The sequence below is a fragment of the Hoplias malabaricus genome, chromosome 11 (genome assembly GCF_029633855.1).
Source record: "Hoplias malabaricus isolate fHopMal1 chromosome 11, fHopMal1.hap1, whole genome shotgun sequence".
Taxonomy (NCBI): Eukaryota; Metazoa; Chordata; class Actinopteri; order Characiformes; family Erythrinidae; genus Hoplias; species Hoplias malabaricus.
Window position 1 is genome coordinate 29,239,552 of NC_089810.1, and position 144,179 is coordinate 29,383,730.

At 39.5% G+C, this 144,179-nt stretch overlaps 4 protein-coding genes across 4 annotated transcripts; 2 read left to right on the top strand and 2 right to left on the bottom strand.

The window, feature by feature from the left end:
- Positions 1 to 4,815: 4,815 nt before the first annotated feature.
- On the top strand, positions 4,816 to 9,908 carry LOC136709150 (extracellular calcium-sensing receptor-like). Its single transcript, XM_066684172.1, has 6 exons — positions 4,816 to 4,958; positions 5,495 to 5,780; positions 6,036 to 6,842; positions 7,146 to 7,367; positions 7,472 to 7,595; positions 9,013 to 9,908. Exons 1-6 carry the CDS (start codon positions 4,846 to 4,848, stop codon positions 9,906 to 9,908), a joined length of 2,448 nt encoding a protein of 815 aa, XP_066540269.1. The 5' UTR covers positions 4,816 to 4,845.
- On the top strand, positions 7,513 to 18,562 carry LOC136709148 (extracellular calcium-sensing receptor-like). Its single transcript, XM_066684170.1, has 7 exons — positions 7,513 to 7,595; positions 12,757 to 13,074; positions 13,758 to 14,046; positions 14,405 to 15,238; positions 15,675 to 15,905; positions 16,438 to 16,561; positions 17,587 to 18,562. Exons 2-7 carry the CDS (start codon positions 12,836 to 12,838, stop codon positions 18,492 to 18,494), a joined length of 2,625 nt encoding a protein of 874 aa, XP_066540267.1. The 5' UTR covers positions 7,513 to 7,595; positions 12,757 to 12,835; the 3' UTR covers positions 18,495 to 18,562.
- A 6,641-nt stretch (positions 18,563 to 25,203) lies between these two features.
- On the bottom strand, positions 25,204 to 28,603 carry LOC136709830 (extracellular calcium-sensing receptor-like). The gene is made up of 5 exons (XM_066685361.1): positions 28,151 to 28,603; positions 27,245 to 28,045; positions 26,903 to 27,133; positions 26,228 to 26,351; positions 25,204 to 26,102 (listed from the first exon to the last, which is right to left on the bottom strand). Exons 1-5 carry the CDS (start codon positions 28,406 to 28,408, stop codon positions 25,204 to 25,206), a joined length of 2,313 nt encoding a protein of 770 aa, XP_066541458.1. The 5' UTR covers positions 28,409 to 28,603.
- Positions 28,604 to 51,385: 22,782 nt separating this feature from the next.
- On the bottom strand, positions 51,386 to 116,705 carry LOC136709859 (neprilysin-like). Its single transcript, XM_066685400.1, has 23 exons — positions 116,658 to 116,705; positions 104,953 to 105,123; positions 102,453 to 102,488; positions 102,059 to 102,220; positions 90,479 to 90,562; positions 90,109 to 90,204; positions 89,894 to 90,012; positions 87,519 to 87,584; positions 86,638 to 86,772; positions 79,163 to 79,264; positions 73,881 to 74,017; positions 72,251 to 72,344; positions 71,593 to 71,721; positions 64,700 to 64,798; positions 64,329 to 64,406; positions 60,806 to 60,909; positions 59,955 to 60,013; positions 59,745 to 59,864; positions 58,459 to 58,592; positions 56,233 to 56,298; positions 54,204 to 54,299; positions 51,910 to 51,986; positions 51,386 to 51,786 (listed from the first exon to the last, which is right to left on the bottom strand). Exons 1-23 carry the CDS (start codon positions 116,698 to 116,700, stop codon positions 51,687 to 51,689), a joined length of 2,307 nt encoding a protein of 768 aa, XP_066541497.1. The 5' UTR covers positions 116,701 to 116,705; the 3' UTR covers positions 51,386 to 51,686.
- Positions 116,706 to 144,179: the final 27,474 nt, after the last annotated feature.

Here is a 144,179-nt window from a genome sequence, read left to right on the forward strand (position 1 = left end):
CACTATAGTAAATGAACACACGCCCAGAGCAGCAGGCAGCCATCCTCCATGCACCTCAGCCGTGTAATAAGGAACAAGGACTCATTTTACTGAATACAATTAAAATAACTTTACTAGTAGGCTGCCATTCCTGTTCTCTTTATTGCCCACTGAATAAGGAACGGGCAGTTAATATCTCATTTAACTCCAATTTATCATTCAATTGAAAATCTTTTCGATTTTTTTAACTTTCAGTGATATAAATGTATTACTTTTTTGCTATGGCTGTGTCTGAAACAAAAGGTAGCAACCTCGCTTTCTTGCGGTTTTACAAGTCAGTGCCTTAGAAGGCAGTATTTTGAAATTAAAGGCTACGCACCACTTAATGAACCTCCATGAATATTTCACATTATTTTAGTTACTGACATATATAAGTATTAATTAGACGGAAGACGTAATTAGATTAGATAAGAATTAATTGACGGAAAAAAACCCGAGCTCGCTGAACAATGCCACGGTAAAACACCGTTATGACTGTATGACAGTATCTAGCTAGCTAAATAACCAACATTATTCATGACAATAGCCTAGTAATAAGCTAAACTCAAATTTAGAGGTACCGTTATTCTTGTAAATGTGATCAAAGTCCAACACGTATTGTTGGAAAAGCACCAGTGAAATGAGCACTACAGATAACGGAGTGAGCGGATGGTTCTTTCCAAAGTGCCTGTTTAAAGTTGACAAATTTAGTCCATTTTCTGGATATTTTGGGATCTTTGGGCCATTTGTGCACAGATGTCCCACTGTACATTGAATTATTGCAGCCAAAAACAACACACCTTTTCGTCATTTTGCATTTAATTAAGTGCAACTTCTGGAGTTGTTGTCCACCATTAAGCCTTTAAGATGTTTATAATTGGGTGGCGTTAGAGGCAGGCTTTAAAAGCAGCAATATTTCAACATGTTTCCAGGACACAGGTACACCTACAGTGCTTGCCAAAATAATGACATCTTTGGAGATACTGGAGCAGAAAGTAGGCAGTGCTTGAGCATTTAACCTTTCTTTTTCAGAAAAGTGCCTTTGTAAATGCCATTCTGGTCATTTCACGTAATTGTGTGATTAATGAATAATTGATGAATTGATAAATTAATAATCAACAAAACACTCATCGTCTGACAAATGTGTAATAAAATTAAAATAAGTAAAATAAATTAACACACTCATACTACACAATATGCAGGTCATTCATTCATTCATTCATTCATTGTCTGAAACTGCTTATCCAGTCCAGGGTCGCAATGGGTCTGGAGCCACTGGGCGCAAGGCAGGAACACACCCTGTAGAGGGGTAAATACCACTTCACCTCTTGCCCCTACAACTTAGCCATACCCCTCGTTTTTGCCTAGATTTTGCCTGTGTCTGTTCTTCCTGGAATTGAAGCTATAGCTGTTCAAACATAGTAGTTTCAATGTATTATGTGACTTGCAGGAATGTGTACTTGGGCGGAACAGTCAGAAAGGAAAGTGTGACTGCGAACGTGCACTCAAAAGTGGGAAATAGCTCTGGCTGATTGGCTGGGCCTCGGCCCAATTTGGGTAGGACCAGGCCCACTTGTGTCTATGTCCCTGGCATACACTGCGACACTACCTGCTGCGCCACTGTGCCGCCCCTACATGAGGATTTGCATTTTTAAAAGCTGAATTAATGTCAGAATTTAATACAATCCACTCAAAATGTAATCAATGCACAACTGTATTGCTTACATCGTAAGGTACTTCAAAAATAAACGTCTCATTGAAATACAATAAACGTGAGATTACTTTTAAGCACAGACGTGTGGAAAATGTGCCAAAATGAAAAGCAAATATTAATTACATTAAATTAATGTCGCTCTATCCCTTACCAGAAAAACAATGTGTGTCGATTTCTATTTTCTATATAAGACTGTATGAAGACAATTTCTATTTTGCAATTTCCCCCTGGGATCAATAAAGTATTTCTGATTCTGATTCTGATTCTATTTAAAGGAATTGAACACAAACCACCTAAACATGCAATCAGCTTAACGGTGCCAAAGCAAAATGCAAAGCACGGATTGTATTTCAGATGAGAGCAGAGCTGTATTTGTGCTACAATGAAAAGCAATCACTTTCCAGTCACAGTCCTCTACCAAAGTCGGGACATGGCTCTTCAATGGTTCTCTAAAAAAGACGGTGGTTCATGGATGCCAGTGACATAGACACAATTGGGCCTGGGCCTACCCAAATTGTACCAAGGCCCACCCAATCAGCCAGAGCTATTTCTCACTTGCGAGTGCACATTCACAGTCACACTGTCCTTTCTGACTGCTCTGCACAAGCACACATTCCTGCAAGTCACATACAGAGCTGGAGTGCAAAGGGATGTGCTTAGTGTTGCCAACCCTCCTGTAATTGGAAAAAAAAAAAAAAAAAAAAAAACACACAAAACTTTATATGAAGCACAAATGTTTCTCCAGGATTTCTAATAAAAAATGGTATGTATTTTGGATTGTACCTTCCCATTGTTCAATTCCCAGGGCCATCTAAAAGAAGATGCCAAAGTATTTAATCAGGTGATACTTAAAGTATATACTATACAAAAAGTATAGCTATATACAAGTACACATTGAAATAAAACAACTAATGATTACAAAATGCCTACAATGAATACAAGGTTTTGTTGATCTTCCTGTTTTGTTACTCAGATAACCTTCAAAATAAATTAGATATTGTCACCTAAGGTTCTGCCATCAGTCCTTGGATTTCCTACTTCAAATCATGCAAGTTCTTCAAGTTTGAGTGCTCTCCAGATGTAACTGTTGATGTTCCTTGCTTGCATGCCTATGGTCATCCACCACCCATACAGATAATTCAGACTACTGCAGCTCAATTTGTCCATAACCTCTGCAGGTTTTCTCATGTGAACCCACTACAGAAGTCACATCACTGACACTTTGTGGAAGCATGCATCAGGTACAGATCTCTTGTTTGCACATTCCAGGACACAACTCTATGCATACTTAGGGCTTTCATTTCTTACAATGGAATGTGTTGGCAATTGGCAGTAGCACTTCTATGCCTGTATTTACCTATTTTTTTTAATTATTTTAATTCAATTCAGAAGTATCCAAATCTTTTAATTTATTAATTTAGCTAATTTGCAGTGCCCACATTTTTTTAAGTCAATGTGTCACATGCACTTCATAGATAAAAGTATTTTCAATCAAACACACTGGATCAACCATAAATATCCAATAGCAAGTGTTTGCTGGAGGACAGATCTCAGTATGCTTGAGTTGAGGTGAGCTATTGTGCTCTGTGAATTGAAAGAGCATTATCACCTGTTTCTGATGAGTTTGAGTAGTGATTGTGATTGTGTATTTCATACAACATCAGTAAAAAAATAAAATAAACCATAAAGTATCTGATTTCTGCTAAGCACCACTATTCTCCAGTGAAGTAATCTTCCTTCTATATAGCTCTGATCCTGGGAGAGTGTAAAACTCTCCTGATGATATTAAAGAGACTGATTAGGAAAAATAGCCTGGAGCCACAATGCTGAATGCCCTTATTTTCATTCTGTCTGTATGAAGACTGCCTGCAGGGTTTACAGTTAAGAACTGCTCCCAAACGCAATCAAACAGCATTTAATGAGGCTTTAAAACAGGCTTAAATACCCCAAAGAGAGCCTTAGGCTATGCAGTACCAGGTACTGTCAAAATGTCTATTTTCCCCAAAATATTACATCACAACTGGGCACTTGCCCAGTGGTTTCACACAAAAACTTGTTTCAAGGTGTGGTAAGATAGTGATATGTTTGTATATGATTAGTGTAAACTTTTGGTAATTCCTGTGGCTGTGTTGTTATACTCAACAACTGATTTCTGTTGGTGACTGTCTGAGGAGTTTAGTGTGTTTCCTCCAGGTGCTCTAGTTTCCTCTATGAATGTCCATAGGTATGAGTGTGTGAGTGAAAGTGTGGTGCTTGGTGTTGGTTGTGCCCACTCCAGTGTATGTCCCTGACCATGAATTTGAAAAGTTGTTACAGGCAATGAATGAATGATTCCTGTTATCAGATGTAATGTAATATAGAGATGAATTTTCATACAGAGATGCAGATTTTGGAAACTTCTTTTGCCTGATTATGATTTGGTTTATGATTAAATTTGCACTAGCAAGAATTAAATGAAGGTTGCAACCAATTAAGAAATATGAATCCATATTTATCTATGGGAAATTATATATATATATATATATACGTTTTATATATTATTATATATGTTTTATATATTTTCTTCGTATTTACTGTGATAATATATAACTGTGACTATATACAAGCACCACACTTACTGAGAAGGCATTAGTTTAAATATATATAAGACTTTTGCACACTACTGTATACTTATATACAGTACATCTCAATTATTAGACAGACATTTAAAACATTTCTGATGATTTTGCATTCAGATGTGAAGAAAGTGAGAATAGCATGTTATTGCATTTATAATGGGGTGCAATTCTCGTTCCACTGAGTGGGGGTCTCAAGGGGGTATGGGGCTTGAAATTGCACTACTGGCAGGTGTAGAACATAAAAGCAGGCACGGGCGAACCATGCATTTATGATACGAGTGTTGTGTTTGCACAGTAGCAGAATATCAGTGAGAATATGACCCGATGTGGAGGACAGTAGATATTTGGGGCTGTGTGGTTAGGGTTGGAGCCAGAATGCGGTGGCAGTGTGTTTATACATATGTTTGTGCACCTGTGGCATTCCTCTGTGGTCTGATCTCTCCCCAGCTGCTCCAGCAGCAGGTCTGTAGGCTCCTCCGACCCTCACACCTGCCTATGGTGGTCAAGGAGGGACACATCACACTGGGGGCACTGTTCTCACTCCACGATGCTGTACTGGAGCCACAACAATCTTTCACATCTCAGCCTGAACCTGTTCAGTGCACAGGGTCAGTCGCTTTACAAGTGCCAATTACAGTAGAGATTTCTTCAGCAGCACAGCTTCTCCGAAGGCTTTTCTAGAGACATGCATTTATTTTTAATTATGTATTATTTACATGCTCTGTTAAGAATGGTATTTTGAAAGTTTAAGTGTTTAATATTTTAAATGTGCTTCAAGAAATTACTTTTTTTCCAATTTTGAAATTGTTGTAATGGTAGTGATGTAGTGATGTTGCATATAAAATAAGTAAAAAATATGTGTTAATAAGTTTTAGTTGGCTAAAATAGCTTAAAATAAGACAATATTCTTACTTTCTAATGGGTTTAGATATATACTTTCATATTGAAGCACTGCCGCACTAAAAATTTTAGTGTATTTTCCACCATGCTCCTTTCATATAATGCTTGAGTTGATAGCAGACTCATGATAGCAGAATTTTTCTTCTATTCTGAACAGGGATTAGTATGTACTTATCATAGACTATTCATTGTTTTGTAAAGAACATGTAAGCTTTTGTCTTTGAGCTAATCTTTTACGTCCCAGGTTTAACTTCCGGACCTTCCGGTGGATGCAGACAATGATTTTTGCCATAGAGCAGATCAACAGAGACAGCAGACTGTTGCCAAATATCACACTCGGCTATACGATCTATGACTCATGCAGCACACCTCTGTATTCACTGCACACTGTTGTGGAGCTGTTGGGGGGCAGAGAGGTGGAAAATTGGGGAACACAGTGTCAGGGCAATATCCCTGTTGTGATTGGTGATGGAGGGTCCACACTATCAGTGGTGGTTGCACAATTTCTAGGTGTTTTCCAAGTACCACAGGTGAGCATATCAATGCAGTGGTTAGCCACTGAATTTTCCATTTTTTTGGATGATTTTGTTGTTGAAATATAAGCAAAATTATTCAGTGTATAAATAATACACTCTATACACTGTACTGTCTTTCTCTATATATATGATAAGATTTGTTGGGAACAGGTTTTTCGACTACCAATGGATTTTAAAAAATTATTCACTCCGAATGTGAATATGCCATTTACCTCCCCTCCTCTCCTTTCCTCTCCTCTCCTCTCTCAGGTCAGCTATTTTTCCAGCTGTGCATGTTTGAGCAACAAGAAGGCCTTCCCTACATTTCTGAGGACCATGCCCAGTGATTTCTTCCAGGTGGATGCCCTGGCTCAGCTGGTGCAGCATTTTGGTTGGACGTGGGTGGGAACAGTCGCCGGGGACGATGCGTACGGTCGAGGGGGAGCCCAGATCTTTAACGACAAAGTCACCAAGCTGGGTGTCTGTATTGCTTTGTATGAAATCATTCCCAAAAACCATCCTCCAGTTGAGATGGCCAGGATAGTGAAGCGTATTGGTGGGTCACAGGCTCGAGTGATACTGGTATTTGCTTTAGAGCAGGATGCGAAGGCTCTCTTCTCTCAGTCTCTCAAACACAATCTGACTGGAATTCAGTGGCTGGCGAGTGAGGCTTGGATCACAGCAGCTGTACTCTCAACCCCTGAGTTCCAGCCCATTTTGCAGGGATCCATGGGCTTTGCAATTCGCCGAGCTGAAATTCCTAACCTGCAGCCTTTCCTGCTGCGTTTACATCCATCCTCTTTTCCTGATGATCCCTTTGTCCTGCAGTTTTGGGAGGCAATGTTCAGGTGCTCCCTCCAAAATAGAAGCAGTGGGGTCTTAGGTGTGCCCCCCTGTAATGGCTCAGAGGACCTGGCTAGTGTGAAGAACATATACTCCGATGTCTCTCAGCTGCGAATCTCCTATAACGTCTACAAGGCCGTTTATGCTATCGCCCATGCTCTAGACGCAATGCTGAGGTGTGTCCCGTTCCCTGGAGGATCCTGCCCTGACACTCAAAACATAAAACCATGGCAGGTATACATTTTAATTCTTATTTAATATTTAATATTAATTCCAGTTTAAATGTTATTTTTTTTATCAGTTATTTATGCAAGAGTTTATATAAATAAAGAGACAGCATACGCCAAAATCAAGAATGGGCCCCTTTATAGCAGTAGAGCCTGAATGTGCTAAAAAATATATTTTTTAAGAGGAACAGTATTCTCTTGACATTTGAGTTTATAATTTCCAAGATGCATCACTTTTCTCTGCCTTTCTTTCTTTCTCTTTTTCCTCCTCCCCTAATTCCTCTTTACTGTCCTCTTCTTTCCTCCTTAGTTACTGTACTACCTTAAGAAGGTGGACTACATTAATAACTTTGGTGAAGAAACTACATTTGATGTGAATGGTGACCCCGTGGCCATGTATGACCTGATTAACTGGCAGCTCTCAGAGAGTGGAGAAGTCCAGTACATAACTGTGGGAAGATTTGATGAAACCAAGAGTGCTAATCTGGAAATAGATGAAAAAAAGATAATCTGGAATGGCTTTCAGGGACAAGTAAGTTTCATTTTCAAAACATGACAATCTGCTCAGGCTTTTAAAACTTCATTAGAATATAAAATATTTATATCGTTTCAGTGCCACTGTTTTTTGTTGTGCAGGTCCCCGTGTCTGTCTGCAGTAGTAGCTGCCTCCCGGGCACCAGGAAAGCCATTAGGCCTAGCTTCCCTGTTTGCTGCTTTGACTGCATTCTCTGTGCAGCTGGGGAGATTAGCAATCAGACAAGTGAGTCAAATGCAGACATCTAGACTAATATGCCGTGATGGTACAAAGAAAGATAATGTTAATGATATTTTTTCTTGTTTGTTTATCGTACTGGTAACTCGTCAGAATAAGACTACATTAATTAAGGTTTATACATGGATTAAAATCTGTTTATTAATGATTCTTTTGTATTAATTATTAATCATATTGTTAATACATTATAAGTCATTAATAATCAGGTTATCACTACTTTGCCCTGATGTAGTGAACCAACGTCAGTTTACACATTTAAACCTGAAGTTTAACAGATACTGACATTTCTTTGTCTTCTCCATCAGTTGATATTAAGCCTCAACTTCAGCACATATTTTAATGGATGAACCACCAACGGAGTGTCGTTTTGTTACATTAATGATACTGTGGTGTGTCTCTTAACATTTCAAATTACTAAATTAACATTCTCGGGCTTATTCTTTACCTTGACATGTTTGTTTTATCTCAAGTTTTCTCACAATTTCAGAATTAGACATAACAAGGACACTGTGGCCCTTTCTATCTCCGTGTTATGAATGATTTAGAATGAATTTCAATCTAATTAATTACCATGACATAAACAGGATTTGAAACTATTGATAAACCTTTATAATGCGGTCTTATTTTAAAGTGGTATCATTATTCTATTTACATTTATGCATTATGTATGTATATTACATATTATACATATTATAAATGGAGTCCTATACATTGGCATGTATTAACCCACAGGAGTCACTGATCAAACCAACATGAGCAAATCTTGTGACTGGTCCCAGATGAGTTGCAGTACAGGCTTTATACTCTGTTCATTTTTGTTTTCTGAGGATGGACAAATTAGCAATATCATTATTTAAATGTAATTTTAAAAAATGCTCCCATGTGAGTAAAACTGCATAATGGGATGGGACAGGCACAGCATTTATTTTAATATCTTCTTCATTTTTTTCTCTTATAAAGAAAAGTAAAAAATGTTGGAATCTACTCACTATTTACTGTAAGCTGTATACAGTAAGGGGGTGGGGAGGGGCACAGTTGCTGCAAGAGAGACAGAGACAGAAGAGAAATAGAGAGTGCTGAAGGCAAAATCAGAGATATACAAAAATGGCCAAAATAAGGCAAGACTTCTAAGGGCTATGACATATTTTCCAATTCTAATAAGATATGACAATGGTAGTGTCCATAGACTACATTTGAGCACTGTAACACGCATTATATCAACTCATTTTTTATTTGTTTTTTTTTTTGTTTTGTCTTACAATTTGTTTACGTTTGGTGATAATTACATTGAAATTATGTATTTATTTATTCCCATTTAGATAATGAACTCAGAACAAATTCATTAGAGAAAGTTCAGTGCATTACTTTTTTCCAGTGCAGCTGTGACATTTCTGTGATTTCTCAGATGCCTTAGACTGTGTGACATGTCCACCTGAATTTTGGTCCAACCTGAAGCGAGACACCTGCATCCCAAAGCTGCTGGAATTCCTTTCTTATGGTGACACTATGGGCATAGCTCTTTTGACAGTGGCTCTTCTGGGGTCCTGCTCCACTCTTGCCATTGCCCTTGTCTTTGTCTGCAAACGCCACACTCCTCTCGTCCGCGCCAACAACTCTGAGCTTAGCTTCCTCATTCTCATCTCTCTGTGGCTGTGCTTCCTGTGTGCTCTGGCCTTTATCGGACAGCCCACAGCCTGGTCGTGCCAGTTGCGACACACGGCATTCAGCATCGCCTTCTGCCTGTGCCTCTCTTGCATTTTGGGAAAGACCATGGTGGTCCTTATGGCTTTTAAGGCCACTTTCCCGGGCAGCAATGCTATGAGGTTGTTCAGGCCTCCACAGCTGCGAGCACTGATCTTATTTTGCACTGCGGTGCAGGTGGTTATTTGTGGAGCATGGCTGGGCTTGGCACCCCCAGTCCCACGCAGACTGATGAGCCGCGAGTCATCACGTATCATCTTGCTCTGCGACATGGGCTCCACTCTGGCCTTCTCCTTGGTGCTGGGCTACATTGGCATGCTGGCTTCCATTTGTTTCTTGTTGGCCTTCTTCGCCAGGAAGCTTCCAGACAATTTTAATGAAGCCAAGTTCATCACCTTCAGCATGCTGATCTTCTGTGCTGTGTGGATCGCATTTGTGCCGGCATACGTCAGTTCTCCAGGGAAATACACAGTGGCTGTGGAGGTCTTTGCCATTCTGGCTTCCAGTTATGGTCTTCTACTGTGTATCTTTGCCCCAAAGTGTTACATAATCTTGCTCCGACCAGAAATGAATACAAAAAAACATCTCATGGGCAAATGAGAGGAAATAAATATGAACAATACACAATATACATGCTTGTAAATACATTTGGATTATCTTATTGTTTGGAGATGTATGCATGTTAACCAATAAACTCAGACCAGTATTTCATTAAAATATATTGGTAACACTTTAATATAAGGGATCATACTAATTTCCCTTAATGCAGTGTTCTCATTAAACATTATTAAATTATCTCATTATTAAAGCCTATAATAATGCCCCCCTAAGTTTTAACCTGAAGCAAATATCATAATTTATGATATGCAGGTGTACAGAAAACAGACATTCATTGCTCTATTTTACTCCTATTGTACATAAAACCTATTTGGGTTTAATGATATGAGAATAACCCAAGCATTTATCCTTTCCTACAAAAATTGCAACTTCACTCTGTGGCCACTGAGTGGTGCTATTTAGCAAAGTTCCTTATGTCCACTGTAACTAATCAAATATCTAGTTGTGGCTATTTCAAACAATGGCACACAAAATACATGCTTTAATTCTATAGTTACCTCTCCATTGGATTTAACAGGCAAGCCTAGCAACACCATTGTCTTTTACTTTCCTGTCCTCTCCTCTCCCAGAGGAGCTCAAGCACTGTGCCTTAGAGCCCCTTTATAAAAGCCCAGTTACTGCTGGGCAATTAGCACCTCACTGAACAGCTTCTTTTTTTGACCAAGCAATAACAAACACACATGCAGGAACAGTTTATGACTGATTAGTTGTGGCTGACATTGGTTTTTGTTTTTTTCCACTATCATGTGATGAGGTGCAGTGGCATCTTTCTGGGCTTCCATCCTCTGGGGAAGTCATACAGTTAACAAAAGAGATGCACATGGCTTGGTTTTGAGAGGTCATGCAAGACAACAATGAGCGATGATTAAAAATTCATGTAATATAAGTCAAAACTCACAGATCAAAAAGCACGAATCCTAACAAAAACTAAACAAAACCTAAAGAAAGCTCTTACCTTCCCTTTTAAAACAACTACACTGGTCATCAGTACCTTTTAAGATAGATTTGAAATTTTTTTTTATTGCTTTTGCACTTTGAGATGCTTTGTACGTGAAAAGTGCCCTATAAATGTATTATTATGATTATTATTATTATATATTATTATGATTATTATAAAATACTTGTAGAAACCCTTTATTATTTGTGAATTCAGGTACTTGAAGTTGCACAAATGTAGAATTATGCTTATAGAAACAAACCAGCACCTATTATAAGGAGTAGAGACTGTTACTGCAGTTAAGAGAGAACAACCTGGATGGACAGGTTTCAACAAACATTTTAAAGTTCTAAATCTTTAGAAACTATTCAAGGTCACACACTGTGTGCTGTTGCCTCTTGTACAATACAGCTGTTTGAGAGCATTTTCAAAGGAGCATAGTCTAATGCGAGAGATAAGTTGATCTGAAATTTTTCAACAGAAGGAGTTTAAAAAAGCACTAGGTTGCTAATGATTGCTGATATTTAATGGCAGCCGAAGATGATTGGCAGTCATTTATGCTCTTTCCAAACTCACTAAAAGCGCCAAATGATTCTTATCTCCTGATTCTTGCCACACCTAAATCCTAAATGGATTTGAAAGGCTATGACTGGCACTAAAGCATTTGCTTCCATCTGTTGTTTTAAAGTCATTCTGTACAACTTAGAAATACTACTGTGATCCATATGGTGATAACTATTTCCTTTGACAGTCTCAAGCATGATGATTTATTTAAAAAAAGACCAAGTATATTAATGCATTCCACATGATATAGTTTATTTCCCCTGTGATCAAAATCTCTGAAATGTTTCTTGTCCTGAGTGTCCTTCCCCTTTCCCTGGACCCACACATCTGGCCATGTTTTTTGATGGTCCTAACTGACTGATGTTCCTACTACAGCAGAGATCTTCAAATCCAGACTTTTGATCCAGATTCCAGGCCATACGTATTCAGTTGCCAGCTGGAATGACACTATACCTTGCAAGTTGCAGGTGAATGGCCCTTTTATACTGCTTGGTACATACTCAGCTCTTTCGCTTTACCAATGGGCACATTTTGTACACGGTACATGGAACATGGCACGGTTTAGTACCTGCTCGCTCATGGTTCCAACCGTGCCCTAAACGTTACGTGCACACCGTGCAGAGTGCTGATTGGCCAGAGAAACTTGTCAGTCACACAGAAATGCAGACATCCAGCACAAAGTAGCCTTGGAGAGTAAAATTTCCAAGCTACCGTAGAGATCATGTTTGCTTTTGTCCTACTCACCATAGCAGGTCATAAAATTATACTGTGGTCTTTTGATGTCCAATGTTAAAACACACTTTACAGCCAAATGTTTGTGGACACGTGTATCCAAAATTTCTTCTGAAATCACGTAATATAGTGAGTTTGTTCTTTTTTACACTAGATGTTGGAAGCTTTCTGAGGATTTGATGGCATTCAGCTAAAAGAGCATTAGTGAGGTCAGGCACTGATGTTAAATCAGTTTTGTGGATCACACAATCCACTCCAAATCATCCCAAATGTATTGGATGAAGTTCCAACTCTTCAGAGATCAGAGTTCTGCTGTTCCACTGCCGAGTGCTTCATACCTTTCTAGGCTAAACTTGGCATAGAGCATTGTGACCTGTTGTTTATGTGCAGATGTTCCATAATAACCTGTTTCATTAAATGCTTGTAAATGTAATTGAATTCTCTGATTATAAGGAGATTCTGGAAACATCCAGAAAACCGATTGTACTTCTAATGCTACCACCGTTGAGGCATAATATTCTTTGTATGCATAAAACACACATACGTCTATGCTTGTGTGCATATCTCACCCTCCTCTGCCTTTTGATTTCCCTACAGACGGTCTTTTCATTAATCAGCCTCTATAAAACACTCCACTCGCCACAGCTCTGCGTAATAAATCCTGAGTGGACTATCCATGTGCCTGGACGGTGAGGATATGCTGCTCCTCCAGGTGGTGACCCTGCTGCTGCTGTCTCTCATTTGCTTCACCAACGGGGGCTCTGCTTTGGATTGTGAGCGCTGGCAGAACCTAGATGCTGTGGTGGTCCAAAAGGAGGGTCAGGTGATTCTGGCTGGAATGTTCCCCATCTATGCAAAAGGCGTGGAGCAGGAGCTGAGCTTCACCACTTTACCAGGAAAGAGGAGATGCAGGGGGTAAAGACCACCTGCCAATGGATATTTATTTTTTATTTATTCATTTTTTTGTTCTACAGTCTTGTTTCCTGTTTTTAAGGGGCTTCAATGATTAAAACCACCTTTTTTTCTTCAATGGTTTTGATGTGATCCTGTGTTCTACCAGCACCTGATCCATTATGTAAATGAACAGGCTGTGGACGGCTAATTGATAACACATTAAATGCCCGAAATTCGCTTTGTTCTTTCTGTAAATCTTCAGTGTTTTTACATAAAGAATAAGCATAGCTCTTAACCAAATTCATCGTAGAATATGATAGAATATCACAAGAGTTATGAGGCAATATAATGATATGACAATAATTCAGCAATTATTACAAGGTTGTTGTGATCATATGCTTTTTTGAGCATATATATGCATATTTTTTAAAATATTTCTTAGAATATTACAAAATTGATAATGAATGGCAATAAATGTACATTCATATTTGAATTGTAACCTTTTAAAATATGGCACTTTTGTTTTACTTGATGCTTTATTTTCCCCCGATCCTTTTTGTTCCTTATATAAACAGTATATTGTGGAAATGTCTGTAGTCTTGAGTACTGTGTTGTATTTTGCAATATCAGTTGCCTTTACATGTCTGTGCAGAAAGTCTTGATGATTATATCCCTGTTCTAAATTCAGTATTTTGTTGTTTCAGATTAAGTTTGCGTACACTCCGTTGGTCCCAGGCCATGATATTTTTTATAGAAGAAATCAACAGGAACCCTGATCTGTTGCCCAATGTCACCCTGGGCTACAGAGTCTATGACACTTGCGGGCTGGTGGCTCTGTCCATGAAAACAGCCTTGTCTGTGGTCTCTCAACCCCTAAAGAGGAACACCACAGGAGCATGTGCGTCTCCCACAGTCCCTCTGATCATTGGAGACTCAGGGTCCACTCTGTCTATGGCCATCTCCAGAATGCTCAACCTCTTCAGTGTCCCACTGGTGAGACACAAACATGTACTGGATAGCTAAGATATTTTTATTTTAATCAGAGAAACAGTAACGTAGTATGGGGGAGAACAGTTAACATTTATAAATATATACATATATAAATGTAACATATATAAATGTTGAAATTTATAAGGTTTTTTAATTGAATTAAAATCTTCTACTCATGTTAAAGGAAGCTGACATTTACTAAAAACAGGAAAATATGGATTTTTATAATATGTTTAATTGACTTGTTTGTTTTTTTTTTTAAATCAATTTCTGACAAACTATGGACAAAGCAATACTCTATCTCTTGTGCTCTTTCTCATTCACATCCTCCCTCCCTCACTGTTTCTCTGTAAACTCCTAGGTTAGTTACTTTGCCTCCTGTGCATGCCTGAGTGACAAGCAGCAGTTTCCCTATTTCTTCCGTACAATCCCTAGTGATGCATACCAGGCTGCTGCACTGGCTCGGCTTGTGAAGCACTTTGACCGGACATGGGTGGGGACCATGGGGTCAGACGACGCATATGGGCGAACAGCTATGGACATGTTCATCACAGAGGTGACCCGCCTGGGTGTGTGTGTGACCTTCCGGATTATTATCCCCAAGGTATCATCTCCGCAACAGATCCAGGACATTGTGAAGACTGTCCGAGAATCTACAGCTCGCGTTCTGGTGGCTTTTGCCATCGAGGAGGACATCCAGCCCATTGTAGAGGAGACAGTGAGGCAGAAAGTGACCGGAAAGCAATGGGTTGCGAGTGAAGCCTGGGTAACATCCACGCTTATCTACTCAAACTATCCATCTTTCAGTGGCACCATTGGTTTTGCCATTCGCCGAGCAGAAATCCCAGGCCTCAGAACTTTCCTCCACAGCCTGCATCCTTTAGCCCAACCAAATAACCCCTCTGCCAGGGAATTCTGGGAAACACAGTTTAATTGCTCCTTTAATATGGGTACATCTTTGGTTTCTATAGATGATCCTGTCCAATACAACCGTACCTGTACCGGACAGGAAAGGATTGAAGACACAGAGACTATCTACAATGATGTGTCCCAGCTCAGAGTGACCTATAACTTACACAAGGCTGTATACGCTGTAGCACATGCACTACACAACCTGCTTATGTGCCAGAAGAAAGAGAGCAGCAAAGATAAACAGAATCAGTGTCCTGATATTCACAATCTGCAGACCTGGCAGGTATAACTAAATCTAGCCCTGTTGTTTTGAGAGAGAAGGAGAAAAAACTATTTATATAAGAAAGTTTGTTTGAAATACAGTATGTTGCTTCTATTTACTTCCGTTTCTGATAGAACAGCCCTGAATACATGAAATGAAAATATTTATTTTAACACATTTTACACAAATCTTATCACCCAAGGCCATTTATTGTGATCACCCTTTCGTTTTCTGCATCATTTTCCTGTGTTCAGAGAAGCTTCATTCTGTTCTGTCTGTTTCCTTTTCTCAGTATGAGCTTCATGAAAGGTCAATAGTGTGGAGTTGACACAATCTCCAGTTTATTTTTTCAGATCTGAAGCAAGTATGGAGCTTGAATGTTAAAATGTTGGATATCTGAAGGAAACTGTTTGCCCATGAATATACTGCAGTCCAAACATATTTTTTGTATGCCTAGGTGATCCAGTACCTGAGGAACGTCAATTACACTAATGTGTTTGGGGACACTGTGTATTTTGATGAGCATGGAGACCCTGTAGCATCATATGATATAATAAACTGGCACAAAGGACCTGAGGGTGGGCCACTGCGGTTAGTGACAGTGGGACGCTTTGACTCATCTCTTCCAAATAAGCAGCAGCTAGTGCTCTACCAAGACAACATTGTATGGCAAGGAGGGTCTAAGGAGGTAACTATATTGACCATTATGGCTTGACTGCATTTACTGACCAGAGCTGGGTTTCCCAAAAGCATCTTAAAACAAAGAAGATTCTTTAGTGGTTGAGTGAGCATCTCATTGAACACTCTCTCTCTGTTTAGATGATCTTAAAGCTAATATGTTTTTGGGAAACTGGGCCCAGTGATTATTATTATTATTGTTGTTGTTGGTGATTATTTGCTTTAATTAAAAAACTGATCACTTTTTAAGACCACATATTCATATAGTACATTTTATATTTGATTTTTCCTTGGTTCAAATCCGCTAATAGATATTTGCATGCTTAATTTTCCTGAGAAATGTGTTAACTACTGTTACAATTGTTAAACAGATATGTAAGTATTTTTATGCAGCTGTAATTAAGTAACTTACACATTAAAGCTATAGCAGCTAATGAATTATATGTTTTTCGATTGTGTTTATGCATGATTAGAGTGAGTGTCCCCCTCAGTCTTTTTCTCTCTCTTTCCCTGCCTCTCTATGCTCTCACTCCTACTCTCAGGTGCCGGTATCGGTGTGTTCAACAAGCTGTGTGCCAGGCTACAGGAAAGTTACACGTAAAGGCGAACCAGTCTGCTGCTATGACTGTGTGCCCTGCCCTGAGGGCTCTATCAGCAACAGCACAGGTATAACAGCTGTGTCTTGGGGGTCCTCTGTAGTCCACACTTTTGGGTTTTGACTGGTCAAAATTGAACTTCAAATATTACATTGACAGATCCAATCCTTATAAACTTGTAATAATTTGTAGGCCACAGGAAACCACAAAGCTAGTTTCTGGGTGCTGAATTCCCCCACCTCAGTGTGAAGCCACTTGGGACATTTTGTAAATTGTACAAAAAAAAAAATCTGTGATGTGTTAATTCCCTTAAATATTTTTTTTAAACTGAAAAACCACAAAAATGTCCAGTCTTTATTTTACAGAACAACTGAATTTTATTTTGTAAATATAAACTAATGTAGAATTCCATGCCTGCAACACTCCAAAAAAGCTGGGACGGAGGCAAAATAATAAGAATTAAAATTTATAGAATTTCTAGGACACATCTGTAACTTAAAAATGTCCGTAAAATGAACAGCTGAATTGGTAACAGGCGATTGCATCATGGTTGGGTAATGCTTCCACTCATTCTTTGCAACCAATAATGGGTCATGGCACACCACTTTGTGACAAATTTTGCAAGAGAATTGTCAAACAGTTTGAACTGTTCAGTACAAGATATCATTATATTTCACTGTGCGCTGTATATAAAATTGTGAAAAGATGAGCTAATTCTGAGAAATCTCTGTCTGCATAGGGCATGTTGAAGTGCATGGCCTTTGAGCACTCAGACAGCATGGCATGAGAACTGTCATGCTACAGTGATAAATATAGCCAAATGGCTTGGGAGCACTTTGTAAAGCCATTGTCACATAACACAGTGCACTACTACATTAACAGCATCGGTGACTTTCATATGTGAGAAATGAACATTGATGTGCAGGTGAATATTGGGTGCAAGGTTACATAAAGAGAATAAGTAAATCACAGATTGTTGATTTTAATAGCATTTTACAAAATGTTCCGTCTTAATACTGATAATCACAAGCATTACATGCTTCATTGAAAGTTATTTCCTCGGGTAACATCCTTTGCTTGTTTTGTTGTTCTCAGACCAGTCTGAATGCAGCCTCTGCCCTGAGGATCTCTGGTCAAACCTTCAGCGTGACACCTGTGTGGAAAAACAGATTGAGTTTTTGTCATACACAGAGGGTTTTGGGATGGCCCTCGCAGCTATTGCTGTCCTGGGTGTTATGGCTACTGTCACTGTGGCTGTCATTTTTCTCCAATACAGAGACACACCCCTGGTTCGCGCCAACAACTCAGAGTTGAGTTTTCTGTTGCTGTTGTCACTGACCCTCTGCTTTCTGTGTGCTTTGACCTTCCTTGGTCGGCCAACGCACTGGGCCTGTCCTCTCAGGCGCACAGCCTTTGGTCTGACATTCGCCCTCTGTCTCTCCTGCCTCCTGAGCAAAACTCTGGTGGTTCTCATGGCTTTCAGGGCCACTCTGCCTGGGAGTAACACTGCACGGTGTTTCCGCCCCTCTCAGCAGCGGCTGGGTGTGTTCCTGTGCTCCGCTCTACAGTGTGGCATCTGTGTGGCCTGGCTGACCACAGCTCCCCCTTATCCAGTAAAGAACACCTGGCTCTACCGAGACCGGATCATCTTGGAATGCCATCTGGGCTCTGTGGCTTTGTTCTGCTGCGTCCTTGGCTACATTGGCTGCCTCGCTGCCTTCTGCTTTATCCTGGCCTTTCTGGCTCGCAAGCTGCCAGATAACTTTAATGAAGCCAAGTTCATCACCTTCAGCATGCTCATATTCTGTGCTGTTTGGATTGCCTACATTCCGGCCTATGTCAGCTCTCCAGGAAAGTTCACAGTAGCTGTAGAGATATTCGCTATTTTAGCATCCAGTTTTGGTGTGCTTCTGTGTATTTTCGTCCCCAAATGTTATGTCATCATCTTCATGCCTGAAAAGAACACAAAAAAATATTTGATGTCTCAGAAAACTGGCAGGTGATTTGCACATTTGGACTATTCACTAAGCTCATGACTCTTGGTATTAGGAAGGTATAAGAAGAAAATATATACTGTCTAAAACAGTGTGTTGTTTTAATGCTTTGGTTTCTATTGCAATGTTCATAAAGATTTACAAGCTTTATAATTAATTTTGAGCCTATTGTTCTGCTAACACTAAGCCAATACACTGAAAGACATTAGCTTACACAAAAAATTGGGAGCCATTGATCAAATGATTGAGCTTTAAAAAGAAAAAAAGTGGAACTCTGTTTGGAGCTTTTTAAAACTTGGGTGTAACTTTGAAACTTGTGACCGGACAAGAATGCAATGTGTTTGTAGCATATCCCTCATAGTCACATTCCATGTAAGAAGTCAAGTACTTGAGCCTGTGTGTTCACTGAGACAGAAATGTGTGTGTGTCTGAGCTTACCCCTTGAGAGCTTTTTATTTATTTATTTAATAATTAATAAATATGTAATAATCATTACATGATAATATACTAGTAAGTACATTAACTATATTATTTTACTGAACTTTGGGCTAAATCTATTTGGTTGTAGTTTAGCTACCTCATGACTTTATCTCAAATTAGCTAACTAGCTGAACCAGCCCATCACCATAACAACAGTCCACAAAACAGGCTACAACATAAAGTACTGTCCTTAACCTCAGAGATCTGAGATTATGGATTGTCCACATACACAAAATGGAGAAATAACTTTTTCTAAAAATGTAAATATTGAACAAAAAATGTTTAGTTCAGTATGATAAATGCAATTTATTAAAGACATTTAGGGTTGTTATTATGGGAATAATTTTTTTTTTTTTTTTTTTTTTTTTTTGCCCATTTGAGTCACCATGTACAGTTTTGGAACACTAAAGCAAATAAGCTAAGATAAATAATCTAATGCACCAGAGGAAATACATATTTACTTGAAAAATATGAAAACCTTACAAATTGTGAAATTGAGCATACGCAGAGCTGCTATAGGATAGGTATCGTTAGGTAGCACAACTTATATATACAGTGTATAGCCACAGACAGTACCACCATAGCAAATTATTTATGTTATTGTATGGTGACATATACATATTTGTTATTTTAAACAAACCAAAGCCTGGTATTTATGCTTATGATCTTACACGTACAAATGTGGGCGACTACTGGTATAGACCAATGGTGACCTGCTTAAAACAAAAGAATTATCATAATAACTGGAATAGTCTTTCTTGTGCTGCTTGTGATTACCACCAGGGTGTGCTCATGTTCCAGTGTGCTCTATCAGTAACAGATAAGCAAATGATCTGAACTCAGCACAATCCCCAAAGCAAATAAGTCTGAATAGACCTGTTTATTGTCACCTAATGAAGCCTGATGCTTGAGCTAAAAACATTAAGCAGATCTCATCAACTCTGTGGTCTGTACATCATCCAGCTGCATTCATGACTGCTGGAGTTACTCCAAACACAGCATTTCAGAATGTCTAAACACTTCTTTCTCTCTCTCTCTCTCTCTCTCTCTCTCTCTCTACATATATATATATATATATATATATATATATATATATATATATATAATAAAAATAAATAAAAAAATACTCTTATTTACAATTTATAATAATAATAGTAATTGTAATATGTTTACTGTTAAAATATGTACTACTTCAGGTTACTTTTGCTAAGATCAAATAATGAGAAAATGTAGAATAAGAAACACAGATATTTGAAGGGAAAATATATAACTGAATATAGTGCTTTACAGAGTAAAGTTCCCTCAATTGATAAAGTTTAGAGAGAAAAAAATATTTTAAAAACTTACAGTCACGAAAAAATCTATGCAAAGACGATGTCCCATGATTCTCTCTCTCTCTCTGATCGAATATGATGGCAATAAAAAATAAAATTAAAAATTAAAAATGAAAGGAAATTAAAAGCCAGGTTTTCTGGACTTTACCCCTCACACCTTGGTTCTCCTACTTGAAAGTAGCTGAAATCAGTTGCTCTGAACAAGGCTATTCAGACAGGGTAAGTGCTCTGTTGTTTTATCAATGTGGTATTTTTTAATAAAGCATGCCACCGATATTTTTTTAAGAACTTTGGGAACTGTGTTAACTTGTGGAAAAAGGGGCCCATCATAGATTGGGTGTGAACACGATTCTAGGGTTGACTTCTAGGGTCGAAGCTATGGTCTGTAATTCATAACTTGTACGTGTTGGAAAGTGATTAATTTCATATTAATTCTACATTTTACTCTTATTCACTTACACTTTGTTTTAGGTCACTGTGAGCGCTTTCAGAGTTTTTTTTGTCTCTTCTCTGTGTATCACTGGTCTATAATCTTGATGCCTGTGGGGGGAAGATTGTTTATGGAAAAATTGAGGGTGATAACATTCTCTGTAATCTGTGTATGCTCCCACTGATGGTGGGGGAGAGTGACCAAGTAGCGACCCAGTAACGTCTCTGTAAACTTTTCCATCTCTACTTTCAAATATCCTATTTACTCTCTTAATATGCTTGTGACTCTGTGTAATTCATTCTCAACCACCTCAATCAACACTTCAATTCAACATATGTTTATCTTTCACAATGTCTTTTCTCTCACAGGATCTCAGCTGTGATTTCATTCACTATTTCTGCCACAGGTGTGATATCTATTCTAATCGTCTCTGGTGCAGTCAGCAATGTGGACATCTTCAGGTCCAGGATCTTCTTTTTTTAACAGGTAAGTACTTTCTCTCTCTCTTTTAGGGTCCTTATGCTCAGGTACAAACTCAGACTCTTTAGCTGCACTTCCCACTTTGTGGCCTTCAGAAGTTGGAATCATATGGCATTAACCCAGCATTTCAAATCTGATTTTAACTTGTTTTCGCCCACTTCACCTCATCAGATCCCCTTGGGGACATTCCTAACATTATTTTAGGGGCTATTCCATTTCTGCATTAATTGAAGTGAAGTGTGTTACCTCAGCCCTTAGAGGTAAACAAAGGCTAAAACACACTTCAGTAAGAAAGGCTGTCTCCTGAACATTAACTTGGTCATTAACGCTTAACTTGGTCATGTCATTTTACTTTATCTAATACTTGAATGAGGTAGCGTCGCAGTCACACAGCTCCAGGGACCTGGAGATTGTGGGTTCCAGTCCCTCTCCAGGTGACTGACTGTGAGGAGTGTGATGTGTTCTCCCTGTGTCTGCGTGGGTTTACTCCAGGTGACTGTCTGTGAGGAGTGTGGTGTGTTCTCCCTGTGTCTGTGAGGGTTTCCTCCGGGTGACTGTCTGTGTCTACGTTGGTAGGTGGAATGGCGACTCAAAAGTGTCCGTAGGTGCAAGTGTGTGTATGAGTGTGTGTCGCCCTGTGAAGGACTGGCACCCCCTCCGGGGTGTGTTCCTGCCTTGCGCCCAGTGATTCCGGGTAGGCTCTGGACTCACCGCAGCCCTAAATGGTATAAGCGGTTACAAACAATGAATGAATAATTCTTGAAAAATTCGTAGCATTTCAAGAGTAGAATAGAAATGTTTCTATGGGATCTTCATGTGAGTGCTAAGGGCTTGTTATAATTTTCCTTATTCCTACTAAGAGACAAATGTATGTTATTACAACAAACTAATTCAAAGCTTCCTTGGTCACCATGAACATCCTCTTATATGCCGTAATGTTCAAAGAATCTCCTGTCTTGGGTTTTTGAACAGCAAAAAAGAAAAAAAAGAAAAAGGTCAAAGTAGGTGATTTGTCTTAAGAATTGTTTTGTTAATATGGTATATATTTTTAAAACCTCTTTACATCCCAATATTGGAAAGTCAAATGCTGTGACAACATAAATGAAGTTTCCTTTTCCTATTTAATTCACAGGGCTATAAAAGATCTATCAAATAATTTCATTTGGACCAAATGAAGTGATTTGATGGCTTACCTGCCTGTCTACTACATCAGTTTGCCCAGATGCTACATCAAAAAAAATGGGTAGAGAAGTTGTGACATATCAAGCCGTGGTGGTTCTGTGCTTTAAAGGAGTTGCTTTGGATAGAGGGCTGAATGTATGAGGTGGGACTTTTACAGTTTGGCTTTCACTTGCTGTTTCCTACAAACTTATCTACTCCAAATATGATAGCTTTTTTATTTTTTATTTGTTTAATTAGGAGTAATGACCAAAATATTCTAGTAGTTCTACTGTCAGGTTCTTTAATAAAATCAACTATAAAATTCTTGCCGTTATGTTAACCAAGGGAGATGCTTTTTTGGCCCTGACCTACCTCCTGACACATCTTATTAGACGTCCCATCTGAGACTTTGGCTATGAATGTTTAAACCCTTTTAAATATTTCCTGTACAGACCAGAGTATTTCCTACCACTGCATAAATGAAGCACAAGCCTTGTTTTATTGCTGAATTCACTGGGATAATAATGCCTGAATATTTTCAGTTCTCCCGACCGTTTCTAGTTTGAAGTGCACTAGAAAGGAGACATTAAAGTTGATTGTCGATTATAAAGTCATTACACAGTCCCTGCACACATTTATGACCAGTGGTCATAGGCCTTGAAATGTAACTCATCCCACTGGTTCACAGGGTGTCCACAACCAAGTAAAACTCAGTTTCTGTGAAGTGTTTGGCCTGAGGGTTTCCTCTGGAGTTAAGAACACGTATAAAAGCCGTGGCTGTTCTTCACACTTCTAATGGGCTGGAAAATGACTATAAACAGCCTGAGGTGCTGGAGCTGCCCTTATCCTGTGCAGGTAATGCTCACTAATCCCTCACGTGGGCTTCCCATTATGCCTGCTCCCACTTTACAAACATTTGTTAAAACATGAATTTCTTATTCCTAGGAATGAATGGAACTAGTCACTAGGCTTATTTACCAGGACAGTTATGGGTTTTATAATAAAGTAATTACTACACATTTTCATCATCTCAGTAATCTGCAGTTTAAAATAATACCTTGCATTATTTAGTTTATAAAATATGATGAATAAATTAAAAAGGTTTCTTTAACTTTAATAAATGTCTAGGTGTCCTTTTGCTGGAAGAGAGATATCAGAGTTATGAATTTCAGACTACCACTCTGTAAAGCTGTTGATATATTATTCCCAGCTTTGTGGCTGCTGCAGTGTTGAGAATGTTGAACAGATGTTTGGCGCATTATTTTGTCTAATTATGAACAAGGCAGGAAAGCAGTGCTGAAGTAGATGCCCCATCTCTGAGCTAACGTATGTTCTCCTTTTTGAAATAATTACAAATATAAATACTTCATGACTGATATATAGGGACCATATAGTCTTTTAGATTGTCTTTCCTTAAAGCCTGGTGAAACTTTGCTTTCCCAACATCCCATCTGTTTAGAAACTCAAAGAAAGTCATAGATTATCCTTTACCATAATCACCAGAATGAGCATTGACACACAGCCCTATTACTGTTACATATAAAACAAAGTCATCCCCTCGGGGGAGTGAATATGTGAGCCTGTTTAGTGTACATAGCTGGCAGTGATGCAGGATGACAATGGAATAATAATGCCAATTTTCTGCATAAGTATGTAGTTAAGATATAAAGTCATTCAGAGTGGTCACTTTTAAATGAGCTATTCTGGAGAAACATGGACATGAAGTCACAGATTGTTATAGGAACCAGATGTCTGAAAAGTCATCACAGAGATTTATTTCATATATATATATATATATATATATATATATATGTGTGTGTGTGAGACCAATCATTTAACCGGTCTTTAATCGTTGGAATTAAACAGTCATGTTTATTGTAATGGATGCAGTAATTAATGTGACATGATTCCATTAGGATTTCCCATATATTGCCAAATCAGTTTTTCTCAGTGGGCAGTCACATACCTGCTCTCTTCCCATCGTTCATACCTGCATTTTATTTCCTTTTTATCTGAGATTGTATCAGAGATGAATCTTACATGAATAAACTCCTTCCTTAGTGTCTCCCACTACAAAAAGCAGGGGCAACAATGTGAGCATTGAGGGTGACTTTATTGGCATCTTTGTCCAGCTCTGCTGGCTCAGTAAGGACTGTGATGCACTCAGGGCCAGAGTGAGTCCAGATAACCCACAGCTCTCTGAGAAGTGGGACTGAATGGCCACTCTATCAGATCATGGCAGTGTGGAGGTGTTTAGTCTGTGTCAGCCAGGGACAGCAGGACAAAAGGAGCATTTGTGTTTTGTATCTGCCTTCCATGTGGTTTTGGATGACAGTTCTAGGGGTGGGCGAATGGTCAATGAGAAACCAACTTAGAAACAAAGGCAACAGAGATACATTGTTATAATTTGTTTTTCATTAGTGTATAAGGGAGCTTTGTCCTAGAGGGGATAGCAAGATTAGCAATGCGGTGGATAGCCAATATAGTTTACAAGGCCAATTACACTTTTAAAAATTGCACTCATAATGAATATAATGTTCCATAAAAGTAACAAATTAAATGTTTGCATGATTATAATCCTACACACACACACACACACAGACACACTTGTCCCAACATAAAGGCACAATTCATGTTTAATATAGGCAATTTATTATGGTGAAGATCATTTTTAAAATCTACTGAACATATAGAATTATGAATGCTCTTCCTGATTCATTTCTACATATACAGTGAGTACAGTGTTCTTCAACTGAACTTTTCAGAATGTTTACAAACATATCAAAGTACAAAGGTAAAGACCTTGTATGAAATCGCCAAAAGAAAAAAAAAATTATTTTGCCATCATGTTCTTTCTTGTATTCCTCTCTGGTCTGAGTAGGATAATGTAACACTTTGGGGCAAAGATACACAATAGAAGTCCATAGCTGGAAGCAAGAATTGCAAAGACCTCCACAGCCACTGTGTACTTCCCTGGAAAACTGACGTATGCTGGCACAAATGCGATCCACACAGCACAGAAGATCAGCATGCTGAAGGTGATGAATTTGGCCTCATTGAAATTGTCTGGAAGCTTCCGGGCAAAGAAGGCCAGCAGGAAACAGACAGCAGCCAGCAGGCCGATGTAGCCCAGCACTAGGGAAAACCATATGACTGAGCCAACTGCACAAAGCAGCACCACTCTTGCTCCAAGCTCACCACCTGCAGTTTCTGTGGGAAGTGGAGGCTCCAGCACCAGCCACAGCACACAGATCCCCACCTGAACCAGTGTACAAGTGAAGATGGCTGCCCTCTGCTGAACAGGCCCGAAGTATCTCATCATGTTTGAACCTGGAAGAGTTGCTCTGAAAGCAACAAGGACCACCACAGTCTTGCTGAGAACACAGGCCAGGCACACAACAAAACTGATCCCAAACAGAGTATGACGCAGCATGCAGGACCAAGGTGCTGGCCGACCAATGAAAGCCAGTGCACAGAGGAAGCAGAGTGTAAGTGACAGCAGCAGATAGAAACTCAGTTCAGAGTTGTTGGCACGTACCAGGGGCGTATCCCGATGATGGAAGAAGGCAGCAAGGACAGTCCCAGTAAGTCCTGCTCCAACAATAGAGAGCACAGAGAGGATGATGCCCATGTTATCTTGAAAGGAGAGGAACTCCACTGACATTGGGATGCAGTGTGTCCGATTAGCATTGGGCCAGAAGTGATATGGACACTTGATGCACTCTGTGGAGTCTGGAGAAAAAGAGGTGCACTGATTCTGAAAAATCTGTAAAGAACTAGGCAGATAATTTTAATGTAAAGAGGGTAAGAGGATGATGACAGGGAAAAAGCCCTGATGGCCAGTGGTTATACAATACCAGCAACATTGCTGATCTCCCCTATTGCACATGGAATACAGTCATAGCAGCACACAGGCTTTCCTTTCTGTACAGCCTTCCTGGTGCCTTGGGGACATCTCTCACTGCACACAGACACTGGCACCTCAATTGGAAAAGAAATATTTTTCATCAGCTTCACAAAAATGTTTCTAGTGATCACTGATGCCCCAGAGGAGAAGATAAAAGGATACATTGCTTTATTTAGCTCCACAAGTATGAGATGTGTAACCTAGGGTTTCTTGTTCCTTCCTTTGTCCTTATGTATAAGATCAATAGATATGCACACAATTTTGTAAGTACAGAATACATTTCCCACAATCTGCAGGAACCCTCTACACAAGGAAGCTATCTGTTTCCCCTGCTGAGACAATAATTAGTTTTCTTCAGGCACACAATACTCTCATATACTGGCTCTGTTTGGTATCGGCCGGTTCATTAAAATTATTTTGTTCCTTTGCTTCCTGATAAGTTGAACTCTCCTTGACTCAAAACCACAGCATGTCTCTGCTGGCCCCCCACAGCTCCGAATATGTGAAAAAATATGTCTGTATAAATATACACCACTTCTAAAATATGTGTAAGTGACACCTCGTCTTGACAAATTATTGTTCTATGTTTATTTATGTCTAATTGAACCAACTATTGCATTCTTACCTCGTCATGCCAGCCCCCTCCCCAGACAACTTTAGTGAGGTCTATCTGGAAGTCTTGCTCTGGTCCTTTTGTGGCTTCAAATTGCCCAACCTTGACAAACTCTATCTTGCCTTCAGCTCCCATGTGCCAGTTAATTATATCATAAGAAGCAGATGGGTCCCCATTCTCATCAAAATAGACGGGCTCACCCACGGGGGTTGTGAATTTTACTGCCTTAAGGTAGTGCAGAAGCTGTCAACAAATAGTCCATAAAATTACATGCTGAAATTTCATGGAATAGAATAGTTTTTGCCATATATTTACGTAAATATCCAAATTGAAAGAATTAATTGTTTCTATTACCTCTTTGGGTCTTATCCATTCCATATCAGGACATTCTCCATTCTTGAATGGCCCTTTGCCTGGCTGACAGTCCAACATGTTCTCAATAGCATTTGCAATAGCATACACAGCCTTATACACATTATAGTTGATATCAGAGTAAATTGCCCCTGCTTCTTCAACTTTTTCCAAGCCTGTACACACTGGCCTATGGGGCCCTGACTGGGATTCCTTTCCAAATCTGCACCCAAATAGTTCCTCCCAAACATTCTGTATCAGTGGTTCATTGAAATTCATGTCAGGGCTTAACTGTGTCAGATAGGAGCCCAAACCCTGGATATCAACTCGCCGCAGTGCAAAGCCAAGTGTGCCTGCCAAGCAGGTAGCACTTAGAACTGCATGCTGGCTGGAGGTGCTCCAGGCTTCAGTGGCAATCCACTGCCTGTCTGTCACATTTTGTCTCACAACTTCCTTCAGCAGGACCTCCATATCTGGGCTGATGGCAAAGGTCACTACAACTTGGGCTTTCGAGTTCTGTATTCTTTCCACAATTCGCCTGATCTTGTTGGGTGCAAAAGATTTTGGGATGACATCAATGTAGTCCACGCACACACCCGAACCTTCCAGTTTCTGCAATAGCAGCTGCACTCCACCTGTTCCATATGCATCGTCTCCAGAGATAATGACCACCCAGGACCATCCCATTGAGTGAAGGAGGCGAGCCATTGCTTTAGCCTGGAAAGCATCACTTGGAACAGTACGCAAAAAGGTGGGAAATCTGATGCGGTCACTGAGACATGCACAGGAAGCAAAGTAGCTAACCTGCAAACATGAAACACCAAGAACAGAGAACAAGTAAGTATCTTGTCTATCATCTTTAGATGATGAAAGATGAACAGATATATATATATATATTTGACCATTTACCATGGGGATACCAAATACACCCAGTGTATCAGCTACCACTATAGAGGCAGAGGAGCGAGCATCGCCAATAATGACTGGCACATTGGGAGACTCAGTACACTTATCTCCAGACACTGCCTTATCTTGCCCCGTCACTAGTGTCAGTGCCGCACTCAAAGTGCTGCCATCAGTCAGGCAGGTGTCTGCTGCCAGGTAGCCCAGTGTGAGGTTAGGTAACAGAGTCCAGTTCTTGTTTATTTCCTCTATGGCAAATATCATAGTCTGGAGCCAGCGGTATGAGCGCAAGTCAGCACTGAATCAGAAAAACAGAGTTTTTACTGCTTGAACAGGAGAAAAAGTAAAATGTAAGAAAACCAAATCACACTATACTCACCTTTGACATGAGTCTGTCTGTATTCTTTGTGTGAATTTGTGATCGGGTTTAGGACCTGCAAAGTGAACAGGGAACAGGCCTCCAATTATCACATCTCCTTTCTTATATAGGCTCCCTGAGGTAGATCTGCTCTGCAAAGTACAGTGAGGTCCCAGAGAGTGTACCAAGACCAGCCCTGGCAGAAGTCCCAATGTCCAAAGCCATGCATCCACTGCCATCACCTAATACAATATACAGAATAGATGAAAGCAGTAGTAGTTAAAGAGCTCATACAGAGGGAGAGGAGGCTCCAATTTAATAGTGGTAATAGTGCCTAGAGCAACAAACACATTTGGGGTAATTGGAAGAAGTCCTGGTGGAGCTGAAGCAATTTTCCATGAGTACCATAACAACTGAGTAAAAGCGTATAATATACTGTACTACTACTGTAAAATTCTTCTGAATCAAGATATCTAAAATTGTAAGATCAAATTTTACCTGCATTTTTTGTGGTAGCATGTGCAGGTGGTGAGTCATATGCTCTATGACCTTAGAGCTTTTCCACTGTGACATCAGGTTAATCAGGTTTTTTTTTTCTCCCCAAGCAACAATTTTTGGTCCTATAAAAAACATTGATACCACTTTAGAAGAAGACCCTTTATTACCTGTTTCTAAGTAGGTTAAACCATTTAATAATGGTTATTAATTAGGCGGTAAACACCTTAAAAGTCCTGAATATTAATTTGTAATACATAAAAGACAACAGTGACCTGTTGTTTGCTAATTAGTGGAAGTGACTGATAATGTATTGAACATGTCAAGGTAAAGAATATGCTAAGGCCTTAGAATTTGAATTTAGTCATTTCATGTTACACCACATTGTCCCTTCTGAAGACTGAAGCCTTTAATAATTATTTTTTTTTTTTAAATGTGAAATTATTTGTCACTGTACAATTGAATTATATTAGTAGTCTATTGATTATATATTATGTAGCTACAAACATAATGATAAAATTCAATTATGTTTGGAGGGAGACACATATGCAGTGTGATATTAGACAGTAATGATGATGATGACTTTTGAATTTGAATCTTTTAGCTTGTTTAACTCCGGACACAAGAGCTTTAGGGAAAATTAAAGCTACAGGGCAGCTTGTAGGAATTAGGCAAGGTAGAAGATGAACAGCAATCTGTGTGTATGAGAGAAAGATAGAGAGAGAGAGCAGCAAGGGTAGTAATGTAATGTGTAGTAATGTGATTTAATACATATTTCAGCGTAAATAAAATGCAGTCTACCTTCTGAGCACAAGTTGTGATCCCATGTTTAAACTAGGTAAAATCACTAATATTTCATTAAACACTGTAAAAGACTAAATTATGGGAGGAAGTTGTGGCCAAATTTGGTAAAATGGTTAATTAGCGTTTAAAAAAATTAACATGTTAAAATCCTGGGTATATTAAAACGCGTTGATATTAATTAATCCGCAGTATTTAAAAGACATTCTGTTAGTTAATACATTAAAGCTGGTGGTTGAATGGTTAAACATATTAACAAATGTGCGATGAAGCTGACAGGCTCAATGTTGACTGATGGAAAATACAAAGTAAGGTCATATATTCAGCAAGATCTGAGGTTTAACACTAGATGGATGTTGATTCACTATTCTGCAAACTACAGGTCACTGTTGCGCTTTCTATGTTTGTGTTATAACTGATTATTAATGAGTATTAATGTAATTTTTAAAGTGTTTATAATACATTAATAAATATCAATAATCTGATTTTAAAATATATCAAAATATTTATCAGGGTAGTTTCTTTCTAAAGTTGTACCAAAAAGTTTGATCCTAACCTCATGGGGCCAAACATAACCTTTTAATGAAAATGTTTGGGGACAGCCTCTTAGGAGATGAATGCATTAAATATAAAATTTCCAAACCACTCTCAACATGTTATAAAGGCTTGAGTTTTAAGGACCCCAACAAACTGTAGGTAACCATGTGGATATGTGTTGTGCTTGCAGAAAAGACAATGTATCAAGTAAAATAAACATTATCTCATTCAACGGAAATACACTTCTGTTAGATAACAACATGAGCTAGTGGAAGTTAAGCGTGAATCTTTGATGGTTATATCCTTGTTTTGCCAGGACCAAGTTGTCCTCAGTAAAATTTTCTCCTTACAAGGTTATGTCTGGTCTCAAAAGACTACTTGCGAAACCCATCAAATAATGAAGCAATCAGTTTCAGAGATAAAAGAAAAAAGATGACCTCATCTAAGAACCAAGACTTGGCCCCAGAGTATGGTGTCATCTTTGGCCCCACAAATGAAGTAGGAATCTTCTGAATCCAAAAAGCCATCTGCAGTGGAAAACTAGGAAGGGTTAGTTCCTTCTCGAGCTTTTCTTCTGCTGCAGAAAATTACAATTCTGATTCTAGTGCTCTCCTCAGCAGTTGCACACTTTACTGCACTCTCCACAGATCTCCACTTGAGTTCATTTTGTAAGAAGTGCTGCTTTCATAAGTAGTGTTTGATATTTTTAGCCATAAAGGCAAAAGCAAACCGTTATCTGGTCCGAGTTCATGAACAGTGCAGTATCTGCTACACCCATATAAAAAAAGTTCTTAGAGTGATGCCATAGAAGAACTATTTTTGTTTAAATGGGTAAAGAACCTTAAGATAGAAAAATAGATTTTTAAACCTCTCAAAGCTTTAAAATTAACTTGACTGCTGTTAGTGGGTTAAAAGATGTTGGCCACTACTGCTTAATAGTTGACTGAGCCAAGCTCAGAGGGAGGGAGAGCGCATTTAAGCCCAGCTGGAGGATCCTCTCCAGGGGGAAAAACATGAATGAGTCTCAGGAACTTGCATCAAGTCATAGGCACCTAAGATGATTATATATATTTAAACTAATGCCTTCTCAGTAAGTGTGGAGCTTTTATAAAGTTATATATAATCACAGTAAATACAAAAGTATAATAATATAAAACAAATAAGAGATATAAGATGATTTTTTCTATAACATAGCAGGTGTGAGTGAGTTTGAAGAACAATGTTCTGTTCAGATTCTCCTTGATTGCATGAATTTGTTAAATCAACAGCACACATTATTTAATTTATTTTTTTTATTAACCAGTAAAATTAGGTATTGGATAATAACCTGAAAAAGTTAAACCAACACATTCACACAATATCACATTTACTGGAATAATGTTATTTGTTTTTATTCTAATGTTGGGAATTATTGGTTGTTTGTTTTTAGCAAATAAACACTGCTCAGATAAATAGCTTTTTAAATCTCATAATCTCTGGTGCCTAAAACTATTGCACAGTACCGTATATTAGGACCACCTAATTTGTATCTATACAGATTGTCAATTGACTATACAGGAGCACTGTGTATTTCTACAATAACAGACTGTAGCCCACCCAATTCTCTACAGACATGTTTATCCCCATTTTACCCTGTTTTTCATTGGTCAAGACCACAGAGCAGGTATGAAGGTATCTTAGTATGGCAGTGACACTGACATGACGGTGGTGTGTTAGTGTGTGTTGCACTGGTAGAATGAATCAGACACAGCAGTTCTGCTGGAGATTTTAAATACTGTGTCCCCTTATTCTAAACTCTGTAAAACACACCTACCTTGTCGGTCCACCTTGTATATGTAAAGTCCCAGCAACAGAGACAGCAGCTCATCTGTATGTGTTGGTCATTTTCTAGTCCTTCATCAGTGGATACAAGACGCTGCTGGTTGGACATTTTTAGTTAGTGGACTACTCTCAGCAGTGATACTGAGGGCTTTAAAATCTCCAGCAGCTCTGCTGTGTCTTATGGTTGTTTTGATTGCTTTATTAATTGATTAATTGCTTTATTATTTATGTTTTTCCCACTGAACATTTTAGATAGTGTTGCAACTTTTGAATGTGAAAGACAGTATATAATTAACATGCATTTAAATGAATCCAAATGTAATTTAATTTACAATTCACCCCATTTATGTAGTACATAGGATTCCCCCACATTTATTCATTAATTTTCTGTAAATACTTCATCCGGTTCAGGGTCCCAGTGGGTCTGGAGCTTACTCATTGGGCACAAACTAGAAACACATAGAACACATACATTCACACTTATGGACACTTTTTGAATAACCGTTCCACCTACCAGCTTGTGCATTTGGATGGTGTGAGGATTCTGGAGCACCTGCAGCAAATCCACAGGAAGAACACACCTAACTCCTCACAGACAAGGGCAGAGATTGAACCCATATCTCTAGAAACCTGGAGTTGTGTGACAGTGGCATAACCTGCAGAGCCACCCTGCTATCCCTTTTAGCACTTTGCTACTGTCTGTTTTGCTGCTGGTGAGCCGTTTGACAATACTCTACTTTGACATTTTCTAGGTTAGTGCACATACTTTGCTTTACATATGTGCAGCATAATGCTCTTCACTACAAAAGCAGTTTTATTTCATCAATGAAAATGTGATTGTATTAGGATTGTAGTAAAAAAATCAACTTCATGCATTCCAGCCATCTGCACCTGCATTTCAGGTTCATGATGATTTAAAGCAGATTGTGGTTTACACAATATAATTAAAAAGGATTTTAATGTTCCACATCTTACCAACAAATTTATAAAATTTTGTTTTCTATCTCTATGGAGGCTACTTTATATTTAATTCTGTACTTTACATTTAGTGCAAGCTTATTTTATATTAATGCTGAATTTTTGTTGGCAAAAGTTAGCTGGGGCTTGTATCTGAACATTGGTTAGATCTTAATTACCATAAAACTCAGTATAGTGTCAGAAACAGGGCACATTTCTCAAAAGAAAAAAAAGCAGAAAAATAACAGCAGAAATGTAAATCAGATGGAAATTTGCAGCCGACTGAAGCGGCACCCACTCAAGCTTTCTGAGCTTGTGTTTTGATGGTGACATGTTTTCCTCCAAGGTTAAAACACAAGGTCAGTCCGGTAGGAGATATTTTTAGGTTAAGTGCCTCACTCAGCAGTGCAATTGCAACAGGCTCAGCCCTTTTATCTTTCCAAGCAGGCTGTACAGAATTTGCTGTTAGAGTTTGAGGGGAGCATATGCTTGGAATGATCTGTTTTCTATCTAGACTCAAAGTACTTGTCCATTAATTTTTGATTAATTATTAGGTTTTGTTTTTCTTTTTATTTAAATTCTGATCACATGATTAGATCTAAAGTTTCAGGGCCTCTAGGTGCAATTTTATTCTCTTAACAAAGTTGGAGGATGAAGCCTTCATTTTTTCATTTGTTCCACAAAGGACAAAAGAGACCATCTCAATGACCTATAAACATGTCCTAGCTTTGTACCTACACAACTTTTTAAATCTCTATAGAAAAGCAACCACTTTGGAGATGCATTGATCCAACTGCTCATGAGTCAAAAGCCACTGTGACCAGTAAAAATTTTGATGAGATGTATATAGCTCACCAGCTGTGGAACAGTGGTGTTTTCTACTACCACAGATCGTCCCCCAACCATCCCCACTCTACACCATCCCTAATGGGAATGGCAGGCTTTGGAAACCACAAGGACGGTGGTCATGTTAAATGTTGTTTACTAATCCATCACTATTCCATGCCTCAGTTCCATGATACTACTTGTAAATTCTAACCCTCAATATTTTTTAAACAAGTACAGAGTGGCTTTGCTTATCATCAATGCAGAACAACTCATGTTATGTCTTCTTTTGAACACTTGAAGTTATGTTTGTTTAGTCTTTTATGTTTGTTTTATGTATAATTTTGAACAAGGGGCAGATAATGTAGAGATGACTTATTAGTGCAGTAATATGGTCTGTGTGTAACTGGCACCTGGCTACACTTATATTTGTATACATGAGTTGCAGCTGATCTCACAGTGTAGAGCAGCTGCCATATTATGCTCCCACTCATTACTCAAACACACAACTCTAAAAGGGTGATCTATTTAAATAGCTTTATGTCAACAGCTTTACACATTGAAGTTAAATAAATATAAGTTTGGATCCCTGACCCATTTATCCCTGTTTGTAAATAGAGCTTTGTATGAATAAATTACTCAGATTCAGATAGAAAAGCAGAGAAACGCATAAGAGTCTGACATGCTAACAGTTTTTCATTCAATCCTTTGCCAAAAATGATAAAGTGCTACACTGTGGGATTTTTCTTGCCCCATGACAAAAAGAGGTGGTGGGTGATGTGTACGAGATCAATTTATACATCATTCTTATCTGTTTACATTAGTTCTGTGCTTTGAAACCAGACAATGGGTACCCAAAATTGCGTCCACAGCAAAAATCATGTGACTGTAACCCAAGGATAGACACCCTTGTGAACAGCCATGTCAGCCTCTGGGTATTTTGGCACGGGAGTAAGGTTCATTGAAGTATTGAACCACACTTTTGCCACAGAAAAATTCTGAGTGCAATAAAATTGATTTATTAGAGCTGTCTCAGCTCATTATCATTCTCACCTAATTATCTTTGCTTGTATGAGCTCCATCTCAAGTGGAGTTCAGATGTATTAAGGGGAAGTCACATCTGTGCCAAAACAAACTCCTCAAGCTTGGATGCCCCACAACAAAACAGGTGCACTCATCTCTCTCTCTCTCCTCGCTCACTCACTCTTTTGAGTTACTGAGTGCTTTGGATGATGTGGAGTGCTCGCTGCTCTGTGTTCTGAGTGTATGTGGAGGGTTGCGGAGAGTCAGACATTTCCCAAACATCAGGTGCTAGCTAGTAAGGATGCTGTTGCCATGACGACAGAAGGACCGCTGGGCTGTTTTTTTTTTTTGTTTTTTTTTGACAATTAGCTGTTCTCTAAGATGAGCCTGGCTTGTTTGGGCTGGTGTGGGTGTGAGATTTAACACGTGAGGTCTCCGGCAAGATGAAGTCAAACAGGCTTTCGTTTTCAGCTCTCTGTAAAGCCAAACTTCTGTTACATGTGCAGTGTAGAAAGTGGTAGGCCTGTTCACAAAGGGAAGGGTTTCATCACAGGAATACTAGACTTTCCAGCAAAGCTGCAAATCTCATGAGTAGGTAAATATCAGCTGCCAATATTTTTGCAGCTGTGCTTCTGGTTCAGGTGTAACTAAGGGCCCTACGCCTGTAATTACACCGCCTCAACACTGAATCTCAAACATCTTCCTCTACACTATGTAATACACAATGCAGTGGTGTAGTTTATAAATCTTTGAACTGCACTATTTAGGAAGTAGGTCGTTGTTTGGGACAGAGCTAAGTTTACATGAAGTGCCAGGAAAGAAACAAATGCAAAGAGAGCACATTTTTCCCAAATGGTCCCGTAAAATTTTGCAAGTTTTTTTTTCCTTTGTTTAAACTTTTTATTCGTCCACACCATGTCTGAGGAAAACTCTTGCTGCTGTCTGCATTTTCTGTAGTGAGGAAAAGAGGAGTTCCTCTTTCTGTATTCTCCAACTTAAACAATGTCCATCCAAATACTGACCAATCACAGTTGTTGTTATCTGTGTTGAAGCATCAGACCTTGCCGTAGGCTACAGCATAGAGCATACAGCATGTGGAGATGGCAAATGTCAATATTTTATTCGTAATAGAATATAGATGACAGATCAAAAGTTTAATCTGAGTAAATGTAACATTTTAAAGGAAAAATATATTGATTCAAAATTTCAGTGTCAACAAATCCCAAAAAAGTTGGGACAAGTAGCAATAAGTGGCTGGAAAAAGGAAACTGAGCATATAACAAACAGCTGGAAGACCAATTAACACTAATTAGGTCAATTGACAACATGACTGGGTATAAAAAGAGCTTCTCAGAGTTTCAGTGTCTCTCTGAAGCCAAGATGGTAAGAGGATCACTAATTCCACCTTTGTTGCGCAGAAAGATAGTGCAGCAATACCAGAATGGTGTTACCCAGCGTAAAATAGCAAAGACTTTTAAGTTATCATCATCAACCGTGCATAACATCATAAAAAGATTCAGAGAATCTGGAACAATTGCTGTGCGTAAGAGTCAAGGCCGTAAAACTCTACTGGATGCTCGTGATCTCCGGGCCCTTAAACGTCACTGCACCTCAAACAGGAATGCCACTGTCAAGGAAATAACAGAATGGGCTCAGGAATACTTCCAGAAAGCATTGTCAGTGAACACAATCCACCGTGCCATCTGCTGTTGCCAGCTGAAACTCTACAGTGCAAAGAGGAAGCCATTTCTAAGCAAGCTCCACAAGCTCAGACGTTTGCACTGGGCCAGGGGTCTTTTAAAATGGAGTGTGGCAAAATGGAAGACTGTTCTGTGGTCAGATGAGTCACGATTTGAAGTTCTTTATGGAATACTGGGATGCCATGTCATCCGGACCAGAGAGGACAAGGATAACCCGAATTGTTATCAATGCTCCGTTCAGAAGCCTGCATCACTGATGGTATGGGGTTGCATGAGTGCTTGTGGCATGGGCAGTCTGGAAAGGCTCCATTAATGCAGAGAACTATGTTCAGGTTCTAGAACAACATATACTCCCATCTAGACATCATCTCTTTCAGGGAAGACCCTGCATTTTTCAACAAGATAATGCCAGACCACATTCTGCAGCAATCACAACAACGTGGCTACGTAGGAGAAGGATCCGGGTACTGAAATGGCCAGCCTGCAGTCCATATCTTTCACCTATAGAGAACATTTGGCGCATCATAAAGAGGAAGGTGCGACAAAGAAGGCCCAAGACGATTGAACAGTTAGAGGCCTGTATTACACATGAATGTGAGAGCATTCCTATTTCTAAACTTGAGAAACTGGTCTCCTCTGTCCCCAGACGTCTGTTGAGTGTTGTAAGAAGAAGGGGGGATGCCACACAGTGGTAAAAAATGGCCTTGTCCAAACTTTTTGGGGATTTGTTGACGCCATGAAATTTTGAAACAACATATTTTTCCCTTAAAATGATACATTCTCTCAGTTTAAACTTTTGATCTGTGATTTGTGTTCTATTCTGAATAAAATATTAGATGGTGGCACCTCCACATCATTGCATTCAGTTTTTATTCACAATTTGTTTAGTGTCCCAACTTTTTTGGAATCCGGTTTGTTGTTTAATGTTTAATTTTATTTTATTAAGTATTGTATATTCAATGCAGGAGTCCCCAATTACTTTCCTCAAGGGCCACATCCTACCAACATCGCAAATCGTAATCATATTATTATTGTAATGATTATAATTATGCCCTGTGAAGGACTGGCGTTCCTTCCAGGGTGTATTCCCGCCTTGTGCCCACTGGTAGGCTCTGGACCCACCGTGACCCTGAACTGGATAAGGGTTACAGATAATGAATGAATGAATAATTATAATTATTATTAAGTCTATGTAAACAGGTAGGCCTAACTACAGTTATTTGATTTTACTCACCATTCAATGAGAGAAGTGAGCGGGTTGAAACAAGAAACCTGAAATTGCGGAGGTGCTCATTCATTGGTTTGCTTTTTTTCCTTTTGGCACCAGTAGTGTTAAGCCCGTCACACTAGGATTTCAAATTTCACTCTGGCTATTTCTCAATACAAAGTACTTCACCTGCCGTACTTCATTGTACAAACTTGGTGAGTTTGCCCCACGAGTACAAAACACTGTGGACAGGAGGAAGCTGCATTGTCGTTCTGTAACTGGAACGCCGGTGTTCTGACGAGTTGTGCTCGTGTGAAGCCATCGCACTGAGGTTGGTGCGAAATGCATTCTGAGATATGTGACTCTCTGAAGTCTAAAGAAGTCTCGTCCCAGTGTATTCTCCATAATACAAGTGGAGCAAGAACACATCCGCGCATTTGGACTGTATTTGGCTAGATGTGGATTTTAAAAGCAGAACAGGACTTGGGCTGTGACTGATGACGTTTCCCAAGAACATGAGAAGGTAAGAATACACAAGAATGCATACTAAAAAACAGCTGGTGAAATGGGCGTGGCTGAGCGTGAGGCCTTGTCTCAGCAGTTTCACATCTGAAGAGCGCTGGATGTTCTAGCTTTCGAGGACACAAACCCAATGTGACTGTGGCTCAGTTGGCAGTGGTCCAAAGGTTTAGCTCTTGCAGGTCACCTATTGGGGAACCCTGCTTTACGACATAACAAGCAAACTCATACACTCAGATAATGCTGGTGTCTCAGTGGTTAGCTAGTACATTTCCAGCTCCACATTAAATGGCGAAGCAATTACATTTTGGCACCTGATGCTACTTTTTTAAGATGGAACTGGAAAGTTCAAACAAACGCTGCTGAATCAGAAGCTGAATTTAGTTTCATGTCACAGAAGAGTTAGGAGTGAGTGAATCTATATGATTATTGAACACATCTGAAATCTTACTTTGCTAGTATGAGCAGCGCTGTCCTATGAGATGTTATAATATGTTGTGTATATGAAATTTTCTAAATGATACTACAAACTATTTTTGCAAACAAGGCTTCCTTGCTGACCCTGGCTATACGGCACTACAGTGCAGTACAACGAGCAGAATTAAACCCTCTAGAAAGTGTTTTTTTTTTTTTTAACTCTTTTCATGCAAACTCTAAATAGGTATTAAAATATTAGGGTTTGAAGTGTGTTCAAATTAGTGATGAGAATTTCGCTCTTTCGGCTCCTAAATGGCTCTTTGTTTTACCACTTATTTCCACTGGTACAGAACAATATTACCTACATTTTACACGACTATATGGACAAAATATTATTTTTTCAATATTAAAAATAAATAGTGTTGCAATGGCCAATTGTTTTATGGCTGTCTTGTAATAACTCACTGATTGCACTCACACATTCAATTGTATAAATAACTGGATTGTTATTTAAACATCTTAATGAAAAATCCCTTGTAAATTCTGAAGTATAGCCAATGGAACCCAAAAGGTAGGTATTACAAAATAACTTATTAAATTAAATAATCATCCATTTCTGGGTAATAAAATAAACAAATACTTTGCAAAGTGCAAAACAGCAGCATTCAACGGTAGTGATTAAAACAACCACAACTGTCAACAAACATTTAACTGATTTAACATTTTCTTCAACTATTTTTTGGAAGGAAGTTTGGCATTCAGGAAAACCAAGTGTCTCAGATTTGCTTGTTGTTCTCTGATTGGTTGAATGACAAGCCTTAGAAAAAAATGGCTCGGTCTTAGACGGGAACCGGCTCTCATCGTTCACTTACAAGAGCCGGCTCTTTGAACCGGTTCGTTCGCGACCGACACATCACTAGTTCAAATGGGTCTTCAGAAGCACTAAAATAAAATATTTGTAGAAACCACAGTAGAAAAATTGTAGTATTTTTAATGATCAACCCCGAATACCATCATTTTTTACAAGGTCTGAGAGTTATAATGGACTTATGAAACTTATGTTAGTGTCCAAAAAGACCCATTAACTTCTTTAAAAATGGGGTTAATTAGTTTGAAACTGTCAGCAGTAGACATGTGGAACTCATATGAAGTCATGCATTTACTGGCCTTTCTTATAAACACTCACTGACATTTGAATGTTCCACAAATCTCAGAGTGCAAAGCCATGTTTAAGCAACGACACAATTACCTGCTAATTCCAGACAGCCTTAAAGCACACTACTCTATCTAACAAACAGGAACAGAACGGTGCTCCTTCCTAACTGAGCCCAGTTTAAAGGAACATCTGGGATGGCTTACAGACCATAGATCTTAATGAATACTCACTCTGGTTCAGAATGAGTGTTCTCCTGCAAGTTTATTGGCAATGGTATTTACGTAATATTGCCCAGAAAAACCTGGAATGAAGAGTGCTGCCCCTGAGGCTTGATGTGTTTCCTCATGGAGTACAGGGCATTAGGCAACATAAAATATAATGCAGTATTCATCTATTATAGGTGGGAGCTGGATTGGAATGGTGGAGAATGCCCTCCAGTACAAATTCCATATTGTTTTTATCTGCAAATCAACTTCCATGTGCTAATCTGTCAGAGTCATCTCTGAATAGTTGATTTAAGGGGGTCAGCACCTATATTCAGAAAACTGAAAATATTTTTAAATGTTATAGCTGTCAAAGTGCCTGCAATCCCTTGCATAGCCACAAGAGAGCACCCTTTTGAACTTGTGTTTATAAGGGATAATATCCCAGTCCCTGCTTTTGGTTTAGACCATTTGAAAAGAAGGCTGTTTTAATGAGGTTTCTTACCAATAAATAAATATAGTGTGGCTTCTAGGTATGTTTTGTTAGATTTTACGATGAACCGCTGCCTTAGCTACTGAGGGGGAATTAATAGAAATGTTAGAATATGTCATTTGCCCTGTGCTCAAAAGATGAAGCTAAAGATGGTAAGTTCTTGTGCCATTTTGTCAATCTTAGTTAATAAAAGCCTCCAAAAATGTCCTTTAGTCAGTTACATGGCTGCTCTCACTTTGGCAAGTTTACACAGCTGTAGGCATGATTATTTCAGATTATGTATTTTTAATATCAGAGAAATGATTAGGCCTTCTCATTTGGCCCTGGGGGTTTCAATGGTAGTATTTAGTGTACAGTATAAATCTGAGCTGCAAACATGAGCCTTCCTTTGCAGAGTATTTATTCCAGTGTAAAAGGGTCTATGCATGTGTGCCTGTGAGGATAAATATGTGTGCATGTTTGTGAGGAGGGTGGTGAATGTGACAGAATGTGTGGGTAGATGACTATGTGGAAGTGCAGCGTGTTACAGAATATGTGTGTGTGTATGTGTGTGTTCCTGATGGATCACAGATTGTTGCGATTTGCAGAACGCACTGACTGGTCTTTGTGACATGCCATGGCTTCATGCCACCAAAAGCCAGCAAACCTCCACCACAGGAGGTGATTCAAGGGTCAGTCTACAGTCTGGGCTATGTCAAGAAAAATAGCAAATGCTTGCTTAGGTCAGTTTTGGACAGTTTTATGGCCCTGAGAAGTTGATCCCTGCTTGTCCTCTGCATGTGTCTCTCTCTTTCTGAGAAGTGTATGAAAGGTAAAGCCGAAACTTTAGCAGCCTCATTAGCACTTGGATACTGCTGGTCATTCCACTGGTATGGCACACTTCCCAAACGTAAAACCCTACTCCCAGATCCCCTGTCATCTCACTTACACACTCTGTAGTAGGCACTTGCCCTCTTCAGTCTTTGTCTATGGAAAATACTAGCTATATGTCCTAGTGTTTGATGTCCAGCATTAGGGAGTTTGACGCACTTTGATCATCGGCAGAAATCCTGAGGGATGGAAGGGACACATGCCTCCTTCCTGGGAGAAACAGAGAGTTGTCCTCCCAATAAACATTGTAAAAGTATACGTATAAAGTGTAATAAATGGTAATAAGCTTAGAAAAACCTGTGCTAACTATAGATGTAAGAAATTTGTAATTCGATTTTGAAGGATTGAAATATTGGGCTTTTTTCTGTGAAGTTGCTCACAAATGTTGGTAGTCGAAGGTTGCATTTTTTGTTTTGGGCTTGTTTCTAAAATGATTTGGGCTTGCTCACAGATCCTGCCTCCCCCCAATATAACGGACTGATAAAGAGAAACTTCCAGTTTAACCTGCTGTTTATCTTCATGATGGTTTTCTATTAAAAATCAATTCGATGAGATCATGCCACTATGCCCATGCAGGGCTCTCTGTGTGCCGAAGTTAATTTATTTCCCAGCGTGAGAAATGCCATGTGTGGCGTGTGAGCGTGTGAACTTGAAATGCATGTGTCTCACCCTGTGCCAATGTATACTGTGCTGTCTACAGGCTATTGTTGTTTTTACTTCTTGAACGTACTACCTGCAGCCTTAAAAAACAATACTCTGGCAGGACTTGCTTTTGAGAAATGTTACTTATTACTGTCCACCCCTACAACATTGAAATGAAATTTACACCCCTACCTTTCATGTAGTAATGTCCTCAGTTCTTATAGGATGGTTTTGTATTACATGTTACAATATTGCTCTGAGGATTTGATGGCATTTAACCACAAAAGTAATAGTTAGGTCTGGTAATGATGAATGTGGAGGTCTAGCTTAGCTCACATTTGGCTCTATTGCTGTACGGCTCAGTGCTGGAAGGCATCTGACATTATATCCGACACCTAACATTACACATGGTGAACTTTTGTGGGGAATACACAAGCTGTAATTTTGCAGTAGCACAAAATATCAGATTAATATCAAATTAATATCCTGCTAGCTAAAGGTGACTAGGTCTGTCACAATAATTACATTATAGACATTACCCCAATAATTTTAGCTGACCTCAGTATCACCCACGGTTAACTGGTGTGTTTGTTGACATAATGTGAATGTCACCAATATTTTAGCCACTCGCACTGTTCTGTTCTCTAGTCTCTATCTTTTTAAGCTATTATGTGGGTGTGTTTAATACATTTAAAAGTATATGTTTTATTTATTTAAGATATTAATTTTTAATTTATATTCATTGTCAGAATATTGTTATGTTTTTGATAAGTTCAATGCATTTTAAAGGCATGTAATTGTGTTATTATAATATTGTCATTATATTAGTGGAATAAAATTGTCCTAAAATGTTAGTATCATTTATCGCAATTATTTCTGGAAAAATATAGAAAATTAGAAAATTCCTAAAGGAAAACTTCACAATTTAGTCAAAAATACTTTTTTATAAAAATCAGACAGTGTTTCCTCACCTGCTCTCAGCAAATTCTGCATGCTGGAAACGGCTCTAATGTATTTATGGATCCCTAGTGTCAGTAAAAGAGTAAACGGGCTCTGTCAGACATGCTAGGTTTTATCTCTCTCTATGCTCACAGAACAGAAATGGCAGAAAGACCTCCCTATGTTGAAAATGATAAAAAGAGGATATTGCCTTATTCCTGCTCCAGGTCCAGAGACAGTTAACTACATGAAAGTCAACAACGACTAAATTTATGAACAGTTATGAACAAGTTATGAACAGTGAATAAAAGCTTACAGACAAGCTGAACTTCAGCTATGTAAAAACCCATCAAACATATTTTTTTCCCCATCAAACATAAAAAAAAAACTTGAAAAATGTAGAACTTCTGAACTTAAACAAACCAGAAAGAACCACATTTCTCCATAATTGTAGATGTTGGCTTTAAATTTTAACACTTGATCATTTGATCTGATGAATGCCAAAAGATTAGGCTAAAATAGGCTAAGACCTTGGATTCTAACTAATTATCAATATGTCCTAAGGCTACTCAGCTAGTATCAACACAACTGAAAGGCGGTGAACCACCATACTAAAGTGAAGCTAGCATTGCATAGCTAGCTATTTAGTTCAGTGAGCTTTACCTAATCTGGTAAATGTCAGCTGGCAAGGTCATGTTAAATATGTACTGAATATGGGCCAAAGAACCCCATGATCCCTAGCTATAAGATGTAAAATGGCTTTATGACTACACATGTCGGGAAATGAAAGAGGTGGAGGGTATCAGCGCTGAATCTGGGAGCTCAGCAGGTGTGAGAAACCGCATGTGAAAGATGATGAATTCTGCTAAAGGGCTCTGTGACCTGGCTCAGTTCCCCCCACTCTCCTCAATCTGGAGCACACTCACTGTTCTCCACACTCAGGCTTTTAGCTGTATTTCAAGTGCTCTTGTGTCAGTTACACAGAAAGTTAACTTTTAAGCAGTGAAATTTTAAACATAGACATTAGTTTATCAGGGCTTAAGTGTCAAGTTAATTACCAGCATATTCATTCATCCAATTATGTTTCAATTTCCAATGCCTTGGACCAGTTTGCTCTGTTAAAATCACTCTAGGCCATCTGAAAATAATTGAATATGAACTGAATGAAATTGAACTACAGTCTTACCTTTTACTTCAGTTAAAATGTCCATATCTATTCATTCATTCATTGTCTGAAACCGCTTATCCAGTTCAGGCTCGTGGTGGGTCTGGAGCCTACTCGGAATCACTGGGCGCAAAGACCTTCGCAGGGTATGTCCATATTTAGAACACCCAAAATTATATTTTTTTTGCCTGTAACATAAATTTGGGCTTGCTCACAGATCCTGCCTCCCCCCAATATAACGGACTGATAAAGAGAAACTTCCAGTTTAACCTGCTGTTTATCTTCATGATGGTTTTCTATTAAAAATCAATTCGATGAGATCATGCCACTATGCCCATGCAGGGCTCTCTGTGTGCCGAAGTTAATTTATTTCCCAGCGTGAGAAATGCCATGTGTGGCGTGTGAGCGTGTGAACTTGAAATGCATGTGTCTCACCCTGTGCCAATGTATACTGTGCTGTCTACAGGCTATTGTTGTTTTTACTTCTTGAACGTACTACCTGCAGCCTTAAAAAACAATACTCTGGCAGGACTTGCTTTTGAGAAATGTTACTTATTACTGTCCACCCCTACAACATTGAAATGAAATTTACACCCCTACCTTTCATGTAGTAATGTCCTCAGTTCTTATAGGATGGTTTTGTATTACATGTTACAATATTGCTCTGAGGATTTGATGGCATTTAACCACAAAAGTAATAGTTAGGTCTGGTAATGATGAATGTGGAGGTCTAGCTTAGCTCACATTTGGCTCTATTGCTGTACGGCTCAGTGCTGGAAGGCATCTGACATTATATCCGACACCTAACATTACACATGGTGAACTTTTGTGGGGAATACACAAGCTGTAATTTTGCAGTAGCACAAAATATCAGATTAATATCAAATTAATATCCTGCTAGCTAAAGGTGACTAGGTCTGTCACAATAATTACATTATAGACATTACCCCAATAATTTTAGCTGACCTCAGTATCACCCACGGTTAACTGGTGTGTTTGTTGACATAATGTGAATGTCACCAATATTTTAGCCACTCGCACTGTTCTGTTCTCTAGTCTCTATCTTTTTAAGCTATTATGTGGGTGTGTTTAATACATTTAAAAGTATATGTTTTATTTATTTAAGATATTAATTTTTAATTTATATTCATTGTCAGAATATTGTTATGTTTTTGATAAGTTCAATGCATTTTAAAGGCATGTAATTGTGTTATTATAATATTGTCATTATATTAGTGGAATAAAATTGTCCTAAAATGTTAGTATCATTTATCGCGATTATTTCTGGAAAAATATAGAAAATTAGAAAATTCCTAAAGGAAAACTTCACAATTTAGTCAAAAATACTTTTTTATAAAAATCAGACAGTGTTTCCTCACCTGCTCTCAGCAAATTCTGCATGCTGGAAACGGCTCTAATGTATTTATGGATCCCTAGTGTCAGTAAAAGAGTAAACGGGCTCTGTCAGACATGCTAGGTTTTATCTCTCTCTATGCTCACAGAACAGAAATGGCAGAAAGACCTCCCTATGTTGAAAATGATAAAAAGAGGATATTGCCTTATTCCTGCTCCAGGTCCAGAGACAGTTAACTACATGAAAGTCAACAACGACTAAATTTATGAACAGTTATGAACAAGTTATGAACAGTGAATAAAAGCTTACAGACAAGCTGAACTTCAGCTATGTAAAAACCCATCAAACATATTTTTTTCCCCATCAAACATAAAAAAAAAACTTGAAAAATGTAGAACTTCTGAACTTAAACAAACCAGAAAGAACCACATTTCTCCATAATTGTAGATGTTGGCTTTAAATTTTAACACTTGATCATTTGATCTGATGAATGCCAAAAGATTAGGCTAAAATAGGCTAAGACCTTGGATTCTAACTAATTATCAATATGTCCTAAGGCTACTCAGCTAGTATCAACACAACTGAAAGGCGGTGAACCACCATACTAAAGTGAAGCTAGCATTGCATAGCTAGCTATTTAGTTCAGTGAGCTTTACCTAATCTGGTAAATGTCAGCTGGCAAGGTCATGTTAAATATGTACTGAATATGGGCCAAAGAACCCCATGATCCCTAGCTATAAGATGTAAAATGGCTTTATGACTACACATGTCGGGAAATGAAAGAGGTGGAGGGTATCAGCGCTGAATCTGGGAGCTCAGCAGGTGTGAGAAACCGCATGTGAAAGATGATGAATTCTGCTAAAGGGCTCTGTGACCTGGCTCAGTTCCCCCCACTCTCCTCAATCTGGAGCACACTCACTGTTCTCCACACTCAGGCTTTTAGCTGTATTTCAAGTGCTCTTGTGTCAGTTACACAGAAAGTTAACTTTTAAGCAGTGAAATTTTAAACATAGACATTAGTTTATCAGGGCTTAAGTGTCAAGTTAATTACCAGCATATTCATTCATCCAATTATGTTTCAATTTCCAATGCCTTGGACCAGTTTGCTCTGTTAAAATCACTCTAGGCCATCTGAAAATAATTGAATATGAACTGAATGAAATTGAACTACAGTCTTACCTTTTACTTCAGTTAAAATGTCCATATCTATTCATTCATTCATTGTCTGAAACCGCTTATCCAGTTCAGGCTCGTGGTGGGTCTGGAGCCTACTCGGAATCACTGGGCGCAAAGACCTTCGCAGGGTATGTCCATATTTAGAACACCCAAAATTATATTTTTTTTGCCTGTAACATAAAGGTTTTCATGGTTCATGGTTTTAATTAGGTACACCTTTTATAAAATTTAGAGAATGTTTCCTTAAAATGTGCTTGCTCTTCACTCAGTTTGTGCACTGGAAAATGGTCCTGTGTTTGTACGTAGACCTAGCTCCGTAAATGGGAGACAGATCAAAAGCATCTCCGTCTGAACTGGCTCAAGTGTTCACTTTTTCACAGCCATGAATTAGAAACTGCATCTGGAGGCATTTTCATAGTTTAGAGATGTTTAAATGTTGAAAAGCAAGAACAGAGATGAAGACACTTTTCTATTCCTACTCCATAGGTGGGTAACACTGACTTTAGCTGTTTCAGATGCATACCATAAGGAGGAACTTATTCCACATTTGGGAGATTGTGTGAAACAAACACATACCGAACAAGCTACAAATTGAGTTACAAATGAGTTTCTATGGTAATTCAAACAGTGAATAAAATTTTTAAGGCATGTTAAATTTCAAACCAGTCAACTTCTCAGACATACCAGTCCACATTAAGATGCTGAGCTTTTAAATGAACACAAATCGGAAGTTTTTGTTTTTCTGAACAGTTCTCCGGAATAATCTATGTTGTCTTTAAGGCTAACATACTACTGGGATTCCTTGAGAGTGCTAGAAACAATTATCACAAAGGTGATTTTGTTTTTTTCTGGGAGTGTCTACCTCTAACCGTTTAGGTTCATCACTTATACTTTACTGTTTGTTCTTGCTTATTTATTTCTTCTGTGTATAATGTTCAGCCTCTCATGTGATGATATGCTACCTAAAAAAGAAAAAAAAGACACAGGAATGCACAGGTTTGGCATTGACAATTTATTATTAAAACAAATTTTTCTTCTAGAAGATGCTTATTATTACAAAGTATCTAAATACAGGCATCTGAGGTATATCTGTCTGTGTGTGGACAAGTTGAGATGGATTTCTTCTGATTCAAGTGTCTGTGAAGATGAGCAGAGGCTAAATGTTTTCAAACAAAATAAAGGCCCTCAAGGTGTACATGTATATAAAATGTAAATGAACAGGCAGGTAGCTTTGTGAGTTTGTTTGTTTTTGTGTTTTGTTTTTGTTTTGTTTTGTTTTTTGTCTTTTCCCTGGAGACCACAAAAAAACAGAATGGTTTTGAAATCAAGTGATCTATGATTTGTAGTTTTGCTTTAACATGAGCTCAATGATTGTAGCGAAAAAATGAAAATATACATCTTGTACAACCAGATATGTGTTAACCATATCTGGGGCCTGTTTCACAAAGCAGGATTTCATGTTTAGTGGGCTCATTTTAAACTTAGTCCAATGTAACCTTGGATTGTTTTTTTTTTTTTTTTACCTCAAAATGGTGGATGAAAATTTTATCAGGATACAGCATGCTACATGGCTAACATGCTCCAGGGCTAGTTATGTTTAGATTTTCAGGTTAATTGTTGATGTTAACTAAAATTCAGAGGATGTATCCTCACCATTTGCCTTCTCCCAGGTGTGTGTATGGACTGGAAACTGGTCTAATGCTTTTACAAAACCCCAGTGTCAGTAAATGGCAAAAAAACCCAAAACAAAACATGTAAGGCTTTGTCTCTCTCTCTGTGCTCATGGCAGTGAAAAGTCATTTGGAGTTTTTTTTTGACAACAGAGAACTCCAAACACCGAAAAGCAATACCTGAGTTGAGGATATTGCTCTATTTCTGCTCCATAGGTGGGTATTATTGACTTATTTTTGTTTCGGATTACTTAAGGTGGAATGATCTTCAAATTCAGGAGACTGCTAATGCATGAAAGTAAACAAATACAGAAAATGCTACAAAACTGAAAAACTCAAGTTATAAATGAGTTTCTGTGGTAATTCAAGCAGTGAATAAAGCTTACAAACAAGAAACTGCACAAGTAACATTGAATGATGGTAGGTAAGAACTAAAAGTATTCTAAGTTGAACATGCTTTGTGAGACAGACCCCTGACCACAAATATAAATGTTTTTCAAAAAAAATATAATGATGCTTTTGACCATGTTTGGCTGCATTTGCAATCCAGTGTGATTTTGCACTTCAGAAGATAGAACTGTTGGTTAGGAAACATTTCAGATTCTTGAACTCCCACAAAGTGACAGTGGAATTGTGGAATAATGTCTTTGGTATGGATGGTACTTCATGTTAATTATGCTTACCCAGACCTTGCACTTTCGAAACTGTCATGGCAAAAGCACTGGATTATCTTAAGGCATTCTCACATTTGATGTTCAGTAAGTAGAAGAACACTTCATCACATACTCACACATACCTGCATACATCAAGGCCACCATACAGCTTAAAGGAAAAAAAATACCACACACACATAGATCTCACTCACAAATACACACTGTGTGTGTGTGTGTATATATATATATATATATATATATATATATATATATATATATATATATATATATATATATATATATATATATACCTATTCACCTTGGCATATTAGATAATTTCCTCTTCAAATCCATAAGGTTAAAAAAAATTCTGTTAGTCCAATATCATATTACTGTGCGATATACATATACCATTAAACACTTATCAGGTTTAAATCAGTTTTAGAATTACTGAATATGATAACAGACAGGGCAGTGCACAGATAATTTGGAGGGATTAAAAGAAAATAGGTAAAAAAAAAAAAAAAAAAAACCATATCAATGTCCCCATTTCCATTTTCACTTCTCAAAGCTAGTGTGAGCTCATTCTGAGTGACATCTGGAACAGTAAGCACTGATTACTGTCCTGTTTATTCAATGTACAGTTACAATATTTGAGTTATAGATAACCAACATATAACCAATAATCCAATCAAATAAATCTCAAATAAATGTTTATATACATATGAAATTACACTTTTATATAAAGAACTTTCTAAATGGATTGAAATGCTGAAATGAAACTTTAGAAATGGCACTTATTTAAAATTGACCACTTGTACAGTATGAGGACAAAAAAGCAGGGGCTCAAACTCCACTCGCAGTCTGTCTGTGCACATGCCTGATTGTACATCTTCCAAAATTATAATTTAGACTTGTAAATAACGTTCATGTTCACACTGTTTACCTGCATCATTTTCCATTTAACATTCAATGCATCAAAGACCATTCACTGATAAATATAACATTTAAGAATCTCAAAAAAATATATAACCAGCTTAAACTGCAATATTAGTCTATTGAAATAGATTAATCTAAATGTACTAATCTAAACGTACTATACTCCTCTCTGACATAAGATTCCTTGAGGCTCGTAATGTTCCATTTTTTGGTATGTACTGGAAATGTCTATTAGTAACTCAGCTGACCAAAGATGATTAAAGTTGCTATATTAGTGCTTGAAAGCTTTTGAACCCTTTTGAATCTTCTGTATTTCTGCCTATGACTTTTTACATAAAATGGGACTGTCAATGTCTGATCTTCACAACACATCTATTTTTTGGGAAATGTATCATGGCACAGTTGTTGATGTTCATTAGTCTGGAAAAGGTTACAAATCCATCTCTAAACAGTTTGGACATTACATCAAAGCAGACAGTGTACAAATGGAGGAAATTTAAGACCATTGTTTCCCTCCCAAGGGGTGTTCAAACAACTGGGATGTGGCATGTAATAGTCTGTGCGGTTAGGAAGGAACCCAGGGTAAATTGTAAGCAAAAGTCTGATCTCACATTGGCCAGTGTTAAAATTCATGAATTCACAACTGGGAAACACAGAACAACAATGGGTTGCATGGCAGGTTTGCAAGGAGAAAGTCACTGCTCTCCAAAAACAACAGCATGGCCTGTCTGTCGACATATGAAAACATGTGGTTTAAATGAGAAATATTGAACATAAAGAGAATGGAAACACTTTTCCAGCAAAAGAACTCTATTCCACCTGTTAAACATGGTGGTGATATTATAATATCATGATATGGTCTAGGCCATTTGTTGAATGTATTCTGAATTAACCAGCAGATGAGAATGTGGCTCTTAAAGACAATATCCCTAAAACCACATGTCAGAGTTGAAGCTATTCTGTATGAAGAAATGGGCTGAAATTCTTTCAAGTAGATATTCAGGACAAAATGTCCACATTATTATTATGTTTTACTAGTTCTACTAAAGGAAATGTAATATTACTGAGTGTAATATTGCATTTTTCTTGGATCTAATATTGGATATTTTTCCTCATCAAATAAATTACCAAGTTTAATACCTGGATTCATTTGTTTTTATTAGAGTTCTCTTTATCTACTCTTAGGATTATGTAGAACTATATAAAACTCTTAGGGGTTCACACGTTTTCAAGCACTACTGTACATGTGAATAATGTTGTGTTGTTTTTTTTTTTGTTGTTTTTTTTTCTTTGTTTTTTTTTGCAGCTCAGCAATTACCTTGCAAAATGCTACTGAAATCCCCCATTCATATTTTTTTATGTGGTAGAACATCATCATCATTATATAAACAGCAATAACCAAGGAGTCATTGGATGATCTTGTAGACTAACTAATTGGAAAGTTACATGTACGAGTAGACTGAAGTGCACTGGTGAAGTTAAGTGTTCTGTACCCTGTGAAGGAAATCAAAGAACATTTCAAGCCTGGACCAAGGTGGTCACATAGTCTAAAGAGAGGAGGGAGATTTCTCTGGGCCAGGAGGTTTGACTGAGCTCCATCATTCCCTCAATATTGGGAGTAATCACCACACCCGACAAGTGTTGTCAGGCACCATGTAGTCACTTCTCTGGCACTTGAATGCTTTGGCAAACTCTGGGAAGTTCTGTAATGAACCGAGAACCCTAAGGAGAAGGAAGAAAACAGAACATTCAGTAGGCGGCAGGAATAACAAAGATTAGGGGTAAAAGGGAACTGAAGACGACTTGATGTTTAGAACAATGAAGAGCAATTTCAGTTGGTCATACCTGAACTTCCCTGGACTATGGACATCGGTTTTGATGGAGTTAACAGCATGTTCTGGTCTGTGTGTTCCACACCATATCTGGAGGTAAATAAGGGTAAGTATGTGTTTATTTACAAAGGCTAGTGTCTACAAGGCTGTAGTTTAAACAAACATAATTCTGGAAAATCCTGGTGGATTAGTAACATATATATGTTCTGTCCACAGCTGTGTAAAAGGCAGATTTAAGCTTCTGAGCAGAATCAATGTGGAGTCTGAGAAAAGCCTGAGAAAGTGGCCTACACTGTTGTGAGCATTTATACTTGTGCATTGGTGCGTCTGCATCACCTGGGTCCACACTCCTATTGATGCATAGTTAATAATAATAATAATAATAACCACGTGGGTTTCCTCCAGGTGCTCCGGTTTCCTCCCACAGTCCAAAATCACACGATGGTACGTGGATTGGAGACTCAAATGTGTCCGTAGGTGTGAGTGAATGTGTGAGTGTGTGTATTGCCCTGTGAAGGACTGGCGCCCCCTCCAGGGTGTGTTCCCACCTTGCGCCCAATGATTCCAGGTAGGCTCTGGACCCACCGCGACCCTGAACTGGATAATTGGTTACAGATAATGAATGAATGAATAATAATAATAATAATAGTAATAAGATAATATTATATTTTATTAAGTTCTTTTGAAAATCCCAAAACACTGACAATTAGGACACAGCACAAAAAACAAATACAATAAAAAAGGTACAAACAAATCACACACACTAAATAAATAAATACATAAAACAATAGTACATAGAGGACAATGAACAGCACCAGGCCACATCCTGGGTCCCCAGACTGACTGTCATTGTAAATAGTATCAGTTTTCGTGGCCTGTAGCAAGAAATCGACCACCAGCAGCAGAGACCACTGATCGCCAGCCACAGTCAGCGGATATTAAGAACATGCACACATAATGCCCAAGGCAAACAAATCCTTTGAGACATAATGCTGAAGACCAAATTAAAAATAAAAAAAACCTTTGAGACAGAATTAGCAGAGAGAAGTAGTAGAGAATTTCCCTCTGTTTATATCGAGACACCATTGCTGTCAAACTGGGTGTCCCATATGGTTTTACTGTTTAAATGTAAGGTAATTTAGTATATTTCAAATATTAATTAATAGTGGCAGCAGGGGCTCAGCACCATGAAAGGATATCATAGTGGGACCTCCGTCCATCATCCCCTATGGGTTGTGGGGGTGAGGTTGGTGGTTACATGTCGTTTACTATTAAAGCATGAAATCAGTTTGGGCCAAACTAAATCCATGTTTTTCTTAAAGAGGGCATATAGACCTGTTTTTTTTTTAGGATGGGTTTTTATTCTAGCCCAGCATGAGTTATTCAAACTCCCTGGAACCTTGTTTTTGCATAGTTTTTTCTGCGCACTATGGTAATATTTCAATATAGTTTTCCATATAGTTGGGAAAAGTCACATTAAATATTTGAAGAAATCAAGATTAAAGAGCACATTTGCAAACTGAAAAGAAATTTGATTAATGGAACATCATATTTCATACAAATATTTTTATTATATTTCAATTGTTCATTTTCATTATTAGTTATTGGAGTTAAATATATTTTTTGCAGCTAATGTATAGGTGTGAACACTCCCTTTAGTTTACTTTCATTTATCTGCAGCTCAGAGATAAATGAGCTAACTTCAATCAGCAAATAAAAGGCAGTGCAAATGAATCAGGAACACAGAATAAGTAACTAAATTCAGCATTGTCCCCTTGTGGTGGGTAAGTAAAGGGAATGTGCAATGGGGAGCAAGAGTTTGTGTGCAGCATGTGTTCAGCGGACTGTGGGGGGTGTGCTACTGGACACTATAGGTGGCAGAATGGAACAGTGGGATAACAGCATGTGTTATGAGAATCATGTTCAGTGCTTCTCCAACAAAGGTATACCTAACAATTCTAAGGGCCTCTGTTGGTCACAGACCCATAGAGTTGTCCTAATTTTTCCCACATATGGTGGGGCACCATAGACTGGCAGGTAGACTGAAAGCTTAATTTGCCAATTTGCACAGTAAGGGTATACTTGATATTGTAGTCTCTTAGATTGTCCTGTCTGGTTTTGCTGATTAATGTTAAATGTCCTTTTGATTATAGAGTCATCTATAACTAAGTAACCCCTTGTAGAGGGTAGGCATTTAAGTCTTTCTTAGAGGTTTTAAGATTTGTGCATTTATTTGTCAGTTTCCATTGCTATCATCAAGTAAATACCTTGACATTAGGAATGAAAATTAGTAAAACCAAGACTCACCTGTGCAAAGTTTAGGAAGAAAAGCTGCTCATGGTTAAGCTCAAGTCCAGGCAGAGGAGCTTCCTTCCCATGCTTCCTGACGTAATTTTGGTATGCCTGGAACAAGCAAATATTTTAATCAGTTCTCTTTCAGATTGACTACAGAACTGGAAGTATCCACCACACTGCTGTCTGGAGAGCACAGGGATGGATTGACTACATGTCAGGGATCACAGAGCGGACTGACGGAAGCGGACGCACTCGCTAAAACACTGAATACTTTATTTCAACTAAAGAAAACAAAACAAAGACAGGCAGACTTGGACAGTGAAACACACACAACGACACAACTTGACTTGGGGAATGAAACGAGTAAGAGAACGAATGACCGACAAAAGGAAGTGAAGGAAGGGGACTTAAATACAAAACACAGACGAGACGCACATGAGACAGATAACGAGGGGGCAGGGTAACAAATGAGACACAAACGAGGAGGCGGAACAAAGGCGTGACTAGAGCAACAACAAAACAGAGCCATGTGCTGAGAGAGCACATGGCCGAGAAAACAGACATGACAAGACGATGGCGTGACAGATGCCCCCCCTGAACGCGCAACACGCGTACACCTAAAACCCCCAGGAGCTGGCACAGGAGAGGGCACGGAAAACAAGACAAACTAGGACAAGACAAGGAACCATTAGGAGACGGGACTCAGGACAAGACAGGAACAGACATAGGAACTGGGGACACGACAGGACCGGATATATGAAACGGGACACGGGACATGAGAGGAGACTGACAAAGGAGGGCAACAGGAGACTGAACAAGAGACTGGACAGGTGACTGAAAAAAGGAGACAGGAATTGGGGCTGGAAAGGACTTGACAGGACGGGAGTGGACATATGAGTCTTAACAGGAGACTGGGGTTGTATATTAGACAGGAACTGTGACAAGACTGGGGACAGAAGACTGGACATGGGCAGGTGACAGGACGGGACTGGAATGGAGACAAGACAGGTGACTGAACACTGGACGGATACGGGGACTGGACATGAGGCAGGACAGGTGACAGGACTGGGTGCTGGGAATGGACAGGAGACTGGACTTGAGACAGGACAGAGGGTTGAAACGGGGACTGGACTAGAGACTGGACAGAGGGTTGAAACGGGGACTGGACTAGAGACTGGACAGAGGGTTGAAAAGGGGGCTGAACTAGAGACTGGACAGAGGGTTGAAACAGGGACTGGGCTGGAGACAAGACAGGAGAAGAGACAGGTGACATGACACTAGACTGAAACGTGGACTGGACTGGATTAACAGGGGACTGGACATGACTTGGCAGGGGAACAGGGACCAGGATGTTTACAGGGACTGACACGAACACAGTGACAGGGACGGGAACAGAGACAAAGCATTCACGGAGACAGGAACGGCGGGTGCCGCATTCACAGAGACAGGAAAGGCGGGTGCCGCGTTCACGGTGACAGGAGCGGCCTGGGTGTCCGCCTTCACGGAGACAGGAGCGGCGGGTGCCACATTCACGAAGACAGGAGCGTCTGGTGCCACCTTCACGGTGACAGGAGCGGCGGACGCCGCCTTCACGGTGACAGGAGCGGACTGACGGAAGCGGATGCACTCGCTAAAACACTGAACACTGAATGTGGCGTGACACCACATGAACAAATTAGACGCTTTTATAAAATCAGGTTGCAATTGCATGTAATATTTGTCTTTTGGCATGAAGGTCTTTTTTTCTTAAGTTAGGGTTTAAGGCCAATATGCAAGTCATCACAATGGACCATAGGAATCCATCTTAAACAAGAATAACCCAAGATTATGAAGTCAATATTGTAGATGTCAGAATTCAACAGATTTCAGACCAGTGTTTATTTTGATTGACATTAATCTTTGCATAGGCCCAGCTCTTTGTCTACAATGAAATGATAGTAGGCTTGAATTCTCTGCAAAATGTTTATGAGGCAATTTTCTTGGGCAGCAAGAATGGACCACAAGGCATAGATGGAGACAAAGGTGACAGTCCTGTACTTACTTGATAAGACTGGCGAATGCCCCCATTGTCTGCTATATTCTCTCCGAGTGTGTTATTCCCATTCAGCTGCTCATAAAAATCACAAGAAAAAAAGAAAAAATGATGAAAAAACACACACTAAATAGCTGAAATTTGATGCTCTTTTCTTTCTACATCTACTAAAAACAGCACAGACTCTTTAGGTTCCAGGAATACAATTTGAGGAAGAATGTGATAAAAATGAGCTATTAACAACTCGGCAGAATGTGAGGGAGATATGCTGACACACACAAAAGAATCTGCTTCATTCAAGTACTATGGGACTCAAAGAAACTCAAGAGTGTATGGCAATTATGTAGTAGACAACATGACAGTACTTTGTCATAATCATTACATAATTTTTTTTCTGAGTGTTGTGGATATTTTCTGGAAACCCCACTTCAGGAAAATATAGGACACTTTCCAAAAAATGCAATAAACAGTGAAATCTTTAATTTGTTAATTCACTTCAGCAAAGATTCCTAAATTGGCAGATCACCCATGCCATGGGCACTTATGCACTCACATGTCATCACAGACATGTTTTTTTGCACTTTCGGTCAGTAACAGCGTGGATGGTATTTTACATCGTTGACACATGGAGTCCATTGTCAGATTTTCCCCAAAATAAGATGAAACATGGACTACTCAGACCACAGAATGTTTCCACTGTCTTTTGGTCCATTTTGGGACCATAGAACCAGTGTTTCTTCCCAAAATGAATATATAGCTTCCTGTCTTCATAATACAGTTTCAGATTGCATTTCTTGATGCAGCGGTGAACTTTGTTAATGAAAACAGTTTTCCCAAGTACTCCCGAGCCACTGTGGCTATATTTATCACATAAGCACGATTGTTTCTCATTCAGTGGTGTCTCAGAGCCTGAACATTATGATCATTCAACAATGATTGAACAAGGACTGAGATTTCTCACAATTTTATGTTTAGTATATGATAAAAGACTTAAATTCTTTACAATCTTGCATTGAAAAGTACTCTTTGGTATATTCCACAATTCTCTCATAGATAAAGTGATGAGCAACCACCTATTTTTTTTAGTCAGAGTCCTTTATGAATGCTCCTTTTTATATTCAATTATTTATAGTGCAGTGCTTCAAAACAGTGTGACAGTGTGTCTATAAACATAAACATGGGTTGCAGGCATCAAATTATAAACATGTTTATATAGTATACAGAACACAATCAAGTTAGTCTCTGAAAACATTGGAAACATTTTCTTTGTCCTTTCATCTGTTAAATATAAAATGATGAGGATAAACATATTACATATTCATGCTAACTATTGCATTTTACAAAATGTCACAAATTTTCTGGATGGAAGATATTTGAAAATTTAAAAAATGCATTCAGTTAATGAATATCTAGGTTTCATTCATTCATTCATTCATTATCTGTAACTGCTTATCCAATTAAGGGTCGCAGTGGGTCCAGAGTCTACCTGAATCAATGGGCGCAAGGCGGGAATACACCGCGGAGGGGGCGCCATTTTGAGTCGCCAATCCACCTACCAACGTGTGTTTTTGGACTGTGGGAGGAAACCGGAGCACCCGGAGGAAACCCACGCGGACACGGAGAGAACACACCAACTCCTCACAGACAGTCACTCGGAGAGGGAATCAAACCCACAACCTCCAGGCCCCTGGAGCTGTGTGACTGCGACACTACCTGCTGTGCCACCGTGCCGCCCAATATCTAGGTTTTTTTCTTTTAATTTAACATTCCCAGTTCTAGCTTCTTCTACTCTGTTAAAATGTGTCATGAGTAATTTATTTAATTTCATACTTCTTTTTCAAATTTTATTCTCAATGGCTGCCATACATGACTTTATGTTTTGCACATAAATTTGAAAAATATAAGACAAAACTCAGGAGTCGAGAAGGCTCTTATGAAGAAGAATTGCAAGTGAATACTACTGCAGCTGTGTTCCTTCACCTCTGTGCTAATGTTTGCAGCCTGAGCAAAACCTGGTGTACCACAAGTTGACAAAATGTTATTTTCTGTATCTTGCAATTTGAAAGAATGAATGTAGAATCAACTCATTTAGAATCATTTTATGCATATGTCAAAAGTTTTTTTGTTTCCAAATTTTGATTAGAATGATATTTTAAAAATACATATTTTATTGGTTAATTCAAATCAGCACCCATGTTTCAACATGCAGAGTGTATATTATATTTAAGTTCATACATTCTGTCCATTGGCCAGGTCCCAGGAGAAGCTGTTGTACTGGTCCACGATACATTTGGACAGTTCTTGGAACTTCTGTGTGGAGGATTGGGTCCACCAATCCTTCAGATCTCCGTCTTTATCAAAGTTTCGCCCTGTAGGAGTATACATGATTGTGAGATAGCAGTGATGGCAGGTCTACAGTTTCAAATGGGTTTATCAATTTCTGTGAGGATTGGACTGTATTCAGCTTCATAATGAAAAGTATAATCAGGGAATTCAGTTCATTAAGGTGCTGGATAGAACTGCATCACTCAAGAGAACACAGATCCAGTGCTTTGCTGCAGAGTTATGAGAGGCTTAATACCCTTCTAGCCCTCACTTTGTATTGAGCATGGTGCATAGCCTGCTTTAATGTATCAAAACCTATAGGCCAATGCTTTTCTATGGAAATTATTCAAGCTGTGTCTAGAAAGCCCACAATATGTGCACTTTAAAGGGGATGACTATGATTGTGGGGAACTGCAGTTCTCTCTGGTTTGTTTAAGTTCAGTAGCTCAGCGTCTTTTAAGGTTATATTTATAAAGTTATTTTTATATGGCTGGAATTTCATTTTCTGTACGTTTTTACACAGTGTTCAAATTACCACAGAAACTTGTTTTTAATGTGGGTTCCTAATTGAACAATCTGAAACAGCAAAATTAAGTCAACATTACCCACATGTGGAACAGGAATAAAGCAATATCGTCATCTCTTTTCATGATTTTCACCATATGATGGGCTCTTTGCCATTTTGTATTGCCATCAACAGAGAGAGAGGGGAAGCCTACCATATCTGACTGAACCACTTTGGTTTTAGTTGCTTACTGACACCGTGCCTCATATAAACATTAGACCAGTTTCCAGCACACAGACTGGAGAGTCAGCAAATGATGAAAAAATATTTTTTTTTATTACAATCATGAATGTTGCCTTTAAACTAACATACACTCTTTCAAAATAAAAGTGATACAGAGGATTCTTTGAGTGATTCCATAGAAGAACCACTTTGGTTCCATAAAGAGCCATGTTTGTTTAAGAGATTTGTGAGTGTGAATAACCTTTCATAGGTTTACAAAATACAATATTAAGGTGCTTTAACCAATTAAAAGTATTTGCAAAATTGTTCTATATGGAACAAAACGTGGTTTTTCTATGGCATCACTCAAAGAAACCCTCTGTAGCTCCTGTATTTTAAAGAGCATTCTTTATTAGGGGAGGTGTCTACACACAGTAGTAGTAGCACAGATGGGAGCAGTTTTCCTCACCGTTGTCATCAAAACCATGGGTGATCTCATGGCCAATCACCATCCCGATGCCACCATAGTTCAGAGACCAAGGCTGACCTTTACCAAAGAATGGTGGTTGAAGTATCCCAGCTGGAAATACTGAGAGACAGAAAGAGAGATTTCGTCAACATACCTACATATAACGACCAGTTAATAAAATGCTTTCTATCAAATTTATATTTTTGTTACCTATTTGGTTTCTGCTGGATGAGTAAAACGCATTGACCACCGCTGCCCCTGAGATCCACCTTGAGTTTAAAGATGACACATTTGAAGTTAATGGATTCCACATTTCATGTTAATGTTTTAGGACAGGTCTACATTAAAGGTGGTCTCTTTTTAGCAGTTACTAACCTTGGATGATGACTTGCTATTTTGGAAAGAGACATTTATCATTACATGGACAAGACAAGGTCAGTATCCTAGAAGCTGACTGAGTCTGGTTTTGGAAGAAAATATACTCTCAGCATAGACAGTCATTCATTTATTCATTCGTTGTCTGTAACCGTTTATCCAGTTCTACCCATAACCCTAGGACTCAGTTGTACCACCATGCCACCCCAACAGAGACAGGCCATTGAAAATTCTTTAGAGTTTAGGAGACTTAAGTATGACTGGGTTGGATTTATTTTCAATGGGTAGATGAGGTAGTGCAGGTAGATGAGCTAGGATGTGTGCATTAGTTTTGATGGGAAAATACTACTTGATATATACACTTCTTCACTTAAAAAAGAAAAAAAAAAAAAAATATATATATATATATATATATAAACATACATTTATTTCAGCTGTTTTCTTTTTCTATTTACTTTATGTAAATATGCTGTGTTAAATAAATGCTGTTAAGATCTTGCAGGCAGTTTGTTATACACTTAATGTAGGGCACTACATGTCTCCTTTATTTGAGTAGCAGAGTACACAAGAAATCCTTGTTTAAAGAAAGAAAATATTTACTTTGCAGTTTGCTGCCATAAAATAGCCCCATTGCTCTCCAACTATGTGTCTGAGAAAAAAGTCCAGAACAGAGCAAAGTATCTTACTCTTCTTTGTTGACTTTCACCCTCAGCCTCTTCAGCCTTTTCTTCTGACCAAATTCCAGGTTCTGCAAGATGTTCTCAAAGTATTCCTCAGGATTGTAGGTCAGCTGGAATATTAAAATGTGTTCTAAAAACATTATACAATCTAGTCTAACATAACATCTGGTATTGCACCAAAGATTCAAAGCTGGCACCTTGACTGTTTTATGTATACTTTTGCTGCATCAGACTTTCCAGCTGGGAAATTAACACATCTTTTATATAAACAAAGATCAAGTAATTTGTAATATAAAAACTCAAGTAATTTATCACTACAAAGATTGTCGAAGTACGTCTGACAGGATCATTTTCCTGTACATTTACAGTAATTTACAGGCAGCAGTATTGTGCTGTTTTTTTTACAGGACTTATACTGTGATAAATAAAGCACATTGCACATAAAATAATATATTAAATAAAAGTTATTACTGTATTTTTTTCTTTAGAGGCAGTTAACTGTATATTTAATTTAGGGATGGACCTGAATACTTGATTAGTCTTTCGCTAGCAGGTATTTTGTTTTTATTAGGTACTTTTTTAGGTATTTTTTGATAAAGGCAACACTCCACTCCACCCATATTCAGGCTCTTCAGTGCCAAAATTGGCACAGCTCTCAGCTCTGCTACTTGAACCACATTCACCGCTATTCAGGCTTGTCAACATAAAAGACCTTGCATGGACTTCAGTATTGACAATGTCACGCTGTTAAAACTGCTAAAAATAAGAATGCAAATGTAAATATAAGAAATGAACTTCAGACCTTCTATAAATACATTCTTATAAACAAAGTACCTCATTGTTAACAAGTGATTAACAATGTTTAAGCAAAATAAATGAGGATGAAAACACAAGTCAAACTCCTCATGCTACAAGTGATTCATGCTGAAAAGACAATCACCCAGCATCCTGTTAACAGTAAGTTATGTACTTAGAAAATGCTTACATGGGGTGATATAATTACAGTGAAGATACCCATATTCAGTCCACAGCAATGTTCTATATTTAAATGACACAGTAGTTTGCTATGATTCCCTGTATCAGTGTTTTTTTGTTTTGTTTTGTTTTTTGTTTTGTTTTTACAATTAACTTAATCACACTTTTATTTTAAGTAGATTGGACTATCGTAATGCTTTGGTTTTCCAAAATAGTCAATTGAGCAAATACAGTGGATTCAGAACTCTTATATCCTTTAGAAATTAATTTGAAATCTATTTGTATACAGAGCTCTTAGCACTCTGTTTATATCATTTTATGTGTCTTGAGGTGTCCTTAGGTCCTCCATATCAAGTGTGTTAAATATTGAAAAAAGTACACATTAATATGACTTGGGAAGCAGTACTTATTCACTAGGCACCTAAATGTAACGTCCTGTCTGTTTTCCTCACCATGTGCTCATGTAGCACATGGCTCTGGTTGTTGTTATCTGTCTCTGCTCCTGTCCAGTCCCAGTACCCGGCCTCAGTCCCGTCACCTGTCCTGTCTCCCGTTCTGTCCCCAGTCTTGTCTTCATTGTCTACACCTGTCCAGTCTCGGTCCCTGTCCACTATCCAGCCCAATGTCCAGCACCCTGTCCTGTCCCCCGTCCAATCTCTTGTTTCTATGTCTCCGTTTCAGTCTCCAGTCCAGTCTCCGTTTCAGTCCTCTGTCTTGTCCCAAGTCCCGTCTCCTGTTTCTAGTCCTGTCCAGTGTCCGTTTCAGTCTAGTCTCTTGTCCTCAGTTCAATCTCCCTTCCAGTCCTTGGTTCAGTCTCCTGTTTCTGCCCCTGTCCTGTCCAGTCTCCGTTCTAGTCGCGTGTCTTGTCTCCTGTCTATTCCCCTGTTCAGTCTTCTGTCTGGTCTCAAGTTCTGTCTCCTGATGTTCCCCTTTGTCAGTCTCCTGTCCTGTCCAGAGCCTAGTTTCCAGTCTTGTCATCTTCACAGCTCCATTTTCTGTACCTGCTCCTGTCTTGTCCTGAGTCCTGTCACCTATGAGTTTATTGTCCTGTCAGTATTGTCTTGTTCTGTTTTGTTTTCCAGGCTCCTCTCCTGCACCAGCTCCTGGAGGGTTTAGGTTTACGCTCCCCAGGAGTTGCGCGTTATGGAGGGGGCATCTGTAACGTCCTGTCTGTTTTCCTCACCATGTGCTCATGTAGCACATGGCTATGGTTGTTGTTATTGTCTCTGCCCTAGTCCTGCCTTAGCTCCGCCCTCTTGTCAGTGTCTCCTTTGTAGTCCTGCCCTCTCATTATTGTCCCCAAGTGTTCCTTGTCAGTGCTCTGTATATATAGTCCCTTTGTTTCAGTATTCCCTTGTCGGTTCTTGTGTGTGTAGATGTGTATTTCACTTTCTCTGCATCTCCCATGTCTACCCCTGTTTTAGCTTATCTGTCTGTTCCTGTTTTGTTCTTGTGGTTAGTTTGTGAAACTCCTTGCTTGTGTTTGTTTTGTTTTTGTTCCTGTTAAATAAAAGATTACTTGCGTTTACGTCCACCTCCCTTGTCTGTCCTGCACAACTGTGACACTAAACTTTGAAACACTAACAGAGTAATACAGAAGCACATATTTTTAAACCAGAACCTTAAATGCTTTTAATTTAATTTATTAATAAAAATTAGAATTAGGCTTTTATTATTAGGTGATTCATGAGATGATTTTGTCAGGATCGAAAGATGCAGTGGTAAAAGCAGCAGCGCCAATCACAAAAACAGGAAGGATGTGGAATCCAAAAGTGGCCGTGCAGATACCCAGGAGCTCATTAGAACTAAGGGATGTGATTGGCCAAGTACAATGCGGAAGAGGAGGCCTTAAGTCAGGTGATTCATGGAAAGCTTTTAGTAAGGCCACATCACCAGATAGAAGACAAATGATGACTAGTTTTATTCGGGAGCAGGAGGAGGAGGCAGGGTAGGTATAAATGACATAATCAGGAAATCATAAAAAGACATAATCAGGTGCTAAGGGTTTTAGCATGTTTCTTGGACAGCAAAGGGCTAGAGTTTAATACACTGACAAGTAGCTGTAGCAATAAAATTGTTAGCTTTGTGCATGAGGGACAATGTGTTTGAGAAAGTGCACAGGCTACAAATATTGGTAGATGGAGTGAAGCATGAGATTGGAAATTACTACTGGACGTAGGAAAAAAGCTGCAGGTCCCAGAGTGCATTGTGTTAACTACACTGAGGCCAGACATGTTGCTCTACTCTGAAAGTAAACGGATAATTAATGGTTCCATTTGAGTATGCAATAGATGAATTATTTGAAAGGAAGAAGCTGAAGTATGCATATTAATAGTAATAATATTAATAGCAGTAATAGTGGAGGTAATAGCATTAGTATTAATAGTGGTAGTAGTAAGATTAATAGCAGTAGTAATATAATAGTAATAAAATAAGTAATAGTAGTAGTTGTAGTAATGTAGGAATATAAATAAAATAAATATTTTTATTATTAATAATATTATATAAATGACCATTACATATTCTCTGTTTCCTGCTAAATATTACAACTCACGTCTTTATATTCCTCGTCCAGAAGAGTGTTGTTCATAATGCTTTCTGAAAAGCCGATTCTCTCTCGAATAGCTCGGGCCTGCAAGGAGCAAAAGTAAATATGAATCATTGACTTGTTTACAGAATATCAGGCAGCAATTACAAAGTGTATGATGGTTGTTATTGTGGAATCAAATATTGATTACATTGAGACAATCTTAAAGACTGCAGCTAGCTTTGTCAAATGACAATTTCGATCCTAGTCAGTCCATCATTATTTATATAGGAGGCTTGTTTATTTCTTGCTTGTCTCTTTGTATGTTTATTTATTTTACATAGGGTAAGGTCAAGGCATAGCTAAGATGTTGCCACAACAACCAGTAAGCATGTCACCTTCTCCTCTGCTGCTTTCTTGGTTTCACCGTCCATCCAGGTGAGGTCATGGAGGTTGCTCACAAACACCTCTCTGATGTTGGTGATCATCTCATCCATCTGAGCCAATCGCGGAACAGCAGATTAGGCACAAGTTAAACATTTCCAACAAATCTGCATCAAATGCTGATCACTGCACAATCTAAAGACATCCCAGTTTGATTGGCTTACTCTGACCTTGTTTTTTTGGACTAGAATAAAATCACTGGATTATGAGCACCTACTTTGTATCTACATTCACCGTAGAGTGATCTGTCACCCAAATCATACCTCCTCTGAAGTGGTCCTCAGGGGGGTCCAGTGTGAAATGGAGATAAGAAAGTATGTACAGACACAGCAGACCACAAAGTCAATCAAGCTGATGAAATATATAAATACCAGCTCATTAACATCAGATTTTAATAGGTGTACAAATAAGTTTAAATATTTTTTTTTTGTGTGTGTAATGTATAATTGTAATTCAGAATTCAACCATCCTCCTGCTCTTTTATCATTTTATGGTAAATGTTGCACAGTATTAAAAATGACAGTTTTCATTTTATTCAACCAAATGTAACCTAAAATTGAAGTAGTTTAAAAGTGGCAAACAGAAATAATATATTAATCACTGCATTCATTAAGATTTCCATTAAGAAAAAAGCACTGCATAAGCATGTGCTTCGATTGTTCTGTTCTTGGGATAAAATCTAAAAGTTGGTATGAGCTTTGGTTTAGATGATTTATAGATGGTGATTTCAATGTTATTTTTGTGAATGTATAAATTGTTTTTTTTGTTTGTTTTTTTTTTTGTAATAAAATGAACAATTCTTAATACTATGCAACAGTTGCATAATGTGATAATAGTGTGGGAGACTTTGAATTTTCAATTATAGTTATGCATTAAATAACGGTTTACAATTTTTTTGTACAGCTTATAATTTTCCAAAGACACAATGGAGCTTTAGAAGACTGTACACAGCAGGTTTTAATTTTTTTATAGAACACCTTCACTATCAAAAGTTTAGTGATTGAATTTTAGAAAGGAAGCCAGACTCCAAAAAATGAGTGGAATGTAATATCTTCAAGTGTTGGTATATGCGGTGTTGAAATTACCCATTTCTTGTGTCATATTTCAGATGGATGGGGCTTGAAGTCACATAAAACACATTTCTGAGTAAACAGGCCACTGAGTAATACTCTTATCTTGAGTAGAGTCTTTGCAAAGAGCTGTGGGCTGAACTGAGTAATGGTATTACTTTGAACTCTTCCACCATATCAGAAAATACATAGTGTAGGATGTACGTCAGAGCAGTAGGGCTTTGTTTATATTTGACATAAAGACTGGATAGAGACTGAGGGAAGATTACAGGATAGGTTGAAAAAGTACTATCAATATATTTCTCTTAAAACCACTTATCACAGGGGTGAGCACTCACTTTAAATGTAATGATTTGACCATTATGCTTGTGGTGTTCATTGTCACTGGTTCAAACTGCATTAATCCTGAAATAGCTCCACATGCCTTGACTGTGCATGAACACTGGAAGCCCAAGTCTTGCTTACATTGTGCTAATTCAAATGATGGGGTTGTTTTAACTGGATTTTACTTTCCCATTTGTAAAAGCATTGGTCATGCTTCAGACTGCCTGAAGATAGCAATAAAGTCCCTGTGACTCAAGCCACAGGAGGATGGAGAGGTTGCAACCAAATGTGGCTTGTACTAATGTCAGTGAGAGAAAGTCTTTACACTATACATGTTCTGCATGACTCAAACCAGAAGCCTTGGGCATATTTTCTATTAGTTAATTAAATGATTGATTGATTGATTGATTGATTGATTGATTGATCGCCCGTAGCCACTCAGTTCAGGGTCGCGGTGGGTCTGGGCTCACGGGAACATCTTTTCTACTGTCATTTTAAAACTATATATAACTAAATAAATTCTGTCAGTGGGATTGCGCATACACATACACACCCTTTCACATCAAATGCTCGAGATGACAGGAGCAAGCTGCAACTCCAGGAAGACACACATGATTTTACTCAGATTTTAGAATTGCAACAGTGAAATCTCAGCATAAGTCATGCTTCACTTATTTTTAGTCTTGGTTCTTTTGTCTTTAACTTTTAGAGACTTCTTTTTAGTGCTATTATTCACTTGATGCTTCCCTGTTTAAATAATTTGTCTCTGTGTTAACAAACCTTAACAGGTCTTTTTTTCATCTTTAGCCTCTCTAGTAGTTCTTGTTGAATTTGTCTTTGTGTGAGATTCAGTTCCATTTTTGTTCTCCTTGTTCTTGGGTCTTTCTTTGTATATCGTCACGGTCCAATGGAAAACATGTATCTCCATTTTTGTGGACTTTTAGTTTTCTATGTACTTGAACACAGTTGTCCTTAATATTGTATGAACGTTTCATGATGATAATAATGAGTTTAATTTATATAGCTCCTTTCTCACACTCTAGGTAACTTTACAAAAATATAGATATAAAATACACGAATACAGGGGAAGGGGGTGGGGAACTTTTAGCTTTTTTTTTTTGTCTTCAGTTTAGATTTAAAGGAAGAGATGGAATAACAGAGATGGAGAGATTGAGGTAATATGTTTCATAGTTTTCAGGACAAGATACTGAAAGATCTGCCCAGATCTTTAAAAACATGTCAAAATTTCGGGATGGGAAAAAAAGATAATCATCAGAGGACCTAAAGAACCATGATAAATGAATCATTAGGCTACGCTCACACAGTAGGTAAAATTGGGCCAAATCTATTTCTTCATATTTGACATAGATCTGTTGTTTGTGTGGCTGTGTGACCAGCACAAATCACATTTAATCAGACTAGTTAAAATCAGATTTGGGACCCTTTCATATGTGGTACTAAACAGCAAGATTGGAATTAATGTAGTCAGCAATTACTTCTGGTCAGCACCTGAAGCATTGTCCATTTATGCATGCGGGTCAGTTTAGGAGTGTGATCTGTTCAGACTAACAGATCTAGCAGAACAAAAAAAATCTGATTTGATCACATAATCAGATTTGGGCCACTTTTACCTGCTGTGTGAACTCAAAAAATACTTAGAATATTTTTTACATTGAATTCTGTTTAAACGTGGAAGAATTCTCCTGTAAAGTTGCTATTTGGGAGATACATGATTTTCATATTACAGTTATGATATATTGGTGTTTTTTTGGATTTATCTTTGAGTAGTCATTCCTCTTATGTTTGTGTATTTATTGGGTTTTATTTTTATTTGTGTTAATAATAAATAGTATGTCTACTTCCACCTCCTTGTTTCTCCCAGACAAAGGCTCTGTTCTCCATGTTCTCTGTTCTCTTAAAGGTCAGTAAAACATCACAATGATTTTGAAGCTGTAATTTTAAGGCAAAAAAATTCTACTTGATGTTGCTTTAACAACACAGGCACAAGTGTTATATTGCTGTATATATATATAAAGTGTATAGATGATGAAAGCCACTGACTCAGGCCGTGTTTTGTTTACGTGGTGCCAAGTAGATTGGCTTTTGACACTCAGTCCTAATAAATCTTGTAAAACTCATTAAGTGCTAACAGTTCAGACACCAGTGAAAACTTTAGCCAAATATTAACAGCTATAATTTACAGCCTCAGTGAAATGAACAGCAATGATTAACCAAAGTGCTGCTGTAATAAGCAGTCTTGGACATTTATTTACCAAATGTTTCTTCTGAAATGAAGGGTATGAACAGGGTGTTTGTCTCTCAATTGCTGTTCTTTTTTGAAGGCTTTACACTACATGTTGGAATGTAACCTGAGGATTAAATGGCATAACGTTCTTGGTACTGAGTTTGGATGAGTAGTTCTGTATCGTAAAACAAAAGCTTATTCTAAAATTCTTGGATTTCTTTGGAGTTTTACCACTTCAGAAAATTCAGTTCCACTGCTTCACAGCCCCTATTCTTGGGGTACTATTCTATGTTTTAAAACTTTGAATTTTTTTTTTTGCAAAACATAGTGTTGCTGTCACACCACTTCGGGTGACTGTCTATGACTTTTTTGTGTGTTCTCCCCTTGTCCAGGTGGGTTTCCACCAGGTACATATCCTCCCAAGGTCCAAAAACACATGTTGGTTGGTGGATTGGCTACTCAAGGGTCCATAGGTGTGTGTGTGTGTGTGTGTGTGTGTGGCTAAGTGAAGGACTGGCACCCCTTCCAAGAAGTGTTTCCGCCCTGCGTCCAGTGATTCTGGGAAAGGCTTCCGATGCATTGTGACTCTGAACTTAATGCTTAATTGTCCTTTAAAATGGTAAAAATTCCACTGTAATTTTTCTTTACTGTTTTGTAACTCACTTTGAATTGCCATTTTATACAAATGGTGCTCTATAAATCAACTTGCCTCGTCTTGCCTTCTAATATGGAAGTATTTTAATGGTAAAAAAAAAAAACAGCTGTATAGAAATAATTGAATGAATACTTACTGAATTACAATTTGCATAAATTTTTTGTGTGTGCAATTTAAGCAGTTTGTATTATGTAACAGTGAAAAGTTCATTTGAGCTCTCTTCCCACACCAATAATGTCATCACTGTGGAGATATTCAATTGAAAAATTATTCAATAACCTAGATTCAATCCCAATATATTCAGTTTTTCTATCTCTTATTTTCACTTTCTAGTTCTAGTTCTTTCTATCTCTTATTTTCACTTTAGGTTTAGTCCTAAAATTCAATTGGAATATTGACTCTGTAAAATTCATTCTTAAACTTCCAGGACTCAGAGGAGGAACAGAAGATCACAGAGTGCCCAAAAGAGATGATTTCAAACAAGGACCAAGTTTAAGTAAGGTTTAAGTGCTAGTCTAGGTCAGTTTCATTTAGTGATTATGAAAGCAGTCAATGCTCTTTAAACATGTAATTTAATCATTTTTGAGACCCCAGGCCCTTCTTCTTAAGCCTATTTCACAGTGGACAAGTCTTGCTGCTCCACGCCAGGAGCAGTGCTCCTACGGTAATCCCATTCAGTGTAGACTTTCACACCAATCGTGTGCATCACGTGCCACTGCAGTGGTAACGGCCAGATTGAATCTGGATTATTGAATAGTTTTTAATTGTATTTCTCCAAAGTGATGATATTATTAGTGTGGATAGAGTGTCCAAATAAATTTTTCACTGTTACGAAATACAAACTGCTTAAATTGCACACACAAAAAAGGTTAGCCATTTGTAATTCAGCAAGAATTTGTTCAATTATTTCTATACGATCTTTTAATTTAAAAAAAAACTTTGACATTGAAATACTTCCTATTTCTAGGCATTGCTTGGTATTTTGCATTGTGGCATTAGCCTCATATGTAGTTGCTACAATTGCCAATGCTTTTCTTTAAATATTAAACAATCTGTAAGTGTCCGTTTCAGCAATTTATGTGGAAATTGCTTATTATAAGGAGTGCCTACAATATTTATATGCTGTACTTCTACTGTAAACTGCTTAAGCAAATAATCCAATGAATGAGCCGAAAAAGAACAGAAATCATTACACGAAAGCTAAGTAACTTTGGGATATATTATGCACAGGAAGACACAAACACCTGCTGTACTTGTTAATATGCCTACTCACTGGAAAAGTACACACACACACACACACACACACACACACGCGCGCAGAGTCTGCTAGCCAGGCGAGGGGCCTGAAAGGGAGTGTGATTAATGGGGTGTTAAAGGCTGTACTTTATGACAGGTGCTGCAGATCCACTGCTCAGATTCTCTTTCAAGAACATGAGGAAAGGAAGGTGGAAAACCTCACATGACTGCATGAACTGCAAAAACATGCTCCAGCAATTCTCAGTCTTTCCCACGCAGTAGTGGGTCAAACACAAATTACACAAGTCCACTGGCGGTTTTCTACTGCATGGAGTGTACTCTGTTTGCCTCTTTTGCTTTTCCATTAGGCAACTGCATACTTTTTAGTATACTTGAGGCTGGTAGGAAGTGAACTGTGGAACTAAATGTGACATAACTTGGTAAAGAGCATCTAATGTTACCGCCTAGTTAATGTTAGAGATGGGGTTTTGAGACAACACTGGCAACATTTCAAGGGTGAGCTGTGGTAGTGAAAATACTTTCACAGAAAGTGTGTCAAGACAAGCCGAGTTGAGCCAATGGCATGCAGTGTAAAAGCGGTATAAGTGAACTCTACCATAAACAGTAAAGTTAATGTGTGATACTATAGTTATCTTAATTATGCTAATAAGCTAAAGACAATACAAATAAAATAATAATGTAAGTACATGGAGGAAAGGACAGGTGAGTGGGGTGTTGTCATGCTTGGTGTTAGTTGTATTAGTTGATGGTGTACCACATAAAAGTCACAAGAAACATTTGAGCATGCATTTACAGTGCCATTGGAGCTTGGGCCTAATTCACCTGGGAGGCTAGTGCAAATCTACATATATAGTGCTATAAATCTGGTTAGGAATGGGTGGGTCTGGGATGGCAGATTTAATTCAGCGAAACACTGATGGGGGGGGGGTGCCTACCTAATGATCCTTGTGAAGAACTGGTGATATAGGGGGGTTTTGGGTACTCATGTGCTGGGCCCACTGAGTTACCTTAGTTGTTAGCAGTAGCTGGTTGCTAATCAGATAATAAATGGCCACAGCGATCTTAGTGATTAGTACTAGTGGTAAAGGTGTACATTTTAAAAAACTACTACTGCAGCACACTGGTTATGCATGAGCCTTACTTGCTAGATGTGAAGGTATAAGTCTAGCCATTCATTTACAATAGCATAAACAAGGGAGAGCCAAACTGGCTATGTGTCTGTATGTAAATCAAGAGGATGTTCACATCGACTGCACTGTGAAAGTAGCTTTCTTGATTCAAAATAGTGAGACTCACCATCTCTTTGCTGTCTCCAGCAAAAGCCTCCTCCACATATAGTCTACCAACTGCATTCTCTAGGTTGTTGTTGACATAGATGGCACACTGTCTCCATACTGCTGCTTCTGAGGTAGTACCTGAGATAGCCTAGAAGAGAAGAGAACACAGAAAAAATTATGTAGGTAGAATTTGAGTCAGTGAAAGAGCTTACACTCTTAAAATGTATGTTTCCACATGGGTTTTTAAAGGAAAATATTCTATAAAGAACCATGAACCCTTGAAGAACCTTTTGCAGGTTCTTTGAACCAATGAATGTGTTCTTGAGAATGTGCTATAAATAGTTCTATATAACACCTTATAGAATAGGGGTTATTTTGTTGTTACAATCATACAAGCTTGATACAATGGAAGAATCATTTTTGCTGCCTAATAGTACCCTTTTTAAAAATGTGCTATATAGAACTTTATAGCATATTTGAACCCTTCAATCATGCAAAAATATTCTTTAAGTATTCAGGGTTCTATACTAAAGAACCTTTTTACAAGCATGATTTATAAGTGTGTATATTTAACTGTTATTAATTTAACTGCATCCTGCATCTTGGTCAAGTGTTTTCCCCTTTTGAGAAAGAGATGTAGACATAGATAGAGAGAGAGAAAAAGTAATGACACTGACTTTCCTAAAGGCTTTCCTTGTGTCTCTGTACGATCTGCTCAATCCCACAACCATGTTCATGGCAAACCTCCACACCATGTAGTTCTGGATATCTCTATGAATACATAATACACACATACAAACACACAGAATCAATTTATGTTTCATACAGTGAAGGGTAGAACAGTAGACAGTGCTAAAACATGGTATCTGATGTGTCCATAAAAGCATTATCAATTCATGAATCGCAGTGAAGTAATGTTTTTGGCGTGGGCGTCATATTGGGGACTGATTTTCTGGTTTCAGTGTGCACTAATGTAAACATGGGAAAAACAGATACATTTATCTAATGCATAGCTCCTCTCCCTGCGCTGGACAGTTTTACAACACCCAGAAGGACATAAACCATCTTCGTTAATTCAGGAGAGTAAAGGATCCCACTATGCAGTATAATGAGGAGAAAGAATGGTTAGCCACATTGATCTAATGGAAAAATGTTAGCATGACAGACTCTAAGTTTCTCTGCTTTTTTGTCAAATCTACAAGGTCATATACAAGCTTCAGTAATCGTCATATTTTACTTGTGTTTTGTTTTAGTGTGTAAGAGACTACAGGAAATGCTTTCCATACCACATACCACTATTTTTAGTTTTATCATGTAGATGTGCACTACATAGGGAATAGGGTGCTACTTTGGAACGCAGCCTGAACTCCTTTATTGACTGACACAGAAAAACAGAGCTCTGTTTACAACGACGCAGGTAAATGGGTCAGGCACCCATACTTATATCTGTTTCATTTTAATGTCTGAATGAAGACTGTGGACAGAAACGATAAAACAATTTAAGTATCACAGTTTAAGTGTACATATCGCTGTTTAAGTTTTAGTAAGGAGTGTGTCTCCAATAGGTCATTTACAAGTGACACAGATGAGAAGTTGTTGTCGCTGCCATTTTAGCAGTCAGCTGTGGCCAAGGCTTTACTACGACTATAAGCATGTCATAAACAAAATCATTGTTATGAGGTTGGAGAAAGCAATGCATGTTAACCACTCCCACTTTATGGTCTGGTGATATGGAGCAATATTATAATAAAAGATAAATAAAGATAGAATTTTATCCAAGTAACAGTGACTGGTATTGTTGGTGCCTTGGTGTGGAATCCTCTCACTTTGCTCATACTTCCCTAGTTTTAGTGCTCTCACTGCTACCCAAGTATAAAAGTAACGCATGTCCTTCACTGTTTTCATTGTGATTATACCCCTGTAATGGCACACTTGTGACATCGTGAAAATTACATGCCACTTATAAAGACAGATATGGTAGCTACTCTGTAAAGTGACAACAGCTACAACCCATCAATAGAACAGAGTGCTTTGGATGAAATGCTTGAACTTAAATTCACTATGCTCAATACCAGGTGTCAGCTATAGAGGTATAAAGCATTGGACAGTAGAGCATTGGAAGTGTGTCCTATGGAATTATTTGGAGTAGTGTTTGTGATCCAGAACTAATCATCCAACATCAATGACTGACCTCACTAATGTTTTCATGGCTGAGGGCAGTCAAATCCTCATAGGAAAGAATGTACCAGTAAAATGACTCCCCAGTTTATACAGAAACATGTACTGTAAATAGCTGTGGTAACTCACCTCTTTGTGTACTTCGGCAGAACTTGTCTCAGTCTCTTTAAGTAGTTGGGGGCATAAACTATGACTTGTTCGCTGTCTGTAACAGGAATGTTGACTGTTTCCATAATCTTATTGGTGAAAAGTGTCCAGTTGAAAACCTGAACAGGGGAAAAGACAATTTGAAAGATGTCATCTACAGCAGCCCATTACTACACCCTGGGGTGCTGTCTGGCTTAATCAGGGGTGCTGTCAAAAAATCCTGACACTGCTGACACACAAATAAAAATGATAGTTAAACAGCTATCATGAAAATTAATGTTGGACACTTCCATGTATAAAATGTCTAGATATTAGAGGAAAGAATGGCCTAAATATTCGGACATTTTTGGAAGCATGTAAAATCCTCAGTGAGAGATTTAGTCAATATTTCCATGGAGATTTTGCACACTGTCTGCAGAGTGGGAAGGTGGGTATAGTTTGTGAGTGGACACAGCCAAAAATGCATTTTATTTTATTTTCAAGAAAGGACATTTTACAAACTTAAGCCTCATTATAGCTGCAGGTTTGTCATTAACAATTTTATGCATCACCTATGGAAGTGAAATTTCTTAAACTAACCTGCACTGTCAGAAAAAAAATTGGCTGTACAGATACATTATTGTCACTAAAGGTACATTACATTACATGAATATTTTAAGCTTTTATTATAAATCTGTGTAAAATAAAATAATATATTAGTCCTGGAGGTGAAATAGGGCATGTAAAATCAACACAATTATGTTCTCAAAGTAAAAATGAAGAATATGTAACTTTGAGGGTACTGCCACAGTGACCTTTTTCTGAGAGTGTTACTAAACTAAAGCCCTAGTTGGACGGGATTAGTTTTAACTGAGGGCGTGGGTTAAAGTCATTATTACAGGAGAATTGTGGTTTTAATCCCATCCAAATAGACCATTTCAGGCATTTTTCTGGAGTGTGGCCTCCCATTTCTGGAAAGAATTCCTGAGCCTTTTACCTACTGTAAAATGAGCAGTAAATCTAACCCCAGGTTATACTAATCCCATCTGAATTGACATGTGGGGGAATATTGCTTCATATCATGGGGAATTGGAGATTTTCGTGGGAGATGGAGGAGGTGTTTAATCATGTAATATATGGTTTAATTAAAAGCTCAGCAGCTGAACGACACACCACACTCAAATCTACAGGGAGGACCTCAAAGGACCTGTAGGTAGGTTCTGTGCACACTAGTATCCTCCATACATGTTATGAATGTGTATCCTATTCATTGTTACCTTTAAATGGTTTGTAATATTAGTTATAATAACTGTGTTAAGGACTAGTAAAGCTTTGGGCCACCATCTGTAGGACCCAATAAAAGAAACCCTAAGTGTAGAGGGTTCCTACTGCAATGCAGCCTGGTGTTTGAGCAGATACCTTCTCACTTCCATACTGAGCATTCCAAGGTGGCATTCATGGTCTCCTTGATAACAGGGCGTGCTTTGACCTGGGCCACTGCATTGTGGGAACAGGGCTTCACAGACTGTGCCACCAGCCAAGCATTTGCTGATTCTGTGCTTCAGACATTGTATAACCCTGTTGGAGGGAGACAGGTAGCACCCTGCCTCCTTAAACTTTCTTAAGGTTCCTGCTCAGTGGCTGCTTATGTCATTGTTCTTGGTTGCAGAAAGCAGTTGGAACGAGGGCTTAATGCGAGACTTAAGGATGAACTGGCCACCCGGGACCTGCCCTCCACTTTATCTGGGCTCTATGATGTGTGTATTAGTCTTGACACCCATCTTCGTCAGAGAGTCCGGGAACGAGTAAGCAGTAGCCGCTCCCTCACCCCAAGGCACTCCTGGCACCACTCTCCTGCCCGGGCACCTGAGGCTCCTGAACCAATGCAACTGGGTGGTATTCACCTACGCGACCGCCATTCAGGTGGCAATTCATCTAGAGGTGCACACAGAGCAAACTCCCGTTTTTCTGGAAATGCAAGTCCCAGCCACAGGAATCGGGACTAGGCCTACATCCTCCCCAAAAATCTGGCCTCTAGTTGGAGGTCAGCCTTTCATGGAATTCCCACAAACCCACCACTTTACAGTCCTATGTGGACTCAGGGGCTGCTGGGAGCTTCATAGATTTCTCCCTAGCCTATACCCTTGGACTGCCTGTAGTGCCTCTGGACCACCCATTGCCCATCCTTGCTACAGATGGGCGTTCAGTAGGGTCTGGTTCAGTTACACACCACACTCAGCCCCTTACACTATGGGTAGGCTCACATGTTGAACAAGTGGAGCTATATTTAACCCAGGCCCCCCACTTGCAGTTGGTGCTAGGGTATTCCTGGCTTGAACGCCATAACCCATGCATTGACTGGTGTACTAAATCAGTGTATACATGGGGTCCCAACTGCCAGGGTAATTGCCTGGGCCTCTCAGCGCATACATGTGAGGTACAGACACAGCTAGTTCACTCGATATTTCCTGGGTTCCAGAAGTGTACTTGGACCTTAGGGAAGTATTCAGCAAGGAAAAGGCCCAAATTGTACCCCCCAAAGACCCTTTTGACTATGCCATCAATCTTCTTCCAGGCAGCACACTACTTGGGAAGGCTATTTGCCCTCTAACCTCCTGAGCGTGCCGCTACGGACGTATATGTTCAGGAGGCCCTTGAATCAGGCTTCATAAGGCCCTCCTCTTCTGAAGGTGGAAGTTTTTTATTTATTTTTTTTTGTGGGGAGAAGATATTCAGATATTTGTGTATGTGCTGTGCTTTCACAGCGCCAAAGGCCCAACAAGAAGCTTCATCCTTGTGCTTACTATTCCCACCGCCTCATGCTGAGCAAGCTAAGTAGCTAGGTTGGCCCTAGAAGAATGGAGGCATTGGTTGGAGGGGGCTAAGCACCCGTTTGCGGTCTCAACTGACCACAAGAACTTTGCCTATATAAAACAGGCAAAGCGGCTAAACTTCCGGCAGGCTCGGTAGGCACTGTCCTTTGGTCGCTTCAATTTCCTGTTGTCATAGGCCAGGTTCAAAGAACACAAAACTGATGCCCTCTGCAGACAAGGGGAACCTCAGGGTCCTGACAGTATGCCAGAACCCATCATTTCCACTCCCCATCTCCTAACTCCCCTTTGCTGGGGAATCAAAGACTCCATTCAGGCGGCACTTGGAGTGGAGTGGTCCTCCAGGATGACATTATGTCCCATCAGCAGTTCATCAGCAGGTTATACACTGGGGGCATGCCCCTCCTTTCTCTGGGCATCCATGAATCACAAGGACTTTCAAGTTTTTCCGCCAGCACTTCTGGTGGACAGGAATGGAGAGAGATGTCCGTGCCTTCATTGCTTCTTGTGAGGTGTGCACAAGAAGCAAAGCACCCCGGTCTCAGCCACAAGGGCTCCTCCACCCTATATCTAGTCCTGCTTTGTTACAGACTTGCCCCCATCCAAAGGCAACACAGTCATCTTGGTTATCATGAACCGCTTCTCCAAAGCCTGCAAGTTTGTGCCCCTGCCCAAATATCCTTTGGCCAAGGAGACAGCGGACCTCCTTCTCCAACATGTGGTGTGGGTGCATGGAATGCTGAAGGACGTGGTGTCTGACCGAGGTCCCCAATTTACCAGCAGATTTTGGAAGGCCTTTTGTAAACTCATGGGGGCTACCGTAAGTTTGTCCTCTGGTTTCCACCCACAGTCCAACGGTCAGACTGAACAAGTCAACAAGGACCTAGGCCGGACTCTGCAATATCTGACGTTGGCGAACCCTGGTTCCTGGGTTCCACCTATGTTTGCTGAACAGGAAAGGGAAGCAGGAGTCCCGGCAGCTGAACAATATGTTCAACGATGCCGCCAGGTTTGGCAGAAAACTTGTGTCTCCCTTCTGGCAACAACTGAAGCCAGGAGACAAATTGCCAATTGCAAGCGATGCAGCACACCATCCTTCTGCCATGGCCAGTGAGTATGGCTTTCCACCCGTGATCTCCCCCTCCGGGTGGAGTCCCGTAAACTGGCACCTCATTATATTGGGCCCTTCAAGGTTGATCAGCACATCAAAAAAAAAAAAAAAAATGGCCCGTCACCCGTTAAACACTCGAAAAGTACAGGGCAGTTCCCAACACCTCGTTGATTGGGAAGGATATGGACCTGAAAAATGGTTGTGGGTCCCTGCACATCATATCTTGGATCCAGAACTCATCCGCGAGTTCCGTCGCAACCATGTTGCGGGATTGGGGACTTCTGGGGCCGTCCCTTCGAGAGAGGGAGGGCGGCACACTAAGAGAGCAGCTGGAAGCAGCTCTCAGAACTCCAGTTCCCAGAAGCCCACTAATTAGTGCTAATCAAGCACACCTGCAGGGTGCTGCATAAAAGGCTCACACAAAACTTCCTCTGTGCTGCACCTTTGTAGAGGGGCAGACGGGAAGGAGAAAGAAAAGAAGGAGAAAAGGCATGTTCACTACTCCGCATACCTTGTTATATATTAGTTCACATTTACTAGTTACCTGCAAAAAAAATATATAAACCTAGAGCTCTGCTCTTGGGTCCACCCACCCTTCCCATAACACCTTCTCACCCATCATCTGTTATGAAGGACCATAGTATAAGGTCATTGAAGGTTGTATATTTTTTTTTGCATTCACACCGTGAATGGGATTTCATTCAAATTATTATTTTCTTTAATACAAAATTACTTTTATTCTATGTATCCATGAATGTACATGTATCCTTGTAGTTTGAGTTTTAACTTGAGCTTATGAACACCACCTATGGATTCCTGCACCTTCTCTGCTACAAAGGATTGTGCTAACATAGACCCGTGCAAAACTTTGTGTTGCTTGGGAACAGTCCAGTTCCAGTCCAGTTATGGAACTATTTGTCAGTCCACCAACCTGGAACTTCTGTTCCCGTTCCTCACACCTAATTTGAAACTGTTTTGTCACAGCAGTATTCCGAAATAAAAAATAGCACAAAGGTTCTAAAAATCCTGAATGGAATTGATTGGTGGAAAGAGCTATGTGTGGGCAGAGGCGAATAAATTATTGAACAAAACAAATCATAATCTACTGTTGCTTATTACTGTTCACTTATAAATGGCAGTGAAATAACTGTATAAAAGCATTAGCATGCACCAGGTCATGCTGTTACTGGAAAGCAGCATTGGTGGGTTATTTTCGGTACCACGCCTGTGTCTACAACCAAATTACAACCATGCTGATATCCTGTAAGAAAACAGGAATCTGACTACAGCTGGAAAAAAAATCAATCCAAGCTCCTGTTCTTGCACAATGTTTTGCATCTTACCGTGGACTCAAATTCCAGGGTGTAGTTGGTGTTAAGTATCTCCAGTGGCATTTTATTGTAGAGTTGGACTGGATTGTTTCTGTCCTCTGATGTGTCTGTCGCCTGAGGAGCAAGAAGAAATGTCAAGAATGAGCAAAATTATGTTTTGCAATAGAGAGAAAGAGGGAGAGAGAGAGTGGGAACAGACTAAAGCTCATAACAGCAGGTATGTGTTGCTTTTTTACTTTAAATGAACTACAATGCATCCTAAGGCTATTGATGTAGATACATCAGACAGATGATTTATAATGTCTGAGCATCATCAGTCAGTGTCTCTCCACATTTAACCTACCTGTGAACACACACACTTGCTCTAGGGGCAGTGGGTACACACACACATGGAGTGACAAGCAATCATCCCCAGCTGAAAATGTACCTGTCAGTCTAAGGGATCAAACAGACCCAGGCCTGCTTCTCTAACCATTAGACCATGACTGCCCTATGATACACCATATGCACTCAACAAACCAATGATTAGGAACACCTACTTTGTATCTATACTCATTGTCCAGTTTATTGCTCATATTTTTTAGTCCCATTTCTTTAATGGTTCTTTAATGGCCAGGACCATCATAGGGCAGGCTTGATTTGGGTGATGATTCATACTCAGACCTGCAGTGACACTGATGTGGTGGTGTTTTACTGTGCTGCTTGAGTTTTTAAATCTCTCTAAGACAGAGCTACCTCGTTGGTCCTCCTTGTTGTAAAGTCAGAGACAGTAGCTAATCTGTTGCTGTACAGTTTGTGTTTATTGACCTCTTGTCCTTCATCAGTGGACAAAGTATGCCGTTGGCTGGATATCTTTGTGTGGTGAACTATTCTCAGTCCAGTAGTGACAGAGGCCTTTAAACACAGCACAGCACAGCCTACATACCACTACATTTCAGTGTCACTGCAGTGCTGAGAACGATGCTGTGGGGGTTCTGACCATTGAAGAGCAGGGTGAAATGAGGATAAGTGTCACGCCTTCGTCTCATCATGTCTGTTGTCCCCGGTCATGTGCTCTTTTTAGCACATGGCTATGTTTTGTTTATGTTCGAGTCTCCGCCTTTGTTCCGCCACCTCGTCCGTGTCATGTGTTAACCCGTCCTCGTTATCTGTCCAGGTGTTTCTCATTTGTGTCTGTATTTAAGCCCTATTGTGTCACGTCCTGTTTGTCGTACATTTCTCATTTCTCATGTCTCTAGTCGTGTTTTATTGTCTGTCCGTCCGTCTGTCTCCACAGCTTCTCCCCGTCTCTTTTCCGTTGTCGTTGTTTTCGCTTTTTGTCCGTCTGTCACGCTTACCCTGTCTAGTTACCCGTGTTTATTTAGCCTGCTTTGCTCCGTTTGTTTTCGTTCCGTTTAAGTCTCGTTATGTTGTTATAATCCTTTATTAAATATACTGTGTTTTAGCGAGTGTGTCCGCCTCCCTCAATCCGCCCCTCGCTCCTGACAGAATGTACGACCACCAGGACGCAGCTAGCACAGAAAATATGTTCGACAGGGCTGCGATGTGGAGTAGCCGGCTCCGGCAGATACACGCCAGCGTTAATCAACGCCTACAGGAGGAGGCAGCTCGTGAATCGAGTGATTACGCCAGCGCGAGTCGTAAGAGTCGGCGGAAAAAGCGTGCTGGAGTCCCCCCCTCGCTGGGGGATTACCCCCTCAGTTCCGGGGAAATTTTTGGGGGGGCGTTAAGGGTAGGGGCTGTTAGCCTCACCTCCGTAGCTCTGAGGTCTGAGGCTAACAGGGGCGCACCTCGAGGGGATGTAATGGGTGCGCCTGTGAAACCCCCTAAACCCTTTACAGCTCCAGCGCGAGCCCGGCGAGCAGCACGAACTCCTGTCCTTGTAAAAGCGGCTCCAACGGCCGCGCCTGTCTTCATTAACGCGGCGCCTCCAGCCGCCCCTGTCCTCGAGAGTGCGGCGCGCGCCTCTCCTGTCTTCGTGAGCGCGACGCGTGCCTCTCCTGCCTCCGTGGACGTCGTCGCACGTTTCCCAGTCTCCGTGGACGACGGCGCAGATTCCTCTGCCTCCGTGGACGTCGTCGCACGTTTCCCAGTCTCCATGGACGACGGCGCAAATTCCTCTGCCTACTTGGACGTCGTCGCACGTTCTCCAGTCTCCGTGGACGACGGCGCAGATTCCTCTGCCTCCGTGGACGTCGTCGCACGTTCTCCTGTGTCCGTGATGGCGGCACCCGCCGCTCCTGTCCCCGTGACTATGGCGGCACCCGCCGCTCCTGTCCCCGTGACTATGGCGGCACCCGCCGCTCCTGTCCCCGTGACTATGGCGGCACCCGCCGCTCCTGTCCCCGTGACTATGGCGGCACCCTCCGCTCCTGTCCCCGTGAATATGGCGGCACCCGCCGCTCCTGTCCCCGTGACTATGGCGGCACCCTCCGCTCCTGTCCCCGTGACTATGGCGGCACCCGCCGCTCCTGTCCCCGTGACTATGGCGGCACCCGCCGCTCCTGTCCCCGTGACTATGGCGGCACCCGCAGCTCCTGTCCCCGTGACTATGGCGGCACCCGACGCTCCTGTCCCCGTGACTATGGCGGCACCCGCCGCTCCTGTCCCCGTGACTATGGCGGCACCCGCCGCTCCTGTCCCCGTGACTATGGCGGCACCCGCCGCTTCTGTCCCCGTGACTACGGCGGCACCCGCCGCTCCTGTCCCCGTGACTATGGCGGCACCCGCCGCTCCTGTCCCCGTGACTATGGCGGCACCCGCCGCTCCTGTCCATGTCCGTAGGTCGGCCCGAAGGACTTCAGGGCCGATCCCCAGAACTGTGCCCAGGCTGGTTCCTCAGACTGCCCCACAGACATTAGCCAGTCCTGGGCACCCCCCTGTTATATTGGTTCCTTTGTCTGTCCCTGTCTTGGTTCCTGTCTCTGTCCTTGTCCCAGTACCCGTGTCAGCCTTTGTCTCTGTCCCTGTCCCGGTCACTGTGTTTGTGTCAGTCCCTGTAAATGTTCTTGTACCTGTTCCCCTGCCAAGTCCAGTCCAGTCCCCTGTCAGCCCTGTCCAGTCTCTGTTTCAACCCCCTGTCTTGTCTCCTGTCCAGTCCCCTGTTAGTCCTGTCCAGTCCCCGTTTCAACCCTCTGTCTTGTCTCATGTCCAGTCCCCTGTTAGTCCTGTCCAGTCCCCGTGTCAACCCTCTGTCTTGTCTCACGTCCAGTTCCCGTATCCGTCCAATGTCCAGTCACCTGTCTTGTCTCCGGTCCAGTTTCCCTTTCAATCCCCTGTCCAGTCTCCTGTCCCGTCTCCGTTTCAGTCTAGTGTCATGTCACCTGTCCTGTCTTCTGTCCAGTCACGTACCCCTGTCCAGTCTAACGTTCCTATCCTGTCCAGTGTCTTGTCACCAGTCTCTGCTCCCGTCCAGTCCCAGCACCAAGTCCTGTCACCTGTCCCGTCTTCTGTCCAGTCCCTGTTTCCATCCAGTGTCATGTCCAATGTCAAAAACCCTGTCAAGTCTCATGTGTCCACTCCCGTCATGTCCAGTCCGTTCCAGTCTTTTGTTACCTCCCTTTGTCAGTCACCTGTCATGTCCCATGTCCCGTCTCAGATATTCGGTCCTGTTGTGTCCCCAGCTCCAGTGTCTGTTCCCGTATTGTCCTGAGTCCTGTCACCCGTTGGTTTGTTGTCCTGTCTTGTTTTCCGTGCCCTCTCCTGTGCCAGCTCTTGGGGGGTTTAGGAGTACGCGCCCGGGAGTTGCGCGTTCTTGGGGGGGGCATCTGTCACGCCTTCGTCTCGTCATGTCTGTTGTCCCCGGTCATGTGCTCTTTGTAGCACATGGCTATGTTTTGTTTATGTTCGAGTCTCTGCCTTTGTTCCGCCTCCTCGTCCGTGTCATGTGTTAACCCGTCCTCGTTATCTGTCCAGGTGTTTCTCATTTGTGTCTGTATTTAAGCCCTATTGTGTCACGTCCTGTTTGTCGTACATTTCTCATTTCTCATGTCTCTAGTCGTGTTTTATTGTCTGTCCGTCCGTCTGTCTCCACAGCTTCTCCCCGTCTCTTTTCCGTTGTCGTTGTTTTCGCTTTTTGTCCGTCTGTCACGCTTACCCTGTCTAGTTACCCGTGTTTATTTAGCCTGCTTTGCTCCGTTTGTTTTCGTTCCGTTTAAGTCTCGTTATGTTGTTATAATCCTTTATTAAATATACTGTGTTTTAGCGAGTGCGTCCGCCTCCCTCAATCCGCCCCTCGCTCCTGACAATAAGAATGTATTCAGAGAAACAGGTGGACTATAGTCTGTAATTGTAGAACTACACAGTGCTCCTGTAGGGTCAGTGGATTAGTAAAAATGGACAATGAATATAGATATAAAGTAGGTGTGCTTTATCCAGTGGTCATTCAGTGTATAATCTCAACTGAAATATAATACAATTTAATCTAATGATACTCTACAGCCTATGCACATGGGCTTAAGTTCAGCATGCCCAACGCTACGTTTTGGCTAGCTGTCTCGGGTCTAATGATACTTTCTTTGCCTTTAAATGCACTTGATGATAATGTTTCATATCACATTGTTCTGAACAGCCTCGGCTCTCGCTGTAATAAGCACTGTTTCACTTAGAGCACTGTGAAAAGAGATATTTTGGCCCTAAAGCTGAAAAGCTGAAGTCCAATTTTAGAAATTCCTCATATCTCATTGTGGAAACCTTTACTCACAATTGTCCAATGCACAGTTTAACAAAAAATTTAGACAAAACACAGGAATCCACCAATTATACATTGTCACTGGCAGATAATGTGATGTGCATCTTGTTTATCTCAAACCCTTTTCATAGCCTCCGAACTGGGTGTGGATTGGAAAAGGCAGATTAACTTCCATTAATCTTGGGATGAATTGCAATGGCATTTATTATACAGAACTTATACGAGCTACAAGTAAAAAATAATATATAAGAATTATTTTAAAAATGACACCCTGCGTTTGTTAAGTATTGAACTGCATCTTGTAAAGGTTAATGTTTTATGATGTGGACATATTGACTGTATTTCACTGTGTCATACTTAATACACATCCATAGCTTAAACAGCTTTCAGCACAAAGTGTACAGCAAGAACGGAGTGCTGGAGACTGCGGTGACATCATCTCCAGCTCTGAAAAACACAAGCTTTACAAGCCTCACACTCCACACACTGTAAATGTCAGGAGACTCGTGATCACTGAATAATAAAACACAGCAGCGGTACCACATGTGGTGGGAAAACATGTCTCAGACTGTCTCAGATCTTATGATGTACAGCCATTGGCTGTTGTTTTAGGGCAAAACACAAACTGAACTTAACAGGCTGAAGAAAAACATGTCACATTTGTTTCAATCAAAAGACTTACTTCATTCTTGAAATTGCTACAAAGGGTTCTTTGAGTGATACCATAGAAGAACCCTTTTAGTTCCATAGTATAGATGAAGTGATTTTGTGAATAACCTTTAAGTGGGCAAAGAACCATTACCACAAGTGAAGGTTTTTAAAAACTTTAAAAGGATTTCACACTCACATATCTTTTAAAAAAGATGGTTCTTTATGGAACCAAATGTGGTTCTTCTATGGCATCACTCGAACGTTTTGTAGAACTGGGTGTATGCATTACTATGCTGTCACTTTTACTTTGGTTTGCTTTACTTTTTACATATGCTATACATCTATGTAATTACATACTAACTGCATGGCAGCTACAGTTTAATTACAAGATAATTACAGACACTCTCTTCTAATATTCTGTAGATCACTTTTAGGCTGTGCCCCGCTTTGGCCATATTGCTTCTGTATCTTTTCAGCAATGTAGTTTGACTGAGTTGGACAATGTTGCAGTGCATCCAACAATAAAAGCACTGTGGTGTTCATTAATTCATTCATTGTGTGTAACCACTTATCCAGCTCAGGGCTGTGGTATGTCCGGAGCCTACCTGGAATCATTGGGCGCAAGGCAGGAACACACCCTGGATGGGGAACCAGTCCTTCACAGGGCGACACACTCACACCTATGGACACTCTTGAATTGCCAATTCACCTATCAGCGTGTGTTTTTGTACTGTGGGAGGAAACTGGAGCCCCCAGAAGAAACCCACGCAGACATGGGGAGAACACACCAAACCAGTCATCTAGAGCAGGACTTGAACCCTCACCCTCCAGGTCCCTGGAGCTGTGTGACTGTGACACTACCTGCTGTGCCACTGTGCTGTTTCTTAGATATAAAAATACACAAATCAACTAAACCATTTTGACCACCTCCTTGTTTGTTACACTCTCAGGTCTGTTCTGTCAGCTCCATTGTCTAGACAGGACCATTTTGTAGTTCTACAATTTTAGACTGTAATCCATCTCTTGCTCTGCATACTTTATTTGCCCCCTTTTACCCTGTTCATCAATGGTCAGGACCCACACAGGACCACCACAGAGCAGGTATAATTTGGGTGGTGCATCATTCTCAGCACTGCAGTGACACTGATGTGGTGGTGTTTTTAATGCGTGTTGCACTGATATGTGTGGATCAGACATAGCAGTGCTGCTTGAGTTTTATAGTGTCACTGCTCAACTGAGAACAGTCCACCAACCAAAAGTGACCAACATACAGCATCCTGTTTTCAGCATCCTGTGTACACTGATGAAGGACTAGAGGACAACCAACACAAATAGTACAGCAAAAGATGAGCTACAGTCTCTGACTTTACATCTACAAAGTGGACCAACCAGGTAGGTATGTCTGACAAAGACAGAGCAACACTGGACACTGTTTAAAAACTCTGCTGTGTCCAATTGACTTGTACCAGCAACACGCACCAACACTTCACATCATTATCACAGCAGCGCTGAATATCATCCACCACCCAAATCATACCTGACCTGTAGATGTCTTGTGGGGATCCTGATTATTAAAGAACAGGGTGAAAACGAGAAAGAGATGGATGATTGTAGATCTGTAATTGTAGAACTACAGAGTGCTCCTGTCTGGTCAGTGGAGCTGAGAGACTGGATTGTGAGTGTAGAATCAAGGTAGTGGTCATGATGTTATGGTTGATTGGTATTAAAAAGCAACGTGCTAGTGCTGCCATAAAAAGGCTTTGAGCACACAATTTTCTCAACAAGTATCTAAACTCTTCTTCCAAAAAAAAATCTGCCTTAATAAACAACAATCAAATTTGTTGTCAAGCATGTTCAACAGTGCAGCTAAAAATATAGCCAGCTCAGATATTTAAGCCAGCTGTAGACAGTACTACAAAGAAAGCTTCAGTTCCAGATGCTGAACCATTGTACTATGGCAAATTTGTACAAGGGCATGAGGACAACACATCTGGCAGCAGGTTTAAAGGAGTACAAGAAAGTCAAGGCTAAAATCTCTAAATTTACCATCTGCAGGACTTCAGCTTTGATGATGTGGTCAGAAATGTTTGAGCCAATTCCAGCTCATTTTGACAAAAATGCTCAAGTCATACACTTCATTGCTTACATTAGCCAGCTCTTTCTCCAGCTCCATCACTCTGGACATCTCCTGCCTGATGGTGCTCTCGTTGACCTCCAGCTTTCTGTCTTTTCGTACCAACATGGCTAGGTCAACCATGAACTCTTCGTAAGTGACGCAGGCCTGCAACAACATCAACATACCTGTGACACATTAGCCAGAATCTATGTGGATAAGTGCTGTGTAGGTGTATTCCAAAGAGTGAAAGGTGTTTGTGCGTGTGTGCGGCAGGATTGGAAACACTGTTAAATAATGAACTACTATGGGCCCTCCTGAGGTTTAGCTCCACAGTTATTTAGGAAGCATTCTCAGGCCTCCTGGGAGGCATAATACAAGCTAATTGGGTTAATCTGTCCATCTCTTCCCCCTCCTCTCTTCTCTTCCTCACTATTATTTTTCCAAAACAAGAAAGAGTCAGATGAGTAAAGACAGTTCACTCCAAACACTTCCATCTGCTGCGGTGTGTACCAGGATTATTTCCACCCTGTGTTGGTTTTAATTACTTCCATAAACTGGAAGGCATTATAGAATTAGCCTGATTTGAATAATAATCAGATGGATTCTAACAATGGCAGGCCTCAGGGGCAGGACTGGACACTCAAACGCCCAAAGCATCCAGGGGTAGAGAGGGAGAAAAATGGATGAAAGGGGCTTTGTTAATTTACACTAACAATAACCAGTCTGTATTAAACCACATGAAATCCATAGAAAGTAGAAACCAATCCTTATCAGTATTGTGGCCTTCAATAGTTTTGAAAGTGATACCCTTGTTTTGCTGAAGTGAGTTTGTTCCAGGGGAAGAGGTTGTAGAATTGGGGCCTTTATAAAGACCACCTGTGGCCTGACTTGTTGTTATTGGCAGATCTTACCTCCTCATAGGGCCCGGTGCAGACGTAGTAGTCTCTGGAGGGAAGGCCGAGACTTGGCTGGTCAAACTGCCAAAGAGAATCAGAGCCACACACATAATCAGCTATTCATCCCCTCTGCAGAAACCCAACTATCCCCACCATGACCTGCCCCACTCAGCCCGTATCAGTTACTGCGATTAAAGTGGAAAAGCACTTTAAACCTCCAGGTAATCTCTCTGCAGATCCGCAAATACAGAGAAGCTCTTGTTCGGGGAGATTTTGCGATTGTGACTTTTTGGCTCATATGTCTATAAGAACTGAAGAATTCTACATGTTCAACCAGACCTTTCTGGATGCGAGTCTTGTAGTGTTAGCCTGGATATGTTTAATAAACTTATGGCAATTTTTCACTGCATGGTCCCTACTAGATTCCACTCTCAGCTGTTTTCTTTTCCATTAGTCGATTCTGCTACCTGGTCCCTGGAAACAGGCACTGGTTTAGTCCCTGCTCGCACCTGGTTCGAGTAGGACCTAAGCGTGATTTGTAAAAGTTGCAGAGCACTTACTGGACAGAGAGACCTTATACGGCAAAATGCAGACTTCCAGCACAAATTAACCGCTTGTAAAATGTGCAAGCTACAGCAGCAATCACATCTGTTTTATCCGACTCACAATGGTAGCTTGTAAAACTCCTTGGATCTGTGGCTGACAAAGAACTCCAGTGAGAGCTGGACACGCATTAAGGAAAAATCTGATCTGTGGAAACTGGGGAGTAGAGCCATGTTCTGTCCAAAAATAACAAAAACAGGACACAAATACACAACAAGTAAACAGTGCCACCACCATTGTTGTGGTTTTCAAAGTCTGTGTTTCCCACTAGAGGCTGGTTTTGTGACATCACCAGCTACATTTTGCTGTGGGAGCTGTGGTAGTGAAAAAGTGACCAGAGAAAAGTGCATGGAGTTTATTTACTCTCTTATTATTTTAATTGGGTGGGATGGTGACGCAACAGATTTGTGGTTTCAAGCCCCACTCTAGGTGATTTCTCTGTGAGGAGTTTGGTGTGTCCCCCCCTGTCCGTGTAGGTTTCCTCCGGGTGCTCTGGTTTCCTCTCACAGTCCAAAAAAATACATTAATAGGTGGATAGACTACTCAAAAGTGCCCATAGGTGTGTGTGTGTGTGTTTGTGTGTGTCACCCTGCGAAGGACTGGTACTGGACTGGACCCTGTATTTACTTGGTATCGGATCGATACCAGAATTGCCGGTATCGCCCACCTCTACTGAGTACAGTGTACTATATTTTCTAGTAACGCAATAAAACTGAATAAAATATAAATAATTTACATTTAATTAGATCTGGGCTTACAGTGCAGCTCAAAAACTACTCAGTAATTTTACTGAGTGATTCCAATAGTAGCACTATTTCAATCTACATCACATTATTCCATGAGTCTGCAGGGTTTGTAGTCTTTGGCTGTGTTCACACAGCAGGTAAATGTGGCGCAATTCTGAATTCATGATCAAATTACAGTATTTTGTTCTCCTGTTCACACTGTCTATATAATGGGATCTATATCTGACATTAGTCTCGTTAACTATGTGCAAAATGACAATGTTTCATGCTTTGACCAGAAGGAAAGGTCCATCATTTCCATCCAAAGTACTTTCATTTTGAAATGAATGAATGAATGGAACCAGACTGGTGTTTTACTGTGCAGTGCTGTGTCGCAAAATTACCCTTTTTAATTTTTTTTTTCTCCAAATTATATTTATGGGGAAAGCACAGTATAAGTTAAGAATTTAAAGAATATTAAAACATGAACTGATTTAAAAAGTCAGTGATTAAACATTGGTCTGAGCAAGTGCGATTTTTGCTGTTCACACAACAACATAAAGGACACACCTGTGTCACATATAAACAAACAGGCCAATTTTTCCACATCCAGCAAAAACTTGTTGAAAATACATTGAAAAGATGACTTGGCCAGGCATCTCAATAGTCTAAAGGTTTAAATTTGGTTGAAAATGAAAGGTGAAAATATGTCTACAAAAAATCTATATCTACAACTAGATGAAATTCTGTACATTCTGTAATTTAGCCTTTACAAAGGCTAAATTTGCCCAAATGGGCTAAAAAGGCCCACATTTCAAAGTCTTTTTTGGACTAAATAAAGGCCATAATAGACTGATCAGATTCAGCCCAAAAATTAACATTTATATGACACCTGGTGTTTGGTGGGTGCTGTTGGGTTAATGTAGCATTACAGTCTGACACTGTGGCGAGATATTTAGCCCCGTATCAATTAACCATCCCAATACCTCACAATTCTCATCACAAAACTATGTCATCCCCACTCTAAAGAAAGACAGTTTAGGGAACTCAGTGCACACCTACATGAATGATATGAGAGTTGGAGTCTTTGTCGTCTGTCCCAATGAAAAAGCTAATAAGGACTTGCTTGCCGTATTTCTCGTTCAGTCTGGCTATGGAGCTTTCTGCACTCCAACCTTTCCCTGAGGAGATAACATGACAGATTTTATAAAGACAGGATTAGGTCTCATTCGTTGGGGTGATGTGCATGACAAGTACATCATATCCTAATCACATACCGAATGTGGTGTCCCAGTCATCCGTTGCTATGGGCCACTCAAAGACATCTGGCAGCATTGTAAGCAGAGGCGTTCCACCTCTCTGCTCAATGAGACCTGTCAGAAAAATGCAGAAATATTCCAGCAGCACTCACTCAACCCAGCAAGCTCATTTCACTGAAACCAAGGCTCCTTTTTCTATCTGCTTTTTCTGAAGAGACTTCGATTACAACTCTTGTAATCTTGCTTGGAAATGCTACATGTCACATGTGTATCTTACAGATGCAAGACAAGCTTCTAACAAAATGCAAAGCCTTCCTATTAAAATATTTATTTAATAAATATTTATTGGCACTGTCTTGGAATCAATCCTTTGTCATCATGGACTTACTTTCATTGGTGCAGGATCTATAGAGGGTCTTGGCATTGGTTAAAGCCCTGGTCCCAGAAGCATCACCCTCTCTTTCCAGTACTCCTGCATAAACAAAAGAAATTCTGCTAAAGATTTTGACTGGTTTATGAAGTTTCTGACATGGTTATGAACATAAAATAATAAAGTAATATTATTTGATTTATTATTTTGTATGGTACCTTTATACACACAACTCAAAGTGCTTTACAGAAAAAAAACAAAAATTGTGAAACATATAAGTATGCAATAAGAGTCATTATTAAAAAATAAATAAATAAATAGTAATTTAAGTTTTATTTTAAAAGAGAAGGCATAATTAAATATGATTCAAAATAGTTATAAAACACATAGAAATAAACATGAAAAATAAAAGCATTGGAACATTCCTCTGATCAAGCACCTCAGAAAAGCATTTGCATGGATAGTTACAAGAAACTATATACTCAAGTGTGTTTTCCTGCACCCTGAGTTTTAAATGTTATCACCCTTCGAATAGCATTCATAACTGATTAATATCTTACTTCGAAGTAAGTAAGTAAGTAAGTAGGTAAATAAATAAGTACAGCAAGGACAAAAGGTGTGCAATTTCAAGCCTGAGTATTTATGTCCATTCTCTTGGGCTTCATCTCCCCATTCTTGACCTTAATTTGTTTATAGATGCTCTGCATCTGTGGGTAGGTTTAATTCTACAATCTACTATTTACTGCTAATTATTTGGGTCTCAGATCAAGATTTAACTTACATAGCTTACATTGAAACACTAATCCTAATTATTTAGCAGCTCGTTATACACATCTTCAGTTCCACCTTTAATGGCTCATAGAAATGGTGGATTAACATTGTGTCCCAAATCACATCTGCCAAATCACAGAATTCTTTACATTCTAAACTACAATGTGCCCTTCTAATAAAGATGCAGTAATGTTTTATACCTTATGCAGTGCACTTTGTTAAAATTTAAGCTTTTATTTAGGTAAAATACAGTTAAACATGGCATAAAAAGCAAGACAATATATGTGTGAGACCAAAGAGAAGTGATATATTTTATTTTCATGTTTATCTCTGAATATTTAAACACACAGAACAATTGAAAAAAAATTATGTCAAAGATTTGTTTGTTTTGCTCTGAGAACAGCTGTCCTCCAGAATTGTCTGTTTTCAATGGTATTGTGGTTCAATCCAAACTGAAAAGTCAAACAGTCCATATATGGAAGCACCCTTAATTACTGACCTATTGTCATAAGATGGAAAAGTGAATAATACACCTGGAATGTGAGGGGTTAAGACCTAGTTTTGATCTAAAATATTCTGCCAGTAGGAAGCCAGTGCTAAAGCAGCTCAGAAAATGAGTGTGATAAAAATCAAAGTTTGAGTAATAAGATAGTTGTGCAAGAGTCAAACAAGAACAACCTCAGGCTAAACCAAAAGATTCTTATGAAAGACATCCTTCTTATTGTGGCTGATGTGCTGAATTTATCCTGAGTCATAGCCACAATCTACCACACTGACAACCTGACCTTTCACTTTCACCCTCACAATTACCTACCTTGTATCTTGTGTCTACACTCACTGTACATTTTCCATAAAGGAGCACTTAGTAGTTCTATAATTAGAGACTACAGTCCACATGTTTGCATACTTTATCCCCTTTTCATCCTGCTCTTCACTGGTCAGAAACCCCCACAGGACCACCACAGAGCAGGTGTGATTTGGCTGGTGGATCTTTCTCAGCCCAGCAGTGACACTGACATGGTGGTTGTGTGTCATTGTGTGTTGTTCTGGTATGAGTGGATCAGACACAGAAAAGCTTTTACACTGTCCTTTCACTGTCCACTCTGTTACACACACCAACCTCGTTGGTCCACCTTGTAGATGTAAAGTCAAATGTAGAAGCTCATCTGTCATCACTGCCCCTAGTGGTTAATAGTGTGTGTGTGTGAAGGTGTGTTTGACTGCACAGATTGGGTTAAATGCGGAGAAAAAATTCCTGTGTGCAAGCACAGTGGCCAATAAAGTGATTCTAATTCTAATTCTTTAAAAACTCAAGCAGCCATGCTGTGTCTGATCCACTTGTACTATATATATATATATATATATATATATATATATATATATATATATATATATATATATATATATATATATACTGCTCTTTCAATGTTTACAAATGTACAAATGTCAGCTTTTTTGACAATTGACAATTGCCTTGCTATGAATTTTCACTAATCCCAGACCTTGATTATGTAACATGCAATGGTTTCTATTAAGTTAACAACTAGACTCTTAATCCGTAGTCTTGGCCTATAGGGGTCTCCTGTGTTTTCCTGGTAAATGGAGGACTCTTTGTTTTGTACTGAATTACTACAGAGCTGTTTGCAGTGTTCAGGCTCTGATTTGGTTTTAATTAGGGCTTGCGTTTGAATGTTTCCTGAGAAAGGGCAGAGATCATGAATATGTGATCAGATTAGAGACCACCTGGTGTGTGTGTGTGGCACGCTCCCCTACTGCTTCAAATCTCGCTCTCTCACTTGCTGTCTTATCTGTATCTCTCTCTCTCTCTCTCTCTCCCCTCTCTCTCTCTTGCTCTCTCTAAATTTCTTCTTCCATTTCTTCTCCCTGTTTGCCTTTCTTTTAACTCCTTGACTTTTACAACCCATGAATTTGTCTGAAGGTAATTCATGGAGTTTATATGCAAATGGAATCTAGAATCTGGATTTCACATGAGGACCAGACTTGATATATTTCTTGGTTGGAAAGCAAATGTAATTTTGCTGGACCTCTAAAAGCTTACTCCAGCTTTGCATAGTCACATCTTTGAGGAAATCTAAATAAGAATCTGGCAAATAATGCCAATATTAGCCTCATAAACAGACACATTTAAGGTGGATAAATGTTGGAACATGAAAATTATGAATACGAAGCAAATATCTGCAAACATTAAGGTGGAAATTTATATTCAAATAGAAAAACTAGAGATGGGCCTGAGCCGATCCTATTGGTTCTTTGACTTGCTGAATATCAGATTGACAGGGCTGATCTGCTTACTGATCCAAGTTCCAGTTTGGCGCTTGCGCTGCACCATGAACCAGCCATAGCAAAACGTAAGAAGACCAATCCATATTCCATTCCACATCTTACAATCAACCTGCAACTGAGGACCTATCCACAGGAAAAATGGAGGTCGTTGGCTGTGTGTTGACCTCCCGTTCACACAAAACTGCTTTTTGGGTCACTGAAAATTTGAGGTTTTGGAAAACCATGTGTGTATGTATGTCTCTATTCTCTCTCATCTTTTTTCTTTCCATCTGAAGTGGAGCCTATTAAGCAGAGCCTTTTAAGGTGGAATGGTTTAATTCTGCTAGCAAAAGCAGTAAAACAACAATTTTCAATCCTGGGGGTGTCTGTTTATGGTAATTATGGCCTAAGGTACAAACATTAGGATCCAGGTAAAGTATGCACTTTATTAGAGTTCGATCAAGCTGTGAACCAAAGTCAGGGTATTTATGATAGCACCAAGCTATTAAAGCTATATTTTAGAAGATTTTGAATACTGTTACGAGTCAGGAATTTCATCAAGACAGCTGAGTTTGACAAATCCATTTATACCACTGTACACCTTCAAACTTCTCTTTACAACAATATTTAAAGCAAATTTACAAACCCACATGAAATGACACAAATTTACCCAAACTATGGCTGCTTGCACCTCAGGGCAAGTCCTAAAGCACGTGCATTTCAACAAACTGCTATCAGTCAGTCAGTGAAAAAGCCTCTTCTACATTACACACATTCCCTTATTAATGATGCAAAAAGTGTAGTTTAAACATATATATAAATGTACATATTTGCTGGATGCCCTTAACCTCACTACACGACTGGAGATGATACACTACACAACCTCAAGCCCCCAAACTAAAGATGCGACTCTTGTTTCCTAAGAGACAGATAAACATGGGTGTACCACTCACTGCAGTTATTGTTTGCCCTGCTAATTGTGTAGATGATCAAAGTAAAAACACATAAAAATGTCTTGGATGAGAAAACATGATCAGCACAGTCTCTACCTACTGCAGAGGTAGTTGGAGATTAGTAGAATAGCACAAACTCCAGGCTACCTTAAACATTTCTGAAACATTAGCATTAGAATTAGACTGCTTCACAGTGTTGTGTCATTTAATGCTGAACGGAAAATTTAAATAAAGTTGGAATAAAAGCTGTACCAGCGTGTTCTGTGGCACCCTGTGTTATTTCTCTTACGGGTAATACTTTTTATTTGGAGACATCTAGCATTAAGTAATGTCTTGTACCTTTAGAGTTTAATCCATCCTGCATAGTAGAGCTCCACTGTGTTTACTTTCTGTGCTTAATTCACACTGGTTGTTGAGACATGTTGAGACTTGAGTTGGGTTTACACTACATGATTACATCTAAATTTGGGTTGGAAAATTAAACATTTCATATGCTGTGACTGGTCTGAATTGTGAATTGGGCTGAATTTTGAGGCAAAAAATTACTTTTCCACAGACAAGACTGACAATTGCAACTGCACCAGAGTCTGCAAACTACAGCCAATTACCACAGAGTTGGCCATACTGGTAATTGGGGTTCAAATCAGCCTAAAATTGTGTAGTGTAGTGTAGTGCAAGTCCAGAAGTGGGCTTGGGACAAGAAGGTCTTTTGTTAGATCCCCACAGTTGACAGAAAAATTAGGGTTTATGGGAATGAAGAACAGCACTGCCTCCTCCTTCAATCCATCCACTTAATCCTAAGTGCTGGGAGTGTCTGCCTGCCAAAATAGTTGTGTGTGCACACTTACTACACTAGCGCAATAGTTCCCAAAGTGAGCGGCATGCCCCCTGGGGGTGCAACAAGGCAAATGAATGTAATACACAATGCATGTCACGTGGACTAATTCACAGTAAAGGTGAATTTTCAATAGATTGTTTTATTTATTTGTGTTGTTCAATAAGAATTTGCAGTTTTGCATGAATTATAATCTAATTCCAATGGAGAGCGGTATGTAACACGTGTGTATGTGTTAGAGTCAGGGGCTAGGGTATATTCTCATCTACAAAAGTAAAAACTTTAACTTATTAAATATTTATTTAAAAATTTAATTAATAACTGAAGGTGTAAATTATTCATATGTAAACAAAATATTTAACAATTTTCATAATTATGTTTTGAGAAAATTTTTTTGTGATAAAAAAAAAAAAAGTAATACAAATGCATACACTGTAGTTCATTACATCTGTAAGGGGGCAGTGTTCCCCCACTTTTTATTACAGGGTGGAATCCCCCAGTATTTTGCAAAGTTAATGTAAAGAATGCCCATGGTTCTATCAGCTTATTTTCTGGACATAAGCAAAGGCTAGAGACCGATGTGAGCAATTAGGGCAAAGGACAAAGCGTACATGGGAAAAACAAGCCAAGACCAAGCACAAGAAGCCACCCAAAAATAAAGCATATGAAGACACAATAGAAGAAAATGCTCAGCTGAAGGAAATGTGGCCATTCTTTGCATCATTAGAGTCCTAAAACTACAAACCCTGTGCCTATTTGACCTACTAATACAAGTGCAGAGAGCTGCTGTACAGCACCAGCTCCAAGCACTGCACTTTTTCTAAAAACATATTACTTATATCTCATAACTGATAAACATAACTGATGAACTATCTTCTTGTTATTTATTTATTTAAGTGTATAACTGTGTTGAAAACATAGAATTTAAGGCTATTGATTTTTGTCTGTAATTGTTAGCAATAATTTAATATGATATAATCAAATCATTATTTTAGAATTATTCTTGTGCAAATGAGGACGAAATAAGGGTGCACATGTTTCTGTGAGGAGACTAGGAGGTAAGTGGAGGTTCATTAATTAATTCATTGTCTGTAATTGTTCATCCAGTTCAGGGTCACGGTGGGTCTGGAGCCAACCCAGAATCACTGGGTGCAAGGACACAGAGAACACACCAAATTTCTCACAGGGAGTCACCCAGAGCAGGTCTTCACTCCACAACCACATGACCCTGGAGCTACATGTTGGACATGGACACTACATCTTGCCACCCTTCCTTGGAGGTTTTGGTTTGATAATGGGTGGTACTTGGTCTAAAAATATGGGAGCCACTGTTGTAAGGCTACAGTGTAGGTTATAAACTACAGCTCTCATCACAGAGCTCACTGCAGACTGGAACTCCAACTTAGTCCTCACATGATACAACATTTAAAATGGCCTTATCTGACCCACATCTTCCCACAAATCCCTCTGTGTCCTAGAGCATAAGAGGAAGGGGATCTTCCCTGTGGTGATTCCTCCATGTGCCTGCATGAGCTCCATCACTGATTCCTCACCACTGACACCATTCCTTTCTCACACTCCCTGCTGTGCCCAGCTCTCTCTCCACTTCAGAAATGCAGAATGATCTGATGAGAATCAGTGAGTACAATCCTTTCAGTCACAGTCATAACTACTAGTGTGTTAGACGATCTGTTTAAGAGCTTGTGGGACTGATCTCTGTTTCACAAGAGCGTCTTCAGCCAAGTTCATTTTTCTGTCAGCATGAAGAAGATTAGCCTCTCAATGACAGGTCTTTTATACACTACTGAGGTATAGGGTGAAGGTCACATGCTGAATTTTTCCTTGCTTCCTTTCCATCTTCTACCTTTAACACTTATGTCCTCAGTTAGCATCAAATATTAAGATATATACACTCTTAAAAATAAAGGAGCAATTAAAGGTTCTTTGAGTGATCTCTCTCTCTCTCTCTCTCTCTCTCTCTCTCTCTCTCTCTCTCTCTCTCTTTATCTCTTTCTCTGGTTACATGTAGGTGTGTTTTATTTTACTGAAATGTAGGTATTGCAGAATGTCAAGTGCCTGTAGATACAAAAACAAATACTATAAAAATAGGACTGGTCAGCATGAAAGTTGTGCAGTTATTAACAGAGCATGCACTTTGGTGCACACTGATTTTTGGTGAATATATTGTGGACATGTGTCATTCATTCATTATCCGTAACCGCTTATCCAATTCAGGGTCGCAGTGGGTCCAGAGCCTACCTGGAATCATTGAGCGCAAGGCGGGTATACACCCTGGAGGGGCCGCCAGTCCTTCACAGGGCAACACAGACACACACACACACACATTCACTCCCACACTCACAGCTACGGACACTTTAGAGTCGCCAATCCACCTACCAACGTGTGTTTTTGGACTGTGGGAGGAAACCCACGCAGACGCGGGGAGAACACACCAACTCCTCACAGACAGTCACCCAGGGCCGCCCAGCCATGTGTCAGTATAATTTAAAATATCATCTATTCTGATAGAGTTGGAGAGATAAGAATATTTTATAGACTTGTAAGAACAAAACCAATACAGTAATAGTTTTATCTGGAGTTATCCAGACTGGCTAATCAGTGATAAAACGGAATTATGGTGTGTCAACAGATATCATATGATATCAGATATCAGTGAACTCACATGTTCAGTTTCATGTCTCAGTAACTGTAGCACAATCAAAAACATTCCCAAGAGAAGTTTTTTTTTATATCTGGTACCATTAAACATCTTGTCTCGTCCTGTCCAGTCCAGGCCTTTTACAGTCAAACAGAAGCTGTAGCAATGTTAATAGTTCTGAAAACACTCTGACACACACCAGGGCTGGAGCGTTAATTACTTCCAAACCTCTAATCAAGCCTCTAAATATGCTTTCATTTTCACATCAACTTTTCATTTAATTCCTCCAAAGGTCAACATGCTGGAAATGGTAATGAGGGGATTTGGCTTTAAAAAATTTGCTTCTCTCGGAAAAGTCGTGACCCTGCCACTTAATTCCTGGCCCCCGAGTCATTATTTTCATTCCGCGCTGTTCGTCATACTCGCCTGGCACATATCCCCCTGGCACACCCGTGATTAGCACTAACAGACCAGTTGCACTCAAATTAAATTATTCATTTGCCAAACATCTCATTAATTTAATTACAACTTGAAGTCATTGTGATGATAATCTTCCTCCCATTGTTGTTTGAATCAAACCCCTTTGTTACCCAACCACAAGCTCATCAAGTTATTATTGATTGTGATACATTGCTATGTATTGTCTTTTAAAGATGTACAATGAGAAATAATCAAAGACTGATGTTATGAAAAAAATAGTAGAAGTTATGTTTCTAACACATAAAGGGTATTAACAGAGTTTGCCTCCCTTTTACTGTAGGAAATGCCTCTACTCTTCTAGGATGACTTTACACCCGACGTTGGAATATTCCTGTGAGAATCTGATGGCATTCAGCTAGAAGATGCTTTGTAAGATCAAGGACTGATATTGAATGGAGCTCTATCACTCCAGAGATCTCAGTCACACTGCTCCAGAGTATACCTTACCTCACACACCATCAAACTCACACTCACTATCAAGCTATATCACACACACTGTCAAGAATATGATGGTGTGTGAGAGAGACGGATAATGTATGTGAAATAAGTAAAAGTTTGATAGTGTTTGTGAGAGAGTATAATTGTGTGAGAGGGATTGATAGTGTTTGAGAAAGTTGTGATGCTTGTATTTGGCTGTTTTAACCCAGCGTCTGGCTTGTTCTGGCTCAGCCATTAATTCCTATAATCAATTAATTAAATAAACTGCTCATTGGGTGGGTGGGGGCCATACTTGACTATAATTGAAACAGAAACAGAAAATTTAAACAACAACTCTCTAGACAGTAACCACTTATCCAGTTCAGGGTGGCGGTGGGTCTGAAGCCTACCCGGAATCACTGGGTGCAAGGCAACTCAGGAACTCACCCTGGAGGGGCCATTTTTTCACAGGTTGACACACTCTCACACATTCACTCACACTTTTGAGTCACCAATCCACCTACCAATGTGTGTTTTTTGACTCTGGGAGGAAACCAGAGGAAACCCACAAGGACACGGGGAGAACACACCAAAATACTCACAGACAGTCACCCAGAGTAGGATTCAAACACACCACTCCTGGAGCTGTGTGACATTGACACTACCTGCTGCACTACTGTGCTGCACTTTAGTTATAGTCCATCATTTATTTAAATTTATTTTACTTTGTGTCTAAGCACTAATAAGATTAAAAAACAACATACAAGTGTTCCATGAATCTGAGTCAATACAAAGAAAATGCAGTGTTATAAATAAGTGATACACTGTGGGTTATTATATGTAATATATTAATGATAAACAGACCTGGCGTGTTGTAACACTAGGGTTGTACCAACTGTAAACTATAAACTGTGCAATAATAGTTACATTTTAACACCTTACAAAGCACACACACAGTCCATGTGTCAGCATCTTCCAAAAATTCATTATCAGTACAGTTCCAGAGTCTGTGTTACTTTGAGCTTTGTTCAGTCCACACTCTTCCAGCACTTCCACCTCAACCACGAAAATCATCACATCACATCTACTCCCAGATCTGCCCCAGAATCCTGCCTCTAAATCAAACCTCATGCTGGGGCTAATCAGCCCCTTGGTCCTACATGCATGGTTCCTGGATCTCCAGGTGCTGAACGACCCTTGCCCTTCCTGCTGAGCAATCATACACACCCTCAGCCTTAGCTTCAGATATGGATGCTGGCATGCTCTTTATCTAATTGCACAAGACAGGAATTGGATCTGGTCCCTGATAGGTTGAAAATGATTTGCTTGTTATTCAGCAGACAGACTTTACTTCCTTCTGTAAGGAAGGCAGACACCCATGCTGGTGATATTAGATAAGAAGAGGGGCAGGCATTATTCCTACCAAAACATTCCCTCTAGGGCAGATAGCTAATTCTACCATGATTTCTACTCCTATTTGTTAAGGCCCCAATTTTGTAATCTCCAAACTGGCTTTCTGAGAAAAGGGACACATAATTAGAAATATCAGCACACATTATGTCTTATTAATCTATTCCTTCATTTTCTGAAAATGCTTCATTAAAGTCAGGGTTGGGATGGGGCCAGAGTCAATATGCCTATATACAGTGGACACATCACCAGTCCATCATAGGGCATCACACATTCACCTAGTAACTCACACACTCCTGTAGAAACTTTCACACACTTTCACACAACTAATTCACCTACCTTCAACATGTTCTTTTGAACTGTGGGAGGAAACTGAAGCACCCAGAGAATATCCATGCAGACACAGGGAGAACACACCAAACTCCTCAGAGACAATGACCCAAGGCAGGTTTTGAACCCACAACCCCAGAACTCTGCAGCTGGGTAACTCTCTTGCCACCATGCTCCCTGATCTTACTCAGATTAAACAAATCAAAGTGTGATATCATGTGTACAAGCTTTGTGTGTAATCCTGGTCTGATGCCCAATGAAAACAAAGCCCACTTAAGCAGGGCTTAATAAAACAGGGAAATGGAACAAAGCACAATTCTGAGAGCCCTGAGACCATAGAGGCTGAGATCCACTTATAGATTCACTTAAACTAAATTACAGTGTAACAAACATCTTAATAGGGCAAAATCCCACTTGTATCTGTTCAAACCAGTAGAAACACACTGTGGCAGTATGAACTTATAATAAAAGCTTTAAATAAAAGAGGGAATATAAATGGGTTGCAGTTATGTGATTTATTTGTTTGTTTGTTTTGTGCCATATTGGGGACTGATTATCTGGTTTCAGCGCTAATATAAAAGGATGGGGAATATGTACACATTTATTTCATACACAGCTTCTCTCCCTGCACGTGAGAGAGTGTCACAATATTTGGAAGCACAGATGACCACTGCCTCTTTGCTTCAAGAGCATAAAAGATCCCACAGTATAGCATAATGAGGAGAAAAAGATTATTAAAGTCTGTTAGCCATGTTAGCATTTTCTAATGGAAAACTGTCAGAATGTCTGACTCTAATGTGTTTCTTTGATCTTCTGACAGAATCTGAGTGAGTAATTCATATCACAGATACATATACAAGCTTCAATAATCATGTTATTTAGCTTGTGTTTAGTTTTAGCATGTAAGAGAGTAAGTAAGTATTTTTTTTTTTGTCTCAGTGTTTCCCCCTGGGTAAATAATCTGATCCCACTCTCTGTGCGCTCTGAATGTGAAGCAGATTCTTGGAGGATAAAGTTTTATTGTGACTGTCTTCCAATTAATTTGTTTGGCAACTAATTAAATATCACAGTTTTATTTGAGTTATGTGTTTGAGTGATGAGCAGGTCCCCAATATGGTGGCTACTGTGATGTCAGTTTAAACCCATGGATAACTTAGAGATACAGAATGATATGTTTCAACCCCACACAGATGTTTTAATCAACAGCAGTTTTTCTCATTATGAATTTTCAGCACAAAATTCCTCTGTCTTCAAATTAATTTGCTTCAACCATGAGATAACATCTCAGTTTTTACCAGTTAATCTATGTCTGGCTCTCCACATTTCTTTCGTGAAACAAGTAAATCCAAATGTCATTGTGAAATTCATCATTTAAAAAAAACATTAAAAAAAAAAAAAAAAAAAAAAAAACACTTCCAAGAATTCATCTCTGGCTTGTTTTCATATAGGAGAGGCTTTACCTTTCAGCACCACCTCCAGTTCGTCCCGGAGGATATCGAATGTGCTGTAGCGTGAGCTGGTCTCTGGAATGATGTTCTTCTTCAGCCAGCCTCCACAGGCATACTGATAGAAGTTATCACAGGGGTTGACTGAAGTATCCATGTTTTCAATGAGACGGGATGCTGAAAGGCCAAAGACAGATAAGGGCAGGGTTTTCAGATGCTTTTTTTTTTGTTACAGATCTAGAGGTCCACACCCTTGCATCAAGTGGTGATATTTTTTTTAAGTATTCATGATTAACCTGTATCTGCTACAGTAATTGAAATCTGAGAGCTCTCCTTGAATTCCTGGTGTTCTCGAATTATTGTGTTATTTGAGCCAACGTGCTTGTAGGGTTTTGTGGAATGTCCTTACCTGACTGTGTGCAGTCAGCTGTTGTGCAAACACCATCTATGACAGATCAAGACATGCAGGAGGTTAATGCTTCAGAGGGCAAATGACTTATTTTATTATAATAATAATAATAATAATTCTGCATGAATTATGAACATAATTATTTGGGCTGATCAGTGACATGACAGTAAATTCATAGGACCCTGACTGTGTTTTTTGAAGGGTTAAAGCTTGACAAAAAAAGTGATTAACAAAATGGTTCACCTGGCTGAGTCTGAGCTTATTACACAATTCATATGCCACTTTATTGCCCTTCCAGTCATCAGTGCTCTGTCACTTCACCTCATCTGCCCCACTGTGACTTCCCCAACTAATTTCATGTCCCCTGAGCCCCATCTCTGTTCTCTCAACACCATGTTTGCCATTGCATTCATCCCCATACTTATTCTAGCTGTCCAAATTTGGAATACTGTTCTTAGTCCCTGTATTTCCACACAAAACCTTGTTCTTTATTTTGTTTCTCACACCACAAGCGCTATTCCCAGTTTGTATTCTCTGATTCCCAAACTCAGTTCCAGTCCCCATTCATACCTCTTTCCTAGTCCCTACTTTCTAATTCTGAAACTTAATCTCAGTCCCCAATATCCTACTTTCTGCCTCATTCCCAGGCCTTATTTTTAATAGTTAGAATTTTAATCCCATTTCCCATTCTCCCACATTCTATGGCATTCCCTAATATGTATAATATTCTCTAAATGTAAATACTTGATTCAAATCTGTTCCTGAATCTCCTTTTTACCTGTTCACAGTCCTCATTCTCAACATCTCAACATGGATATAGTCCCCACTCTTTCTTATCTAGCCTTACTTTTACCCTTCAGGTGCCCTCTCACACACAGGGTGTGAGATCATGTGTGTGGATAACTACATCCTTCTGCATACTGCTTTACTGTTTAAACATCCCGTAGGATAATGACAGAGAAGTGAGGATTAGGAAGAAGCTTAATCTTAGCAGCTGCCGAGAGCTGCATGGAATTAGATTTTATTTATTAAACAAGCTGTCAAGATAAGAACAGATTCATGAGCAACAAGAGACTGGGAGTCAGACAAGCATTCACTAAAATGAAAACGTGACTATGCATCTCATTCGGAGACATGATACAACTTAAAGAAATACTGCAGGGAGCTTTATGCCTTCATGGATATACATAAAAATATGAGTGATGTTCCAAAACTATTTCCACATCTGACATGTTTCAGACTAGTCGTCATTGCTTGAAAATTGCTTGTCTTCTCAATATAGTGTAACATGTCAATTTTGGATTTACTATTAAGCTTTTGAGAGATTTTAGAAGGATTTGGGCACACACAGGAAAAACAGCCACAAACCACATGCTTGTGTTCAAGAATATATTGGAACAAATATAATAATTCAGTTCCCAGCTATGGAAACATGTGCATATTTCTGCTGAATCATACCACCATAGACCAGTCACTGGCTTCTTATGATTTTAACAGTGTCTTTGCTTTGCTTTCAACACCCTATACGCACCCTCCTGAGGCCCAGGAGGATTCCTGTCCTTCCAGTGTCCTTCCTAACTCATTGAAAGTCATTGTCAGAATTTAATAAATAACATTCTAAGGGATCTTACAGTTTTTGGCATATAATCTGACAGAAGTTCTAGCTGGAAATAAATTTAGTTTAATTTTTTTTAGTTTATTTCTCTCCCACAAATTTGAAAGAGAGAAGTTATATCATTTCTTTTAAGTAGATAGAATTCACTTGTGAAATCTGACATTATTTGTTATACATATATAATAATAACAATAATAATAATAATAATATATTTTATTTATTAAGCACTTTTCATGTACAGAGCATCTCAAAGTGCAGTTAAAATATAAAAGCAAAACATATAATAGCTAAAAGACATAAACAAATAATACTACTGATAAAATAGTAAATAAAATTATAAAATATAATGAATATAAACAATTTGAATTAAAACAGGGCAGTATTATGGAGTATTGGTAGAAGCCATTTTGTAGCCTGAATTGTTTTCAAATTTTAGCCCATATTTATAGAAAACAATCTGTCATACAGTGTTAGAAACCACAAATACAAATCTATTTGTCTGTATTTAACAACTTGTCACATTTTGAATCAAGCTAACATTGGGTACCAGTCAAGTCTTGGCAGATAAATTACATTTTGTTAAAGGAAGGAGGTGATGTAATTTTGACTGTTGCCCAGCACATTGGTGTAATGCAGGTGCACCCCGCTCTGCTTCACTTTAAAAAACACAACACAACACAATGCAGTACACATAGAAAGTACACTGGCCAGCAAATTCCCCGCTGTTCAAGAGGATTTGCCAGTTTCTGGGAATGTAAGCCTCCCCCTAATCCTGCTAATATCCTGGCAAATTTGCCTTGAAATTCATCTCAGTAGGTAAGGGACCGTAAAAGCTCCAGATACGCGGCTGGCAGGAGATCACACTAGATTCAAACATGTACTCACCGCCACTACTCTGTGTGGCAAAAAGGATGATGAGGGCCACCACCACAATGAAGAGGAGGGACACGATCGTCAGGAGTCCGATCTCCAGTGATGTCCAGCGAGATTTTTTCTTCTGCATGTTGTTGTCAGCCATGGCGTGCTGTCCTTCGGGAACAGCCTGAAGCAACTCACCTGGGAGAGAGAAGGACGAGAGAGAGATGGTCAAAGTTAGAGAGAAAGACTAAGCCTCCTCTAACTTGCATGAATTTCCCAATTTCTTTGGAAGAGATTACCTATATTAGAGTTAATGAAATGTAAATGCGTCCGTTTTGCAACTGCGTTGTTGTAATGCCTTTAGAGAAAGGAGCCAGACAAGTGATTGCTGAGAGCTGTTACGTTTATCTGAACAGGCAATTAATCCTTGATCCCTCTATGACATGCACACACACACACACACACGCACACACACACACACACACACACACACACAAACACACACACACATACACACAAACATACACACCTGAGTTTCAGCAGTGACTGGCTGAAGAAGGGTAGGTCCTATGTACTGTGGTTGAGATGAGAGGAGCTAAAGCCTGGGTGCAAAGTCTCTTAAAGTCTCCCTTTGAAGCAGGGAACAAGAGACAAGAACACACACGTACACAACAGGTTTGCTTTTATAGAGTGTCAAACACATGGTTGTATGAATTGTCCATATATGTACAAACTTTATTTCCATAAAGAAAATGTGTATATTATAAAAAAAAACCTTAAAAACAATAATCTGTCAATTGTTAATTCTCTTGAACATTGTTTTTTAGGGGGGTTGGGGGCAGTGAGTGTCTGTGGTAAGCTAACCACATCTCTTCTTCAGAGCTATTTTAAAAGACCCGTCTCTGTTCAGCAAATAATTAATGCTACTTCATGTTATGGAACGTCCATTACACTGACACCTAGTGGCTCAGATGTGTCAGAGATTCTGTATTAACTTTAATCAGGTTGTACCTATATGAGGGACCTACTTAATGGAGCACGCTACTCTTTGGGACAGAAAATGACTGGTTGCCCCTTAACTTCTATTGACTAAGGTGTGGGTTCTAAACCATCAATCCATACCACTCCAAATCATCCCAGAGGCCCTGGTATAGATACCATGATTAGTATTATTATTAATAAATTATAGTTGATGCCATGTGACCTATGACAGCACACAAACTGCATGTGAATGAATGACCTGCCATGTGCCACACTGGGCACATATTTCCTTACCTCACTATACACTAAAACACATGCTTATGCATTAATAGCTGCTATGCATATGGTTCTGTTTTCAAGTCTGGATGATGAAAGTAGAATGCCTTATGGCACTACATTGGGTTTACTTCCATTGCGTGCATAGCACGTTGTTCAGTTCAGTGGTGACATATTGTTGCCATATGGACCAGCATTTTCAAATTCATTATAAATCTGAACTTTCAATGAGAAAATGCCTTTTGGTGGACTAGTACCCTGTCCACGGTGTGCTCATGCCCTACAACCAGTGATTCCAGGTGGGATCCAGACCCATCATGACACTAATGAGGATAATGAGGTTATCCATGGGTTGCAGTCATGTGATTTTTTTGGTGTGCTTGCCGTATTACAGACTGATTGTCTAGTTTCAGAGCACAGCACTACTGAAAATGAATGGGAAAGATGGATAAATTTATGTCAAACACAGCTCCTCTCCCTGTGCTGGAGAGGGTCTCACTAACACGGAAGCACAGAGGACAACTGCCTCTTTGCCTCAGCAGCATAAATATCCCAAAGTGTAGCATAATAAGAAGAATAATTCATTCATTCATTGTCTGCAACCGCTTATCCAGTTCAGGGTCGTGGTGGGGCTGGAGGCTACAAGGAACACACCCTAAAGTGGGGCTCCAGTCCTTCACAGAGCGACATACACTCACACATTAATTCACACCTAGGGGCACTTTTTGAGTCACCAATCCACCTACCAATGTGTGTTTTTGGACCATGGGATTTGTTTTAGTGTGTAAGAGACTACAAACACGAGCCACATGTGATGCGTTTTTACAGGGTCTAGGATCCATACTTATATTTCTTTACTTTTAAATTAAGCTATTCTTTTTGGCTGCTCTTCCTCAGTACTCTCGCTGACATCACAAAAACAGTGATTTCAAAATGGGATATTCTGGCCTGTTTCTATTAATGGACTGCATGAATGGGATTTTGGAGAGGGAATGGTGGAAATTTACTAGTGTTTACATGTGACCTCAAACACTTTTCCAGGTTTTCACATCCAGGTTATGATTATTTAAAGGGACAGTAAGTTAGATTTGGTATATTTGCTCCTGGTCTCCACTGATAATTCACTTTTACATCACTGTCCTGAAATCAAAGAGGGTGGAGTACCAACCCTCTAAAAGTTTGTACAGTGCTGTGCCCAGAGTAGTAACGACAGAGGCTCTATTCCCATTATTACATGTCAGTTGAGCATCAGAAAGATTTTTGAAGCTGTAAATGTTCCTTTAAATAATATATGAACTTGAATATGAACTTGAACTAGGAAGCATGTGAGTAGTCAGCTTAAGCCTCCAAGGATGAGCAGGGTGTGGTACTTTTGGAGGTATTTGTGTGTGTCTGCGGGGTCCATCATCTTCTCTTGATTCCCCGGATGCTTGCTCACAGAGGCCTATCATTTTCTATGAATGTGTAAGATATTAAAAGCCCATAATCCTTCACTCCTAATCCCCTTCAAAAGCACAGCCTGAAGTGTATTAATGGGTAGTTTGTCCCTCTCCATTGGAAGTTAAACAGAAATATTTGTGAGGTCACATTCTGATGTCGTGAGTTGATTTGTTCTGGATCAATCTAACTCATCCCAAATATACAGAGTGAACATTATTCCAGAGAAAATAGTCCCACAGTTCTACAGCCCAAAGCTGGACAGAGATGTAATTTTGGATGTAAGCTGGACAGAGAGCACAATATCACCAGGTGAAGAATGTGTGTAAATATCCCTTTTGCAAATGCAAAAGTGAAACTCGCAAGCACAAAGTTGAATTGTGCACGCACTCATTATAATCTCACTCTCAAACTGTCTTTTTTTCATTATTGAATATTTTTTAGCCTCTTGAAGTTTCCTCTTTTCCACTTCTGTGACTGCCCACCTCATAAACTGTATATGGCCTGCCTACTAGGAGAACTTTTATGGTTCCCAGAGCTGCTGTTTTCCCAAGACAGCACCAGAGCCATAAATTAAAATAAATGAGTTGGGATAGGGTCATACTCCATAGTTTACAGTGAGTTAAGATCATAGTAATAAGTGATAAACATGTAGATAATTTATTCGCTGCAAGAAGGCATTAGGAATCTGAGACAGAGTCGACTCAGAGGTCTGACTCTCTGAATCATTTGCCAAAAGTCCATTCATATTTCCAGATGCACAAAGAATTGATTGTTCGGGAGTCAGCTCCTGTTCACTAGCCATGTTTACTTTGTATTCCACCTGTGCAGAGACGCCGAGCTTAGGCGGGTCGTATACAGCCTTTGTCTTTGGTAGTCACACAACCAGGAAACATCAGCCAATAGCATTCATGGCCCTGACCCCGCCCTCAAACTGTCAAAACCCTTCCCATTTCATAGTGCGAGCACGAAAAGTGCTCTCAAGCACAGAAAGAGCCTGAGGTAAAAGAGCTTGGCGCAAGAGGGGAATTTTAAAATCAAAAGAGAAAAACCATTTGAGAGTGAAAAAACGACAATGTGGGTTTATGATCAGTGCATGAGCACATCTGCGCTAGTGAGAGGGATATTTACACATGCAAAATGTTAAAACTTGCAGGTTTATATCTTGCAGCCAGTACTGAACTTCTTTTTTTTACATTTATTGTCAATTTTCTCAGATCCACTGACAATACAAATGCACTTTGTATCTCTAGAAAAACAACACCACGTGAATACATGCCAAGCAGAAAGTGCCTAATATTACCTCCAATGTTACTGTGGTTGGAAAAGTACTGGAAAAGTGACCAGGGGAAAGTGTGTAGAGCCATGCTGAGCTGAGCCTATACCATGCATTGGAAAAGCGCCTTTAAAGTGTGTGGCGCAGGCATGCTGTGTCTGATCCACTCGTAGCAGTGTAACACACACTAAGACATCACTGCATCAAAGTCTCTACTGGGCCAGGAATGGCCTACAACCCACAAGACATCTAACCTGTTGTGGTCCTCTATGGGCCTTGACCACTGAAGAACAGGGTGCAATGCATGTAACAAAGTATACAGAGCCACAGATACAAAGTGCCCCTGTATAATCAGTGGAGCTGATGAATGGACAGTGAGTGTAGCAACAAGGAGGTAATTTTAATGGAATAGCTGTTGGGTGTATGATGTTACGTCAAGACCATGATCTTACACTTGGACCTCAGGCAGAGTACTAAGAACATTTCTCCAGATACTTCTCTCCCAGATTTATAGCAGTCAATGTGTCAGTTTACAACGTAAATTAATTAATGAGTAATGCATTCCATAGTGTACGACACATGCCCTTCAAAATCCAGAGGCCTCAGTGGTAAACATCTAATTAAACTGGGTATGAATCAATCGGTGTCTGTGCTTGCTTCTTTTTATTTTGTTAAACATCCTGCCAAACCCAAACTCTGCAAATGATGTATTATGGAGGATTCGCTTAAAGTCGATGTTCTTGATTTTAAAATTTTTTTTGAAGGTTTTTTCCTCACATGTGGATAGATTTCCTGTATTTTAGCATGCTCTATAACTAGTCTAATATGTTTACAAAACACTAGTGTCTGTAAATGGTGGGGGGGGGGGTTAGCGGCAGGACCACTATCTCAGTCCGGAATGCAAGGCTTTCTCTCACTGCCCATGGCAAACAACCCTGCATTTTGGAGATTTTTAGACAAAAAAGAACATTGAAAAGAATGAACTGAGATGAGGACATTGCCCTTTTCCTGCTCAATAGGTGGGTAAATATATTTAATTTTGCTGTCAATCAAACTCTACATTCAGAAGTGTGCTAACAGCATGAATGTAATAAATACAGGTCAAAAGAAAAACAAAACAAACAAACAAAAAAAAGAGCAACACGGTACAAATCTGTGATAAATCAAACAGTGAAAAACATACAAATAAGTAGTTTTTTTTTTCCTCCTTAAATCTAGCATTCCCCTTAAAAGACTTCTGAACATAAACAAACCACAGAACAGCATTTCCCCACAATGTCCCCTTTAACTAGAACTATTTGCATGAACACTGTTATACTTTTGTGTGTACAATGTGTAAGGTGCACCTATTCCTGTCTTGAGATGTGCACACACAAAAATTATCTTTATTGAATGAGATGAAATGAAAATAGAAGCTAAGGTAACCATGCCCAATAATATGCTTGGGTTAGTAGGCTGTTAACCCTGCCCTCACCACCAGCACTTGGCAGTTTTGCAGTGGAGCTGTGTTTTTCAGCATGACAGAGCTCCATCCAACAACACCAGAACCAGAATCATCTTCTCTATATTAGGGGACCAGATATTTCAGTATGTGCATTTTTAGCAATTATTTCATATACTAATGGTAGCACAGCACAAATTTCTACCACCTTTCCATTCTTGAAAATATCCACATCCAGAGGAATATGAAAAAAGTTGCAACCACTTGCAAAGGAGTTTTCAAAAACCTCCACCTTAGATGGCGTTTCTGAAAACATTGAACGCAGGGCTTTGGAAAAGACAAAGACCTGGTTTTTAAAACATCTGAATATGTCTGGATGGGGCCTTAGTTTCAGACAAAATATCAGATGTACCTTAAGACCAGGTACCAATGCATTCACTCTACAAGAATTGCACCAGGACTAAGCTGAATTCAGTCTCTGAAGAACCTTATTAATGTTTAGATATCACTGAGCCACAGAGAGTCCCTTAACTTTTCAAACTCCAGAGGTTTGTCTGAGAGGTCCTGGCTCTTCTGAAGTGTGTGAAGTTATAGATCAGAAAAATCTCATCAGAAACTTGAGCACTTGAGCTACAGTACTCCAGCTGTGGGCTGAGTGTATACGTTTGAGGAATCTGATACGATTGGATGGGTGTGTGTTTTGTCAATGTGTCACCATGTGCACAGTATCATTCTGAAACACACACCCTCATGGAGAACCCGGCACTCCTGGAAAAAACACCTACAGCATGTAGCCACAAGAATGATTTCACAGGAATGATTTACATTCCTGTGGGGGGTGGGGGGGTGTGCAGGGGGAGAGGGTAGCTAATCAGCCTCAGGGCTAAAATAAAAAATGGGCTAATCAGCTCAGATCAAAAGTAGCATTAACAAACTGGAAATCACTCTTTCAAAATTGGAGTAATTTCATTTGTCTACTGTTGAGGTCTGGGCTCTGGGGGTGTATGAACACCAGCAGCTTCTTGATTTGTTCTTCTTTTGGGTTTATTTCCCTTTCTCAGTAATTTCCTTTTTTTTTAACCACACATCTTTTCAGACCCATAGTTATTATGTGTTCTTACAATAATAGGATGCATTTAAACAGCTATGGATGTGTATAGAACTGAAGAAAAAATAGAGATTAATTCCTTCTCTGCCTAAGAATAGTTTTTCTACAGTCCCACCTCTGATTATCACATCCAAACAGCATTAGGTTCTGTTACCTATAGTACTGCTTTTTTTGGGGTGGACCATTTCAAGATGGTGGAAAATCACACATGGCCCCTCTCACAGACTCTCATGTTAAGGCTCTTTTTTTTTCGAGCTGCAGAGCCCTCAGTTCATACTCCACAGGTTCCAGCAGGGCTCGCCCCAACATGGTCTCATGCACAATATGATGTATGTTCCAAATGGCCCCCTGCACTATTCCCTACATTGCTCACCATGCAGTGAAGTGTATCGTGAATAACGCTCTGATTAATTTCAGGCACAACTGTGTATGGATACCCGGAGCAGCAAGAGCCTTATAGAGAGAGCAGCTAGCGATCTGGTCAGTATGGCTCCTGTAAACTTCACAAAACCCTTTATTCTGGATCTCCTAAACAAATGTTACATGGCACATCAAAATATTTGGGAGGGAAAGTAACTGCCAAATTATTAATGACTACTATTTGTTAATGATTGTTCTGTCACTGTAGAGACAAAGTAACTTTATTAAAGAAGACATTTATAATGAACTCCTGGACCAAGTTATCCACTGCACAGTGTGTAAATAAAGAGAAAGCTTTATGTTTTAAGCTTTATGAATCTTATGAATCTGGTGGTATGTCTATATGAGTTGACCACAGAACTAAAACTCTTCAATGCTACACGAGAATGTGGGGATAGTTACTTGATTAATTTGTACAATGCAATTATATTGACTATATTCATTCATTATCTGTAACCGCTTATCCAATTCAGGGTCATGGTGGGTCCAGAGTCTACCTGGAATCATTGGGCGCAAGGCGGGAATACACCCTGGAGGGGGCGCCAGTCCTTCACAGGGCAACACAGACACACACACATTCACTCACACTTTGAAGTCACCAATCCACCTACCAACATGTGTTTTTGGACTATGAGAGGAAACCCACGCGGACACGGGGAGAACACATCAACTCCTCACAGACAGTCACCCAGAGCGGGAATCGAACCCACAACCTCCAGGAGCTGTGTGACTGCGACACTACCTGCTGCGCCACTGTATGTCTAATTAATTTGTGTGCCATTTGTCTACATGGCTTGCTCTTAATTTACCCAGTGAACTACCCATCACTGCAACCATTGCCCACCCTGAGAGATTTGGCAGGAACCACCACTGGGTCTGAGTAGAGAATGAGAGTGAGAGAATGAGAGAGAGAGAGATTGAGTGAGAGAGTGTGTGAGTGAGAGAGTGTGTGAGAGAGAGAGAATGAGAGAGAGAGAGAGAGAGAGAGAGAGAAAGAGAGACAGAGAGAGAGAACAGTGTGAAAGCGCAGCAAGAAGCTTTGGTTGGTACTTGCCCATCACACATCATTTGTATACTATGTGAATGTGTGTGTGTGTGTGTGTGTGTGTGTGTGTGTATGTGTGAGAGAGAGAGAAACCTCTCTCCTTCAGATTGAATGAGTTTCCAAATCAGATTGTTAGTAGTGTGTGCATGATCTCAGAGCGCAAGGCAGTGTGACACCATTTTTCCTAGACAACATGCACATACACACACACACACACACACACACACACACACACACATTTATTGGTTCCGCGATGCTTGTGTGGACAATAAACCTATGTAAACCCTAATGTCAATAACAAAAATAATTAATTTAATTCTTTTTTCACTTTCAGTTTTGCCTTATTACCCTAACCTACCTCTGTCTTTACACTTACCCCTACCCAACCCTAACCCCTACTCTAACACTAACACCAGAGTGCAAATTACACAGTGACAACTGGCGGGTCACATTTTCTCAAGGCTGTGAAGAGAGACCGGTACAGAGCAGGCACATGTTTCAGTGGACAGAAGCCTTACAATCCTTACAGTAAACTAGATGTTATTATTCCTCCATGACACAATCCAATCAGAATCTCCAAAGCCAATAAATACAGTGTATTTAACAAGCTCACTTAGACTTTTCTACTTACAATAAAATATGCCTTCTCTGGCTTAACAACTACAACCTTAAAATCAACGTCCACAACTGTAATAAAAAAACAAACACTTTTTTAAAATAAAATTCAGATGTTTCCTTTGCTGCTCTAGTGTCTGTCTATGAGCTGAAAACTGGTCTAATGTGTTTACGAAACACTAGTGTTAGTGGACTGGTCAGACATGCTAGGCTTCTTCTCTTTCAGCAAAACAGCAAAGAGCCCTCCAAATGTAGAAGAGAGATCAGGATATTGCTTGATACCTGCTCCATAGACGGGTAATATTGACATATTTATTTTGTTTCAGACATTTATTTTAGATAATTTTTTCAGATTTGTTTTTTTTTAAATATAGCACATATAAAGCAATATCCTCATCTGTTTCATTATTTTCAAATTTGGAAGGCTCTTTTTCAGTGTTTTGCTTTGAGCAGAGAGAGGAAGCCTAACATTTCAGACTGAGCCGCTTTCTATTTTATGACTCGTTTACTGACATTAGGGTTTCATAAACACATTAGATAACATCTGCTGGTTTACTGTAAGGATTGTAAGACTTCACTGAAGAACACACCTGCTCTGTACTGGTTTCCCTTCACATCCCCAAGAAAATCTGACACCCCCCCCCCCACCCTCCACCCTAACACTCTCGTGTTAGTGTGAGTGTTAGAGGAGGGGTTAGGCTATGATTATAGATTAGTAGAAGGTTTAGGCAAGTAACAAAAGAAGTAGTATTACATAAGAAGGATACATACAAGGATGCATAAGGGGGTGGGGGTGTTCAAGTCTTAATGGGAGGGTTAGAACCCCAGCCTACCACCACCAATCGCTACTGTAATTGGAACCATGCCTATCACCAACCTTAACCCAAATATCTACACCCTAACATCAACACTTACTTAAAGACTAACCCTAGACTTACACTAACCTTAAGTATGTAAACAGGTTTTGGTCCCCACAAGGTGAAATACTGGTGGTAGACACATACACACAAACACATGCACACACAGGAATTGACTAACTCTCCCAGAGAACTCCACTCACAGATCCAATAGCAGAAGTCACACACATGGTAAAAACACCATCGTCACACACTTCTGAGAACTGACTCACCACACATGGCTGTGCGCAAAAGTTTTGGCACCCTCTCTCAAATTACATGTTTTGTTGCTTATCTGAGCAAAACTACACTCTGCACATTTTAAAGCAGCATTGCTGTTTATTTACAGAGTGTGACATTTTAAAAATTAAGCATGGGCAAGGGCAAAAGTTTGGGCACATATATTTTACTTTTTTTTTTCCTGCTGTATTTTAACCTCATAAATGAACAGACAATGTGCTGTACCTACACTTTTCAATGAAAATAAAATCAACAGAAACATTGCACAAGGGCTGCTCTAACTTTGCACACTACTCAACACTTACAAAAACAAACACACACTCTTGAGGGTCCTGAATCTAAATTAAGCACTGCTGCATTCGGAGTTTGGTTTCCCGGACAGAGCTTAAACCTAGTTTTGAACTTCGCAGCAATATGGTCCAGGACCAGGCTTAAACCTTATCTCTATGTCTACTGTCTTAAAAGATTCCTAGGTACGTTTTTTTGTTTTTGTTTTTGTTTTTTTTTTGTTTATTTGTTTTTTCCAGGAGCTCCTCGTAGTGTAATTCATTCTTACAGCCCTGTACTGGAATCCGTGGGAAGGGAGAGGGAGTTCAGTAGTTTCCTATCCTCCTTCCCAAAGTTACACAGTGCAGTTTCTAAAGTCCTGAGCCTGAAGTAACTCTATTCTCCCTATTGCAGGTCAGTGAAGCATCACAGTGACTTTGAAGCTGTAAATCTAATGTAAAATAGTGCATAGTGTTGCTTTAAAGGAATATTCCAATACTATTCAAACGCAATATTCATCTCCATCTTCTGTACTGACTGTATACAGTCCATCTCTTTGGACAAATGTTGACTGATTTTTCTGTGGTCAGTAAATAAATAAGATACACATATAAGGTGACTCTAAATCAGCAAAGCCCCTGGGCTTAAAGTTGTCTGAAAGTCCTTAAGCACAGCTCTGGTAAGACGTTGTCTCATCCTATTGTTAGTGTGTAATGACTGTAGTCGCATATCTGCATTACACAGTCCTCCATTTCAAACCTCTTAATATCTAAGAGCAGATGCAGTCTGTAGAATTACAGTCTGGTCATTTGGTCATCAGTTGGTGTGTACAATAAAAGGTCAAAAGTGAACACCTCACCTACCTGCTTATCTGGCATTTCTAAATGTATTTATAGGGAATATGCTGTGAGGATCTGATGGTGGGTGATTCTGGGTCAAAATCACTTGATTTTCTATCAAATGTGAAGATGGATCCCAGAAATGGAGCTCCGTCACCCAGAGAACACAGTAACATTGTCACTGTTGGAGAGCAATGCTTCAGAGCCAGTTGCTCCAGACATTCCCATTGTTTATGATGAATTTCAGTTTGCTATTGATCACTGGGGATGAACTGAACTAAACTGAACAGAACTGAATTAAAGTGATATGAAGTGAACTGAAGTAAAATATCATCCCAGAAAGCTTGGCAACACGAAGCTGCTTCAGCTCCAGATGCCAAATCCCACCAAATCTTCAGAAGCCCCTCATCAGCAGCTGTCCACAGACAGAGAAGCAAACCTTAACACAGACCAAACTCTGCAGCTGCTTCCATTGAGCCCTCAGAAAAGCAGAAATCATGGAGTCCAGGAAAAAAAAAAACGAATCAGAAAGGAGCTGATATCTTCACTCTTCTTATTATTTGACAGATTAGCCCCAGAGCAGATATTACAATAATCCATAGCACTAAGCACTTTAGATCCCAACTGCCTTTGTAATAACCAGCTTATACACGTGTAATTACTAATTACATGTTATTAACAAGGCTAATTAACTGCATTATTATGGATGTAATGGAATTGGAGTTGAACCACCAGGACCTCCATCCCCATGCGCGTGCACGAGCACTTCGGACACGTTAGCTTTAAACAGCGTAAGTAGCTGTATGTATGCACGCGGACAGAGAAACAAAACAGAAACTTTGACGCGTGCGTTTTTCGTAGCACAACAAAACGCACTCAATCCGTACTCACCAGGGGTCTCTGGAAATTTGCGGTCGATGATATAAATGGGCATCACCGAGCGCTCAGCCGTCCATCAAAAGCCGCGAGAAAGACGAGGAGAGCGTGCGCGCACCTCGCACTCGGTTTCCTCGGCTTCCCGCGCGCTCGGTGTGTGTTTGTGTGTGTATGTATATCTGTGTAAGAGTGCGTTCGTACACGTGTGTGTGTGTGTGTGTAAGAGAGATTCCACAGCTGGAACTGCTGCATCAAGAGGACGGAGCGAGTGAGTGAGTGAGTGAGTGAGAGAGAGAGAGAGAGAGAGAGAGAGAGAGAGAGAGAGAGCGTGCACTTCTCTGTGCGTGTACACGCGCGCGAGTGTGTGTATGCACGCGCTCAGTTTCATGGTGCATCAAATAAGCCCCAACAGCCAAATCCAGAACTGACACACACACACACTCACACACACACACACTCGCATTTACACAATATCCACAGAAGTAATGGGACACCTGCTTATTCATTCATTCTTTTTAAAACAAGGGTATATAAAATAAGAGTTTGTCTGCTTTTGTCTTTGTGTTAGAAAAGATAGGACTTGATATCAACACTTTTCAGTGCTACAGGATCGTATTCAAAAAGGTACTATGTAGAACCATATTAACACTTTACTCATTCAGTCTGAAAAACCATTTCATCAGGGAAAAGACCTTTTCAGAATGGAAGTAGCTCTATATAGAACACATGGTTAACTGCAATTGTGCAAAACCCATACTCAAAACAGTTTTGGAGGCAACAATACTTTTGAGGCAGAAGAAATGCCATTGGCTACCAGCCTACACACAGGAATGAAGGTGATTGGATGGAGATTTTCAAATACTGCACCACAAATCGTTAAAGCTCCGCTTAGACCCTCAGGTTTGCCTGCTCTGACTGCCAGAAATGAATATATTATTTCTACCCATCACATTAACTGCAAAAACCCTCTCTCTTTAAAAGTGTATACTTATCCCAAAATGTTGGATGAAGAACACAGTTCCACTGCTTCAAGGCTGGAGGGCTTTATACCCCTGTAGCCCATGCATGGTGCCAGTACTTTTATGTTTATCTGCTCCAAAGAGTCCTATACTTAGTCCTATACCTTCTGCAGGGACTAGACACCAGTGTTTGTACATTTGCACATCTGTGTCAGCAAAAACTGGAACAAAAGTTCTAATGAATGTATTCATTAGAAGGGGTTTCCACAAATGATTGGACATATAATGTGTAGGGTGTTTGTGTGTGTGTGTGTGTGTGCGTAGCATACAGCAAAGGTTTGCATTAAATTAAATAATCTATATCCAGAGATATAATTTGAGAAACATTAACTCATTCTCAAATTGTAAACCTGGATGGAGATTTAATTTCATGCAAACCATTGGTTTTAAGTGTATATGAATCAAAAGATCAAAAGACTAGTACTTGTAAAACTACAAAGTTCTCCTGTATTCTCAGTGAGTGTAGAAACAAGGAGGTGGTCATAATATTCATTCACACTCAGCAAAACCTTCATCCTGGTCAGGGGCACAGTGGTGCAGAGTCTACACAGAATCACTGAGCAAAAGGGCATTATAGGACATCACTTACCAGCCTGTGTTTTTGGACTGTGGGAGGACACTGGAACATCAGCAGGAATCCCATGTAGACAGAGGGTGTGGAATGAACCCCAGACCCAGAGACCCTAGAGCTGTGTAGAAGTGACACTACTTGCAGCACCACATTTGGGCTAGAAACCATAACAAAACCGTGACACGAGTGACGATAATACAAAATGAAGAATAGAAAGTTAATATATAGCTAATAGTGAAAACTGAATGAAGCACTTACACACACACACACACACACACACACACACACACACACACACACATCTTGTCCCATGCAGTGTCCCAGGTGGAAGAGTGTAGTGGACTGCTAATCACTTCCCACATCTTTTACAAACAATAATCAACTCAATCTTTATTTCTGCATTCAGAACATAATGACCTCTCATGAACTCTTCCATTAGTACTGAACTGTTAGGTCAGGGGAAGACCTCCAGTGGAATGTGTGAATTGTCTCTTATAAATGTACCATCTCTGGACACCAGACTTTGGAGCTGTGGAGTGGTGGGCATCACATTTAGAACAGGTCAGAATGTTCCCAGATTGATTGTCTTCTGTCTGAAGTGTCCTTGCTCCCAGCACTGCCCCTGAGCTAGCCTCCAGTTACTGCAGGGGGTGTTACAAAATGGTGTGTTGTATCATGATGCCCCATCTTCTCCTCCATCAATACATGGGTCTTGAGCAGCAGAAGAGGCTTGTGGACTCATCATAGATGAGGGAGGTTCAGAGGCAGGAAATTTGTGTTTGATTCTCCAGTTGAGCCAACCTCAGCGGCACAATGCGTAGCAAGGAACTAAGCCATTAGATTAATTTGTTTATCAGAGACACTCTGTTGGTTGTTAAATGGTTAAACTTATTAACAAATATGTGCTGAAGCTGACAGGCTTAATGCAGACTGATGGAGACAACATCTGAGGTTTAACAGCGCAGATGAATGTGGGATCACTATTTGGCAAACAACAACTGTTACCCTTCTTATCTATGTGTTAAAACTGATTATTAATTACTTTTAATGTATTAACAACTTAACTAATAACCATTAACAGATATAAACAGACTTTAGACCATGTATAAACCTTTATAGGTGTATTTATTATAGGTGTATTTATTATGAAGTGGCAATGTTGAGCACTCAATTTTGTGACTCAAGTTCGGGTCACATTTAAATCGCATACAGACTTCAGACCCTACTTGTAACTCATCCCTAATGACTCATGACTCAACTTATCAAAATAATTTCTTACCTTTCTCTCCCTCTCTCTCTCTCTCTCTCTAATTGTGCATTGCCATTGCCATTTTGAGCGTGATATTGGATACCGGTGAGCAAGTGTATACAGGGCAGTGTAGCTTCACTTTAGTGGCAACATCATGGTGGTGAGTTTAAAATCCTGAGATATAAAAGAAAACTGGCAACATGTAACGAATGTGGGAAACAAGACCACATCAAACTTCATAAGGCGTCTGAAAACACATCTGGATAGGTCTGTTTAATTATACTAGGTGCTTAGCCATCACTCCAGCTCTTCATACAATACAGTTCTTTTCCATTTCTTTACCCACAGCTTACTCTGGCTTGACATATTACTTTACACATGACTTAGTGGAATATATACTATACAGGACAAAAGTGATGTTGCTTTTAGCTTGCTCTTGATGAGAGTTATCACATATAACATGTTTATATGTAGAGAGAGAGAGAGAGTTTTACACATTTTTATACATATTTAATCCAAATGTATCAACATATTATTTTTACACTACACTTACCTTATCAAATTATTTACTTGAGACTTGATGAACATTGCTGTAAAGTGCTACAGATTCATGCAATATAAAGAGCGCCTGCAAACTGTATGATAAATCATGTAGTTGGGACTTTTGCTCTAGGACTCCTTTTAGTGTAGCATGGTGTTTTTGTCTAACCAGGGAGTCAAACCCCTTTTTGCCATCTGCTGGACAGCAGTGTTGGTCACTAAGCTACTCATTTCACTTGTTTACCCCATAGCAGCTGCTGATAATGGTTTTGGTCTTAGCCTGTGGGGCCAGTCTGAGTAATCCCTGAATATTTACTGAATAATGAGATATCAGCACCTACGAATTGTGCCATGTTGTACAACATGCCGAAATCCTTGAGACAGAGATCCAGATTGAACATTAATGGGATTTATTTTAGATCATTAAAAGACTCTTTCCAAGGACCTATATGTGTGTTGACTATTTTACAATTAAAGATGATGTTTGCAATTTTAATACAATAAACTTTTACACCATTCGCTAGTTCTCAGATTTATTTGGGCACTGGGATAAGTTAGTTGAATGTATTCTGACTGGGTAAATGGGAAACCAACCTGTGTGTGGGGATGGTAGAAAAGTATGGAATGTTGAAAAGTATGAAAAGGGATGATGATGTTGCTTTATTCTTGCTCCATAGGTGGGTAATATTGAATTATTTTTGCTGTTTCTGATTATTTAAGGTGGAACTGATGCCAAAGTTGAAAGAGCACAAACTGCATAAAAGTAAACACAGAGCAAAAAAAAGAGTTTCTGTGGTAATTCAAACAGTGAGTAAAATCTTACAACTTTGGGAAATCATCGCTAATTTTCCCAAAGAGTTACAAAAGTTACAAAAGAGTTTCTGTGGTAATTCAAACAGTGAGTAAAATCTTACAGGGAAGTTAAAATTCAACAAGAAACAAGCAACAGCTACTTACTCAAACATTTCCAATCCACCTTAAAATATACAAGAACATTAAACTTACAATTCCCTTAAACTTACAAAAAGGCCAGAGTATCTGAATGAACACAATCGGTAGAAAAGTAGTAGTTTTTTGCTGTGAGGACAGTTCTCCAGAATCATCTATAGGCCTACTTGTACTAAATTAGTTTTGTGTGGGGAGCTGGGGTAATGTAATTTTACCAAAGGAATTTCTGTATGTTTTGATGTCAAGAAGGCACAAAAAAACCCTGCCACAAAATACTGTAAATATTTTTGTCCAAGGCTTATGTTGCCAATATATTGGCCTCATAAAGAGGACAGTGCCATGACCATCCAGGCTTGGCTAAAATTTATTCTCAGTTTCTCTTGTCTGACTCTAATATGCCTCATGTCTTGGAGGATTTCCCGCTCTATTTGTGCAGGAATTCCTTTAGGCTGCTGTGGTATTCAGGCTTCAGCCAGGGCTCAGCACATATCCCATGCCTTCATCTGGACGATCTGTTTGGTATTAGTATGTTGGCACGACCTCCTCTTTCTCAGTGTGCTTTCTGTCCTGCTCAGATTACCGCAGGCAACAAGGCAGCACCATGCCAACCCCAATTTACCGCTACACCAACAACTAACTGCCCTCAATCAACAACAGCAGGGAAGGTGAAATTCCCGACCAGAAACCACAACAATGACCAGTTCTAAATAGTTTTGCTGACTTGTCTTACAGTTTCTGTCCCTGGTGGCACTGCTCTAAATGCAAATCAACCCATTGTAATAACAGAAAACAAGAAAGAGGTCTTCTCAGTTGTCCTCCTTAAATTCTTCATTATTTTCACTGGATAACATTGAGATCAGATGCAAACATCCTGAGAAAAATACTCCACAATTGTGTTTAATTTTAGTGGAGATTTCAGTAATGTCTAAAGTAGAATACGTTTTCTTTTTTTTTTTTTTTACACCTACCCTTTGTTTTCAAGTGCCAACTTTCCCCTTGGAACTGAGCAACAATTTGTAGTGTTTAAAATCTTCCCCTACAAAGCATTGCTGTGTTTGATCCACTCCTACCAGAACATCACACATTAACACACCACCACCACTTCAATGTCACTGCAGCTCTGAGAATGATCCATCACCCAAATCATACCTCCTCTGTTGTGGTCCTGACCATTGAACAGCAAGGTGAAAGAGGGAAAATAAAGTACACAGGGAAGCAATTGGACTATGCTTTGTAATTATAAAACTACAAAGTGCTCCTGTATGTTCAGTGAAACTCGGAAAATAGACAATTTCGTGGCTAGATTTCTTTGAAATAATTATGCATGTCCACTACTCCTAAACTAACGATACCCCTGATGCTAACTATTATCAATTCTATCTGACAAATGATTGTCTCATGTCTTCTTTGTGTCTAATGCAATTTTTTTATTGCCACCATTCATATTAAATCAAAGTTATAGATGTGGAAACGTTGTTCTATTGTTTATTTACATTCAGAAACTCTGCATCTTTTAAGGTGGAATGGTATGTTTGAGGGGGGATAAACACTGTTCCATGTGCAAGGTTAAGTTTTCTCTACCTTTTGATCCAGTGCGTGAATTACCAAAGAAACTCTTTTGTTACTCGAGTAGTTTTGTAGCACTTTCAGTCTGCATTTACTCCATTCACTTAGCGTTCTACCGAATTCAATTCCATCTACAGCAAAAATAAGTCAATATTACCCACCTATGGAAAAGGATCAGATAAATATCCTCATCTTGGGTCATGCTTTTCAAGGTTTAGAGGTCTATTTGTGGTCTAAAATTCGTAGACTGGAGCCAGTGTATCAGTGTGCAAACAGGAGACTGGAGAGTAGTAAATGGTGAGGAATTTTTTTTTTCTTTTTCTTTTTTTTTTTTTTTTATTAAAACCATGAATGTGTTTTAGTCTCTTGAAACATTGACGAGTAGCCTATGAGTAATAAAATATTGCTAAGAGACTTTACACAGGAAACTTCAATAACATCAAGTTCTGAAATCATCTGCTGAGTTGTGTCTTATGGTTTCTCTTTCTGGTAAGAGCTCTGATTGGAAATGCAATGGAAAAAAAGCTGTAAGCATGAAGCAGGAAATGTTGTGACATGAGAATGATCAAAGGGCTGGAGCCTGATTGCTTAGAAAAGTCTGAGCTCTCTTTAAAAAAAGTGGTGAATTTCTGTGATATGTGCCTCTGAGTTACAGTCTAATGCATGGATGTAAATGATGTGTCAGTGAGTTTATGCTTTCTTCACATTAGCAGCTGAAAACTGTGTGGTTTCCAAGTAAGGTACAGTTTCTGTGGAGTAAACCAGTCACAGGTATTTTCTGCCCAAAGGCCCAAAGTGAAGGCAACAGAGAGCCAATGTTTCTGAAGAACAAAAGAACTGCAGAATAAGGAGCTGAATTCCTTTTTGTATCACGGAAGAGTTAGGAAAGGGTGATGAGATAGGATTGGTCAAAACTTCTGAAGGTGTATGATGCCTATAATTTGCCGGAAGCCCCCAGTCATCTCATATCACTGCAGACCTGTGTACAGGTACCTTAAAAGCACAGCTAGTCGCCTAGGAAATGAAGCACTGCTCTTTTTTAATTGTGTTCTGATGATGTATAAGGCTCTTGAAGGGACGTCCCATTTCATATTGGAAGATTTTAACCACTACATTGTCTAAATAAATTCTAAGGTTGACACTTGTGAAGAAGGAGTAGGGGCAAAAATAAGAAATGGGACAGCAGCAGCTGGGCTAACTTAGACAATCTGGGTTGCAGCGTAATGTAAAATTTGTGCAAGGGGGCATTCGTTTACATGTTAATTTTGTGTTTATGTGTCTGTTAAAATTCAGTTATTTAACGGGGACATCTATGATTTTGGAGAAATGCTGTTCTCTGGTTTGTTTACATTTAGAAGCTTCATGTATTTTAAGGGCGAACAGTATGTTTGACAGAAAAAAAGACTGTTGTTTAACTTGTCTATAAGTGTTTATTCACTGTTTGAATTGCCACAGAAACTCATCTGCAACTTGTGTTGTTTAGTTTTGTAGCACCTTCTGTAATGTTGTTAGCCGTCCGCGAATTTGGAGACATTCCACCTTAAGTAATATGACAGAGCACAGATATGTCAATATTAATTCACCTATGGAGCAGGACTAGAACAATATTTTCATCTCTGTTTGTGTTTTTCAAGGTTTGGTGTTCAATGTTGTCTAACACTATATGCCTTTGCTCTTCGATAAGCCATGGCTTCTTAAGCACATTAGCAAGTAAATGGTGTTTTTGATTAAAATCACGAATGTCACCTTTATTTATTATTATGATTTTCTCTGCAACTTCTGTTTGGTTTTTTAAAAACACTGATTTAATCCACCATGACCTATAGAGAAGTCACTGTTATAAACATTGCATTGAGCAACACTGTCTTTGTATTTACTTCCTATTAACCAAACATACACTTTTATGTAGTGAAATGCATGAGGTGAAATGCATTTTATATATATTTTTAACAATCTGCCATAGCGCTGCAGGACTCTGACCAACTGATGACCAAATGGCCAATGAAAAAGAGAATTAGACTGTGAAGCCCCACCCACAGAAAAACCTCACATGTCTAATAAGCACAAGAGCTACAGATCAGGATGCTCTCTTTATAACTTCATCACTGTGTGTGTGTGTGTGTGTGTGTGTGTGTGTGTGTGTGTTTTTCTCAGTGGCAAGTTCTCGATTTACAATTAATTTGGGGGAGATTTTTTATCTTTTGCAGGCATCAGCGTGCCCCTATTAAAATGCAAGACTCCCGGAACTTCAGGGAAAGTTGGGATATCTGCTATAGTTGCTTTGCAATCACCCCAGTAGTTCCCTGTCATGTGGATTTAACAAGTAATTCAGACATCTTAAAGATAACATAGACAATTCTGGAGCACTGGATACTCGGCAAACTCTCCCATTTGTGATTATTCAGAAGCTCTAGATAATCACTTTTGGTCTGTATTTAATTTCATAGAAAGTTGATGGTCTCTGGAATTTGGAGTCAGATCCTTCTTGAGTACTGTAACGCTAACAGCAAAAATAAGTCAATATTATCCACCTGTGCAAACACTGTACTTTGATCTGAAGCAATCTCTGAAATTGATACAGTTTTGGTTTACAATCATGAACATTAAGCTCCCAAACTACAGGAAGTGAACGTGTTAACTTTAAAGGGAACTTCAAACATTGTAGGGAGTAGTGAGTAATGGTTTATCACTGCACTCACTGGAAGCTGACCCAGCAGTATATATCTGAGAGTGGCATATCAGTGTTCATGTATGTTGGTGGCATGAATAACCAGCATAGGTGGAAGTTGCTCACAGTTAAAGTCATTCAGCCACAAGCCCCATAAGTCTTTTCAGACAACTTTGTTACCTTCTCTCGTGTATAAATATAAATATATATATATATACACACACACACTGAACAACCACTGGATTAGGAAACTTATATCTTACCTTGTATCTTTCAGTCATTGTCCATGTTATCAGCTCCACTGACCATACAGGAGAACTTTGTAGTTCTACAATTACACCTGGTAATCCATCTCTGTGTTTCTCTGCAGCACAACACCCGCTAACACTCCACCACGTCAGTGTCACTGCAGCGCTGAGAATGATCCATCACCTAAATCAAAACTGCTCTGTGGTGTTTGCAAACTGTAGAACTACAAAGTGCTTCTTTATGATCAGTGGAGCTAAGAGAATGGACAGTGAGTATAGAAAAAAGGAAGTGGTCATAATGTTATGGTTGATGGCTATTTATATAACTACTCAGGGCCACAGAACTGTTCTGTGGAAGGGGCTGAAATGACATAGGGATCTGCTGATTGGCTTTTTAAGCTTTTTGCTTCCCAAACATAGTTATTCTGCAACGCAACATATTTACAACTAAATAAAAACCTGCAAACTCATTGTATATTTTATAATGTGTAATATATTATACGTGTTAGTAGCTATAACATACTGTGGCCACACAAGTCTTCCTGTTGGCCACATATAACATGCATGCATCCACAGGTAAAAAAAAAAAAAGTATGGAAAACAATAAAAAATAAATCATAGTTCTCCATTCATTATCATGCTAATTTGCATAATTATTATGAGATGTTGTGTACTTCCTGCTGGCACTGAATGGTACAGATTGTCTTTTAGAAATGTTCGGCCCTGCACCGGAAAAGAGGCCAGTGTCACAACAAAAACCCCATGTAAGTCCTTAAAAAATCAAATTTATGCTGTCCACAGGTCACCGTGACTTTAATGTCATAATGTTTCCAGGGCATTCCAAATGAAGTGATTTAACCACCCGAAGTTCCCTTTGTTGATCTCATATGACGAGTGTGTAGGGAATACAAGGCACTGTAGCTTATGCGTGTTTCATGCGACATAGTGAATAAAGGTTGTACACTACCGGTTGTACCAAAGTGCTTGTCATAAAAACATGATGGCACCGTAAAGATGATATAAGGTCCATTACAAAACTGTCATCACAGAATCATAAAGCAAGACCAGGCAGTGCAGGATTGACTGAGTGCACTTACTGCAATTGCCATTTGAGTGATGATGTCACGTCACTTTGAGGTTCCATGGAGAAAATGCAATTTATATTTGGGGGAGGGTGATCTAGTGATGTCCTTTATAGTGTCCCTTGATTGTATGATGGAAAGAGAGAGAGCTACTTATGCCTATTTATGGGTCATTTGTCTTGGTGCAGGCTGGGACATCATCTAAAAGTGGTTAAACACTACAAAAATTACTAGCAATGCAATGCTGGAAAAAATATTCTAGGTGGTGCTGTGTGTGCCATATTCTCAGTTTCAACAACAGCTTCATCCCAATACAATTTAACACATACTGCAAGATACTAAAGCGAAAATCTGTCATTTATATATCCTCAGTATCTCATTTCAGTACATGTTTTGCAAGGTTTGCAGGTCTATTCATTGTCTAAAAATATCCAGATGCTTTTTCTCTGCCGGGTACAGAGAGAGTGAGAGAGAAAGCCTAGCATAATTTGCTTATTTACACATTTACAGGCTTCATAATATTACACAGATTTCGAGCATGCAGACAAACTAGCAAATGGTGAGGAACCATCCTCAGAATTTTTTTTATTAAAATTGTGAATGTCAACTTTAAGACCACAATTAAAATTTTATTTTCCCCACAAAAACAAGGTCCACATGTTGAAGCTGTTGTGTGCTAATTTGAAACAATCACTTACTGTCTTTTTCACATTCCCCTGTTTGGATGCTTTTAGCAATGTCTAATGGGATTTACTGATGGAAGTGACTAGCGGGCCTTGCTAGCAGAAACCACAGCTATAAGCCTCTCCAGTCTGCTGCATGAACAAGCTAACAAGCAATGTGAAAAAAGAAGCCTGTAATGCTTTTGTAGTGGCTAGTGTTGTCATTAGGCTATTTGCAATAAGTTGTTTTGTCCCTAATGATCATAAGACAGATGGTGTAGATTCAGTGAGACCGCTAATTACTGAAGTGTTATGAGCTTGCATTCAATAAATCTGCCCCAAACAGCTGAGCAAAGCCTTGCACGGCAACAACTGTTTATATTTCAATATTAATTGTGCTAAAGAGAGTCATGTGACCCCATGGCCTCTGTCTGGACACTGTGTTTTCATTGTCTGTTTGGCTAAAGAAACCTAGACCCCTGTAGGCTTCAGTGTGTTACACATAATGTATAGTGTGCACTATAAAGAATACAGACGTGACAGAAATCATGGCTTTAAAAAAATGGTACTAAGGGTGTAAGAAAATCTTGATAAACTTGAGTATCACAAAATTATGGTTCGATCCGATTAGTATCAATATCAATTAAAAGTTTACATGCAAAGATCTGTGGCAGATAATGTTTCATTTTGCATTGTGTTTAAATCCCCAACAGCTAGAGATTTTTTGTCTTAAGTCATTAAACTCTTCCACCCCACTATAAACAAGTAAATTAAGGGCACAAGGTGCACTAATAACATTAGTATTAGCAAACATATCTGATGGTATTGTTCACGGCATGGGTGAAAACAAAAAAAAAGATTATATACATTTATCACCTAATCGCTATTAGGGAGGCACGGCGTCGCAGTAGTGTCACAGTCACACAGCTCCAGGGACCTGGAGGTTGAGGGATTCAAATCCTGCTCCGGGTGACTGTCTGTGAGGAGTTTGGTGTGTTCTCCCCGTGTCTGCGTAGGTTTCCTCTGGGTGCATTGTTTTCCTCCCACAGTCCAAGAACACACGTTGGTAGGTGGGTTGGTGACTTAAAAGTGTCCTTAGGGGTGTGTGTGTGTGTGTGTGTGTGTTTGTTTTTGTGTGTGTGTGTTGCCCTGTGAAGGACTGGCGGCCCCTCCAGGGTGTGTTCCTGCCTTTCGCCCAATGATTCCAGGTAGGCTCCAGACCCACCTCGACCCTGAACTGGATAAGCGGTTACAGACAATGAATGAATGAATGAATGTAATTGCTTTTATTTTGTGGCAAATTTTATTTCCTTTCTTCAAATTGCTTAAGAATTAGAATTCTGTTGGATGTTACATGAACTCTGCATTTTCTTTTATTAACTATTTTAGATTGAAAAAATTCAAACTGGTTTACATACTACAGCAAAATGTGAACCTTTAAAGGATCCAATATAAGCCACATCAGCTCTATACACATTTCTTTTAATTAGAAAAATGGGATCTGCATGTGCCTTTATCACAGTATCTGTAACTTCCAACACAGCACTACATCTGCAGTCTGAAATGTTCAATTGTATATATTGGTTTAAAAAACGAAATAAATAAATAAAAATAAAATGAAAAATGCTTGCAGGTTTTTTAAGTAAAAAAAAAAAAGAAAATAGAAATCAGTGTTGCACATGCAGATCACAATCGTATCCCCTGTATCATGATATTTATCGTAACACCAGGTTCTTGCCAATACACAGCCCTTGGTACATTGGACTTGATGGCATGAAGCCATTGGAACATGGAGCACCATCACATCAGAGAATGTACCAATGCTCAAAATGAGACCAAAATAAAGCTTTGTACTAAAGGCTCAATACTTTACTCAAATAGCTTTACGTGTTCAAGTATGTTTTTTTCTGACTGTGTTCATACATGTATTGCCTTACTGTTAGGGGTAATACATAGGAAGCAAGTGGATATTTATCCCCCCGCACATCTCCCACCTTCCACTAGACACCAAGTGCTCTGGGCAAATGGGTTTTATTGGCAATTTGTCTCTTAACCACACAAAAACAAAACACACACACACACACACCACCTGCCTTGGCCCTATAAATCTAATTAGTCCTGTAGGAAGCTGGAGTTTACCTTTGTCAGACTGAGTAGTGCCCTATAATAATGTGCTGTGTGTTCATTTTAACTAGCCAAGCTCCGAAAGACTCAATTTAAGTTGCCAGAATTCAGAGGAATGTAGACTGGTAGTTTAAGAACCACACACACACACACACACATAAACATCACTTGGCTATACTGTTCCTCACCAGGATTCAGTCCAGGATTTAGGTGTTATGGTGTGTGACACTGGGTCAAAACCACAGTCCATTTACACCTCGATCAACAAAGCAGCCACAGATTTCCCAAATTCCTCAAGATTTGCCACCTGCATGAATGTGCACAAAAGGATGAATGAATCAGATAATTCAAAACAAACACAGCCTGTCCATTCATGCAGAGATAGAAGACTGATGTTGCATCACTGCTGTTATAGAAAACAAATAATACTCTGTATGTATTTTTTTTTATGGTCTAAATCTCACGTGTCTTAACATTTTGCCTTGGGCATCAAAAGACAATTGTCAAAAAGACTAAATGACAAACAGATAAAGACGTCAGGACTTGACTCATCACTCAGCTTGGACTCTCATCTCAGATACAAACCATTGCACCCAGTGACTCAAGACTTAGCCAACAGACATTGTCAGATAATCCTGTTTGTATTAAAGCTGTGGTATTTCAACATATTAGTCCAAGTACCACCTATTAGTCTTACCACAGAAACATGTGCACCCTTCATTCTCTCTGTTCCGAGGACAGGTGAGGGGAATAAGGCAAAGTGATGCTTGAATATTTGCATCAGAATTTAACCAGAACAGGAGGTTTTTAATGCTATTAGTGCCATATATTTTGAAACGGAGGAACATATTCTGCTGGTAGATTTAAGATGAGCATACTTGACCCATTTTATGATTTAATTAAAAATATGGTCAAGGACAAGGAACATATGCTGAGATTTCTATGCACATTGAGGACATGGGTGTCCGGAGTGGGTGTAAAGGTAATATGAATAAGTTTGTGAAACTGCAGCAGAATGGTAATGTTTATGTGACACATATATCTGTTTTCTTCCTGTTAGGTATTAAGAAAAAATTAATCAATTATAGTGAACTAAAATATATATATATATCCAATTCCAATATTCCCTGTATTTGTGTTTTAATGCATTGTAAGAAAAGAAAAAACAAATAAAATCTACATTCTCTGGTACTGTTAATAACTTACAATATAGGGAAATGGGTCGTTTAGAAATGGAAAACCAATTAACGAAAGGTACACAGACCAGGGGTTGGTTTACTACCCTCTTCCAAAAGTTACGTAGTGCATTTTCTGCCATGCTGAGCTTGGTGTAGCAGCAACAAAAGCTCTATTCTTCCTTACAGGTTCATGAATCATCAGAATGATTTTAAAGTTGTAATTTTAAGGTAAAAAGACTACCTACATTTGCTTTAATTTACCACTGCTGTGGTCTCTTTCCAAGAGTCAACATGCTCCCCCAGGCAGAAATTCTCCTGTAGATTGTTTTACCCGACCTAGTAATGAAAGATTGCAACTTTCTGATGTAGGGCATGCCTCAAGGTTCTTTAACTGTGAAGCAATCAGGAGGCACTTTGTTTGCTTGAAACAATCAGACCACAAAATGAACCACAAACGGATCACACTGAGACCACCTCAGGAGAGTTTGATTTGTTTGGCAGTCTATTTAGAGTGTTTTGAGTTTGTTTGACATGTTCACATATGTGCAAAAGAACACAGTCATCAGTCTGAGACCATAAAATCCCACCCTTACAAGCCTTGGACAGGGAGCCAGAAGTCCTCGGACATCTCAGTCTCTCTTCAGATTTCCATGGTTTATTACAGTGGTGTGGAAGCTGATCAGTAACAACAACTACACACTGGTGCTGCTGTCCCGCCGCTTCACGCGATCATTCAGGTTTGTTGACGGTGGAGCGGAGGGATGCCAGTGTTTCAGTCAGTTCTGCTGGAGTCATTAGCCACACTCTGGAAATGTTTTCACATTTTCTGCTTTATAAACACCAAACAGATTAAAACTATTTCCATCCCTTTACCTTTTTCCGAGTAAACAACCCCACACCTGTCCGTCTGGACACTGATGGATGACTGTCAAGCTCCTGCTCCATGCTTCAGACCAGCTGCCCATGCTCCAGCCACCACCAAGAGCCTTAGAGCTGCCCCTACACTGAAGTTTTCACAGACTCCTAACTATTATCACCAGTAAATTGACCAGAGGAGAATAGGTCACCCCTTGTGAGCCTTGGTTCCTCCCAAATTTTCTTTCTCAGCTGAGGGAGTTTTTACTTGCCAATAGACTTGCTCACCTGGGGGGTTTTACATTTTTATATTTTTTATATTTTTACATTTCATGTCAAAACGTTGTCTCACTGGAATTCTGTAAGGCTGCTTTGTGACAACATCAGTTGTAAAAAGTGCTATACAAATAAATTTGATTTGAAGATACAACAATAAATACAACTCTATATATATAACATGAAAATCACAGTAGTGCTGGCTACTTGCTACAATAATCAGCTTGTTTTCAGGTGTTTTACAATGTGTTACAGTGTCAGGTGGGCGGTGGTGGGTTGGCGTTGTTAATTGGGAGAAGAAATGTGGAAATTTATTCAAAATTAAAAGGTAATTGTAATATGCTGGTTGCTGATTTTGCAATAAAAAAAAGTAATGACACAATGTGTCAGAGTGACAGCAGCTCTCTGTAATTCTAGTGTTAAGTGTGTCACTAGTTGTGGCTGAATTCATCTTTCTGGCAGAGGTTTGCTTCTTATTCTCAATTTTTGTATTCAAATTTTTATTTCTACCTGACTAGTTGACAAGGCTAATAGTGGCATTATTTGCCAGTATCTTTTTGAATTCTCTGTTCCACTTTAAAAAGGCAGCTATGTGAGGCTGAATTCAGCTTTTAAACAATGAGTCTCATTGGTGTTTCAGGGTAATATCCCACCCTCTGAGCAATCACAGTAGAGTTCACACACCCCAGGTTGCCAGGTAAAACACAAGAAGCAAGGAAGCTGTGAATAAATAGTAAACATCTGTCTCCTTAAATAAAATTTAAGGTAGAAGGGAAGAATCACAAAGGAAGATAAAAGCCTCGTCTAGTTAAATATTTAATTTGGAAATTTTAATTCAGATAACAAGCTGTTAATGCAGGCAAAAGAGCAGCAGCTTTTTAATGAAGGTTTTTTTTTCCGTTTTAGTGCTTTAGCGATTTAGTTAAAATAAGGATTCGCCTTTAGTAATGTTTAAAAAAAATCATTGATAATATGTAATTTTTTCAGTTCCTGTCATGATTATTAAAAGCCATATATTTTTCTGTGTAAATAAGTTAATTACAGATTTTTCTTTTCTTCTTGTTGCTATGACCAAATTTCTTAAAATCTTCTTTTTGTAGGTTCACTTTTCCTCAACCTGGCAACCAGCATGAGCTTCATGTTTGGGGAAGTTTTGTAAGAGGGCAGAAAACTCTTCAGTTTTGAATAATACTCTTCTTAACCGCATACTATCAGTTTTACCGATGACTCATTTAAAAGGCAATTGTGCTGCTCACTTATTTTTAAGCTCCACATCTTTTAAGGTGAAATGGTGTGTTGGAGAAAAAAAAACCTGTTGTTAATATGTGGCTGAACTTTAATTTGTCTGTAAGTTTAAATTCACACTTTGAATTACCACAGAAACTCATTTGTAACTTTATTTGTTTAGTTTTGTAGCACTTTTAGTATACGTTTACTTTCATACAGTTAGCGTTCTCCTGAATTTAGAGTCAGTTCCAACTTAAGTTAAATTCATTTGTTTATTCATTCATTGTCTGTAACCTCTTATCTAGTTCAGGGTTGCGGTGTGTCTGGAACCAACCTGCAATCCAGTCCATCGCAGGGCAATACACAATACACATTCACCCACACTCTCACACCTGGTAGACAATCCATCTGCCAACTTGTGTTTTTGGACCACTGTTCCACCAACCTTAAGTAATAACTACAGCAAAAATAAGTAAACATTACCTACATATAGAGCAGGAATAGAGCAATTATCCTTATCTTGGTTCATATTACAACAATGAGATGTAGACCAGTGGAACTATGTTCTCTGGACTGATGGAGCTCAATCAAATACCTTTGTGATTAGTTGAGTTGTGTTTGCTCAATCAAATACCTTTGTGATTAGTTGAGTTGTGTTTGTCCAGAAATAATCATCCATAAAATAATTATCAGTACCTGACCTCAGTGGATGAATTCAGTCAAGTTTGCAGAGAAATGGATCAATATCTAATTAGTTGCTTAAAGGTTTGAGTAGATCTTAGAAAAATAAACAAAAAACATAATTTGAGCAGGGTTGGCAAGACAATACACAGCAACAATAATGGCTCTTGGCTTCTAAGGGGTTAAAAGGGTCCCAGATGGTCAGAGGGAGAGAGAGCTGCTGAGTGTTTAGTGACCTCCTCTTTCATCAGACTGAGCATGTTAAGTGGCTGGGAGCAGAGGGGAGTTATCTTAGTGCATTCCTGCGGATGTGTGGCTGATCTGGCAACTGCTGGCTTCCATATCACCTTGCAGAGCACAGTGAGTAGATACAGATCAGGGACAGAATAAGAGACCACCCATAAGTGTATACAGGTTTACATGCAAGTGAGCATGAGTGAGATTACACACAGACACACACACAGAACCTGGTGTGTTCTGTGAGGTAGGACTTTTTGGGAACACTACACTAATAAATCTACAGTCATCAAATTCTAAAATATCAAACATCATCTAAAATATCAAATTACCTCCTTGAGTCTACACTGTAAAATATGAAGTATAATATTGGCAGATGTTGTTGTTGCCAGATCTTCAGGGTACAAGACATTAATATATATATATATATATATATATATATATATATATATATATATGTGTGTGTGTGTGTGTGTGTGTGTGTGTGTTCCTGGGGTTCCCCCTATAGGGGCATCTATCATTTCCTACCCTTCTCCAAAAGTTACACAGTGCAGTTTCTGCAGTACTGAGCTCAGAGTAGCAGGGAAAGAAAATCTATTCTCCATATTACATGTCCGTGAAGCATCACAATCACATTTAAGCTGTAAAAATGTTTTTGAGGTAAAAATATTAGTGTTCCCATAGTATTTACAATAAAATGATAAGGTTTTCTGGATTTTACTGTAATAAATATGGCACAAACCATACCAGTATATAGTGGCAGCTGGTGAAAAATATTCAAGGTGGGGCTGTTTGTGCCACATTATCCAATTCAGGGTCGCGGTGGGTCCGGGGCCTACTCGGAACCACTGCGTGCAAGGTGGGAACATAACCTGGAGGGGGCACCGGTCCTTCACAGGGCAACACACACACTCACACATTCACTCACACCTACAGACATATTTGAGTCACCAGTCCACCTACCAAAGTGTGATTTTGGACCGTTGGTGATAACCGGAGCACCTGGAGGAAACCCAAGCGGACACGGGGAGAACACACCAAATTCCTCACAGCATTCCAATAAAGTTTAGCACAATTATGGCAGAACAATTTTAATATCCTTTTAATTGATATTAAACACAAGTCAATATCATTTATATCATTATATCTATTTGCTCAGATATAAGACACATTGTATTATATGAATCATTACATTACTGTCAGACTATCATAGGACTATCTCATATTTTGTTGTATTGTGAGGACACGTTGGTCATCTTTAAAAATCCTACAGGTACTTTAATGTGAAATTATTTACCTTTGTTTACTAAGGATAGGTTTAGATTAATTAGCGACAGCAATCTTTATTTCTATCATTATCATTATTGTTTCTCACAAGTTGAGCAAAACCAACATGTTTGTGTGTATCTTGACCAAGCTCTGACCCGTAGCTTCTTCGTCGACCCTGTGCCCTGATAACCACCAATAACAGTCAGGGCTTTACTGCACCGTCAGCTGAATCTGCTTGGGGCGACAGGTGAGGGGCCCACAGAGGGGTCCAATATGAGGAGTTTGATTGGCTAAATGTATGTTGCTACATGTGTATTTCCTGTCATTCACCCAAGCCAGACAGGCAACTAAAATTTTGCTCGGTGCAGTGCAGCAGCCAATGGAAATGAAAAGGAAGCTCCCATTTCTTAATGTATATTTTATATAGTATGATTTTCATTTGTAACATACTCATATTAGTTAATAATAATAATAATAATAATAATAATAATAATAATAATAATTTATAATAATAAATTAATACATTATTTATAAAGGGAAAATTTTATATTTCCATTATTGACAACAGCGCCCTCTGTTGACCATAGACCCCTGACTCTATATTTGTAAGTTTTTTTACCAGAAGATTGATTTGGCCCTGCAATTAACATTAAAATACTGTGACATGTGCAAGGATGGAGCTGGAGACATAGCAACACTGAGACCCAACAATATTTATATATCTTTTAAAAGGGTGTCGTGCAGAAAGGAGCAAGGGAACCGGTAGTGTTTGTGTGTGACAAGATTCCACATTTCAGCACTCACAAAAGATGAGATCCCCTGATCAACACACATCTTGTCACACACCAACCCCAAACATGCACATTATCACAAACAAACACCGCCAAATACACAAAATATTCCCCCAAAATTAGCATTGTAGCTGATTTATTTGTGGCATTTCACTGCTACTGAAACTGTTACTATCATGGTCAGCTCTTTTTCACCACAAAAAGATATTCTGTCTACTTGTTCAGCTCCCTTAACCATAGTGGTGCATTTCCTAGTTGTACAATTACAGACGGTAGAACATCTGTTAGCAAGTGGGAACGGTGTTTAAAACACTACCACCACCACCATGTCAGTGTCACTGCAACTCTGAGAATGATTCACAAGCCAAATTCTGTGGGGGTCGTGGGTAAAAGTGGGCTAACAATGCATTGCAGAGAAACAATTGTGACACAGTCTCTAATTGTAGAGCATCAACGAGCATGTATACAGCCATCGGAGCTAAAAAAAAGAATTAGTAAATGCACGATGAGTATAAAAACAAGGAGGTGATTATAATGATATGGGTACAGTTCATAACCAAAATCATTTCCTGCTCTCCTTATGTTGTTAAATACAACATTAAAGGTACTACTCAAAAGTGTCTGTAGGTGTGTGTGTGTGTCTGTGTTGCCCTGTGAAGGACTGGCGTCCCCTCCAGGGTGTATTCCTGCCTTGTGCCCGATGATTCCAGGTAGGCTCTGGACCCCCCGCGACCCTAAATTAGATAAGCGGTTACAGATAATGGATGGATGGATTAAAGGTACTCTGGGCAATTTTTTTTCCTGGTATAATCACCTAGTATATTTCATTCTTACAACCCTGTACTGGAGGGGGGAGGGAGTGCAGTGATTTCCTACCCTACTTCCAAAGTTTCATAGAGCAGTTTCTGCAGTGCTGGGCCCAGAGAAGCAAAAACAGAGGCTCTATTTTCCTTATTATATAGCTCAATGAAGCATCACAATGATTTGAATCTGTACATTTAAGGTAAATGCCACATAGTGTTGCTTTAAATGAATGTATATCAAGGAGTAGGGCCAAGATGCAGAGCCTGTTTAAAAATGTATAAAAATAAACTTTGGGCCTTGTTTTGTTCTGTTATTTGTACAGATGTACAGACACTTTTTCCACTATTCATACGCAAAAGTCTGTTTTTACATAGCTGGAGAGTATTATTCACCACAAGAAAAAAATCATATCCTGTTGCTTCACCCACTCTGCTTGGCATATTGGCCATTTCACCCTCATGAGCAAAGCATCTGTTTACAGTAGAGCGGTGGTCTTACAAAACAAGAGGAAATCATGCTGATGGCTGAGAATAAAAAGTGTCTGGTTGTGGCTGAATCACTCAGCAGGACATCTGGGCAGACATGAAAACATAAATCTGATCTACACAGTATGGCCAAAAGTTGTAGACACCCACCAATAGAAATAATAATACAACGTTATATTTATATATAGTGTTTTTCAGGCCCCTAAAGTGCATCACAAAGATAATGCACAGGACAAAGATAATAAAAAAAAACAAACAAGAACCCAGCAATCCTGAGAATTTTAACAAATTCAAGCAAATTCTGAAATCTGGCATTTCGAAACGGGCCCTCTGGTCAACACCCGCAGCAGCTCCAACAGCTAACTACATTCAGCAGCAATGAGGATGTGATTTCTCTGACCAACACCAGCAGCAGCCAGGGGCAGTGCCAGCAAACCACCAACCTCCAAATGTGTGCTTTTGTGTTTTTAATGATTTGTGATCATGGAAAGCCTGTTATTTTCTGTTCATACCAAATTATATGGAGATGATATTCAAGCAACGTGTTTACAGTAGAAAGCTCATAATTATGACTGGAACTGACAAAATTACATTTTAAATGTGTTGTTGACAGTAGCATATCATAAGAAGAGACTATGATAATTTACCTTAACAACTTTCAACACATTGCTGTTTGAGACTTTAGTAAAACACTTCAATGTTGAGAGGAGCTTGGCTGCAAACTACAGCAGGTGATCTTTAGGCTATAGCGATGTACACATGCGCAGCCAATGTGTCCCATTCTAATCTCAGTTCTCTGACCTCTTGAACACTTGAACACTAATAGTGTTGATTTAACACTGGTGCATTTACTGTGTAACCCTACCAAACCGCTACACATCAAGCAATGGCAATGAGGACCTGCTCCCTTCATCAACAGCCTGCAGGAGCAACAGCAGGACGCCAGCCACCAGCGATGATAACAGGCTCCCCCACAGCACTTTTCCACCAAAGGGACTCCATTCCTGATTCTTGGAACCTTGTTGCTTATGGATATAAGTTTATATGGATCATCAGCGTGGGCCACTGCAGGGTGCTCAATTCCAGCATCGCCCACTGAATTCAGTGCCAGAACCGTAGATAAATGGACAGAGTTATGACCGGGTCAATGTTTATCCTTTGTTTAAATTGTTACCTTTGTGTAAATGCTGAATTCCAAGATGTTCTACTGAGCTTGTGAAGAGCAGAGAATTGTAACCAGCGCAGAGCCACATCTCTTGCCAATGCACCTCTTGTCGCACTAAACACAGCCCCAGAAAACAACAAAGTTATGTTGATGCAATGCCTAGTTATTTATATTTCTGGAGAGGCTGGCACACCACTGACTGTAGACCACTGCTGGTCCACTATCGGACCACTCAGATTACTGTCCTGTACAGGATATAACTCCTCAAACAGATTTTACATTCACAGAGACTTTAATTCTGGAAAACAAACTAATACAAACATTACCAACAACTATCAGAGATATAGTAATGAGTATAAGCCTGATATAAAATGATTAAATGCTGAAAATGTTGACACTGTGCTGGATTAAAATTATTTACTAATCTTATTTATAAAGAATAACAAAATCATCTAATGAAGGAAAAAATGTAAATTGGACTGTGAATGGAAAAGTGCTAAAATGTGGCATTTTGTCTAAAATTCTGTTTAATCAGCAGTGGTCCGCCCAGAAAACGCTGTGTAAAACACTAGTGGACCTCCAACCTTGCCCTCAGTGGGACAACAGTGGTCCGCCGTCTCCTTGCTATCAAGGGATTTACACTGTAAATTGTTAAACACTGTTAAATAAACCTGCAACTGATCCTCACCCTCAGTTTGGAGTAATTAATGACATCTACAGATCAGTAAACCCTGTAATATATGAATGAATAGTTGTCACTGCTAACCCTCACTAAATGGTACAAAGCATATTAATTCATAACAGTTCTAATAACTGAAACAAGTGATTATTGACAGTCTGAAATACGCACAACAGTTGAAATGAAATGTCTGCCTTTATTATTACTTGGTTTTAGGCAGAGAAACTTGAGGTTCACTCTGACTCTATCAAAATATCTTAAAAAGCAAGATATTTGAGTTTGAAATGTAGTTACAGTAATAAGTCGCTCAAAATGTTTCAGATTGTTTAAGCAGGAAGCCACTCTAAACTTAGGAGATCACTAACTGCACGAATGTAAACACAGAACAAAAGTGAGTTTCTGTATTAACTGAATAAAACCTTTCAGACAAGTTCAACTTCAGCCACATACAAGCAAACAACATTGTCTTTCTCCTCAATACTGTTCCACCTTAAAAGATGCAGAGCTTCTAACTTTAATCTGACCAGAGGTTGTGCTACCAGTATTTTAAGTGCTTTATTTCATGTTCTTTTAACCAGTTTATTAGTAATGGTTCTGTTCTGGGACAACATCCCAAGAATGTATTAAAGTATTACGTATATGTACTTGCATATACTGTACATTTTTTAAATATACCTGCTTTGTCAGAAATGACTAATAAGAAACATCACATGTAAATCTGTGTCCCCTGTGTGACAGCTTGTAATAATGGTACATTCCTCCATTTTAATGGATAAACTGAGTCCTAAATGAAGAAACTAAAAGCCAAGCTTTTCTTTTTTTTCACTCCTGTCATTTTAATCTTGAAAGATTTTCATGTACTTGTTGCCCAAGAAGCAGGAAACCACAGGCCACAGATCCACAGGGAGCCATGTTAGGGGGGAAAAAAAGCTTACTGGAGAGAGCGAGAGAAATTCCTTTAGGCATAATTTCAAAAAGAATAGAAACCACAGTTTCAAGTTTACAAAATAAATAAATAAATAAATCAACAATTGAGCACATCGTTAATGGTAACAAACCCTTGCATAACACATCACTTTTTATCCAACTCAGAAACAGAAAAAAAGTTTTTTGCTTAAAGAAACAGCTTCAACTTTTACACTCACACACACACACACACACACACACACACACACACACACACACACACACACACACATATATATAAATAAATAAATATATATATATATATATATATATATATATATATAAATTCTTTTTTTTTAATATCAGCTGCATTGGGCCATGGGCTTTGATTTTGCACACATTTCTAACCAATAATTGCTGATGCAGTTATTTTATGCTGGAAGGAGACTGGGCGATGCTTGACTCAGGGTCTTATGACTCTGACAGTGTGGAGAAGCATGAAGGCAGAGCTGAATCACATTTTTTTCTGCAATACTGTAATTGGTGAATTGTTACAGTGCTATTTCTAACCTCCTTTCAAAGTTACATAGTGCTAAGGCCCGATTAACAATGACAGGGGCTCTATTCTTCCTATTATAGGTCAATGGAACTGTCATTTTCAGGTAAAATTACATAGTTTTTCTTTTAGTTTTTATTTAATTAATATTAATATAGGGCAGCACGGTGGTGCAGCAGGTAGTGTCACAGTCACACAGCTACAGGGGCCTGGAGGTTGTGGGTTCGATTCCTGCTCCGGGTGACTGTCTGTGAGGAGTTGGTGTGTTCTCCCCGTGTCTGTGTGGGTTTTCTCCAGGTGCTCCGTTTTTTTCTCACAGTCCAAAAACACACGTTGCAGGTGGATTGGTAACTCAAAAGTGTCCGTAGGTGTGAGTGTGTGAGTGAATTTGTGAGTGTGTGTTGCCCTGTGAAGGACTGGTGCCCCCTCCAGGGTGTATTCCTTGCGCCCAATGATTCCAGGTAGGCTCTGGACCCTGAATTGGATAAGCGGTTACAGATAATGAATGAATGAATATTAATATAGTAGGAGTATGAGGAGATAACCGTGACCCTGAACTGGATAAGCGGTTACAGATAATGAATGAATGAATGAATGAATGAATGAATAATATTAATATAATAGGAGTATGAGGAGATAACCGTGACCCTGAAATGGACAAGTGGAAAAGAAGATGAGATGAGTAGATATTTTATTCTGTGGGTCCGGACCCTACCTGGAATCACTGGGCGGGAACACACCCTGGAGGGGGCACCAGTCCTTCACAGTGCGACACCCGGAGGAAACCCACACATACACAAGGAGAACACACCACACTCCTCACAGACAGTCACCCGGAGGAAACCCACGCAGACACAGGGAGAACACACCACACTCCTCACAGACAGTCACCCGGAGGAAACCCACACAGACACAGGGAGAACACACCACACTCCTCACAGACGGTCACCCGGAGGAAACCCACGCAGACACAGAGAGAACACACCACACTCCTCACAGACTGTCACCCGGAGGAAACCCACGCAGACACAGGGAGAACACACCACACTCCTCACAGACAGTCACCCGGAGGAAACCCACGCAGACACAGGGAGAACACACCACACTCCTCACAGACAGTCACCCGGAGGAAACCCACACAGACACAGGGAGAACACACCACACTCCTCACAGACTGTCACCCGGAGGAAACCCACGTAGACACAGGGAGAACACACCACACTCCTCACAGACAGTCACCCGGAGGAAACCCACGCAGACACAGGGAGAACACACCACACTCCTCACAGACAGTCACCTGGAGTGGGACTCTACCCACAACCTCCAGGTGCCTAGAGCTGTGTGACTGCAACACTACCTGCTGTGCCACTCTTTGTTTAGTAGTTTGCATATTTATTCAAATATTTATTCTATTTTTCTATCAATTTAATGTGGGGTATCTTTCTTTATTTTATAAATGGCTGTATCGACAAGGACATTGACAGATATGTATAGTATTGGACATCAATATCAGCCCAGAATTCCCATATTGATGCAACCCTTGTGTATATCTTGGCTTTCAGACATCAGGTTAATAGATTTCCACCTCTCAGAACCCAACCCAGGAGCTCAAACAACACAAAACGCTCAGAACCCAAACATGGAGCTTAAACAAAACAAACCTCTCAGAACCTGACCCAGGATTTGAAACAGCCCCAAACTCTCAGAACCCGAGAGAGAGAGAGAGAGAGAGAGAGAGAGAGAGAGAGAGAGAGAGAAGGATTGTATTAATCTGAAAAGTTCTTAACGTGTACCTACTGCCCTCTAGTGTTCGAAAAGAAAACGCTTTTTTTCTTTTTGTTTTTCTTTTTTACCCCTGTACATTAAATGTCAGAAGTTGGAGCTCATTTCATATATATATATATATATATATATATATATATATATATATATATATATATATATATATATATATATATTTACGTCAGGTTGCATAAATGAATAAATGAAACTATTGTATGCACTGCACCTATAAACTCTTAAAACCTGATACAGTTAACGATTTGCACCCATTTTCATTACTACTTACCTTTTTGTTCACATTTAAAGCAAGATTGTTTAATTCATGCTCTGAATACCTGAATATATTCTCATCCATGTGAAATAAAACCAGTTACTGAAACATCATCAGCATATTTAACTATTAAATTAGATTCACAGTATGTTTGACAATCATGTGTGCAAACACAATAAAGGCAAGGACTCAAAACGTCACAAGGAAAGTTCAGAAAACACCTAAAGAGAGTCTCCAAATCTAAGATGTCTTGATTTAAAAACCAGAACCAAAGGAATGACTGTATTACTTTCTGAGCTGTAATCAATAAAAATTTGAACATAATACTTCAACTGCTTTCAAAATGTGTATACACCTGATGCAGGACCAAATATACTGCATACTTAGACCAATTATCTCTGTGTGCAAACGGTCATGGGTGGATATTTCCAAGAATAGATAACTTTATGAAAGCTTTTATTCAGTGCTCAAAACATGTCATAAATATTGAAGTAAGTGCCACAGACCTACATTCTTTTAGATATGTAGCTTTATTTTTCTATCTACATGTACATTTCCCACAATATTCACAAAATGTGTAAATGTTAAGGTTACGTAAAGAAAATATTCTGCACTGGAAAATTTGCATATGAAGAAACAAACTAAGTTCACAAACTTAAACTTCCAGTTATAATGCACTTGAACAGGTAAATCTCCCAGAATGCACTTCAAGGAGTCAATACAGCACTTAAAATTCATCTTCTGCACCAATGAAAGAGGTTCAGCTAGAAAGAGGACATTAGGAGGTCTGTCTTCGGCTTATTGCGTGACTGCCGTTACATCTTGGTGCTTCACGTCCTGTGTTTTTTACGTTTCTATGTCTTTAGTTGATACTGTGTTCACACTTGACACAAACGGTACCAGAGTTTGTTTAGAAATGGACAGAGACACATCTGCTCAGGTGATCTGGCCTGGTTTGTTTGTTTGGTGTGCACCACAGTTCGAAAGGTAGCATACCACATTAACAGAGCAATCCCACCAGCTTTTGTTTTAATCAAACCCAAACGGACAAGTCTGAAAACACCCTAAGACACACCTGCACATGGTGTATATAGATACATTAACCACTAGAGAGCATGATGTGAGAGGTGGATCATTCTCAGCGCTGCAGTGACACTAACATGGTGGTGGTGTGTTAGTTGTTTTAAATGTGTTAAACGCTGAGTCCTTTCATTGTCCACTTTATTAGACACACCTACATCATTGTTCAACTTTTTGGACTAAAGTCAGAGACAGGACGCTGCTTACTGTATATTTTTGGTTGGTGAACTATTCTCAGTCCAGTATTGAGACAAAGGAGTTATGAAGCTGAGTGCAATGACAACTGAAGAAAAGGTTGATAAGTGCTAAAAAAAAGTGTGCAAAGCAACAGACAGTCCTTAATTAAAGAAATATAACATGCATGTTTAAATACCAGTAGCTCTGGAAACTCTGATGTAGTATCACACACCATGAGCCCTGGCTGAACTTTTCTGGACCACTTTTGGTAAGTACTAACCACTACATACTGGGAACACCCCACAAGTGCTGCCTTTTTGGAGATGCTCTGACCAAAGCATTATGACCGCCACAATTTTACCCTTGTCAACTTGGGTCAGGTACACCTTGCACTTACCGCTTCCATCATCAAATTCAAGAAGAGACTGGTTACATACTCAT

What these genes read in the sequence shown, in the direction of transcription:
- LOC136709150 (XM_066684172.1), top strand. Translation starts at nt 4,846, where the DNA reads ATGGTGGTCAAGGAGGGACACATCACACTGGGGGCACTGTTCTCACTC. An exon ending in GTGTTTTCCAAGTACCACAG is followed by an intron (nt 5,781 to 6,035) that starts GTGAGCATATCA and finishes CTCCTCTCTCAG; the next exon opens with GTCAGCTATTTTTCCAGCTG. An exon ending in GGAATGGCTTTCAGGGACAA is followed by an intron (nt 7,368 to 7,471) that starts GTAAGTTTCATT and finishes TTTGTTGTGCAG; the next exon opens with GTCCCCGTGTCTGTCTGCAG.
- LOC136709148 (XM_066684170.1), top strand. Translation starts at nt 12,836, where the DNA reads ATGTGCCTGGACGGTGAGGATATGCTGCTCCTCCAGGTGGTGACCCTG. An exon ending in GGAAAGAGGAGATGCAGGGG is followed by an intron (nt 13,075 to 13,757) that starts GTAAAGACCACC and finishes TTGTTGTTTCAG; the next exon opens with ATTAAGTTTGCGTACACTCC. An exon ending in CTCTATCAGCAACAGCACAG is followed by an intron (nt 16,562 to 17,586) that starts GTATAACAGCTG and finishes TGTTGTTCTCAG; the next exon opens with ACCAGTCTGAATGCAGCCTC.
- LOC136709830 (XM_066685361.1), bottom strand. Translation starts at nt 28,408, where the DNA reads ATGATATTTGCCATAGAGGAAATAAACAAGAACTGGACTCTGTTACCT. An exon ending in AATGGATAAGACCCAAAGAG is followed by an intron (nt 27,134 to 27,244) that starts GTAATAGAAACA and finishes ATTTGTTGACAG; the next exon opens with CTTCTGCACTACCTTAAGGC. An exon ending in GGAGATCAGCAATGTTGCTG is followed by an intron (nt 26,103 to 26,227) that starts GTATTGTATAAC and finishes CTTTTTCTCCAG; the next exon opens with ACTCCACAGAGTGCATCAAG.
- LOC136709859 (XM_066685400.1), bottom strand. Translation starts at nt 116,700, where the DNA reads ATGCCCATTTATATCATCGACCGCAAATTTCCAGAGACCCCTG. An exon ending in CCAACTCTCATATCATTCAT is followed by an intron (nt 87,585 to 89,893) that starts GTAGGTGTGCAC and finishes TCTCTTTGGCAG; the next exon opens with TTTGACCAGCCAAGTCTCGG. An exon ending in CCATGGTTTTGATGACAACG is followed by an intron (nt 58,593 to 59,744) that starts GTGAGGAAAACT and finishes ATACTCCTACAG; the next exon opens with GGCGAAACTTTGATAAAGAC.